The sequence below is a fragment of the Gracilinanus agilis genome, chromosome 3 (genome assembly GCF_016433145.1).
Source record: "Gracilinanus agilis isolate LMUSP501 chromosome 3, AgileGrace, whole genome shotgun sequence".
NCBI classification, from domain to species: Eukaryota; Metazoa; Chordata; class Mammalia; order Didelphimorphia; family Didelphidae; genus Gracilinanus; species Gracilinanus agilis.
This window is the reverse complement of record NC_058132.1, coordinates 74,026,797-74,170,975: the sequence shown is the minus strand read 5'-3', so window position 1 is coordinate 74,170,975 and position 144,179 is coordinate 74,026,797. Positions and strand designations below refer to the sequence as shown.

At 38.3% G+C, this 144,179-nt stretch overlaps 2 protein-coding genes and 2 pseudogenes across 2 annotated transcripts; 3 read left to right on the top strand and 1 right to left on the bottom strand.

Annotated features, from left to right (window-relative positions):
* The first annotated feature begins 33,149 nt into the window (after positions 1-33,149).
* On the top strand, positions 33,150-34,864 carry LOC123243223 (annotated as a pseudogene).
* A 38,017-nt stretch (positions 34,865-72,881) lies between these two features.
* LOC123238798 (jupiter microtubule associated homolog 2-like) lies at positions 72,882-73,458 on the bottom strand. Its single transcript, XM_044666010.1, has one exon. It carries the CDS (start codon positions 73,456-73,458, stop codon positions 72,883-72,885), a length of 576 nt encoding a protein of 191 aa, XP_044521945.1. The 3' UTR covers position 72,882.
* Positions 73,459-86,289: 12,831 nt separating this feature from the next.
* LOC123241058 (antizyme inhibitor 2-like) lies at positions 86,290-125,765 on the top strand. The gene is made up of 10 exons (XM_044668768.1): positions 86,290-86,303; positions 86,931-87,090; positions 89,235-89,408; positions 90,115-90,287; positions 96,005-96,139; positions 96,550-96,715; positions 105,911-106,061; positions 107,509-107,606; positions 108,771-108,988; positions 125,654-125,765. The coding sequence occupies exons 1-10, from the start codon at positions 86,290-86,292 to the stop codon at positions 125,763-125,765; spliced, it is 1,401 nt and encodes a 466-aa protein (XP_044524703.1).
* Positions 125,766-131,720: 5,955 nt separating this feature from the next.
* Positions 131,721-132,698, top strand: LOC123241057 (annotated as a pseudogene).
* The last annotated feature ends 11,481 nt before the right edge of the window (positions 132,699-144,179 follow it).

Sequence of the window (144,179 nt, the reverse complement as noted above, 5' to 3'; positions counted from 1 at the left end):
GAAATTTCCTTGGTATGGATGTGTCTTTGTCTCTCTTTTGTGGGGGAATGAATGCTGAGGAAAGAAAATGAAAGAACCATCTCAATTTGTGTGTGACAAGATTTGGCATCATTTCTGGGTAGCAAGTGGTCAATGTTCTAGGAAGGTTGTGATGACCAAACTTTTGAGAGGAAGCTTAAGATGAACTTCTTCATGACTCTGATTCTGAGAATCATCACTCTCCTTATGCTATCAGTGAATATGAGATGCAAGAGCTCCCAATGGGTGAGATTTGAATCAATGAAGAGAGGTTGGAAGCAATCACAGAAAATGGTAATCATATAAGAACAATGGGAGCCTGCATTATAGATACAGCTAAAACAACAAGATGGATCATATAGAATTAAATGTTGTGTTTTAGAAAAGATGGGAAATAAAGTTGAATGGGTGGTTAGGTGGGTGAGTATGTAAGAACAGATATTTAGGCCATAGGTCTGAGAGACCTTAGAGATGAATTAGCTGAGGCTTCTTACAAATGAGCAAACTGAGGCCCAGAAAAGTAGAATGATTTGGCCAAAATCAAAGAGCTACTAAGTGTCAGAAGTTGAATGACATGGACATGGAACTGATAGGAACAGAGATTGTGCATCAGGAAGGATGGGAAATAAGGCTCTGTGGATATGTAGGTAGGTAGTATTGACTAATTAGGTTAAGTAAGAATTTTAAATTACAGTGGACCTTAGAAATGATTGATTATAGAATAATAAATATGGAACTGGAAGAGGCCTTAGGTCATCTGGTCTAAACCCTTAATTTTATAAATGAGGTAACTGAGGCACAGAAAAGTCCCTGTGAATGGTAAAGTTCTCTAGATGCTTCTGTTCATGAATAACTTTGTTGCATCATTGCACCATTGCAATATGAGTGCATCAAACCTGAGACAAAGCAAAACCCCTGGATATGATCGATAATTACTCAAAGAAGTTTAGACTGTTCATTTATCCAAGAAAGACCTATTGAATGAAGAATGTCTATTGCCTAGATTTCAACATTAAGCTTGTCCAAAAGTATGTATATGTGTGACTGGTAATATAATTAGACAATTAATTGGGCCCAAAGTTGGACAGAGGGAGGATATCAGACTTTTTGGGGAAATGTAAAGCTTCTTACTGACTCCAAGCTTCACATGAGAGAAAAGGTCCATGTTTTTGATACTAATATTTTTCTGATGTTGCTAAAAGGAGTGAGATAAAGAAGTTTTGCCTCTGAAGAATTAAAAATTAGTATTACATAGAAGATTATGGACAGGTGCATGATGGGTGTGAACATGTTATAGCATATAATCAATGAGGAATGTTTGGGGGAAATATGGGCAAGAATCACACTGGATAGGAAAGCATAGATGCATTATCATCTTTATTATTGATGATGTGATAGGTGGAATCTGAAATAATCAAGGAAACAAAGATTTGAACTTCTAAACATGTTGATTTATAAGTGCTAACTGCACAAAAAATTGGGACCAGACCGTTTCAGCTTGGAACTAGACCCTGAATACAGGGGTAGACAGATTTTTATGCATCAAAAGGAATCAATTAACAGGAGATAAACCATAAAACAAAATTAGGTAATATGATTTCTAAATGGAGAAAAAATTAGAGGCTTTCTGAGTTAGGGAGGATAAAGTAAAGGGGTTTAGTTCTCTGAAATCAGAAAAAGAGATGTTTTTCTCCACCCCTAAGGGTCTGTAGTTAGTCAAAGGAATAAGAAAAAGATACCTGACAAGTATGGGATCAATTTTTAGCTAAAACACGAGTTGTGTGAGATGTACAATTGTGAGAAAACTCATTGCATTAATCTTTGGATCTGACTGTGTTATTATTAGGTTATTAGCATAACCTAAGTCCTTAATTAAGGATCTCTAAGCAACAGGTAGCGGTGGTCCAGCTTCCCAGTCACACAGAGGTAGGTTCAAACAATTCAGTAAAAGTTTTCTCACAATTCTTAGAATTGAATGAAGTTTTCTCTCAAGAGAAAAATTAGACTAGACCCATAATTGAATAGAAATAGACAAGGGGAGAGTTAGTCCTATCTTCACAACAGCTTACCACCATACTATATGTTTCTTCTAGCTACTATGTTAATAATAACTTTTAATAATTAAAGATACCATCTTTCCATATAGGAATACATGCCATTAGACCTTATTGAAGCCCTTAAATTTTTTATCTTTCTTATTTACCTTTTTATGCTTCTCTTGAATTCTATATTTGGGCATCAGATTTTTCTGTGTACGTCTGGTATTTTTTTCAGGAATGCTTGGATATCTTCTATTTTATTAAATGACTATACTTTTCTCTGAAAGAATATAGTCAGTTTTGCTGGGTAGTTGATTCTTGGTTGCAGACCCAGTTCCCTCACCTTCTGGAATATCATATTCCATGCCTTCCAGTCCTTCAGTGTGGATGCTGCTAGATCCTGTGTAATCCTGACTGGGGCTCCATGATATCTGAATTATTTCTTTCTAGCTGTTTGTAGTATTTTTTCCTTGACCTGGGAGTTCTTAAACTTAGCTATAACATTCCTGGGAGTTGTCATTTGGGGGTTTAATGCAGGAGGTGATCTGTGGATTCTTTCAATCTCTATTTTACCCTCTTGTTCAAGAATATCAAGGTATTTTTCTTAGATAATTTTCTGTAGTATGATGTCTAGGCTTTCTTTTGGGGGTCATGACTTTCAGGTAGTCTAATAATTCTTAAATTGTCTGTTCTGGATCTATTTTCCAGGTCAGTTGTTTTCTCAATGAGGTATCTCATATTTTTTTCTATTTTTTTCATTCTTTTGATTTTGTTTTATTATTTCTTGGGGTCTCGAGAAGCCATTAGCTTCTAATGGCCCAATTCTAATTTTTAAAGACTGAATTTCTTCCACGATGTTTTGATTCTCCTTTTCCTTTTGATTCATTTTTTTTTCAAATCATTCTTCTCTTCTGATTTTTTTACCTCATTTTCCAGCAGGTCGGTTCTGGCTTTCAATGCCTGTGCCTCTGTTTCTAGATGATCTATTTTGCCTTTTAGACTACTATTTTCCTTTTGCCATTTTTCTTCAACTTGTCTTATTTGGTTTTTAAATTCTATTTTGAGATCCTACTCCAGAGCCGGTGTCCAATTTCCTGGGGTTCTTGTCTTTTTTTGAAGCTTTGCTTGATGTTCTTTGGATCTCATCCTCCTCCAGTGGTTCTATTCTTTGGTCCTTATCCCCATAGAAGCTTTCAGTTGTTACTTTCTTTTTTCTCTTCTTTACTCATTTTATTTACTTTAAAAATTTTATTTATTTTTCCTGCCCTATGGACTATAAACTTGCCTCTCTGTTGATTTACTGAACCAGAGTGTTTGAACTGCTATGTCCTGAGGCCTAACCTTCACTCTTCTCAATGCCCTACTGGTGTACTGGATTTAATCGGTTGAGCTAACTCACTGAACTAGCCAGCCCAGGGGCAAATTCTTCACTGTAGCTATCAGGAAGAGAGTGTCCAGTCAGGTGTCCCTCCCCAAGTTCTTCCCTGCCAGCTGTTGCCAGACCCTGGGACCTTGTGTGTGGGGTCAGAGGCATTTCCTTGCAGCTGTAGCCTCTACCTGAGGCACACATAGCCAGCCTCATCTTATTGCAGGTCTCAGCAGGGTGGGGGAGGGAGTTCAAACAGCCTATCTCTCCCTTATCCCATAAAATAGACTCTCTGTGCCCACCTTTTAAGTTGTGTTCTGCAGGAGAGTTCTGTGACTGCTTCTTCATCTTGTTAGATTTGGATTTCTATTTTTTTTGAAGTTTTTCTTTGAAGATTTGGACTTCTGTTTTTTTTAGTGATTGGTATGGAAAGATTGTTGGAGAGAATTTGGGCTTTTGGTGCTCCCAAGCAACCATCTTGGTTCTTCCTGAAGATGTTTTAGAGAAAATGATATCTCTGTCTTTGGCATGGTAGTTTTGTGAAAAAGCAATTAGGACTTTTCAGGCTTGGTTCTGTAATAATTTAAAATTAAATTATAAGGCTGTTAGTAGCTTTATTACATCAAAATAGAGATAGTAATGAGAGGGAAATGTAGGAAAGAGGTAGAGAGTTGCCTAGCTTACTATACTATGTGCTGTTCTGATGAAATGAAGCTCACCACCGACAGGGGTCCAGTCTCCAGCCAGAAGATTCCAATTCCAATTCAAATGCCAGGGGGAGGAGGGGACAGTGCTTGTGGAATCGATTTCCTGTTTCATTGATTTCAACTTCCTTTCACTGTGGGTGTGTGTATTCCTGTACATCTCAATGGTAAAGGACCTCCAGGTCCCTGATTGATTAAATTAAAACAAAGGGAGGTGAATTCCCTTCTCACAGTTCCCAAAGGCAGAACTAGGAATAACAGATGGAAGCTCAAAGAGTCAGATTAAACTTAATATAATAAAAAAAACTTCCTAACAATTAGTGTTCTCCAAAAGAAAAATGAACTTTGAAAACTCATGGATTTTCCCTTCATGAGAGTGCTTCCAACAAAGGCTGGATGATTACTTGTTGGATATATTGCATGGGAGATCCTTTCTCAGGTATGAATTATATTTGAAAGATGGCCTCTGATGTTCTTTTCAGATCCAAAGATTCTGTTTTATTTCTATATGAGGTGGCCTAGAAAGGTTTCTGGGGAAGATATAGAGTATATATGAGTTTCTTTATGATCCCTTAACCTAGTATTACTATAATACACATTATTACTTGATAAATGGCTTAAACAGATACAAAAAAGGTGTTATATGAGCTCAAAGTATGAAAAATAATTATTTACTGGGAGTAATTAGGAATATAATTTGAGGAGGTGGCATTTGAATTGGACTTTAAAGATTGCCCGAGTGGAGAGAGGGCATTTCAGGCATAGTGGATGATTTTATCAAAAGAGTAGAGGTATGACCAATGTGCTATAAAACTGTCCCAGTTGACCCTTTGACCTAAGAACACCACCACTAGGTTTGTATGTGAAAGAAATCAAAGAGAAAGGAAAAGAACCTGTTGGTGCAAAAAAATCTATAGCAGCCTTTTTGTGGTAGCAAAGAATTAGAAATCAAGGGGATGCCCATCAACTGGAGAATGACTGAATGAACAAGTAGTAGTATATGATTGTGATGGATACTCTTGTGGTATAAGAAATGATGAGCAGGATGGTTTCAGAAAAACCTGGGAAGACTTACACGAATTGATGCCAAGTGAAGTGAGCAGAACCAGGAGAACATTGTACACAGTAACAATGTCATAAGGATGATTAACTGTGAAAGACTTAGCTACTCTGATCAAGATAATGATCCAAGACAATTTCAAAGGATTCATAATGAAAGATGCTATTCACCTCTAGAGAGAGAACTGATGAATTGTAAATGTAGATTGAAGCATGATTTTCAAACTTTCTTTATGTCATCATTTTTTTAATTTTCTTTTATTACAGGGCTAATAAGGAAATATGTTTTTCATGACTTTACATGTATAATTGAGGTAAAATGGTTAACCTTATCAAGGAGGAGTGGAAAAGAGAAAGAGAATTTGGAACCCAAAATTTAAAAAAATGTTCAAAATTTTTTACATGTAATTGGGAAATATTTAATGAAATAAATAAAAATAATTAAAAAAAACCAAAGGAGCAGAGATGAGAAAGCATGGAGTATGTGTAGGACTAGGTGTGTAGGTAGGGTGGAGCCATCTACTTTGCCTGAAGTGAAGAATATATGGAGGAGAGTCATATGAGAGGAATCTGGAAAGGCACAGAAATCTCAGATTGTAGAAAGCCTTGAATACCAGATAGAGTATTTAAAAAAAATACTTATCCACTAATGAATGGGTTGAGAGTCAGGTCTGGAGATAGGAGTTCTTAGCTTTAAATCTGGCCTCATATACTTCTAGTTGTGTGAACCTGGGCAAGTCTCTTAACCCTTACTGCCTAGCCTTTACTTCTCTTCTGCCATAAAACCAATACATAGTATTCATTCTGAGACAGAAGATAAGGATTTAAAAAAAAAGAAAAAGAACAGGTTCACTCCCATGAAACCAACTTTCAGGCATACACTTCCTTTTCTAACATTCCTTATATCTTTTTGTTGTTATCCAGGTAAATTTGGAATAGATTTCTCATTTCTAGTCCATTTCTCCTATCCAGAAAATTTAGAAGCTTCATTATATTACATTACCCAGTGTGTAATCACTCATCCCTCTTATAAGCACACAGCTCCCAAAAGCTGAAGGAAACCAAAGTTTATACAAAGCTCATGGATAATGTCAACACCCCTGATAAGCAGCTCTTTCTTTCCTCAAAGACCTGAATAGCTAGTCACTAATAATTATTCAGGATGAAGGGTTTCAAGTAAGTAATGCCTTTTGTAGGTCCTCAGTGTACAGAACCAACTGTAGTTTTCTGCCAAGAACATAAAATTGGCATGTCACTTCTCCTGTAATTCTCCATAATATCCTCTAGATGGTACACTTCTCCCCCACCAGTCCCCCCAACAAAGGTTTCATGCCTCTTATAGTTTTCTCCAGCTCCCAACAGGTAGTAGCTGTAATTTCTGCAGAGAATGGTTTGGTATTACTGCTATTATCTCCAAGTTCTTCAACATTGCTCCCAGCTCCCAGCAGATTGATATCACTAGAACCTTTCTCAGAAGAAAGGTGGTGGCCGCAGGTGGTGGGGAACAGAACGGTAAATTAGAAAAACCCCTGGATTTAAAGTCAGAGGAACTGGGGTCAAATCCCACCCAATGGTTGTTACCTGTGTGAGCTTGGCCTTTAGTTTCTTCATCAGTAAAATGAAGGGCATTAGACTATGGGGTCTCTGAAGTCCTTCAAAGCTCTAGATTTATGATTCTATGTAGGGAAAATCCTCCCTTCTACTGTAGGACCTTGTCAGGTAAGGTTGGGGTAAAAAATAAGGTCTACAGTTGCCTCAGACCCAAATTTAGTTGTGACCAGACCAATGTATCTCCACTCTGAAGGTTCTCCCTTGTAATAAGATTCCCATTCAAGCGAAATTTCACCAAACATTTAAAAACAAACATGCCAGGTTACTGAGGTAGTACAGTGGATAGAATACCAGATCTGGAGTTGGGAGGACCTAGGTTCAAGTCTGGCCTCAGATACTTCCAAGCTGTGTGACCCTGGGCAAGTCTCTTAACCCCCATTGCTTAGCTCTTATTGCTCTTCTGCCTTAGAATCAAAACTTAGCATTTTCTCAGATAGTAGGTAAGGGTTTAAAAAAGAAATAAACATGTTGATCTTATCTTTCACAATGAAATGAGATTTTTTCTTTTCCCTAGCTGTAGGATGAAGTATTTCCTTCATGCATCAACACTAGAAGCTTGATAAATCATATGAATTTCTGTTCAGTTGTTCCTTATACCTTCAAATATTCTTCTGGAAAACCTGACTTGTGTGATTCTCTGGCTCTAGAATTGCAGTATGAGCCACACATTAAGTACACTTCCCTCAAAGATTAAAATTTAGATTCCCTACTACATAGATATGCCTTATGTTGCTATTCTAGGACTGGACAGTTTTTTTAATATCCCTCTCTTTCATCTTAGAATCAATACTATATATTGGTTCCAGGCAGAAAAGTGGTAAGGGCTAGGCAATGGGGGTTAAGTGACTTGCCCAGGGTCACACTGCTGGGAAGTATCTGAAGTCAGATTTGAACCTAGGACCTCCTGATTTCCAGCCTGACTTTCTATCCATTGAAGTTGCCCCCTTCGAACTGGATACTTTTATCCTTCAGGGTTAGGCTGGGAGCAGAAATGATAGCAGGAATTAGCTCTTTCTGCTCCCCACCCTTCTCTTCTCTGACACTGTGGCCACCCTTATGTAAGTCATCATCACTTGACTCTAGGATGTTTGTAGTAGCCTTTTGGTTGGTTTCTCAGCCTCAAGTCTTTCTGCACTCCAGACTTTCCTCCACTCAGCTGGCAGATATAACACTATCATCTCTGATCCCCCACTCACAAAAATCTCCCATCTAGAATCAAATATAAACTTCTCTGACTTTCAAAGTCCTTTCCACCTTGGCCCCTCCTCCCTTCTAGTCTTCTTACACTTTACTTTTCCCTGCATGGTCCCAAAGTACTTATTTATGATCCAGCAACTCCAACCTCCTTCCTATTCCTTACACAAGACACTCCATCTGCTGACTCTGGGTATTGTCACTGGCTGTACCTCATGCTTGAAAATCTCTCCTTCCTCATCTCCATCTCCTTGGCTTTCTGCTAAAATCCTACCAGGAATTTTGTGGACAACCTTATTCACTTGATATAAAGAAACTTAATTTCAGTCTAAACTGGCTCTGGTCGACATTGTTGATGCTACCTTTTGAGTTGTAACTGCTATGGTTATGAATGTTATAAATGACAGTGAAATGACAATTTTTGCATTCTTAAGTGGAAAAAAATTAGCTAAGTGATGAACACAAATGATGGAGAAAAATTGTGCATATACCAATTTTTGTTACCTTTTCTTTTCAATTACACTGCAGTGAAATCTCATTTCATAAGGACAACATGAACATTTTTCAACCACAGTTATAATCCATGTAAATGCTCTCAGTTGTGTACTTTTCAAGTATTTTTCCCTCCCTGAGGTTTGAGAGTTGTGAACATTCTTAAAACCACTGACTTCTTGGGGGCATCTGGGTGGTTTAGTGGATTGAGAGTCAGGGAGTCCCAGGTTCAAATCTGGCCTCAGACACTTCCCAGCTGTGTGACACTTAGCCCCCATTGCCTGGCCCAGTGATTTCCAAAGTGGGCGCTACCGCCCCCTGGTGGGTGCTGCAGCGATCCAGGAGAGTGGTAATGGCCACGGGTGTGTTTATTTTTCCTATTAATTGCTATTAAAATTTTTAAAAAATTAATTTCCAGGGGGCTAAGTAATATTTTTTCTGGAAAGGGGGTGATAGGCCAAAAAAGTTTGGGAACCACTGGCCTAGCCCTTACCACTCTTCCACCTTAGGTTCTATTTAGAATCAATATAAAATATCATTGACTTCTATGTGCAAGCTAGCTGAAATGGTAGCCACCAAAGATTTGGACTGCTTGCTTACTGTGCTAGAAATATAGCATCTAAAGTGAAGATTTAAGACAAACTTAGTGACTCCTAGATTATCTGTAGAACTCTGCATTAACTCTGTACTATTCTTGCTGTTTAAAAAAATTGTCACAGAAAGTTAACAATTTAAAATTGTACGTGTATATAAATGTGATCACTGTAAACTTCTATATGATCTGTGATTGTTTTCATTTTGAAATGGGAGCTTTTTTTGTTTACAAATTCATTAAAAACTAAAACTTGTTTCTGCTTAAAAAAAAACACAAACTGATTATCTTTTTTTTTTTTTTAAATTTTAAACCCTTAACTTCTGTGTATTGACTTATAGGTGGAAGATTGGTAAGGGTAGGCAATGGAGGTCAAGTGACTTGCCCAGGGTCACACAGCTGGGAAGTGTCTGAGGCCGGATTTGAACCTAGGACCTCCTATCTCTAGGCCTGGCTCTCAATCCACTGAGCTACCCAGCTGCCCCAAACTGATTATCTTTAATGCTACTTCCTTCCCTCTATTGATGATCTCCAATTTAGCCTGTAAATAAATTGTCTGTACTTTATTGTGGACAGGTTGTTTCCATTATTAGGTTGTGAGCTCTTCATGGACAGTGCCTGTCCTTTGCTTTTCTTTATATTCCCAGAATTTAGAACTGGCTCAAAGTAGATGCTTAATAAATTCTTACTGAAGGAGTGGAAAGAGATGGCCTGAAGATGGGAGGTCCTGGCTTCAAATCTGGCCCTAGATACTTCCTTGCTGTGTGACCCTGGTAAAGTCACTTAACTCCAGTTGCCTAGCCCTTACTACTCTTTTGCCTTGGAACCAATACATAGTATTGATTCCAAGACGGAAGGTAAAGGTTAAAAATGCTTATTGACTAATTGAACCCTGCACCCTCTTAACTCCCCCAAACCAAATGCTGCTGGTGGTGACTAAATTTCCATGTTGTTTGTGACCTACTAGAGCCAGTATGTGCCAGGGGACCGCATATCTCTCTATCATTCATATTATAATTTGAAATTTCAGGGGAACTTTAGTGATTATCATATCCAATCTCCTAATTTCATTCATGAGTTAACAATGCCTCAGAGAAGGAAAAGAGCATGTCCTTGGCCATAGAGGAAATCTGGTCTTCCAAATTCATAGCTGGTGTTCTTTTAAGTAGAGTACATTGTGTTCTGGCCCTTGTCCTTTTCTCACCCATCCAGACCACCCAGAGTTAACATAGTTAATGAACAATGCCCACCTGTCCCCCCCCCCACCTTTCCGTATCTCTGATTCTTTTTTTTTTGAAGGCACTGGCTAGGCCAAACTGGGAGATGGGAACAATGTGTGTCCGGCAACATTCTAGCCCTAATTATCAGCATAAAGAATGCTTGCTACCTCCTTGGTCCCATGATAGTCACTGTAGCTTCCTTGGTTGACTGGATCTGGTACTTTTAGTGGTCAGAAAGACAAGAGATTCTGATAGCTCTGGAACCCTCAATTTTCCCAAATGCTGAAGCAGAGGTAATATTTTCTGCCCTCATCCTCTGAATTTCTAAGAATAGAATCACAATACCATGGATATTATGAAGCTATTGACTAGTTTTGGGAAAGAAAGGGAAATGTGTGGTGATAAAAATAACTCTAGAGATCTCAAGGATGCTAGTGCTGGTCCTTCTAGATGACCTTGGGCAAGTCCTTCATGCCCAGAGATTTAGTTTTCACATCTGTAACATAATCCTATCTTAGTGGGATTCAAATGAAAAAATGGAGGGAACCAAGATGGTGGCTTAGGAGCAATGAAAGTTAAAACCTATCTGAGAATCCTTCCAATCTTAAAAAGGTCCTTAATTGAGAACCAGGTATAGAGACAGGAGGTCCTAGGTTTAAATCTGGCCTTAGACACTTGCTAGCTGTGTGACCCTGGGCAAGTCACTTAACCCCTACTGGCTAGCCTTCACAACTCTTCTGCGTTGGAACCAATACACATTATTGATTCTAAGTTGGAAGGTAAGGGTTATTAAAAAAAAAAAAAGCTCTTCAAAACAATAGGAGTCAAAAACCAAATGAAAAAATAGATGGGAAAGTGCTCTCTAACTACAATAAAATTTTATATAAATGTAAGTTGCTGTTCCCCTTTCTTCCCTTCAATTTAACTTAATTCCTCCCCCCCACCCAAACCTTACCTTCTATCTTTGAATCCATACTAAGTATCAGTTTTAAGACAGAAGAGTGGTAAGATCTAGGTGACTGGGGTTGTGACTTGCCCAGGGTCATACAGCTAGGAAGTGTCTGAGGCCAGATTTTAACCCAGGACCTCTCATCTCCAGGCTTGGTACTCTATCCACTGAGCCACCTAGCTGCCCCTTCCTCAATTTAACATTTTCTTTTTCTTTTTCTTTTTAATTTTATTTAGTTGATTAAGAAAATTTTTCCATGGTTACATGTTTCATGTTCTTTCTTTCCCTTCCTCCCAACCCTCTCCCTTGGCCAACACACAATTCCGGTGGGTTTTACATGTGTCATTGATCAAGGCCTATTTCCGTATTATTGCTATTTGCACTGGGGTAATCGTTTAGAGTCTACATCCCCAATACTATCCCCATCGACCCATGTGATCAAGCAGTTGTTTTTCTTCTGTGTTTCTACTCCCACAGTTCTTTGGGTGTGGATAGCATTCTTTCTCCAATTTAACATTTTAAATGTACAGAGTTCATATAAAATATGCAACTATAACATGTGGTATTGGAAATTTGGGAATCCTTGAACTATTCTTGAGGTCCCTGATCTAAACTTCCTGGGAACATTTAGGGCTCTTTCAAACTACATTTCCCAAGAGCCAACTGGCTTCCTCTCTTGCATAATCATGTGGGCAGGAAGCATAATCACATAGATAGAAGGATAAATAGTGAGAAGACTGGATTAGTACTGCCTCTTTTGGTGATTTTGGAGCAGAGCCAGGATGGGGAAGAGAGGTATCAGGATGTGGGACTTTTAAAATGACTCTTAATATGGTAGGTGGCTTCATTTTTCTAATGACTACCAATAAATCTTTTAATACCCTAATGTTTTTAAATCTATTCTTTTATATCTACTTTATTTCTTACAACATTAAAGATTTTTATTAATGACTGATAAAAAAGACAGATAGATAGATGATAGATAGATCATTTATTAACTGCTTACACTATGCCAGACAACATGCTAAGAATTGAGGATACAATACAAGCAAACAAGAAAGTCCCTGACTTAAGGAGCTAACATCCTAATAGGGTAAGAGGGCATTTAAAAGGGGAGCTGACAGTCAGGGGTGGTACTGATTAGTGGGTGACATGATTGGAGATATCAAGGAAATGTGATGGTCAATAGGCCAAAGCTGGCCCATCAAAGCCCAGGGTGACTTTTGGGTAGCACCCAATTTGAGAAAAGGGAAGGAGTAAAAGTTATTTCTCTAGTGGAGATAGTGACTAAAGATGTTTGGAAAAGGTTAGGCTTGTCCAGTTTACAGAAGATACAAACTTGAAAGGGACAACTAAGAGGATGAATGATGGAGTTAGGATTTTAAACAATCATGATAGGCTGATGCAAAGGGACAAATCTAATAAGGGGAAATTTACTAATAGGAAGTCTTACACTTGGGTTCAAGAAATCAGCTATATAATTAACTGATGGAGAGCTATGGCTAGAAAACAGTTCATGTTTTTAAAATTCTGGAAGTATTAGTAGGAAATAGGCAGTTAGGTGGTGAATAGAGTACTGGCTTTGGAGTCAGGGAGTCTCATCTTCCTGAGTTTCAAATCTGGCCTCAGACACTAGCTGTGTAACCCCCCGGCAAGTCACGTCACCCTGCTTGCTTCAGTTGCCTCATCTGTAACAGGATAAGAAAATGGCAAACCACTCCAGTATTTCTGCAAAGAAAATTGGAAGTGGGGGTCATGAATTGTCAGACATGACTGAAAGACAATTGAACAACAACAACATTAATGGGAAATAGTATGATATAGCAGCCCAAAATCTAGCCTGACATTCTTCAGCATGAAGAGAAGCTTGGTGTCTGAAATGAGAAAGGTCATTTGGCTTGGTCAGAGCTCATCTGTGTTCTCTTCTGAAAAGTCCAATTTCAGGAGGATGACAACAAACTGAACAAGTCCAAAAGAGCATCAGGGGTGGAATGAAGGCCATTCAATAGGATGAGTGGTTAAAGGAACTAGGAACATTTTGGTCCTGAGAAAGGAAGACTTAGGAGGGATATGATGAATATCTTCAAGTATTTGAAGAGCCATATATGAAAGAGACATTGATTTTGTTCCTCTTGCCCCCAGAAGCTTGACCTAGAAGCAAATGGAGAAATTTGCAGAAGGGTTGATTTTAGTTTGCTATAAAGCAACTCCTTAATAATTCAAACTATCCAAAAGTAGAATGGACTACCTTAACAGGCAGTGAGCACTCCTATCATGGGACATTTAGGAAAAGGCTGATTGTCAGTGATGTCATGAAGAGGATTAAGGTATGGATTGGGCAAGATGTAGTCAAATGTTCTTTCTAGTTGAGAGTCAGTGATTTAAGATTACATTTTTACACCTTAGATGTCTAACCCATCCAAGCAGCCATACCCAGCATTGGATGACTTGTCCTGACCAGGTCCAGCATAATCCAGCCCAACCCAGTCTATTGCATCTTGCCCAAATTAGCCCAGGGCAGTATACTCCCTAAGATTTCCTTTTATAACTGCAGGTCCTGTAAAGTTAATTTAAAAATTTTCACATTTTCAACTTTGACCAATTTTGCATGCATTTCCTTTGTAATAATTTCTTGCTGAGAAACTAATTACCCATTGGGAAGAGTTAAGCAGGAGGAGGAATTTGATTAGTGATTTTAAATCTGCTGTAAGGTTTCCTTAAGACCAGCACAACTTCACTATGTTGAAAGTTTCTTTTTAAGGTCACACTGACCTTGGACCATTGGCTGCTGTACAGATTACTCAGTGTTCCCCAAAATACTTCTTTTATAAGTCTTAAAGTTTGCTGCTGTGAGTGGGAAGCCCCTATCCTTTTTAGGATTATAATAGTATTAGCCTTTGTGATTATTTTTTTTTAAACCCTTGTACTTTGGTGTATTGTCTCATAGGTGGAAGATTGGTAAGGGTGGGCAATGGGGGTCAAGTGACTTGCCCAGGGTCACACAGCTGGGAAGTGGCTGAGGCTGGGTTTGAACCTAGGACCTCCTGTCTCTAGGCCTGACTCTCACTCCACTGAGCTACCCAGCTGCCCCCGTGATTATTTTTTATAACACAGTCATTAGTTCTTTGAGTTAATAGTCAAATAATATAGTTTGCTTCATATGAATTATAAATATTATCTAAAAAAATATAGTTTAGGGTGGTGTCAAATCTTGTTTACATCTTGACCTTAAGCCTATAACCTAAGAGTTTCCACTTAGCCCACCACACCCTTCTTTTTTTGAATAACAAGATAGTCAGACAGGGGATCGAGGACTACTCTTTTTTGATGACTCCTAGTATTTCATAATAATTGTCCGCAGAAAAAAAACAAGTAGCCCCCAACCCCTTAATGCAGAGGGAAAGGTCAGCTATAATAATAGCCATGTTACCACCCATAGTGATTTTTTTTACACTTTCTAGTTTAATCTGAACTTGTGTCATTAATGTGCTGATTGTATTTTCTGTCACTGAGTCATCAGATGTTTTTTGGCATAAAAAAGGCTATCTCCTAAGGCTTGGGGTGTCTGGTTCTGATCTTGACCAGAGTCTGGCTTTATTGGGAGTTTGGCCTCCTCTCAATAAAGTTATTTAGCTTGGAGTTTTTGTACGTGTGTGATAAATTTTCACCACACTGCAAAAGAACTTAAAATTCCTGCAGTAACCAATGCCTGCTCAGTGGAACCTACAATTATCTTTCAAAATAAACATTGATATTTATTTTTGTAACATTGTATTCAGGTTATCTACAATTTTATGTACCTATTTCTATAAGGACAATGACACTGAAGTAAGAAGGGGAAAACAAGTGTAGAAAAGGGATTAAAATGAGTCCCTTACTACAGTGGGGAAAGAGGGTAGTCAGATGTTTTAACTGACTATAGGAACTGACAGTGTAACAGAATAACCACAAGTAAAACCACTTAGCTGGGGATAACATATAACAGAATAAAACCAATAATAACCAGGGAAAGTAACATAGTGGGTGCAATGTGTCAACCAAGTATCTGGGAAAGGAGAAAGACCAGTGAAGCTTTTCTAAAAAGGATTTAATAACTGAACAGGGACAGGGAGTGGAGGTGAGAAGGAATAACTGTCTCTAAAGACTATTGGCAATCAGGGACTGAAGGGATGAAGACGGCTACTCTATCACTAAACTACAGCAATGGCTTGGCTGGTCGGGGGTTAAGGGTATTTCACCAAGCTGTCCTTTGGCTGTTTTCCAGATGTATCAGCTTGTCCCAGGAACACAGGTAAAAACAGCAAGATAAATCCACTGGGGAAGTCAGGGAGATGGATGTATCTGTATGTCCACCATACAAGATAAAACTTCTATCTCAATCTGAAACTTCTTGGACTTGCTAGAAGATCTTGTGGATACTGCCCTAGTTCAGAGATACCACAACTCCACAGGCTCTCCAGACAGTTGCTAAAATCCAACTCCCAAAGCAAAACTGTCAACTCAGAGTCTCTGCGAAAAAGTTCTCTCTGCCAACATTCCAGGTTTGGAATCTCCAGCTCCTGCCAGCTTTGCCTGGCCAAGTCTGCTCTTTACTACCTAAATCCTAATCTGCATTTTCCCTACAACAGCACTTACATTAAAGAAAGAATATGTCCCATGAATAAGACAACTGCCCTAAGAAAGAAGTCAACCACTCCACTGTTACATCATTATGAAAGGAGTTTCAATTTGACTTTATAACAGAAAGATGATATTACTATGAGCAAACTCTTTCCTAGTAAAATAAGAAATCAAAATTTCTTAATTTCAAGTCATGCCAACCATAGATTAAATCATTTGTCTCTGAGTTACAAATAAGAATTGCCTGAGAACAAAGAAATGAATAAATGTGTATATTTTACATATAATTTAAGATAAGAATAAAAAATGAGCTGATTAATACTTAAGTATTTGTGTTTATTATCATTTGAGTGTTCTAGGTCTCAAATGATTCCAATTTTTCATTTGGCTTTCTGATTAACTCAGAAGTACTATCAACTTAACTATGAACTTATTCTAATTATGAAAAAAGGATATCTCACACCAATTAGTCTACCTATATTCTTACAGAATCAAATATAATTAGTGGGAACTTAACATAAATTTAATGTATCTGTTGCTGAATTATATCCCTTCATGATTATATTCTAAAAACTCTAATTTAATCAAGATCTTTTGATGTGGATAATTCTACATTGAAATCCGAAAAAGGAATGAATACCACTGAGAAGACCTGAAATTACACAAAGCTCAAGAGATTGCTGACAGGGAGAAGGGAGTCAGTTTAAGCAACATGATTGTTGAAAAAAGAAAAGTCAAGTCAAAATTGAAATGGTAGGAAAGAAAGAAAGGAGCAAGTCAAACGGAAGATTAGAGATATCATCCTGGTGACCCATAAATTCTCCAAGGAACTTCAAAGAGTTGAAACAAACAAATAAACAAAAAGCAGGAACAGAGTGGAGAAGAAAAAAAATACTATACTGTTTAAACAAGCAGCATCTTCTATGCCTTCCCAAAAACTTATAAGGCAAAGAAGAGATGAAACCTCAAAGAAAAAGAAAATCATTTACAATAGGAAAATGTTAATACTTTAGCTTATTTAGCATGTTAATTCATGTACCTTATATGAAAAATCAAGGATCGGAAAAAATGCAGTTTAAATTCTTTGTTACTTTGTAGTCAAACAGCTGCAACTTGTGAAAACAGCTGGGTTGGGCAAATGCATAAATTTGCACCCTTAAACCAAGTTTTCCAAGTTGTTTTCAGTGATATTAAACCAGGATTCTCTTTCTTTCTGGCCTAATTCTCATTGAAAAGGCAAAAGATTCTTATGAAAAAATGCAACTTATCTAGCTATGCGTATTTTTGGAAGAATATTTTTGGTATTATAAAGTTCTATATGACATTAGAAAGCTAGATGTGAGTGTTCCTAATGATGACTAAAGCACAGCCAGATTCTTAGCCATCACAATGTAGTTAACTTAGCAAAAGCAGTGAAAAGAAGACAGAAAAGTCGACTCATATTTTTGAAAGTTTTTTACCTAGAAGAATTAAGCCTAAAAAGGTGAGGCAGTAGTTCCACGGACTCATTCCTTAAGCATCCCAATTAATCGAGGTGATACTTTATTACTATTTATAGGTCAAAATATACTTGTATTTATGTGCTGCAGAAAAATAAAATGGTGAAATGAAATAATTTACATTATTAGGTTCTGATTTGTTGATATTTGTATATCAAATTTTCTCATTAAAGGTAAATTACACTTAAAAAAACTAATTGCCACTTCTAACCTCTTACCTGGATTCCTTTTTTCTTATAACCTTGTCAGAATGGTAGTCATGCCCGTTTTAGGGTTATGAGTGCTTGTCTCTTTTCTTCTTACTAGATTATGATCTCTCTTAGGACAGATTCATATTTATTTCTCCCCCAGCATCTGGTAGAAATCTCTCCACATATTAAATGCCAACAACATTTCTCTATGTTTTCCAGTTCAGGGCAGAGATTGTTGTCTACATTCCATATACAAAGAAACTGAGGCTTAATGGGATTCCGGTTACTTGTCTAGGCTCATCGAGAAAGTACAAGACTCAATATTCAGTGATCCTGTACCTTAGCACCTCTTGCATACAAAGTCCTGTTGTAATGCTAGAGATACAAAGACAATGCCCTTACTCTCATTGTAAGGAGTTTACAATCTTACTGAGGGGATATATAAGTAAGGAGACAAAATGTACAGAAACATAAAAGAATAAGTAAATAAGAAACCACAATAAGAAGGATACTGAGGTAAAGAGAATAAGAGAATCAGGAAAAGGTGGTGCTGGTGATGGGAAAGATCTAAGACAGTTTCAGGGAGAACGTGGTATCCTGAGTTTAGTTTTGAATCAATGGAGGAACCTTGGCATATTGGTAGAAGTTCAGGAGTTGACAGTGCACACAATCTAGAAACGAGGTCAGCGTGATGAAAACATTGAGAAGGAAGAACAGGGATATGGGATACAGTATGAGATGGAGAGTAGACAAGCTTTTTTTTTAAACCCTTACCATCCATCTTAATACTGTGTGTTGGTTCTAAGGCAGAAGAGTGGTAAGGGCCAGGCGATGGGGGTTAAGTGACTTGCCCAGGGTCACACAGCTAGGAAGTGTCTGAGGCCACATTTGAACCCAGGATCTCCCATCTCTAGACCTGGATCTCAATCCACTGAGGTACCTAGCTGCCCCTGAGAGTAGACAAGCTTTGTTAAAATAAAGAATATATGAAGGATAGCAGTGTGACATAATGATGGAGAGGTAGGTTGAAACCAGATTTTGGGAGGGGGGCATTGCTTGCCAGAATCAACAATCAATATTAAACTTAGAAGTCAAAGGGGAACCACTGACAGTTTCTGAGAAGGGAAATGGCATGATCAGATTGGTTCTTAGGAAGGTTATTTTTGGCAATATGCTTTGAGTAGATGGAAAAGGAAAGAAGCTAGAAGTGTGGAAACAAATTAGGAGGCTGTAACTATATCATAGCCAGAGGAGTTAAAAGATTAAAACAGATTCAGGGCAGAGGTTGTTGTCTGTGTTCCATACACAGAGAAACTGAAGCACAATGGGATTATAGTCACTTGTCTAGGTTCATAAAGGTGGCAGATGAAGAGAATATAATATCCTATTGTGCATATGTTGATTGGATATGAAAAATATTTAATTCAATAAAAAATTCTATTTTGCAAGCTCTTTTATAAAGGGTCTCCTATCGAGACTATCAAAATCACTTAAGATTGCTTGGAAGATGTAACCCCAGAAATAACCTTATTATGACTCTCTGATAACAAGCATCGAGGCATAAAACAGGGAAATGAGGGGATACAGTCCAAAGTCTAGTCAAAGAGGACTTCCTCATGGATGGTGAAGTCTTCCAGATGGGCCCATTTATGGGTGACATTGTGTTAGTTGCATCAAGACCCAAATCATTACATAGCTTCCTGGAGGAGATCTGTAATCCTTGAAAGGAGTTTGAATTGTCCATCCAGTTATCCACCTCCAGAGGAATAACTATAGGAGTAGGAATGCAGATGAAAGCATACAACTTTTCTCTTGTTTATTTGGGTATATGTTTTGGGGGTTTGGTTTTTATAAGTTTAGTCACCTACAAAAATGAACAATATGGAAATGTGGTTTGTATCCTAATAGATATTATAAATGTTATAGATGTATAAGCCAGATCCAATTGCTTGCCAGCTCTGGGAGTAGGGAGGGAAGGAAGGAGGGAGACAATGTGGATGTTAAAACTTCAGAAAACTTATGTGGAAATTTGTTATTACGTATTATTGGTAAAAATAAAATAAAAATGAATTATCCATCCACACAGGAAAGAAGCTCATGAAGACTGTCTGTTGTCTAAATTTCAACATGGATTTGGATGGATACTTTATAGGGTTTGTCCAGAAGTAGGTATCTATGTTAGATAGTCCATATGGTCAACTCGTTGAGTTCAGAATCGAACAGGAGGAGATCGGGCTGGATTGCTTTTAGGAATTTTCAACGTTCCTTCCTTATTTCAAGCTTCACATGAGAGCCAAAGTCCATCTTTTCAATACTGACATTTTATTGATGTTGATAAATAGAATGAGACATCAAAGTTCTTCCTCTGAAGAATTGAAAGTGAGCATCACTAGCCCTTCCCACTCTTCTGCCTTAGAACCAATACTCGGTATTGATTCTAAGATGGAAGGTAAGGCTTTATAAAAGAAAAAGAAGAAAATGAGCATCACAAATAGAGAGATGCATGGAGGGGAGGGGAGCAGGTTGTAACATATAGCTAATGAGGAATTCTGAAGAAGAGTAGGAGCAAAAAATATCATTGAGGAATTGTATGACATGGAGAGAAGAAGATGAGCATGTGGCAACAGCAAGAGATAAGAGGTGGGCAATCAGCGTGCTCCATTGGTACCCTTCCATTGAAGGGAGCAGGTGAGGAAGGCCGCTGGCACATTAGATGGACCCTCAAGAACTTTTAATTTTAATTTAAAAGTTTTTAGCAATTACATATAATAACAAATAAGAATATAGTTCCAAAATGGCCAGAGTTCACCAGACTGTGTATGGAATGGAGACCTAATCAATCTGAAGTTGCTGCTTTTCTTTTTTTGGAGGCAGAGATTGATTCTAGGCTTGGGGCCATTGGTTGGTTCATTCCATTCAGAGGACACCAATGAAGAGAGGTTAAGCATCTTTCTCCGGGTCACATAGAAAATCAGAAGAGTCAAGAAAAGAATTTAGGTGAATTAACTCACATATACCAGTATGATTGCTAAGAATAAATGGAGGTTTCTTTGGCTATGTTAGAAATGATCATTTACATTCCTATTGCAATTATAGGATTATATAGCATCTTTCTAGTTTTTTCTTTTTAAACTCTTACTTTCTGAGTAGTACCTATCAAGTATAGACTCTAAAGGCTAGGCAGCTGGGGTTAAGTGACTTGCCCAGAGTCACACAGCTAGGAGGTAGCTGAGACCACATTTGAACTAAAATCCTTCTTTCTCCAGGCATCGTGCTACCCAGCTGCCCCTACACCTTCCCAAATGAGATAGTGACTATGACCTCCATTTTTTCAGATGAAGAAATAGGTTAAGAGAGATCATGACTTGGCCAAAGTTCAAAGATGGGTCAGTAGCAGAGCTGGGATTGAGCCCAAGTCTCATTATTTCAAGGCCAGGGATCTTTGTCCTATCCTCTTTCTATTAGGATAAAGGGCCCCTGGCTCTTAATGTTAACGCACCCATGCCACCCCACCTTGGCCTTGAAGACCACACCCAGAGCAGGTTCAACAGAGCACACTAAACAGAGATGCACTGCCTACATGAAGCATTGGAAACTTCAGGATGGTATTTTCTCTCCCCTATCCAATATACAGAGGTGGAGGTAGAAAAGTCCACGTGGAGAAAATGAGATTCCTCCTCACATTCTCTAAAGAATACAGGCCGAGGGGCAGCTAGGGTGGTACTTTTCTTATGTTAACTCATTTGATTCTCACAACTACCCAATGAGATGGGTATTATTATTATCCCCCTTTTATAGTTTAGGAGATTGAGTTTTGTAGAGGATAAATGATTTGCCCAAGGTCACACAGTTAGTAGTATCTGAGGCTGGATTTGAACGTAAGTCTTTCTAATTCAAAGTCCCACACTATGCCATCTAACTGCTGAGAGGAAATGATAAAATTTGGGAGGGATCAGGGTTAGGAGACAAAGGTAAGAAGATTTAGATTTAGAGTTAGAGTTAGAAGGGACCTTAGAATACAGATAGTAGAACAGTAAGGAGGAATTTTTTTTTTCCGCATGTAGACAAAAGTTGAACGATGGGAGGGGGAGCAGTATTGTCCAAAGACAAGTGCAAATTGTATTGCCCTCAGTTCTCTCAGGCAGGAAGAATGGGTGTCAGGATTCACACCCCAGCCCCATTCCCCTAATGAGAGTTCTGACTGATAGAATATTTGAATTAGAAGGGACCTTAGATACCATAGGAAAATGGAAATACAAATTAGGAGCTGAAAGGGATCCTGGATACCATACAATCTCCTCAGAAAGCAGAGATTTAGAACATGAATCATGGGACCATGGAAAAATATTCTAAATTAATTAAATAAAAAATTTCAAATTAAAAAGAAAAAGAAAACAGAGAATTAGAAGGGAGAAATGCCCTTTCCAAGGTCACAGAGGTGGGGATAAGACCAGGATTTGTACCCAAGTCTTCTGACACCGAGTCTAGTTCTCTTTTCACCAATTTCCATTGCTTTTTAAAACTTCATTAAATGACAATGGGTGAGATGGCTCAGAAAGGTGAGATCCCACAGATAGAAAGGCCATTTGGGAAGCTAATGATAGTTTAGATATGATATGATCAAAAGCAGAACTAGAAAAGTAATTTGTTTTTGTTAAAGTAGAAGAGGAAAATTGAAATGTGTAGTTTTTTAACTTCAGAAAGTACAACTGCCATAAGAATTCCTACAAGAGACTTAATACAAAACCTATAACTAAAGTAAATCAAGGAAAAGGAATTATAAGAGGACATGAAGGATGTGACATTATGGATATTACTTTGTTAAAAAATACTTTCATGGATCTGATCTCAGTTCCACACAATGAACCAGCACTCTGACTATAGGGCTCTTCAGTGTTAATGATTTATGTCATAACATTGGGAAGAATGTCTCATAAACAAAAGTTATCTCTGGGAAATTTTTCAAGGCTTTTAATGATCCTCAGTTTCCTTATCTATAAAATTGAGGGGTCAGACTAGATGGCTTCCAAAGTCTCTTTCAATTCTAAGAGTTTAGGAACTCCAAATTTCTCTTCAAATCAAAACCAGGATCCTTATGTGTTATCATATGTCTGTGAATCATGAAACACCATAATCTCCAAAGAATTCAAGATGAGGATGATCCAAAGGGCGGGGGAGCTGCACCTTAGCTGTGACATGGTTTCAATGAAGAATTTCAAAGAAGTTTCTGCATGAAGGATGTCAACTGAGAGATGTATGACTGGAATAAAAGAAGGGTCAGCCACATGGTGAGAGAAACAGGTCAAACATGAACAGCCTTTATACTCCATTGTGCTCCTTGCAATGTCAAGGGATAAAGAGTAAAACCTCCAGCATATTGTGGGGAGCCTCTGTTAAGGATTATGAGAGGATATACACAGGAATCATATGAAGTAAGGAGGAATGGATGAGCCGCAACCTGCTTCAATGAAGGGAATGCCTCCCATTCATGATATCACAAATCATCAAATGGCTGAATATATACAACTAATAATATATGTGTGTATATATACCACACTCACAAACAAAATTCTACACAGAAGAAAATCACATAAAATGGTAACAGGTTTTTTATTTTGAAGTTTGTAATTAAAAATATTTATTTTAGCATTCTTTTTATAAACCCTTATCTTCCATCTTAGAATTAATACTAGATATTGATTCTAAGACAGAAGAGAAGTAAGGGCTAGGCAACCGGGGCTAAAGACTTGCCCAGTGTCACACAGCTAGGAAATGTCTGAGGCCAGCACTTCCTGTCTCTAGACCTGGCTTTCTATCCCCTGAGCCATCTATCTATCAATTTTCCATATGAAATCATATCAAATATGTTACAAAAAAACAAGAAAAAAGTAAAATATATACTTCAATTTGCACTCAAAGTTCATTAGCTTTTGATCACAGAGTTTTAGATAAAATAGTGCAAAGTACTTGTTCCATAGGAAAGTGTTGTTCAGAAATGATATTCATATTGCTACTTTAACCATTGATCTGTATTTTTTTTTGCTCTATTTATATGTCACCCAGGTCTCAGCATACTAAGCTCGTTTTACATGGACCAGGTTAAATATCAGAGCACCGCTCCAAGATTGACCTCTCTTTTGACCTCTCTTCCACCCAGAAATTCTTCTGGGAACTTAACATACATCTTGTGTCCAGGGTTCCATAATTTCTCCAAAGGAAGATGCAGTCACAAAGGCTTATCTCCCTGTAAACTCACCAAGTGGATGAGATCCCCCTGGTATATATTCCCTTCATATAGAAATATGGTGAGGCAAATGCAACAAGAACCAGATATCTAGAACACAGGGCAAACCTTCTCCTGGCCAGGATGTAGATTCATATTCAAAGGAGAGGAGAAAAGACATGAAGGAGACTAAGTCATCACTCCTGCGGCAGATCAGTAGGGTGAAATTTTAAAATTACTCCATGCCATGAGCTCCCCTTGACTGTGCCATGCAAGGGTTTGAAAGGAAAGATTCAGAAGTCACACCACAAGCCAAGGGAGAGAAGAAGATTGATTTCAAAGGGTAAAGGATGCTGTAGTCTTAGCCTACTTCCTAAAATTTCTGCGAGCTCCCTGAAGGTAGGGACTATTCGCTTCTGTATTTGTATCCCCAGCACCTAGCAATACTGCAAGTTTACAATTTCTTTTGCTGTGGTCAAGACTACAGGGTCCTTTAAGGCCTTTCTGACTAATAATCCAACATTAATTTTAGATTTTTGTGAAAAGGCAAAGTCTTTACTCAGCTGATCCTTTTCAGTTATGACATTTGAATCTGGGATGTGGCTTTCGAACTTCAAAGTGCAAAACCACTTGGGTTTTCCACCCAGCTTCTGAAGAAACTTTTAAACTGGTTTCAGTTCTGTTTAAAGATTGATCATTCTCTAGTCAGCAAAGTCACCTTTCTGTCCTTTACCAGAGCAATAAATCTTTCAGTCTTCAGGGAAAAGAGAGAATGACAGAGCAAATTTTACAAAGTTTCTACTTTTAACAGTCCCAGGGAACTATGCCACACCCTTTCCCAACCCATTTAGGACATTTTGGCACATATAAAAGCATTCAAATTGCATCCCCATTGTATTTAGAAATAGAATTAAATAAATTACACCAGTCACAAATTTAATCTCTAATTAGGTTGCAAAGCCATAAATTTCTACAATAAGGAAAGGATTTTTTCCCCTCTCTTACCTCTCTCTCTGTCTCCATTAGTAACTCAGACATGAGAGTATATCCTTTGAAAACTGGAAATTTCTGCAGAAAATTTCTCTGTCTTTTTACCCTTTTTTAAAAAAATTTTTAAACCCTTAACTTCTGTACATTGACTTATAGGTGGAAGAGTGGTAAGGGTAGGCAATGGGGGTCAAGTGACTTGCCCAGGGTCACACAGCTGGGATTTGAACCTAGGACCTCCCATCTCTAGGCCTGGCTCTCAATCCACTGAGCTACCCAGCTGCCCCCCCTTCTTTTTACCCTTTTGCCTTTGACTGATCAGAGCACAGGAAGAGGGCAGCTGGATTTACCAGGAGAAAGAATACAGACTATGTTGATGGTATGTATTCTATATGACCCAGAACAAACAATGCCCAGGCAGAAAAAACACATTCTTTTATTAGTAATATTATTGTCTTAAAGTCTGAGGACAAAACCTACTTAATGTTTTTACTGTCCTATATCTGAAGGCTACTTGGCGTAGTGCTCATTCATTTTTTCCCCTGTTTTTTAACCTATTTCTATTTGAGTCATTCTCTCGTTCCTGTGAAATCAGGTCTACTATTCCCTTCTAATTTTTAAAATAGAAAATTCTTAATGTCTTTGAGAGATGTATTTTTAAACTTATGTTCTATTGGCCTTGACTTTATAAAACTCTGAAGTCCTCTGGCCAGTGATCTAGTATCTTTATCTTGCTCATCCATATTTCTATCATGTAATTCTTACATTTTCTCAACTTCTCTGTTTCCATATGGAAAGACATTTTTTCCCTTTAGATTAAAATCTGTTCTTTCCCCTTAACTTCTTCAGTAATATTCCTTTATATCTTCTAAGGATGTATGCTACTACTATGGGGGCAGCTAGATAGCACCGTGGATAGAGAGCCAGGCCTGGAGTTCAGGGGACCTGGGTTCAAAAGTAGCCTCAAACACTTACTAGCTGTGTGACCCTAGGCAAGCTATTTAAACCCAAATGCCAACTCTTTACTACTCTTCTGCCTTTGAATCAATACATAATTAATACTGATTCTAAGACAGAAGGTAAGGTGTTATTTTTTTAAGTTACTACTATGGTGGCTCTGGCTTTGAAAAAGTCAGAAGTCCTCTGCCAATTGGCATTGTAGCCTTATCTTTGCCAGATAAAGTTTTTGGAGTATGTCCCAAAATCTGTACTAATCTACTGCTGCAGCTGGTTATAAGGTTCCATATTATTTCTATGGGAGGTGGGTCTCGGGTCACTTTTATTTAAAAAGTTTCTTTTAACAAAATTAATATAAATTTATCTTTATTACATGTGTGATATGTGTCTTCTGTTATGACATGAGTAATATGGAAATAGGCATTGCATGAAAGCACTGGTATAACCTATAACAGTGATGGTGAACCTTTTAGAGACTGCATACCATGCTCTACCCCACCACAGACTGAGTGCCACATACCCTTCTCCCCTCCCCTCCACCTCCTTACTCCAGACAGGGGAGAAAGAAAGGGAGGGGAGTGGGCCCAGATACTCCATTCAGAGGAAGGAGTAAGTGTTTCCATTGGGCTGCTGGGCAGAGACGTGGGGAGTTATGATGGAAAGGGGGAGGGGAGCAGCTCCACCCGAGTCCCTCTGCCTTTTTAGTAACTAACTCTGGTGGGCAACAGTGCATGTGCCCACAGAGGGGTTTCTGCATGACATCTTTGGCATGTGTGCCATAGGTTCACCATCACAGACCTATAGCAAATTAGTTACCACCTGGGCTGGGGTTGGGCAGGGAGAGAGGGAGAGAATCTGAATTTGAAATGTCAGAAAACAATTGTCAAAGATTGTTTCAACATGCAATTAAAAAAATTTTAAAGGAAATTCTAAAACGTAAACAATTAATATGAACTTAGTGTAAGGGTTCATTTCCCCTTTGGGTATTATTCTAACAGATTATCATCCAAGGATATGGCTTCATAAAGCCTTGTTCCTCTCTATTCCTTTCATATCCTATTCCAACAGCAATATATCCTCACTGACAATTTCTCAATCTGAATTGTAATGTGGGATACACATGCCAAAAGAATTCATCATTATTTATACTGTGTGATACAAACACAAATTAGACCTACACTTCTCAATGCTAGCAATCGAATTTTACTCCTCAAGGGCATGCAAACATTTATCTTCTATTAAGGTGTCAAATATGGGGGGGGCATAAGTGGTATGCTACAACAATCCCTAGCATGGCCCAAAGCAGATTAAGATATCAATGGGAAAATTTTGATAAGACAGGTAAAAATACAATAAAACATAGATAATGTGTTTTTCTAAATCAATATGCAGCCCTGCAGGGATTCTTACATAAGGTTTTGTGAACTTTATTCTATTTGAGTTTTATACCACTGATCTACTACACAGTAGCCCCACAAAGCACCAACCATCAACCTTATTTCTTAGAACTTCCCAACTCTTGTATCGGTATTCAGCGACAAGGTTTCCTTTCTACTCCACTACACAATCTGTATCTCTTGAGGTGGTTGCCTAGCAAGTGCAAATCTCCATCAATCAATCAACATTGCCTTTATGTGAACACAGAGGATATTTGGGTTCCAAGTGCAGAGCAGATACAGGAACCAGCCTCAGTCATAGGCCAAGATCAGCCTGGACCCTAGGGATGGGATCTCCAGTGGGTTTTTTATAGTTCTAACTATGGGTATTACCTAAATCATGACTGGTGATTGATTACATAAGCCCATGATGAAAGGAACCAAACAATCAGAGCTAGTGTCATTAGCCAATGTTTATCAATTGCTTATAGGGGATATATATCATTAGTAGTTGTTTACTAAATCTAGGGGACATGCACTGTCATTGCCAAATTAGGCAACTTAAGTCTTTATTACAGAAAAATGACATATAACAATTGTCCAATGATCCCAAAATTAAGGCTTAAAACAAAATTGGGCCAGTTATGACAAGGCAGCAAAATTATTCTTATTAAATTTTTACTTTACAAAGGATGAAACTGAAGAAAAGAAAGAGAGAGGGACATGGAGAAGGAAGAGAGAAACTGGTCCTTTTTGGGGGACCTGGAAGGTGATATATGGGAGAGAAGAAGGAGGAGCTGGGTTTTAGACAAATAGAAAACTCAGCCTGGTATGAGGAAAACAGATAACCGTGATTTCTGTGTATTTAGTAAAAATATTTCTGGAGATGGAGGACCTGGGTCTTTAATCTTTGCTTTGCTGGTTATTTCCTGTGACACTCCTTTGGCAAGTTGTCTCTGGGCCTCAATTTCCTCATCTATAAAATGAAGGAATTGGACTAGATTACAATTTCTTAAATGGGAGGTGAGGAGAGGTATCTAAAAACTTGTATGACCAAAAATATTTACATTTTATTTTCATTAACTTCTAACAGAATCTAGCATTTCTTTCCCTTTTGAATGTAGACAGTAAGCCACAGCAATACTAGGTTTTACCAGTCTGCTAAAGGATTCCATGATATTAAAAAAGTAAAGATTAAATCTACCCTTCCCTTGCTTAGATTTAATCTCATTATCGCACCCCTGGACTAGATGATCCCTAAAACTGCATTAATCTCTTAATCGCTAATCTATGATCCTAAATCATGACACCTTTATAGATTATTGGCAGTGAGTTCAGCTTCTATCTGTTAGCAAAAACTATTTCCAAATACATTGGTTCAGTTTCTGCTTTGCCACTGAATTGCTGTGTTCAGATAGAAGGTAAAGTGGATAGAGCAAAAGGCCTAGAATCAGGAAGACCTGAGTTCAAATGTTGTCTCAGTCTCAGACTCTCTGACCTTGGGTAAGTCATTTAACCCTGTTTGCTTCAGTTTCTTCAACTGCAAAATGAACTGGAGAAGGAAATGGCAAACCACTCCAGTATCTCTGTCAAGAAAACTCCAAATGGGGTCATGAAAAGTCAGACTGAATGACAATAATAACATGCCTAAGTACCTTCTCATCTCTGAGCTTCAGATCCCTCCCCTGAAAATTGAAAGGGTGGGCTTAGATAAGCTCTTGATCCACTATTACCTGTACCATTCTGTGACTTACCTGTGCTGATGGAAGTGTGTTTTGTTCTCATTCTGGGCTGTAGTAGAATAGACTTTTGAATAATGATTCTAAACTTCTCCTCTGGAGAATCTGTCTATGTCTGTGTGGGTGGAGAGAGGATGAGTGGTAGGAGATCAGTAGCAGAGAGGGAGACATATGGGGAATGGTAAGACTCAGGGTTGGGGAAGCTTTGGAGGTTAGGATTTCTTATATAGTCTTGTCTCACTACTTGTCATGATCTGGAGGCACCATTGTTGCCCAGCTTGAGTTGTATTATTTCCTTGCCAAAAGGTTTGTTCTCACCTGAATGCCCAGGTGAAACTTCCCCACTGCTTAGTCCAAAGGGATCAATGCTGCTGGAGGAAAGTTGGCCAAGAGGTGATGGCAATGTATTTGGAGTAGTAATGTTTGCCTGTGGGGAAAACTAAAGCAACTCCTGGGGCTTATGGAGGAAACCCAGGGCTCCTACATGGCAAAAAGCCCAGGATCTTGAGAGGTTAAAGGCAGGAACCCCTGCATTCTCAGAGATTGTTGGAACTTGTTTTTAGGTCTCCTCTGAAAGACCAGGATCTTGCACTACCACTGTCAGAAGTTTGGAGGCCTCTGGGACCCTAGAAGACCATGTAATCCTCCTAAGAGCTGAGATACCTGCTTGGCAGATCTTTCAGGCAAAGAGCCAAGAACTTTCAGATTCCATAAGAAAGAAGCTGCTGCACTGGTTCCTGGCACAATGAGAAGTTGGGAGAGAAGGGCTACAGACCTAGATCTGGACATTTCTGACATGTGACATCAGAGTCCAGAGCTGGAAGTCAAGTTATTTGGGATCTCATCTCTGCTCTTCCAATAGCTTCCTGGCTCTGTTTCAGTTTCTCCAAGTAAAAAATGAAAGGGCTGGTAAAACATTAAGAATCAGTCTCTTCCTGTTCTAAATTTGTATGTGTTAAGGCTTCTCCAGATAGAACAATCTTTATTCTAGGTTCTAAGTTCTTTTCAAGTCTTGACGTTCTGTATATTCTAGAGATTCTTGACCTGTTGCTTAAAAATTTTTTTTTATTCCTATGTTCTGTTTTTATATCAGCTACATTTCCTAATGTTCCCCTCACATGTCCACCATTCAGAGAGCCATCCCTTATAAAGTATATAAAAAGTATACATTTTATATCAAGGGAAATAATGAAAAAAAATGTGAAGGAAGGGGGCCTAGCAGTACCAGATATTAAACTATACTATAAAGTAGCAGTCATCAAAACAATATGGTACTGGCTAAGAGATAGAAGGGAGGATCAGTGGAATAGACTTGGGGTTAATGACATCAGCAAGACAGTGTATGATAAACCCAAAGAGCCCAACTTTTGGGACATGAATCCACTATTTGACAAAAACTGCTGGGAAATTTGGAAAACAATATGGGAGAGATTAGGTTTAGATCAACATCTCACACCTACACCAAGATAAATTCAGAATGGGTGAATGACTTGAATATAAAGAGGGAAACTATAAATAAGTTAAGTGAACACAAAATAGTATACCTGTCAGATCTCTGGGAAAGGAAAGATTTTAAAACCAAGCAAGAGTTAGAGAAAATTTATTTATTTATTATTATTCCTGTTGGCTCCCTAGGAGCATAGGGCCGCAACCATCTCACGCCAACGGACTCTGTTCTGGGCAACTTCCCCCAGCTGGGCCCATGTCATTCCGACTGTTTTTGTTTCATTTTCGGCAGATCTTCGCCAGGTCTGTTTTGGCCTTCCGACTTTCCTCCTCCCTGAAGGGTTCCAGCTCAATGCTTGTCTGGCTACGTTGTCTTCCGGTTTTTGTAGCGTAGGTCCTATCCATCTCCACTTACGGTTCTTTATGTCCTGACTAATGGGATACTGGATTGTTCTTTCCCAGAGACTAACATTGGAGATCTTTTCAGACCATCTGATGTTCAAGATGTGGCGTAGACATCTATTAACAAAGACTTGGAGTTTGTTGGTGTTGACTTTCGTCACTCTCCAGCTGATCCATAGAGGAAAAAGAAGCATTCAATCGCGAAATCAAGAACAGGTTCGCGGCCTTGACAGGACTCACGGGAGAGACAGTTGAAAACCACTGGACCAAACTCCAGCAGACCTGGAAGACCACCTGCGCAGAAGTCCTGAGAAAGAGAGAGAGAAAGCGCAAGGAATGGTTAACACAGGAGACATGGGCCAAGATACAACAGAGAAGAGATTTGAAACAGAAGATCAGCCAGTGCCAGGATCAACAGGAGAAAGAAGAATTTCGAACACAGTACTGGGAAATTAACCGTCAAGTCAAGAAGAGCGCAAGATATGACAAGAGGCGGTTCATTCACGATATGACTGAAGAAGCAGAAACAGCAGCTGGGCAGGGGAACATGAAGAGGCTATACAAAATAACAAGAATTCTAAAGAAAATTACAAAATGTAAATTAAATGGTTTTGATTATATTAAGCTAAAAAGCTTTTGTACAAACAAAAACAATGTAGTCAAAATCAGAAGGGAAACAACAAATTGGGAAAAAATCTTTATAACAAAAAACTCTGACAGGGGTCTAATTACTCAAATATACAAGGAGTTAAATCAATTGTATAAAAAATCAAGCCATTCTCCAATTGAAAAATGGGCAAGAGACATGAATAGGCAATTTTCAGGTAAAGAAATCAAAAGTATCAATAAGCACATGAGAAAGTATTCTAAATCTCTAATAATTAGAGAAATGCAAATCAAAACAACTCTGAGGTATCACCTCACACCTAGCAGATTGGCTAAAATGAAAGAAGGGGAGAGTGATGAATGTTGGAGGGGATGTGGCAAAATTGGGACATTAATGCATTGCTGGTGGAGCTGTGAACTGATCCAACCATTCTGGCTGGCAATTTGGAACTATGCTCAAAGGGCTATAAAAGAATGCCTGCGCTTTGATCCAGCCATACCATTGTTGGGTTTATACCCCAAAGAGATCATAGATAAACAGACTTGTACGAAAATATTTATAGCTGCGCTTTTTGTGGTGGCAAAGAACTGGGAAATGAGGGTATGTCCTTCAATTGGGGAATGGCTGAACAAACTGTGGTATATGCTGGTGATGGAATACTATTGTGCTAAAAGGAATAATAAAATGGAGGAGTTCCAGGTGAACTGGAAAGACCTCCAGGAACTGATACAGAGCGAAAGGAGCAGAGCCAGAAGAACACTGTACACAGAGACTGATATACTGTGGTAAAATTGAATGTAATGGACTTCTGTACCAGCAACAATGCAATGACACAAGACAGCTCTGAGGGATTTATGGTAAAGAACGCTACCCACATTCAGAGGAAGGACTGCAGGAGAGGAAACATAGAAGATAAACAATTGCTTGAACACATGGGTTGGGATGGACATGATTGGGGATGTAGACTCAAAACGACCACACCAATCCAACTATCAACAATTTGGAAATAGGTCTTGAAAAATAAAAAATAAAAAAACAAAACAAAACAAAAAGTATACATTTTAAAACATAAATTGTAAAATTACATACATTATAAAAAATATAAAAATATATAAAAAATTAAAAGGGAAAGGGGGAAATTATCTTCAAAACTAACCAACTCATGAATTAAACTTTACAGCACATACAAGGTTCAATGTCTTACTTCTTCAAAGAAAAGAAGCAGGTGCATTTGCATTCCTTTTCTTCAAGATCAAGCTTGGTCATTATTATGATATGCTATTTAGTTTTGGTTTTGATTATTTTGCTATTTTCCTTTACATTGTTGTAGTCCTTAAATAGGTGTGTGCTTCACTCCTCTGCCCCACTCTTGGTTCTGCTTACTTTACCATGCTCTTGTTAATATGATTACTCTTTCCCATGATGCAGATTATAATCTATCCATGTCAGGAGATGTGATTTATTATCGAGTATCATTTGGGGAAGTCTGCCCATTTCTTTCTAGAACTCTTGCTGAGGATGTCCTCATTATGTGCATAGATATGGAGCAGTTAAGTGACTCAGCAGCTAGAAAACCAGGCCTGGAGATGGGAGGTCCTGGGTTCAAATCTGACCTCAGACACTTACTGGCTGTGTGACCGTGGCCAAATCTCTTACTCCATTTACCCAGCCCTTACTATTCTTCTGCTTTGGAATTGATACTCAGTATTTATTCTTTGACAGAAGGTAAGAGTTTTAAAAGATGTGCATATTTAATTACAAAAATTTAATACAGAGAGACAGCAAAGTATTCCCCAGTTTTCAGCCCTCTTAAATTGACTTTATGTTTCCAATCCTACCACCTATCCCCTCTGTAACAATGATGGAACAAGCCATCTCCTTTACCAAGGACTTCTTGGCCAGCAACATTGCTGCTACGATTTCCAAGACTATGGTGGTCCCCATCGAGAGAGTCAAGCTATTATTGCAGGTGCAGCATGCAAGTAAACAAATTTCTACAGATAAGCAGCTATGAAAGGAAATTCTTGGTTCTCTTGGTCTATTCTGAATTTACACTTGTAAAAATGGAATTCTTTATTTGCTTTGCCTAGTTGGAGTTAACACTTTGGTTAACAATAACTTAAGTACCCCTATTTATTATCTCACTAGATTGTGAAGACAGGATTAATTTTCCTTTGTCTACCTTTTGATTGAATCAACAAAAGCTTGTTCTATCTATTTGTGAGCTCACAAACTACTCACCCTCAGAAACTCAATCAGCCAGGAATCTGTGAACCCTTTTGATGAGAATTTACCCCTACAGAAGGTGAGAAGTGGATCCCACAGACACGGAGCCCCTGGGCAGTGTCTAGGCAGTTTAGAAACTGTGATTGCCCACCCCCCCTCCATGAAGAGGGAAAGGGACAAGAAGTCACCATAAAAGGCCCTGGATTTCTGGGGCTGAGTAGTAAGCTTCAAGAAGGAAGTCAACTTTAAGAAGGAAGTGGGCTTCAAGAAGAAAGTTGGCCTCAGGAATCATCTTCAGCTCGAGTCATCATCTTGACCTACCTCTTGGAGGGAACCTGGGTGAGTGAATAGCTGGCTTTCCTTTCCTGTCTTCTGGAGAGAGTTTAATCCGGGCTGAAGGTCAACAAGTCCTGACTGAATTGAGCATTGGAACAATATTTACATAGATAAGCTAAATGTCTTCTCTGCCTTTCTGTATTTCTCTACTTTCACTCCTTCTACCTCTTTTGTAAACAAAAGCTATTAAAAATCATTTTGACTTTGAGCAATAATACTTTAAGTTTAAATTGATGACTACCATATTATTTATAATTTTCATATATTTAGTCAAACCATTAAAATTTAACTCCTACATCGCACAAAGTCATTATGGGCTGTATGGACTGTATGGTCCGAATTCCTAAGGAACAAGGGATGCTTTCCTTCTGGCGGGGTAACTTAGCAAATGTCATCAGATATTTCCCCACTCAGGTCCTTAACTTCACCTTTAAGAATATGTATAAGCAGGTGTTTTGGGGAGGAGTGGACAAGCAATACAATTTTGGAGGTATTTTGCTCGGGATCTTGTCTCTGGTGGTACAGCTGGAACCACTTCTCTCTGCTTTGTGTAACCTTTGGAGTTTTCGAGAACCCATTTGGCAGCTGATAATGGGAAATCTGACACTGAGAGAGAATTCAAAGGGTTGGGAGACTGCCTTGGGAAAATCTCCAACTGATGGAATTTGGGGCTTATATCAAGGTTTCAATGTCTCAGTGCTGGGTATTATTATCTATAGAGCAGCCTACTTTGGAGTCTATGATACAGCAAAAGGGATGCTTCCAGATCCTAAGAACACTCATATTGTGATAAGTTGGATGATTGCACAGTGACTGCTGTAGCAGATATGGTTTCCTATCCCTTTGATACAGTAAGGCAGTGAATGATGATGCAGTATGGGTGCAAAGGAGCTGATATCAGGTATACTGGGACAATTGACTGCTGGAAGAAGATTGCTAAAGATGATTCTTAGAGGCATGGGTAGAGCTTTTGTACTTATCCTGTAAAATGAATTGAAGAAAGTAATCTAAGTACATTCTACCTAAAAGTGGAAACAGTGAATATAGATCATGTTGAATACTTAATCATACTTAGCATTTTGGACCACTGACCTTGAAGAAATTCCTGTTGTCTTTTTATCCAGGCCAGATCATGTTTGTAGAGAAACCCAGAAAAGCTCTTTGAAAAAGGAACTCATTTATTGGGATCCATTATTCACACAATGGAACGATGATGATTCTATTGGTTTTGGGGAAAATAACAGTTATTGTGGGTCCAAGGAGGTAGATCAACTTAGACCATCTAGTTTAATGCTATTTTTTAGAACCATAAATTTGTGTTAAATATTTATTTAAAGGAAAAAGTCACATCTCTCATTTGTACTTAAGCGCTATATATCCTATTTTGCACAAGTGACTATTTGACATTTGTGATGATCTATGTTGGGCATTCTGCTGTAAAACAATAAATACACAGAACACTCTAAAAAAATTTCATACAGAGAAGAAGGATCCATATAGGTGTTACCTTTCATGCATAATACCATCCAATATTTTTTTCCTCATGCTTCTGTTATCTTCTCGACTTCTTCAGATACTTTGAGAATTTTTCTCAGTGCTTTCTCAATTGTTGCCTTTGTCATGGACCATCTTTGTGAGAAATTGGTGTTTCAGTTCTTTTTAAGATTTTTTAAAATTAATTTTTATTTTCAAATATTTTTCCATATTTCCACGATTCATTTTTTCCTCCCTCTATCCTTCCCACTCCCAGAGTTGACAAGCAATTCCACTGGGCTGTACAAATATTATCACCTGATACCTATTTCCATATTGTTCATTTTGCTATAGAGTGATGTTTAAAAGCCTAAACCCCAAATTGCATACCCATATATGCAGGTGATAAGTGATGTCATATGTTTTTCTTTTTCATTTTTACTCCCATAGTTCTTTTTCTCAATGTGGTTAGCATTGTTTCCCATAAGTCCTTCAGGAGTGTCCTGGCTTGTTGTATTGCTACTAGTAGCAAAGTCTATTACACTGGATTTTTCCACAATGTTTTACTTTCTGTGTACAAAGTTCTTCTGGTTCTGCTCATTTCACTCTGCATAAGTTCACTGAGGTTCTCTCAGTTCGTTTAGAAATCCTCCAGATCATGAAACCTTACAGCACAATAGTATTCCATCACCATCAGATACCACAATTTGTTCAGCCATTCCCTAGTCAAGGGACAACCCTTTGTTTTCCAATTTTTTGCCACCACAAAGAGTGTGGCTATGAACATTTTTGTACAAGTATTTTTCTTTATTATCTCTTTGGGGTACAAACCTAATAGTGGTATTACTTGATCAAAGGGATAATTCCATATTATCTTCCAGATTGGCTGGATTAATTCACAACTCTACCAGCAATGCATTAGTGTCCCAATTTTGCCACAACCTCTCCAAACATTTATCATTTTCCTTTACTGTCATATTGGCCAATCTGCTAGGTGTGAGGTGGTACCTTAGAGTTGTTTTGATTCACATTTCTCTAATTATGAGAGATTTTCTGTTTCAGTTCTTTCTCTCATCTTTGTTTTCTTCAGGGCTACTTCTACCTCTGCTACAAGCACATTTGGGGACCTCATGCTACAGTTCAGATTTTGTGGCTTAGTAGAGAACAATGTCCTTGTTCATGAAGAGAGTTTGTTCCCCTCCTTCCCCCATTTTTTGTCTATTTGTTTCTTCTCCAATTTCATACTTAAATGAATGGAAGGTGACTTTGCTTAGATACATTTCTCGACAAGGTTCCTTAAACTTCCCCTTTCCCACTTGTTTGATTTATGAGGTAATACTGATTATAATATCTCAATTAATTAATTAATTTCTTTTTGCCAATTACATGTAATAACAAATTTCCACATTTGTTCCACAAAGTTTTCCTAAGTTATATGATCAAACTTATCTCCCTCCCTTCTTCCTTCCCCTTCCCCCTCCTGGTGCTGGCAGGCAATTTGGTCTGGGTTATACTTGTATTATCATGTAGAACTTATTTCCATATTGTTCAATTATAATATTTTAATTAAAATTTATAATTGAACTTGTTGTCTCAACTCCATAAGATGTCTCAGCTAGTTTATATTCTAAGTTGAAGTTTCCTGATTTTTAACAGACTGAAGATTTATATGTCTATTTTTCTCAGTATATGATCTATTCTTCATCATTTTAGTCAAATTCCTTTTTATAGAGAAGTGACATTTCCTCTCTTAGTGGTAGACTTCCTCCTTGTAAGCAATACTATCCCTGTGCTTCATCTCACAGGCTTCTTCCAGACCATATAGCTATGGCATTTACCTAGAGGTACCATGCTAAGGGTTTCGTAGCTATGGCACTTCATTACAGGGTTCATTTGCCCCTTAGTGGCATCATATTCTCTGGGAGAAAAGACCATCCCCTGCTCCCAGTAAAACCACACCTATGATAAAGTGTCCTTGTTGCTATTCTTTATTCTCTCTATCTCCTAGTAAGGCAGATAATTTTTGTGGAACAAATTTCAGCTAAATCATGAGGGATACATACACAGATATATTTAACCATATATGTGTACATATGTGTGTACACAGACCCTCAATATTCACATGTATAGGTAAGTATACTAACTCTGCACTTACAAATACAAATTTCAGGTTGAAACATAAAAATCTTTATAACACTCATTGTTAACTCCTTTGTCTTTGATCCTTATCCTTTCCTCACCAGCCTCTTTAGAGAAGGAATTATTATATTTTTGCTTTTTTCTCATTCTCATAAATTTTAACTGTCTTTTAAAAGTATCCTACTTCCTTCTGCACCTTGAACTACTCTATCTCCCCCACAATCAAATTAAACTGTGTCAAGGGTTTATTGGGTCCTATGAAAGCAGTTGAACTAGGGGGCAGCTAGGTGGCTTGGTGGATTGAAAGCCAGGCCCAGAGACAGGAGGTTCTGGGTTCAAATTTGACTTGAGATACTTCCTAGCTGTGTGACCCTGGGCAAGTCACTCATCCCCAAATGCCTAGCCCTTGCAGCTCTTCTGCCTTGGAACCAAATCATAGTGTTGATTCTAATATGGAAAGTAAGAGTTTAAAAAAGAAGCAATTGTGTACCAACTTATACTCTATAAGACAAGAAGGTATATGAATCACTGAGACTTGATTTAGGAGGTAGGTGGTATAGTGGTGGTCATGACCTGGGAGTCAGAAGACTTGATTGAACCTGTTGAAGTCTCAGTTTTCTTTTTCTGCAAAGGGAGATAATAATAGACTCAACCCAACTACCTGTATGACCCTGGACAAGTGACAACCTAAAGCCTCAGCTTCCTCTTCTACATAATGAGGATAATAATAACTCTTACCTCACAAGATTGTGTTAATCAAATGAGGTAGCAATGCTATATATATATAGGTGTTAGTTATTATTACTCCATTACCTTTTCAATGCTCTTTTCCCATTCCTTTCCATTCCATCAAAGAGGACTTGGAATCAGGAAGACGAGTTCAAATCCTATCTCCAGACATTTACTAGGTATGTCATTCTGCGAAAGTAATTCAGCTTCTCAGCTTCAGTTTTCTTATCCACAAAATGGGGATAATAACAACAACTACCTCATTGTGGTAAAGATTAAATAACATATTTGCAAAGTGCTTAGCAAATAAAATACTTATTATTTTTTTATTGTTGTTGTTGTTATACCTATGAAAGCTCTAGTAGAGTATGACTTATTTAGAAGAAATGGGAGAGATTAAAGTGAAGTTGAAATAGACCAATATTGTATATTTTACAAATTACATAAATTTTCTCCCACCCTCACACCTCAGAAGCATTTACTAACACATGCCTGGGGACTAGGATAATTACACTCCTAGAATCTTTGAATATACCAACCATGAATAGTTCAAAGATAAGGATTAAAGATAAAGATAAGGGTGTCAACAGACTTGCATTCGTGGATTCAATAAGTTTTTCTACCTATTTCTGACTCCCTATCCCATATCCTTCCTCTAGGACAAAGAGTGCATGCGTGTGTGCCTGCATATATGTGTGTGTGCCTGCATATATGTGTGTGTGTGTGTGTGTGTGTGTGACATGGACCCTTTTGTCAATCTGGTGAAGCTTATGAACCACTTCACAGAATAATGTTTTTGAATAATCTAAGGAATGCTAAATTTCAGAGGCTAGTGGGAAAAAAATCTAAAATATAAAAATATCCATTTTTATTCCCATCCAAGATCTTGGAGCTCCTGAAATCTATCTTTAGGACTGGATCTATAGACCTCAGATTAAAGACTCTTGATTTCGAGAGAAGGATCCAGTTTAACCAACAGGCTTTAAACCTAATTTTCATTACCAGAGATATGATGGTCTTGCCCATAAAAGCCTAGAAACTTTTACCCAAAAGAAAGCTACTATGGGGTGGCTGAGTCACTATCCTCAAATACTTGAAAAGCCATGATATGGAAGAGGGATGAAACTTGTTCTCTTGGTCCCCAGAGGCCAGACATAGGAGCAACAGTTAGAGAAGCAGCTTTTGATTTGACTATGTAGGGAAAAACTTTCTAACAACTGGAACTGTCCAAAAGTGCAATTCCTGCTACAGGAGGTAGAGTAGCCCATCACTGGCAGTCTTCAAGTGAAGACTGAGTGACTATTTTATGTCAAGGATGTCATAGAGACAATTTCTGCTGAAATAAGTAACATGGTCTCTGCAGTTCCTTCCAACTTTGAGATTCTGGTCTGTAATTTTGACATTCTAGTTTGTAACTTTGAGATTCTAGACTTTAACTCAGTCTGGGATGGGAGCTCATCCTTAGCCTCTTCTCACTCTCCTGTCCCTTAGGCCTTTGGGGGGGCATTTCAAGGATTATTACTAATTACCTCTCAGGGACCACTGTGGGGTAATGCATGGGAACAATTTAGAGAGGAGGACTCAATGTGGAAAGTACCCAAAGGGGAGAGGGTCCTGGCTTCAGAGAGATGAGCACAGGTCATTTTTCTCTGATTTTCCCTCAGACTCCAGCTTCTTCCTCCTTTGTTCTCTTCCCTCAGACTTCTTTGTTTCCTGCTGCTTCTGTTGTCCTCTTGTACTCCCTCTCTTTCCCATAATGCTTTAGGTTGATAGATATAGATTCAGAGCTAAGAGGTCATCTAGTCAAACCCCTTCTTTTTGCACTACAGATTCCCAAGAAAAACTTGGTCTCCACACACCCTGTTCACTATCATCACCATTCAATTCAATTTAGCAAGGAATTATTAGATGTCTACTCTATGTAGAGCATTGTGCTTGGCATTGGGGTAATTCAATTTAAACAAGACGAAGACTTTGTACATACAATAATGGGAATAATTTCCCAAGTTAAGGAGATGAGTAATATATTATTACAGCCATCGTATAGATCAGAAACTAAAGCCCCGAGAAATTCAATGACTTACCCATGGTTATATAACTAGTAAGTGATGAAATCTAGATTTAAGTTCTCCCGATTCCAAGGCCAGGGATCTGTCAATCATACCATATTTGTCATTCTCCCTTCACTACCCTCTCCCCTGTCCTAAGGAGGAGCTTCAATCAGTTGAGTTAGTGGGGAAAGTGTGGGCAGAATGCCAGATGACACCACAAGACAAGCTGAGTTAGGAAAGCTACCCCCTGATTAACCCAGAGGTCACCTTCTTCTGTCTTCCCATCCACAGAATGAGAGAAATGTATTTAGAGTGGGAGATCTGAGGACCCTGGCTCAACAGCACCAGATTTTCTTGAGGTCACTGCTCCATGTGAAGCCCTTCTTTGCTATGAAGAGCTACAATAGCTTCAATGTGTTGCGGGTGCTGACCAGTCTGGGTACTTGCCTTTGACTATTCCAGTCTGGTGAGCTCCAGGGAGGGATCCAGGGAATGAGGCACTAGGATGTGGGAGGGACAGGACTTAATGGAGCCAGAGAGAAAGGCTATAAGATTTACTAGCTCTGGACTGAGCAAAGTAGCTAGGAGAAAAGGTGTTAGTGGTGTTAGTGGGAGATATAAAAGACCGGAAGCTGTGGGTAGCCTCATAAGGTTTAAAACAAATCAGACCATAGTTCTAATGTTCAAGAACGAAGGAGGATCACACCTTCTCTTTCCCATGCAATTTTATGGGATGAGGTGGGGAAGGGAGGTGCAGAACCATGGAACCATGAAGAAGAGGCTTCTAGAGTGAAGTCTTATATATAATGAATGATTTTGTTTTTTGGGGGTGAGTGAGGGTGAGGGTGGCGTGGCTCAAGCTGGGAGCCTTGGGGCCAAATTCCCTTCTGACTCAGCTCTTTGGGAACTCTTGGCCAGGCAGCATGAAATCTCTCCTGTGTGAAATCTGCCTGTCCTCATGAGCATGGATTTCTGGGTTTCCTCCTCTAAGGGATCCTTTTTTTCTGCCTGAGAGAGATGGAAGGTTTCTAAGCAGGATACAGGAGAAGGGTGGGAGAGATTACAAATATGCAGACGTTGGGGATATGGGAAAGGTGTGGTGCCTAAAGGGGTGACTTCTTCTTTGCTGACAACAGGGAGAGCTGATGCAGGTTCTGAGCCTAGGAGTGGCCCCACTTATTTAATCTATGCTAACCAATGCAAGTGTATCTCCCATACCTAGTATGCAGCCAGCCATGGAGTCCAGCTGATGACCTCTGACTGTGAGGAGCAGCTTACTTGGATCACCCTGTTCTACCTCACTTCCAGGAGGGGAACTGAAAGACACCATTAGAATCAAAGTTTGGTCAACAGGGGCAAGTGCCAGACAAGGAATGACCTGGATTAAGAGTCCAGACAGATATAAGGGAATGGGGTCCCAGTTTATGGTCAAAACAAAATGTCAAGGAATTCCATTGGTAACTGACAAGCAAGGGTCACAGAAAAATGAGGTTGTGAAGGAAGGCAAGGATTCTTAAGAGGCTAGGCCACTGGGCTAAATCAAATAACATGAAATTCAGGAGGAATACAGGTAAAGCCTTACATTTGGGTACAAAAAGTCAACATCACCAGTTCTAGGTGGGAGAAGTATTGCCCAAGTTTTTAAGATTTAATTTTAAATCTTATCTTCTGTCTTAATATCAATTTTAAAACAGAATAGCTGTAAGGACTAAGCAATTGGGACTAAGTGACTTGCCCAAGGTCACACAGGTAGGAAGTGTTACTGGCTCAGCTGGTAAACAAGACATGAGTGGATTCTTCTGACCTGTGAAGGGAAGCAGAGGACTGGAAAACGAGGGGCTAAGGTCAAAGATTAAAATGAAAGATGCATAGAGAAAAGACACATAGACTCAGCTGTGTGGAAAACAGCTTAGGCTAACTACTTCAGTTAGCATAGACCAATGAGAGCTCAGTGAATTCGCAAAACAAAGGAAAGAACAAATGTTTTCACATAGGAGTACAAGGTTTTTTACCAAAGGGTAACAAGTTTTGTGAGAGAGGAAGTTGATTCCTAAAAAGCTGTTGACAGAAAACTCAACTATCTATGTGAAATTTGCTTCCTGAATGAATTGACTTTGAACCTCTTCAGGTATCTTCCTGAGCCTTATCTAGCTCACAGGATTTCTCACATAAGGGTGTGAAATGCTTTTTGTTCTTTAGGAACTTTTGCAATCTGCCTGTCTCCTTCTTCACTGTGTGAAGCCCAATCTAGCTTGACATCCACCACAAGTCAAGAGAAGTTCAATTCTTTTGCCAGATAATTTCATCCCTACGCCAGTTTTCTGATAGAATTCAGTATAAATCAGTCCTGTGAATTATTAAATATATAGCCACAACAAGACAATTGCCTTTGCAACCACATCTTGCTTTCACTGACCCATGAGCCCTTGTTCATTGGAATCAGTTTTGACCACACATTCATAACTTTTCAGGATTTGTTATGTCTGATTCCTTCAAGAAGTATCTGTTGTCAGATTTGAACCCAGGTCCTCCTGACATTGCTTAAGTTTGGCTAAAATCATCTCATGGTTTTAATAAGCAGCAAATTCAATTTTATCCATCAGTGTGATGTAACAGTTAAAAAGAAAGAGGAATGCCATCTTGCGCTTTATTAAGAGAGACATAACTTCTAGGAATAGGGAGGTTATAAGGAGCGCTTCTAAACTCTGTCTTTTCTAGAATTCCTCCAGAAGATGAGGAGAATTGTGGTAATTTTGGGTGCCAAAGTTCAAAAAGGGCATAAATATGGGGCATCTAGGTGGCTCAAAGGATGAGAGTCAGGCCTGAAGACAGAAGATAGTGGGTTTAAATTTGGCCTCAGACACTTCTTAGCTGTTTGACCCTGGGCAAGTCACTTAATTCCAGTTGCCTAGCCCTTATTCTTCTTCTGTCTTAGAAGTGAGAATATTGATTCTAAGACAGAAATTAAGGTGTTTTTTTGTTTCTTTGTTTGTTTGTTTTTAAAGAACATGGATAAGCTGGGGGGTGTACAGAGAATGCCAATTAGAATGGTGAAAGGCTTTAAGCCCATGTTCCATGAGAATTGGTTGAAGGAACTTGAAATATTTAGCCTGGAGAAGAAAAGCCTCAGGGGGATCATGATAGCTGCCTTCAAGTATCTAAAGATCTATTACATGGAGGATGAATTAGACTTATTTTATTATTCTTGGATCTCTTGACTTCCTTCAAGTCTCAGCTAAAATCCCACTTCCCATTAGAAGCCCTTTCTAAAACCTCTTACTTGTAGTGCCTTCCCTTTTTTATCTCCAATTTATTCTATATAACTTGTTGGTACACCATTATTTCCATGTTGTCTCTTCCACTAGCTTGTGAACCCCTTGAAAACAGGGAATTGTCTTCTCCCTCTCTTTGAATACTCAATACTAAGCCCATACTGGCACACAGTAGACACTTAGTGTTTACCAACTGATTGATTTATTCTATTTGCTCCCAGAGGGCAGAACCCGCAATAATGGGTGAAATTGAAGAAGAGGTAAATTAAGGCTTGATGTCAGGAAAAAGCAATACACAGTATTGATTCCAAGATGGAAGGTAAGGATTTTTAATTAAAAACAAACAAACAAACAAAAAACTTCCTGACAAAGCCACCTAAAAGTGCAAAGAGTGGCCACACCTCAAGGGGTATTGGGCTTTCCCTCTTCCCAGGTTTAAATGACAACTTGTCAGATAAATGGAGATTTGGAGGGGGAGGGTGTTGTAGGCTGAATTGGATGTCACCCAGTTCCTTTTCTACTCTCAAACTTTGTAATTCTGGATGATAAGATAACAACCCAGACTGAGGTACAAGGTGGGAGCTTAGTACTAGGGGAAGAAATCAGATTATTTTTCCTAAAGGTTGAATATAAGGTCCGAATAAACCCAGCAGCAAGACTGGTGTCATTGCTAGCTGGGAAACAGAGCAAGGTTGTTGTCCTTGGGTTCTCTCTGTCAATGGCTGCCCATTCTAGAGTCATCATTAAGTCATGTTGACAAACATTTATTAAGTACTTACTCTGTTCTGGGTACTATGCTAAGTTCTAGGGCTACAAAGAAAGGCAGATACTTCCCTGATCCTCAAGGACTATAAATTTTAATGGAAATGTCAATATGTAAACAACTATTTAAATACAAGATATATATGTATATATGCATATATATACATATATATATACACACACACACACAAACACACACATATACATAGAGGGGGAGATAGAGTCAGAGACAGAAATAGAAAGACACAGAGAGAGTTACTAGATGGCTAATTATCTAAGAAAGGAAAGCATTATTAGCAAGGAAGGATCTAGATAGGCCTTCTGGAGTAGGTAGGATTTGAACCAGGTTTTGAAGAAGTCAGGGAGAGGCAATGAAAACGCCACTGGGACTTTAATATTATATGGGTTCCAGTTCTGTCTCTGATGTTTATTTGCCATTTGACCTTAGATACGTCATTTTGTCACTATGGGTTTTCAATTTTCCCATCTGTAAAGTGGGATTAGTAGTACTTATACTACCTACTTTAGTAAACCTTTTTTTAGGTATGGAAAGAAATGTTGCTTATTATTTCCTCTAAAGGTTGGTCCTCAAGCTCCAAACTCAAGATAGTGAGAGCCTATGTCCCTTGAGTGCTAGCTCTGGCCAAGGATATGGGGAGTGGCTGTAGTTAGAATCTGGTGAGCCTACCCTTAGTGACTCCTGCCTTTCCCTGGGTTCCCAAAAGAAAAGAGATCTGTCCTGGGAGCCAGGCGAGTTGGATTGAAGCCTTGGGTTGGCCCTAGACTTACTAGATGACCTGGAGCAAGTGACCTCCTCTGGACCTCAGGTTCCTACTTTGTCAAATGAAGATACCATCTCTGCCTTCCTACTGTCTTCCTAGAGCTAGTATGAGGATAGATGAATAGATAAGGTTTCAAATAAACTAGCAAGTGCCTTACAAACTGTAAAGTTCTTTGAAAGTCCCATGTGGTGGGTGATATTTGGAGTATATCCAGAATGTGAACTGAGGTCCTGAGGGGAAAGGGAGAAACAGAGAAGAGCCATCCCTTCCTAGTATGATTAGGCAAAATGAGACTCCCTTCAATTAGATAGTACAAGATGATTTGTAACTGTGTGTGTGTACAGATTAAGTGGTGAGGAAAGGAGGGCATTAGGATGAGGCAAGGTTTCAGTGATCACAGGAGTGAGATTGCTTGAGGTTGCTGGGTAGCCATAGAACAGATGTAGATCTGCACATGTCTGTGTCCCTACATTGGTAAACCTGTCTTCTTGACCCTACCCAGCTTCCATGTAGGTGCTGGCTGTCAGTCACCCCAGAGCTTTGTCCAGGCCATCACAAATGCCTGGCATATGTTTGACACGAGTCTCTGGGCTGGGTACCAGATGAGCCTTCTGGATATTGGAGGTGGCTTCCCAGGGGGAGGAGACTTCCTGCCCTTATTTGAGGAGGTGAGCAGGAAAGCTTCCTTATTGTTAGTGTGGCAGGGAGTGTGGGACTAGTTACCCTAAGGTGGGAGTAGGCTGAACCAGTCTCAGGTTGGGGAACAACCTCTGAGGTCCAGGAACCATCCTTAACCTTAATCACAGCACTAACAAAATGTCTTATTGAGGTCCATTAAAAAAAAGAACCTCTGCTCAAGGCTCTTCAGTGGCTTCAAGTGGGAAAGGTGTGGGGAAGGGGGCATATATTCTTCTAATTGTATGGTATAATATGGATATGAGAATATAATATACATATATAATTATAGACGCTAATTGGAAGATTAACTTTCAACCTCACCCCATTGCTCCTAGCTCTGCCTTCTGGACAAAGCAGAATTAGTGTAATACTTCTTTCCCATAATACCCTTTTATATACTTCCAATCAATCTAACAAACATTGGTTACTTTAAAAATTTGTATTTAAAGAGAGCTATCATATTCCCTCCATCTTCTCTTCTCCAATATCTCCTACCAATTGTCTTTTAGCTCAACTTCTAGTCTTTTTGTCATCTAAGACTTATTCATCAGGACATTCTCCAGTTTAAGTATTTTCTAAAATCTGTTAGAACTGGAGAGTGTCCAGAAGAATGAGTGCTCTAAATGTGTCTCACTAGGGCAGCATGCATGGAGAGGATCACTTCCCTTTTTCTGGAGGTGATGTAGTCAATCTGAGAATGGACCTCTTTGAGAATGGCCAATGAATGTATGAATTCATCCCCAAGGCCATCCTTTTGGGTCCAACCAGAACTTGGGTTCCCTGGCACAGCCTTCTAGAACCCAGAGTCACTCCCATATTATGCTGAGGTATTGGAGAAAACTTTGTGGAAGTCAATCCATAATAAGTGGGATGAATCCTTAACTTCCAGATGAATGAATGGCTTTGATAAGCATCACCTCCTCAAGGATTCCCTCAGGCTTAGCTGAAGCTGGAGTGTGTGTGTGTGTGTGTGTGTGTGTGTGTGTGTGTGTGTGTGTGAATAGACTGAAGAGGCAGAGACATTGTCACTGACCAGGACACTCAGAGATGGAGGGAGATATAGGAGGAGCAGATCCGATACCTCCACACTCTTCTGGGGAAACACAAAATAAATGAGTTTGGACCTTGCCTTCAGAAAAGGAATAGACCCACGCTCAGCCTCTGGAAAGGTCACATCTTACTGAGGAGACCAACCTCCCATCTACAGAAGAGTGAAGGACGAGGAAAGGATGAAAGTTTGGATAGTTTTTTTTCTGACTTCAGGGAGGTTTTCTGAAGGAGTTGGTACTTGAGCTGGGCTTTGGAGAATGTTGTCAGAAAGGACTGGGGAGGACCTTCCAGGTGTAGAGTGGGGGAAAAGGGGAAGAAATAGCAAAATCAGCGAAAAGCCTGGCATGTTTGTGAGGTACTGGATAGTAGACGGCCTACAGCCAATCCACATGGAGCAGTTCTCACATCCAGAAAGATAGCTGGCAAATCCTGTCAGATATGAGCCATCTGAATAGCACAAAGCAGAGTCCACATGATTAAAAAAAAAAGAGCACTAAAGAGTGAGACATAAGCAAGTATATGCTGTCCATAAATGTGTCTGACAAATACCTTTGTGGTGGCAGAAAATTGGAAAATGAGGGAATGGTCTTTGGGGAATGGCTCAACAAATTTTGGTATCTGTTGGTGATGGAATACAATTGTGCTAAAAGGAATAATGAACTGGAGGAATCCCATGTGAACTGGAATGACCTCCAGGAATTGATACAGAGTGAAAGGAGCAGAACCAGGAGAACATTGTACACAGAGACAGATACACTATGGCACAACTGAATGTAATGGAGTTCTCTACTAGCAGCAATGCTAGGATATTTCTGAAGGACTTATGAGAAAGAACACTATCCATAGCCAGAGGCAGAACTGTGGGAGTAGAAATGTAGAAGATATACATTTGCTTGATCACATGGTTTGATGGGGATATGATTAGGGATGTAGACTCTAAATGATCACTCCGTTGCAAATATTAATAATATGGAAATAGATTTTGATCAATGATACGTGTAAAACCCAGTGGAATTGTGCATTGGCTATGGGGGTGGGGGAGGGGAGGGAAAGAACATGAATCATGGAACCATGGAAAAATACTCTTAAATAAATGAATGAATGAATGAATGAAATTTTAAAAAATAAAAAATTTTAAACATTTTTTAAAAATCAGTGACTTTTGTAATAAGGAAGCAGACACACTAGAGAGGTAAGAAGAGTCTATGGACAGATTTAAAAATTTTTTTTTATAACCCTTACTTTCCATCTTGGAATCAATACTGTGTATTGGTTCCAACGCAGAAGAGTGGTAAGGGCTAGGCCATGGGGGTCAAGTCTTGCCCAGGGTCACACAGCTGGGAAGTGTCTGAGGCCAGATTTGAATCTACAACCTTCCATCTCTGAGCCTGGCTCTCAATCCACTGAATGACCCAGCTGCCCCCAAATGTTTTTTTTTTCATTCAGCAGATATCAAGGAGTTTGAAGATGGGAATACTATGGTTTGTCAGGTCAATATCTTGAACTGGAAAATTTACCAGCTACATAAATAGCCCAGACCTATGGTTTCTAATTAGTTTTTATTAGGATAGTGACTCCCCACATTGTTAATGGGGATTACACCAACAAGATGGTTCACCGAGCCATCAGTGTCTGATGTCAGACTTGAACTCAGATCTTCCTGCAATGAAGCTGGAGGTTACACACTGCACTCAGTGATATAAATTTTCCTCTTAGAACTGCTTTGGCTGCATCCCATAAGTTTGGGTAAGATGTCTCATCATTGTCATCATTGGCAAAAAAGTGGTAAGGGCTAGGCAATGGGGGTCAAGTGACTTGCCCAGGGTCACACAGCTGGGAAGTGTCTGAGGCCAGATCTGAACCTAGGACCTCTTGTCTCTAGGCCTGGCTCCCAATCCACTGAGCCATCCAGCTGCCCTGCTTTCTCTTTCATTTTGAATCCCTATTGGTTCCTATTTTGCTGTCTACAAAAATATCCAGCTTTCCCCATCCTTATAAAAACTCCAACTCGATTCTACCATCCCTTCTGACAGTTATACTTTCTCTTCTCCATTTCTCAACCAAACTCCAGAGGTGGGGTGGGGGGATAGAGGAAACAGGGAATGTCCACATTTGTTGCTCCCACTTCTCCTCTCACTCATTTTTCAATTTTTTGAAACTTGTCTTCTAAACTTACCACCTAACTAAACTTCTCTCTCCAAAGCTATTAATGACCTTCAGATTGCAACATTTGATGGTCTTTTCTCAGTTCTCATCACGCTTGCTTTCTCTGCAGTATTTGACAATCTAAAATCTTTTCTTCCTAAATACTTTTTGCTATTTCTACCTCCACAGTATCTCTTCCATTTGTTTGTCTTCTCACTATCTAATACAGCCACTGCCTTAGGTGAAGCCTTCCTGTGTGTAGATTATTGAAGTGGCCTCCTAATTGTTCTCCCTGCCTCTAGTCTCTAATCTACTCTAGTCCATACTCCATACAGCTGCCAAAATGGTTTTCTTTTGTGTAGATCTGACCATTTTACTTCACTACTCAGTAAACTCCAGTGACTCCCTCTTTCCTCTAGAATCAAGTTCAAACACTGTTTGCCTTTTAAAGACCTTCATTACCTGGCCCCAACTTACTTTTCCTTATGCATAACTTTCTGTCCAATACTCTAAGGTCTGGCCTAACTGGATTTCTTGCTGTTGCTCATGCACATGACTCTTCTATTTTCTGGGTATTTGTGCAGGCTACCCCATGCCTAGAAGGGAGGGTCCTCCTCATCTCTATCTTGTAAAATTCCTTACACTTCTTTTAAAACTTAAATCAAGTGCTACCTTCTTCACAAAACTATTTTTGCTCTCTCCTGCCTCCTTAAACTACATTGTATTTATTTTGTACATATTTATATTTTGCCTCCTCCTATAGAATGCAAACTCCTTAAGGGCAGAAATTTTCATTTTTGTTTTTGATTCCTTAGTACCCAGAACATGCCTGGTCCATAGTAACTATTTAACAAATATTGTTGACTGATGGATTTCATGTTTCCATCCCATATAGAGTGAAACCCCATCTGCTATACTACAAACTGGAGAAATAAATCCAAGAGGGATATAGACCATGCATGGTGGCACATACCAGTCATCCCTATTTTGGGGAAGGCTATAATTGGGATGGCTCAAACTCAAACTTCTTTGACAGGGCAAAAACTGATCAAATATCTCCTCTACATCATCCACTACACCATATATTAACAAATTAGGGAGGGCAGAGATTAATGAATTGGGCATGCAACTTAAAAAAACTAGAAAATGAACAAATTAAAAATCCTCAGATGAAAACTAAATTAGAAATACTAAAAATCAAAGGAGAAATTAATAAAATTGAAAGTAAAAGAACTATTGAATTAATAAATAAGACCAGAAGCTGGTATTTTGAAAAAAACAGATAAAAAGACAAAGTATTGGTTGATCTAATTAAAAAAAGGAAAGAAGAAAACCAAATTAATAGTATCAAAGATGAAAAAGGAGACCTCACCTCTAATGAAGAGGAAGTTAAGGCAATCATTAAAAACTATTTTGCCCAATTATATAGCAATAAATTTAACAATCTAGGTGATATGGATGAATATTTGCAAAAATATAAATTGCCTAGATTAACAGCAGAAGAAATGGAATACTTAAATAATCCAATATCAGAAAAAGAAATTGAACAGGCCATTAAAGAACTCCCTAAGAAAAAATCACCAGGGCCTGATGGATTCACAAGTGAATTCTATCAAACATTCAAAGAACAATTAATCCCAATACTATACAAATTATTTGATATAATAAGCAAAGAAGGAATCTTACCAAACTCCTTTTATGACACAAATATGGTACTGATTCCAAAGCCAGACAGATCAAAAACAGAGATAGAAAATTACAGACCAATCTCCTTAATGAACATAGATGCAAAAACCTTATATAGAATACTAGCAAAAAAGACTCCAGCAAGTGATTAAGAAGATCATCCACCATGATCAGGTGGGATTTATACCAGGAATGCAAGGATGGTTCAACATTAGAAAAAACCATCCACATAATTGACCATATCAACAAGCAAACCAACAAAAAGCACATGATAATCTCAATAGATGCAGAAAAAGCCTTTGACAAAATACAACACCCATTCCTACTGAAAACACTAGAAAGTATAGGAATAGAAGGTTCTTTCCTAAAAATAATAAACAGTATATATCTTAAATCATCAACAAGCATCATATGCAATGGGGATAAATTAGAAGCCTTTCCAATAAGATCAGGTGTGAAACAAGGATGCCCATTATCACCTCTTTTATTTAACATTGTACTAGAGACACTAGCAGTATCAATTAGAGAAGAAAAAGAAATTGAAGGTATTAAAATAGGCAAGGAGGAGACTAAGCTATCACTCTTTGCAGACGATATGATGGTCTACTTAAAAAATGCTAGAGAATCAACTAAAAAGTGTTATAATTATGGGAAGTCTCTTGATCTATTTGAGATGGTAAATTGATGTACAGAGAGAAATAAGATGACCCTTCTCCCTTATAACAGTTGCCCAGGCAGGATCCTTCGGGTCTAAGAGGTATATCCCTTCAGGACCCAGCTGGGGTTAATTGATATGTTGATTTGGGCTCTTTAGCTAGGATAACGACTTGTATTCTGACTGCGATTTCTCCCTTCCCAAAACAAGCTTGGAAACTGCTTTAGGAAGGTACTTTAAACTTTATATTAAACAAGAAGGATAAGGGTAAAGGACAGTGGTATAGGAGGCCCTATTCTAATGGTTACTAATGAAATCTCAACTGCTGGCAGATGAAGAATCAATGTAGCTTCCCTTCTGGTTTAGCCTGGCCAGGACTAAACCAGAGTAGTTAAACTGCTGGGATATCTTTGACTTCTTCAATAGATCTTCAGCCTTACAGTTGAGTTATTTCCACCCTTTCCACCCTCTTCTTCGTCTTCTGCCCACTTCCTGGATTCCTCCCAGGCCCTGGGAAACCTAGATATCTAGATGATGAAACTCCTAATATCTAGGGGCAGTAGACACCAAGGTGGTGGTCAGGTACAGGTTGAAATGGTATCTCAAGTACAGGAAGAGTTTGCAGAGAGATGTTTGCACCCTCTCACTCCAAGACCAGGATCCACTGGTCTCCAGCCTCAGCACAGGTCAAAGACCCAGAACTTCTGCTCAGGATTCTTAACTGCCCCTCCTCCTGCCTTTCACATGACTTCCCTGGGAACTTTCCATCCAACTGACTTATTTGTCAATCAAAGGTGATCTTCAAGCTCCCAGAGATTCAATATAACAAAAGCTAGTAGAAATAATCAACAACTTTAGCAAAGTTGCAGGATACAAAATAAATGCACACAAATCATCAGCATTTCTATATATTTCCAACACATTAGAGCAGCAAGAGGTAGAAAGAGAAACACCATTTAAAATCACCCTAGACAATATAAAATACTTAGGAATCTATCTACCAAAACAAATACAGGAATTATACGAACATAACTACAAAACACTTTCCAAAAAAATAAAACTAGATCTAAACAATTGGAAAAACATTGAGTGCTCATGGGTAGGACGAGCTAACATAATAAAAATGACCATTCTACCCAAATTAATTTATGTATTTAGTGCCACACCTATCAAACTACCAAAAACATTTTTTACTACATTAGAAAAAACTATAACAAAGTTTATTTGGAATAACAAAAGATCAAGAATATCAAGGGAAATAATGAAAAAAAACCGTGAAGGAAGGTGGCTTAGCAGTACCAGATATTAAGCTATACTATAAAGCAGCAGTCATCAAAACAATATGGTACTGGCTAAGAGATAGAAGGGAGGATCAGTGGAATAGACTTGGGGTAAGTGATGTCAGCAAGACAGTGTATGATAAACCCAAAGAGTCCGACTTTTGGGACAAAAATCCACTATTTGACAAAAACTGCTGGGAAAATTGGAAAACAATATGAGAGAGATTAGGTTTTTAGATCAACATCTCACACCCTACACCAAGATAAATTCAGAATGGGTGAATGACTTGAATGTAAAGAGGGAAACTATAAAGAAGTTAAGTGAACACAGAATAGTATACTTGTCAGATCTCTGGGAAAGGAAAGATTTTAAAACCAAGCAAGAGTTAGAGAAAATTACAAAATGTAAATTAAATGGTTTTGATTATATTAAACTAAAAAGCTTTTGTACAAACAAAAACAATGTAGTCAAAATCATAAGGGAAACAACAAACTGGGAAAAAATCTTTATAACAAAAAATTCTGACAGAGGTCTAATTACTCAAATATACAAGGAGCTAAATCAACTGTATAAAAAAATCAAGCCATTCCCCAATTAATAAATGGGCAAGGGACATGAATAGATAATTTTCAGATAAAGAAATCAAAAGTATCAATAAGCACATGAGAAAGTGTTCTAAATCTCTAATAATCAGAGAAATGCAAATCAAAACAACTCTGAGGTACCACCTCACACCTAGCAGATTGGCTAAAATGATAGCAGAGGAAAGTAATGAATGTTGGAGGGGATGTGGCAAAATTGGGACATTAATGCATTGCTGGTGGAGTTGTGAACTGATCCAACCATTCTGGAGGGCAATTTGGAACTATGCCCAAAGAGTGATAAAAGAATGTCTGCCCTTTGATCCAGCCATACCATTGCTGGGTTTGTACCCCAAAGAGATCATAGATAAACAGACTTGCACAAAAATATTTATAGCAGTGCTCTTTGTGGTGGCAAAAAACTGGAAAGCAAGGGTATGCCCTTCAATTGGGGAATGGCTGAACAAATTGTGGTATATGCTGGTGATGGAATACTATTGTGCTCAAAGGAATAATAAGTTGGAGGAATTCCATGTGAACTGGAAAGATCTCCAGGAACTGATGCAGAGTGAAAGGAGCAGAGCCAGAAGAACATTGTACACAGAGACTGATATATTATGGTAAAATCGAATGTAATGGACATCTGTACTAGCAGCAATGCAATGACCCAAGACAATTCGGAGGGATTTATGGAAAGGAACACTATCCACATTCAGAGGAAGAACTGCAGGAGTAGAAACACAGAAGAAAAACAACTGCGTGGACACTTGAGTTGATGAGAACATGATTGAGGATGTAGACCTGAAAAGACCACACCCATGTAACTATCAATAATGTGTAAATAAGTCTTGACTTACCACACCAGTGGAAATGCAAATTAGCTACAGCAGGGTGGGGAGGGGAAAGAGGGTTGTTGGGGGATGGGGGGGTGAAGGGGGTGAAGGGTAAAGTAAACATGACATGTAACCAGGGAAATTTTTTCTAAAAATAAAAAATTATTTAAAAAAAAATAAAGATGTCAGCATTTTAGGAATGTGAAGCACAAGAATGGAAAGTGATAAATTGCATAATTAAGAGGGCAAATAAAAAATAAATATGCATTCTAGTACTCTAGCAGAGTTTTCTTTATCTTTAATTTGAACACTGCCAAGAAGAAGCACTTAAGGTGTATTTTTTGGTGAAAAAAATGTTTTTGCTTAAGCAATTTTTAGGTTCTCCTTGTTTTATTTTCTCACAGGTTTATCAATCATTCACAAAAGAAGAATAATATTTGCTGTTATGAAAACCCAAATAATAAGCAGGTCATCGTGTAGGTTATGAAAAGGAATATTGCAACTACAAACTAGACAATATAGAATGCATTGAGGAAGTAATAATTTTGCTGGACAATTGCAGCTCTATCCCATTTTACTTGGCATTCATTCATTCAACAAACTTTAATCAAACATGTACTGTATATAGAATACTATGCATTGGATACTGGGAAGATTGAAAAATGTTTATAAGAAGGAGGCAAGTAGGTGGCTTATTGGATAGAGGGCCAGACCTGGATACAGGAGGTTCTGGGTTCAAATTTGATGTCAGACACTTCCCAGCTCTGTGACCTTGGGAAAGTCATTTAACCTCTATTGCCTAGCCCTTACTGCTCTTCTGCCTTGGGACCAATACACAGTACTGATTATAAGATGAAAGGTAAGGGTAAAAAAATGTATTTAAATCATAGACTCTATTATTATGAAGTTCACAATCTGGGAGAGGATAAGGGGGAAAATATAGAAATCCTAAAATGTGTAATGAGCAGTTTTAGGTGTCAAAATTGCTTTTATTGAGAAGAATGAGTTAGAATCAGAGAAGATATTCTGAAGGAGGTGACATTTGGCCTTTAAAGAATGGGCAGAAATTTAGTAGGGAAAGAGGTAGGAGGAAGACATCTTGAGAATCAGCAAGAGCTATGACACAAAAGCAGGAATGGGTAGAGGAATAGAGAAAAAAGAGGGAAAATCAATTTGGCTGAATATGGATTCTCCTCTCATTTCCAGTAGAAGTTCAATGCTAGCTACCCCTCTACCCCTGTATCCTAAGGAGTCCTACTTATGATGTCATTGATCTACCAGGCCCAAAAGAAGTCTTGTTGCCTGAGTTGCACATGGGTGATTGGTTGATCTTTGAGGACATGAGGGCCTACACCTGTGCTATGAACTCCAGCTTCAATGGCATCTCTCAGCTGGCCCTGTATTTCACCATCCCTGTGGAGCTTTAGTGAGTAGGGATGTGGATCTGGGCCAGGGAATCTAAGCTAGTGGTCCTCCAAAGAAACCCCATTTCCATCCCCACCTCCAGACCCTGAACTGCGATGATGAGGATCTACAGAAGGTCCTGGCTTCAAATGTGAACTCAGATACCTTCTAGCCAGGTGAACTTGGGGAAGTCACTTTACCCCCATTGCCTAGCCCCTAAATGCTTTTTTTGCCTTGAAACCAATACACAGTACTGATTCTAAGATGGAAGGTAAGTGTTTTTTAAAAAAAGAACTGATATAGTCATTAGCACAAACCAACACTTCAAGAGAAGGTAAGGAAGAAATGACAAAAGGAAGAGAAGGATCTGATCTGATCTACCAATCCATATTTCACTGAGTCAGGTAGAACAGTCCACATTAGGGAAGAAGACTAGTCAGCATTAAGAGGTTGTAAAAGCACTGGCATCATGCTGTTTGCCAGTAAGTGGAAGGACACTTGCATGCTTGCTAGAGTGAATGAGTTTTCCAGAGTCATTTAAAGAAATCAAATTATAACTCCATTACCAGGAAAGGGAGGAAAAAGAAAGGAAGATGGATTTTAGAAGAGGATATTCTGTTAGCACACTCACTATGGTCAGCACCATGATCAGTGATAGAGTTGTAGCTGGGGGTCATTGGATAGTTGGATATTTGAGCTCTGGACCTGCGGAAAGCAGTAGAGCCTTGTGGCCAGGAATTGATATCATTCCTGGGTAGCAAGGTGTTTGTGTTCTTGTAAGGGCTGTGATAAGAGCATCTTTCAGAGAAAACTAAGGCTAAATGTCTGACTTGGCTCTGATTCTGCCTCTTAATTTGGAAAAGTAAAATATTTAAATACTAAGGGAAATAATAAAAAATATTGCAAATTATTAACAACCATATAAAAGAATGCTCTAAATCTTTAATAATAAGAGAAATGCAAGTGAAAACAGCCTGGATGTTTCATCTCACATATTGAAAGTTGGAAAAGGTGACAAAAGATAGAAATGATGGAAGGATTGTGAAAAAATAAGCACACCAGTACATTATTGGTGGAGCTGTGAATCAGTGTAACTGTTTTGGAGAGTAATTTGAAGTTATGAAAACAAAGTGACTAAAATGCCCATACACTTTGACTCATAAATTCCTCTTGTAGACTTATACTTCAAGGAGACGATTGATGAGAACAAAGCCCCTATATACACCAAAATATTTTTAATAGCCCTGTTGGTGACAGCAAAAAATTGGAAACAAAGTAGTTACTCATGAACTATGGTATATCAATGCAATAGAATATTACTATTCCATTAAAAATGTCAAATTTGATGAATACTGAGAAACTTGGAAAGAACTTCATGAATTGATTGTAGCATGAAGTAAGCAAAGTCAAGAAAATATACACAATGACTACGAAAATATAAACAGAAAGAACAACCACCAAAAAATGATAATGTGAATGTTACAAAATTTGGGGGAAGGAAATAAGTATTTTAAGAGCACCTGTTATATGCCAGGCACTGTGCTAAGTGTTTTACAAATATCATATCATTTGATCCTCACAACAACCCTGGGAGGTTGATGCTATTATGATCCTCATTTTACAGATAAAGAAGCTGTTGCCTAGGATGACATATCTAGTAAGTGTCTGAGACAGATTGGAATTCAATTCTTTCTGACTCCAGGACCAATATCCTTTTCACTGGCCACCAGCTGCCTCTAAATTATAAAGAACAAGAATGACTACAAAAAAGAGGTATCAGAGGATACCCCATCCCCTTTGCAGAGCTGAGAGATCCGTGAAGTAGTAAATTATACATACTTACAGTTTTCTTTTTAGTGTATCAATCTGTTTTGCTGGTTATTTTCTTTTTTGTCTTTAAAAATATTGTTTATTATATGTATGGCTATCTGGAAGGGAAAGATGAAAGGATAATGGGGAAAATTTTTGTGATATAAAAAATATGATAAAAGTTGTTTTTAGAAAGTAAGAGCACTGACACTTTTGACGTGTCAGGTAGCTGGATTCAGTGTCCTGCATACCTTTAGAGTGAGGCCAGGTATGTCTAGTAAAAGAGCTTGGCATTTAGTGAAACAGCCTCCAGTGAACCATGAGGCTAAGCTTTCCCTTAGCTTCAAAAACATTTATAAAAATAAAATCTTATTTTTAAAAAATGAACAAACATTTATTTCTCTCTCCCTCTAGCCCTTCTCAATGACTTTGAACCTTTGACTGCCAAAGAATAAACACATCTTAATTCCCATTTGTTCTCTTATTTCTATTCTTACTCAACCTTACCTCTTCAATGACACATTCTAGATTTTCCTTTCTTTTTCATTGTGTCCTCTGAAATTTGTTTTAAAATGAACAAAATCTATGAAAGGAGAGGTGTCATTCTTCTTTGGGTTCTGCATGGGTCTTTTTTTCCTGTCTTTAACCCCCACTATTTCATTTTTTTACTCAATTCTATGATGAAAAGGTGGCCCTTTACTATACCAAGGCCAACCCTTTACCCATGGCCTCTTCTTTCTTCTCTAGCAAATTTCTTCCACTTTCATCCTCTAACTATCTCTACAGGTTGCTCTTATTCTACTTACACATATGCCCAAGTCTCCCTTTTACTTAAAAAAGCCCTCCAATAATCTGGCCTCAGATACTTCCCAGCTGTGTGACCTTGGGTAAGTCACTTAACTTCCATTGCCTATCCCTTACCATTCCAATAAAACTTAATTAGATATTTTCATTCTTGCTTAATCCTATATCTCTCATTCCTTTTCCCTCTAAATTTGAAAAAGACATGGTCTCTTATGGCTATATATTCTGTACTTCTCTGTATTCATCATATTCATCACAGTAATATTCCTTTTTATCCATGTTCCATAATTTGTTTAGCCATTCTCTAGTCAGCGGCATCTACTTTGCTTCCCATTCTTTGCTACCACCAAAAGTGTTCTGATATTTTCTTGTATATAGTGGCTCTCTTCTTATCAATGGTCTCTTTTGTGCAAGCCTTTTAGTGGAAACTCTAGGTTAAAGGGTATGAACTGTAACGATTAAAAATGATAAAGGCTGATATTATGAGGAAAACTAATATTTTATTTAGGCCAATGTTGGTAGAAAAAAATCAACCACATGCCTGTAAAAGTTTCAAATTCCCGCCTCAGCCATTACGTTCCCTACCTTCCCTCATCTTGTCTGCGTAGCAAAAGAGGAAGTCAAGCCCAACTTCCCAATACTTAAAGCCCGGCTTTACCCTGAAGACGTCATCCAAAACAGGAAACCCGTTCGACCATGGAAAATGTAGTTTCAAAGTGTCCACAGGAAGTTTGTCATTTAAAAGCTCAAATGAGCCCCAAATAGCTCTATATGCAACCCCAGAAATTTTAAATAACACATTAACCCCCAGAGATCCAGTGAAAAAGACTGGTCTTTTTCAGTGGATCTTAAACCATAGTCAACTTCTAAATTACAGAAAATTGGGGTTAAAAGAAAAGATGATAAAAACCAGCTGCATTGACCAAAAGCCAATTTGGGGCACTCCCCTATTGGCATAATAGTATACATTCAAAACAAATGCATTCAACTCATTCAACTCCCCATAGTTCAAATCAACTGCACCCCAAAGTTCAAATTTGGATCTTCATGATCCACTGAAGGCTCTTCAGGCATCTTTGTGGTGTCTTCACCAAAACAGGTTCATTGTCTGGATTCTGAGGAGATGGCAAAATTCTGATCCTGAAATCACTTTCAAAAGAATTTAAACTTTACACTATAGATTATAAAACATACATTCCCTTCTGAGAATTATACATTACCCCCCTGAAATTACTCCTAAAAGAGTTAAAAAATTTTTTTTACATTATAGATTTTAATATAGATATTATGCAATCCCAATGGGATTGATGAGAAAATCTGCACATGCCAGACGTAGGACCCTTCAAACTACACTGCCAGTCAGGTACCGTAGGTTGGCCATCATCCGGCTCCCCCATATATTCCTGAGAGTGAAGGGAATGACAGGCACTTACCTTGCCTATAAATCTGGTCCTTTTTTCTCTATTATAGAATGGCAACTTCCTGTAGTCTTGGCTGCAAGTGGGTAAGTGCGGTATTACTGCATTGTGTACTATAGACTAGTAGGATGGAAATTATATTAATTGGACCCTAATACAAGGGCCTGTTATGAATTTATTTTCATTCAGAAATTTTATATACATAGCTTTTGATATTTTGATTCTGATTTTAAGTGTTTTCTTTTCCCCAAAGTTTCATTTTTCTTCTATTTGATTTTCTTTTTATGTTTTTGTTTTTTCTTTTGAATTACTCATACAACTCCATAACTCAACCGTATATCTTGAGCTGATCTGGGTTTTTCTTTTTAAATACCCTCATCAGGGAGGATTGTATTTTTATAAAATCCAAGATTTAATTTTTTTATTTTGTTTGAGAAAATTCTCAGGGAAAGAAGCTTTCTGATTCCTTAATCCAGGGAATGAAAACTGTTTGCAGAGAGATGCCTGAAGAATCTACATTGAATCAAGAGATCCAGAATGAACTTTGGGGTACAATTGATCGAACGGATAGGCTGACTTCCCTTTGCCTACCTTGGCATTTCCAGAACCTCTACCTCAAGGAGGCTTCTTTGCCTCTCTAATTGCTAAGGCCTTGTGACTAGTAGCCTAGATATGAACAAGGTCTTATTTGATAACAACAGCCCCATAAAAATATATATGTACATAAAAATATATATGTACAGCTCCATAAAAATATACTGTCACAAGAAATATTGATTCATTTACATTCCTCAAAGTGTATATATTTATGCACATACATACACACACGTATGGTATTCCTCATAGAGCTTACTATATTTAGCTCTTACACAAAATAAAAGCTAAATCATAAACTATATCATAAAATATCATAAAATTATAGAGAATGGATGCTACAGAAAACATCATAGCAGTTAAAAATTTGTTGGTCCTGTTATAGACCCAATAAAAAGATATGAGAAGCTATCCCTTTTCCCTCTTTAAATAGATGTAGAACCAACTCTGTGTAACATTTTGCATACTGTCAGATTTAGTTGATGTGTTGGTTATTTTTGGTGACACTGATTTTTTTCTTCATTATCATATGAGATGGCTCTCTGAGGGCATGATGGTGGAGGGATATATTTGGAAATGAAGGTTATGGAAAAACCAAATACATCAATAATTACTTAAATTTTTTTTTAATTGTATTACACTTTAGAACCTAAGCCCCAATTAAGAAGTAACTCCGTAAGATAGGTCATTCCTCTTAGTTCCTCTGAGCAGTCCTCAAGACCTAGCTTAAAAAGATGAAAAGAATTTCCTTGCAAACACCTTTATCCTCAAGTTTTTAGCACAGACTGGCAAACATCAATAAGATATGATTAATCAACAGACTTCACTTCCTGAAAGAACCTTACATATATGAGAGGAACACATAGAATAATTGGAATAGTCATTAACAGTAACTAACTTTTCAAGAGAAGAGCTAGAAGGAAGATCCATCGGCAAAGAGCGATGGTCTCTGATTCATTGAGCCATGTAGTGCTGATCTTTAGTGTACAGAACAACCAATAATAGGAAGAAAACCAACCAACAAGTTTAATTGTTTAATTATTTCTGTCTGACTCTCAATGACCTCCTTTGTGGTTTCTTGGCAAAGATACTGAAGTGATTTTCCATTTCCTACTCTGGCCCATTTTATAGTTGAAGAACTGGGACAAACAAGAGTTAAATGACTTGCCCAGGATCACACAGCTAGTAAGTGTCTGAGGCCAGATTTGAACTCAGGAAGATATCTTCCTGACTTTAGGCCTAGCACTCTATCCACTATACCACCTAGCTGCCAACCAACAAAAGGAAGTTATAAAAACACTGGCATTCACACTGCTTGCTAGTAAATACCTTTGCTGGAGTTGGCTAGTTTTCCTTACATTTATATAAAGATGTTAAATTCCATTGCTCAAGGAGAAAGGTGAGGGAAGACAGTTTGTAGAAGAAGAAATTCTATTAGTCCTTTCATCAAAGAAGCAATTAACACCATGGCCAGGAATAGTAGAGGTAAAAGAATAATTTTCTGGTTCAGCATTAGGGCTATGGACAGCAGAATAGCTTTTGTGGTCAACAGGCTATGTAAACAGGTAGGGGGAAGAAGGACCAGTTTTGCCCGGGGAGGGGTTTTAAGTAGGTTGACTGGTTTTTATGCTTTTAACGAGTTTGAATTGTTCATAGAGAAAGAACACGTAACCTAGAAAAATTTCTGGCTTGTATGATGGTGTTCTTTCTACTTCCTGAATAAAAGTTCTCACCCCATGCAAATGTACCTTTATGTCTTCTCAGGTTTGTATTAACTGTTGTGGGTTGGATCTGAAATGCATGAGGAAACAAAGGTTCAAGCTTCTAAGCATATCTGCAGCAATGAAGGCCAATTGCTTAACAAGTCTGGTGTACCAGGGTTTTCTCAGTTTGGCACTGGCCCTCCAAATACATGGGAGACATAATTTCATGCCTTAAAAGCAAAAATTACAAGGATATAAACCAGGATACAAGATTAGGTAATCTGATTTCTAATTGGAGAAAAGATTAAGGACTTTCCAAATTATAAGGGGAAGGGGAAACTGGTGCAATTTCCTGAAATCAGAATAATAGGTGGCCCACTCTTCTCCCTAAGTGTCTGTGTTTAATCAAAGGAACAAGGGAATAGTAACTGGTCAGCATGGGGCTAGCTTGCAGATAAGACATATGAATTGTTCAAGATGTAAAATTGTGAGAAAACTCCTTGCATCAAACTTTGGATCTGAGTTTCTGATCAGCATAACCTAGGTCCTTAATTAAGGATCTCTAAGCGATAGGTAGAGGTGGTCCAGCTTCTTAGCTACACAGGGTTAGGTTCAAACAATGCAATAAAGTTTTCTCACAATTCCCATTATTAGACTATATCTGTAATTGAATAGAAAGGGAACTGAATAAAAAAGCCCCAGGCATGAATTTGGGAGGTCCTGGTTTCAAATCTGATCTCAGACACTTCCCAGCTATGTGACCCTGGGGAAGTCACAACCCCAGTTGCCTAATCCTTGCCATTCTTTTGTCTTAGAACTGATTCTAAGACAGAAGGTAAGGGTTTCAAAAAGAAAGGGAACTGAGCCAGATCCAGAATTGAGTCACAAGATGGAACCAATGTGGTTCATTCAATTTCTATGATTACCTCATAACCCATAGGGAAGCAGATGATAGAGCATGTGTCTTTCCTGCTAACATCTAGGGACTTACAGCAGGGTTCATGTCATTCTTGGGTGACAAAGGCCAGTGTTTTGGTAAAGGTTATGATGAGAAGGCCTTTTAGAAATAGATCAGCCTGCTTTTCTGATATGGCTTCACTTTAGCTTCTTCATCTCATTATGCGAAGGATATATTTGAGATCCCAGGTATAACAATGGGTAGGATTTGGACTAATGAAGAGAGGGGAAAAGATAAACAGGAAGATAGGTATAAACCTGGATGATCTATGATGATGAGGAGATAACTTCACATATATTATCTCATTCTGTCCTCTCAAAAGTCTTGAGAGGTAGGGATACAGGGAACTGCAAAGAGATTGATTTGATAAGAGCAAAGACTATACATTGAGGAAATGGGGAAATAAGACTTGGTAGGTACATAGGGAGGAGTTGAATGGATAGAGTCATATATTCAGACCATGAGATTTCTAGCTGTAAGGAACCATGGAGATAAATTTGTCCAAACTACTCATTATACAAATGAAAAAACTAACATTGAGTGGTCAACACAGGTTGAGGGACTCAGCATAGTCTTCTCCCCATTTCCTACCAGCTCCACTACTTTTACACTTATTTGGACTTCTTCATTATGCCTTTCTTCTCTAGGAAATTTATCATCCAGAAATCATATTATTTTGTAAGAATGAATCTATTTTATTACTCACATCTCATTAACAAACCCTACCTCTGACTGGGAGGCAGGGCCATGAGTCTTTATTTAAAGAAGGAGCTCCATATAATCTTCTCCCCATTCCCCACCAGCTGCACTACTTTTGGACTTCTTTGGACCTCTCCATTATGCCACTGCACTTGAGTACCTTCTTCCACCATAATCCAATTAAACTGTTGTTAGTTCTTTGAGGGCAGGGATTATTTTTGTTTTCTTGTCTTCTCTGATTATAAATTCATCACACTTCAGTAGTGGTAACCTGTCTGTTCCCTCTGTCTGATAATCAATCCCTCATCCTTTGCCCTAGGAGAGGGTGCTCTTGGCCCTTCTCATAAATACTACTTTTTCTCCTCTTCAATCATAATCTCTAGACTAGCCTATTCTTGGCAGCAGTCTCTGAATCCCAAATCTGTAATGGATGAGACTCTAAACTCAGAGAAATGGCTATCAGAACTACAGCTGTATGGCTGGTTGGTAAAACCTCCAACTCCAAATTCAATCATCATCATCAACATCTTCATCAACAACAACATCAATGTCATCAACAACAACATCATCAACAACATCATCATCTTCATCATCATCAACAAAATCATCATCTTCATCAGCAACATCATCATCAACATCTTCATCAGCAACATCATCAGCATCAGCAACAGCATCAAAAACATCAATGTCATCAACATCAACATCATCATCATCAACATCTTCAACAATATCATCATCATCATCAACATCATCAACATCATCATCAACAACATCATCATTGTCATCAACATCAACATCAACATCTAAGTATCCATCCTTTCCTGGCCTAGGAAAGATTTTTGCTGGGTGGCCTAACCTAATAGTGTTCTATGCAGAGAATGAATTGTGGGAAGCCAATAAGAGAATAGATAAAAATCTGAGACTCCTCTTTTGACCCCTTTTGTGATCCTTGTGATTTCTTGTTGAAAAGAATTGTGACCTTATTGAAAAGCTTTAACTTCCTAGCAAACCTGAATTTAAAGGGTTAATTGCCCAGGAATGCAGCTACAGCCAAGGCCAAAACTTTAGCAAGGGGCAATTCAACTCTGAGAAAAATACTCCCAACTTGGCTTCCTGATAAGAAGCCAGTCAAAATTCAGCCTTGGCCTTGGTCTATTCTGAAGCCAATATTTTGTGTTTTGATGTGACATAGTTTGTAACTTCTGCACATCTGCAAAGTTTCGGGGGGGGGGGTGGTTCTTTTGTGTGAAATGAATCTTGAAACATATATAATAAACTCCATGCTCCTGGAGCCAGAGCTGGAAGCATGAGGTAAAAGACAACTCCCTTGTCCAGTCCTTATTTCCTTATTAACTAAACTGTCCTTATTAGATTATCAGAGATGATAAAGAGATCTCGACAATGAATGAGAGCCAAAAGACCTAAACTCTAGGCTTGAGTGCCACTGTGTGTCCTTTGGGGATAAAAAAGAAAGTCTTCTTTTTCCTGGACTCATTTTCCTCATTTATGTATGAGTGAAGCTTAACTGGACTCTGCATTAAGTTAATCAATTAAATCAAAGAATAAACCAGGTGTAAACAAGAAAAAAAAGTGTTAAAAAGAAATTAGGCTGGTCATGTGATAAGTGTAAGGATAACAGGTGGACAACTCAACTTAAACTTGTATAATTACAGTGTTGGGGAAAGGTAAGAAGGTTCCCCAGTATTTGGGGGACCCCTGTAGAAAATCTGTGGAAAAGTGTTAGACTAGAGTATCATCAGATGGGTAGGCATGGATGAGTTGAGACTTGTCTCCTAAGAAGGAATAATCAAAATATATAGTAACAGAAATACTGTACCATGATCAGCTGTGAAGGACTAAACTATTATCAGTAAAACAAGGTCTTATAGAGATCCAGCTCTATATTTCTGGGGATCCTGAGTGGTGTTTAGTGGCATTGGATGGAATGAGAACAGTCAGACTAAATGTTTAGCTCATAACTGCTCCAACTCCATAGAGTCTAGAGTTATATTATTTTCACACAAAGAACACAAAGAAAAACTTACAGCTGATAGAGGCTACAAATCACACAAAAGAAAATCCTTGGGGGCTTCAAAGTAAAGATATAACAGGGTCCAAGGCCAATTTCCAAACATCAATTAGTAGGAGGTTAATTCTGGGAGCAGAAATATATTTCATAGATATCCTAAACAAATTGGGTCCTGTACTCTTGATTTACAGGATTGCACCTGGTCAGATAAAGTCTTGTCTAGCTTTGTCTGTTTCCAGCCTTGATTGTCTAAGTAATATATTTTTTAGAATTCAGGCTTCTTAATTATCAAGGAGAGAAATTGTTAACTCAATAGCTGCTGGTCTGCTAAAGACTCAAAGCTTTCCAATAAGAATATTAAGAAAAGGCGGGGATCTGAAAAAGAGTCAAAAGAGGAGTCTCAGATTTTTACCTTAGATAACCCATTCTGTCTGTGTTCTGACATGCAGTGCAGGAAAAATCAAACACACAGTTTTACTTGCTGATGATTTTGTAATGGGATCCAGATAAAATATCTATTACAGACTCTATTCCTCTAAATGACTTCCAATAGCCTCCTGGAGGGGTCAAGTTGTTTTTGGATTAACCAACCTGCTGGTACCAGAGCTTTTCAGGGCTCAGGTTACCAGGACCAAACACAAAGACTGCCTCAGCCTGGATTGGTCACGTAGGGAATCCAGATAACAGGCCCTAGCCTGACCCTATTTCTTTAATTGACCTTCCACAAGGTCTCAAAGTAACTTCAAGGGACTCATGACAAAAAAAAATTTTACTGTGCAAGACCAAAGAAGGAATTGTTGGAATCTGATTGCAGATCAAAGCATGGCACCTTTCACTTCATTTCCTTTATGAGTTTTTTATTGTATGTGTGATATGTGTCATCTGTCTTACAATAAAGAATATGGAAATACATATTGCATGAAGACACCAATATTAATGCACAAAAGAGCATTTACAAATAGATCTGGGGGAAGGGCTGGGGAAAGAAGGGAAGGAGAGAATCTGAATTGTAAAATGTCAGAAAACAATGGTAAAATAATAGTTCTATATGTAATTCAAAAACAGAAAAGAAAAATTAAAAAAAAAAGAATAGCCAAAAGAAAAGAAAACTGAAGAGGAGAGGAGGAGAGAGAAGAAGATACCCTATGTTGATGGAGAAGTCAACAAAGCCCAAAATGAGTTCTGCCAGAGAATTCAAATAAGTCAGCAATGCATGTAAGTCAAGTGGGAAATGAGATGTCTAAATAGCAACTGCTATTCAAAAGTGGGGCCCCTAGATGGTTCAGTGGATAGAATGACTGGTCTGGAGTCAGGTCAATTCATTTCTATTTTAAATCTGACCTCAGACACTTCCTACCTATGAGGCCTTGGGCAAGTCACTTAATCCTATTTGCCTCAGTTTTCTTATGTGTAAATGAGCTGGAGAATGACAAACCATTCCAGGATCTTTACCAAAAAAAAATAGGCCATGAAGAGTTGGACACAACTGAAACAACTGAACAATAAAAATGACTACAACTCAAAATAGAAGTGACTGCGTTGAAGAACTTGCAACTCCAGAAGCTGAATAGTCTTTTCTTGTGGTCACCTCTTGGTCCCTGTTAAAAACTCCCCTCCACCCGAGTAAAGAGACTTCCAAAAACCTGGGCATTTTAGGATGATGAAGACCAATAGGGAGAGATTGCTAGACAGTCTGTCTCATATTTTCTAGGACTGAAGCTTATTCTAGACCCTACTTGTAAGAGGAAGACTTGTAGGTGATTCAGTAAATGGAGACTTTCAGAAAAGCCAGGTGAGGAATGAGCTGTCTAAACTCTGAAAAGTTTAGTAAGTTTCTAGACTTCCTTCTCTTAGATTATGGGGAAGTGAGTGTCAGTAGTTTACTTCAGGCTGAGCCTGGAATCCTCTGGGTCTCCCCACCCACTATATTCACAAAAAATTGACTTAATGGGTTAAATCTTGGATTTTCTTTTTTAATTCTGCCATAATTGATTTATTTGTGCAAAAGCTTCTTCAGCTTTATGTAGTCAGAATTGTCTACTTTATCTCCTCTAATGCCTTCCATCTTTTCTTTAGGTCAGTTATTAAGTTGACAAATTGGGAACATGGGATTGACTCTCCTTGTAGTCTCCTCTTAGAAAGTACAATATTGTACACACCTTTACAAACATTTATGAGAGGCTGGGATGTGCTTAGGCATAGTACCAAGCACTGGAGAATGGCAATAATGCTTCCCACTGTCCAGGAATATTCATTCTAATGGGGGAGACAACATTTAATTATCTAGGTATATACAAGATATATTGTTTGTCCTTCATTTTGAAGAGGACCAGTGACATCATTGGATGATGTTTTGACTTGCCCATGAATTGGAGGTAGAGTTATACAAAGTCATCAGCCTCCCTCTGTCTTCCAGAGTCATCAAAGTCCAGTGGCAAGACAAAAGAGTGGATGACCTTGTCATCTTCCTTTTCTAACCAAACTTTAAGTGTTCCATAGCACCTGCTTCTGCCTCCTTCATGGCCATTGGAACAAACTATTCTCATCTGCCCATTCTGCCAAGGGAAGTCTTAATTTGCTTGGGGTAGACATTCCCTTAATTCATTGACAAGTCTGATATCTTTTGATAACCCTCAACCTGATTTTGTTTGATTGCTGAGATGGTTCTTGGAGTCCCAGGTGAGAGTTGGGTGAAAGGTGGACACCAAAGACAGATGGGCAGCCCTGAAAAGGACTATACGAGATATATACATAGTTGGAAGGAAATTGGAAAAAAGAAGGATATAGCAGCTGAAATAGGTGGGGGCCTCCCACAAAAGGTAGAATATGAGCTGTGGTCTTGAAAAAATCCAGGGAAACTAAGAGGTGAACATGAGGAGGCAGAGTATTTTGAGCATGGGGGACAGTCACTGCAAAGGCATTCCCAGTGTTCAGTACAGTGGTTGGCACATAGTAGGTGCTTAATAAATTTTGATAAATATTGATTGATTAGAGACAATGTCTTTTCAAGTACCTCTTTCCTAATGAGTATGCAGAGGAATAAGAAGAAAGACTGTAAAGGTAGGAAGAACTTAGATTTGTTTTGCTTGTTTGCTTTGGTTTCTGTAGTCTTATTTCAAACATTTCCTTACACATAACTGTAGTATGATAAAAATATTTTGTATTTGATATATAGTTATATAAAAATCCCATATAAATCTAGTCAAAATTATTCAATTTAAAAAAAAGAAGATTAGTTTTTTAAAGTAAGTCTACCTGCTTTCAACTTAAGAAAATGGAACTTTATGGTTATGAACTAAGTTAACACAATGCCACATTCTCTTCCAATCCAGTATTCTGGGGATTTAGTCTGATAGAAAGATCATAGAAATCACAAAGTAAAAAGAATAACCAATAGTTGATAATATTCATCTCTGCTCACTTGTGTGATGTTCTAGATCAATGTAAGTGGGTCATTGTGGAATATTTGATTGCTTACCATCCTGGGAACTCCTATCATAAAGAATTTTGTGATAGGATTGTCCTAGTGTCTTGTTGGTCTTTCACTTCCAGGATGTTCTATCTAAAGATAATCTATAAATTTAGGCATCATCTTCAGGAGTATTCTTGCATTCTCTGTCATCTATAACTTCACAGTCAGAACCAAACAGGTAACAAGCATACATTTTTTCTTTGCAACGTTCTGCTCTGCTCTAGTTAAGTAAACTTGAGTAAAGACAAAGGCAAAGAGCCAGCACACTGTGGTATTCCAGTTTGATACCACGTCTCTAAGAAATCTGACCTATTAAGGAAATCATTCTTGTAAGCTTGAGCAAGAATTTTCCAGCTATATCCTTGGAATTTTGCCTGCCGAATACTTTATGCTATTTAGATGACTTCCTATCATTATGATGACCTGGTTGTTTTATAGTATGCAATAATTCACAAAAACTATCTCATTTCTTGGACAAGCAGTGTTTATACTCTGTATGTAAGTTGTTAAATATTTCCTCATTGTCTTCTCAATGTTGTAACTTGGAGGAAGTTTGCTTACGATGTCACAAGCCACATCATTCAATATCGGGACTCGGGTTTTGAAATACTTTAAATTCCAAACAGAGAACTTTATATTTGATCATGGAGGTTGTGAAAGGTCTTATTCCTTAGAATTTTTAATGGCACAAACTCTTATATTAAGTTCTCAAATATGTTTGGAGATTATTGTGGCATTTGATACAGGATAATTCTTTCAATCTTAATTACTTACAAATTTTTTTCCAGCTCTTGTCAAGAAAGGATATATGCAGGGCCAGCTAAGTGGCTCAGTGTATTGACAGCCAGGTCTGGAAATGGGTTCAAATCTAACTTCAGACATTTCCTAACTGTGTGCCCCTGGACAAATCACTTAACCTCCATTGCCTAGCTCTTACCACTTTTTTTGCCTTGGAACCATTACACAGTATTGATTCTAAGAGAGAAGGTAAGTATTTTTGTTTTTTAAAGAAAGGATATGTTCTCTTCTCTGTCTACAAAATTTATATTTCATCATTTCCAATGTCTTCTGTTTCTTGATTATTTCCTCTATTTCTTTGATCTATTTCATAATTTTTTGAACCAGTGCCAAATAGTTTTTTTTTGGCTATATGATTGCCAGATTTAATGCAACTGTTATTCTCATTTCTGCCCTGCAAAAGTAAGAAAACGTCCCATCAAAATTACACTGTGAAATATAAGCGCAAAGTTTCTTGACATATTTCTAGAAAAAATTTTGGCACCAACTGCATTTAAAAAACAAGTTTTAAGGCATAATAAAAAAATACAAGGACAATTTCTTAATGCATTTTAGAAGCGACTGAGTAGGATGCTAAGAGTCTTTGGATCTTCCAAATATAAGCAGTCCCAACAAACATAATATAGTCAGCCAGACATGTATACCTCTACTTTACATACAAAATGCAGATGCAGGAACACTTTGTCCTGCTAGCCAATCTCATTCTTGTGAGCTACTTTTCATTCCCCTCCCTTCCAGAGCTCCTCTATACCAGGTTCCAGGGTTTATATCAAGATGATGCATCAGGAGCAAGGAAAAGTTAGGAGGGAATGGAAAATATTATTCTACTGCTGCTATTTAGAACAACACTTCTGACTACTACTAATTTTCTCCCAATGGAGACTCCATCCCTATCGTTTACCACTTCATTCTTCTGGAATTCTTGCTCTAGAAATCATCATTAGAGGCTTAGAATTTTGGAATTCAGGTGGGAAAGGACAATCACCATTGCTAGGGATGTGGCTGAGAAAGACTGTTTTTGCCACCCTAAACTAGCACCTAAAATTTGTTTTTCCATAGACACTTTCATAAAAGGTGACTAGGTTCCACAATGATCTCTATTCTGGATTAAGTAGATTTCTGTGATCTAGGCTAAGAATTTAATCACCATTTACAACATTATTTCTACTAAAAATGACTTCCTGGTTTTAAACATGACTTCCAATCTCTTAGTATACAGCCCATTTGATTAAATTGGATACTGTCTGTACTTTATAAGCTTATAGGAAACAATAAGATTATCTTAGCTATAAAGCAATCTCCAAAATCATCAGGGGATCTTAAAAGAGGTAAAATTCTTTGGCTAATTAATCCCATATGCTAGTTCCCTGCAATTTACCAGGTAAAAAATGTTTTACAGCAATTTCCTACAGGCACTTAAATATTCAGGACAATGGGTACATAATCATAAATGTCAGTTTGCTAAATATTCTAAGTAGAATAATATTTCCAGCATTTTATGCTCACCTTGCAGGTAATTCATATCCATCATGAAATACACCATCATAAAACCTCACCTGCTCTACTTGCATGGTAGTAACAAATGTTCCAAAATGTAAGAGGTAAAAGAATTGTAAAACATAGTGTTATTTAGTCTGACTGAGCATTTTCCTAAATGGATCAAAGGGATGTGATTCTATAATTAAATATAATTACAATAGTTCTAAGAAAATGGTAGCCCATTATTTTCACTTGAAAAATTCTTATTTTATACACTGATTTCAATGCTATCATTGTAGTTAATATCCAGATCTAATGTTTCCAGTTTCATTAGGCAGGAGACTAGAGATTTTTTCAAATGAGTAATCACTAAAATACAAGGGATTTTTAAGATTGCTTACTCTTTAGTATATCTATAGAATTTACTTTTTTATGTCATAAATGGTTCAAAGTCATTAGCAGTTTGTGAGGCTATTTGAACAGGATTAAAAATGGCTCTTTAAATATTTGTCCAAAATGTTTATTTTTGAAGAACTAAAGGTACTCAGTGATTTTCTCTCCTCTCCATCAACTGATTATAGTAAAAAAAAGTCTTAGAAAAATATGAATAACCAAAATATCAGAAAAAAATTAGATAGGTTAATAAGGCCTTTTAAAAAAGATTGGAAGCCCCCCCCCCACTTAGAAAAGAATTGTGGTTTGTGAAAGTAATAGTTCACATCATTGATGAACTGCAGAGGTAGTCAAAAGCTTTAAGGCTTATGAGAACAGCAGAGATAAATTATTCACTTTAAAAATCAGTAATAAGAGATCCAACTTATTCGCTTGCATAAGGCAGGTATTTTTATATAAGATCAGATCAAGGTCTTCTAGATTACAGAAGTTATAGTTGCTCCTGCAAGATCTGAGTGCAAAAATCTGCCATTAAGAAAAGGTCTACAAACAAGAGAAAAGGAAAATTGGCTTAACTGATAAGCACTTGCAAGGTCAAAGCAAGTCCTATATCCCTCCTTTCAAGGCGTGGCTTAGTGATTCTTCCCCTGGCTTTTGTGGGAAAGAGGTCAAAAAGCCTTATAGAATGTCTGTAGAACTATGCATCATGGAGGCAAACTTAAAAAGGACACAAATAGATTCAACACCCGTTTTCTCAGAAAGTAGTGCCCCCATAAAAGTTAAAGGTTCTGGATCATCATTCTCTAATTTAAGTACTCTGTGAGCTAAATCACACATTACCCTTTTGAAACACAAGTTGTATCCCTTTACCAGACAAGGGAGGGGGAGCATTCCTTGGGAAGTTGTCTAACACATCATTTACATGGGTTTCTCTAGTCTTTTAGTGAAACCATCAATGGCTATTGCTGCAGGACCATCCCTAGACGTAGAATTGCCCACCAAAACATTTATGTTCCTAGTATTTATGAAGATCCCAACTTCCTCATTTTTTTTTTCACTCTATCAAAGATTCTCTCATTTTTGAAATTAATTCTTAGATGTGAACCTGGGGAATTTCTTATTGCTGCCTTAACTTATTTTCTCAGTTCCCTGAAAAGTTCAATGTCCCTGGTCCTGTATAGCCCTAGCTGTTTCTAGAAGACGAGTGTGAGCAGTGAGCTACATGAAAATCTTCACATAAATGATCAGCCCCTCCCTTCCCCTCCCACCCCAACTTGTACTAAATAGAGACTATAAACCTTGACACCCTAACAGAAGAATTTCTAGTCTGAAGATACTGGGAGTAGTTTTCTTTAGTAGAAAGTGATGCTGGATTTTCCACCTGGGGGGTTGAGGACTTTGTTGTGTGATCGAGGCCTGGGGCCCAGCCTGGGCTCATGGCTGTCAATCTTGATTTTAGATTCAGTTTCCTTGGCTTGTTCCTCCTTTCCTTTGTCACATTTCTCATCACGTTCTTCTCTTGAAGATTGTGTATTTTCTGTAGCTCTGAGTTGCAATTTTGTGTCCTCACCTTCACGTAAGACAATATGATCCTTGGGCTTGTTTGGGTGTGCTAAGGGCGCAGTAATGGTGACTGGAGACCCAAAGATGTCACTGGTCTTCCCACCAGGGGGATTCAAACGATATGGAGCCTGCACAGGAGAAGGCTCTTCAAAGATACCACTTTCTTTGCCTCCTGGAGGATTTGACCTTTTAGGTGTATTCTGAGGTTCTTTGGATGCTCCAAAAATATTAGATGCCATTCTATTTGGCTTATTTGAAGGAGTAACTTCTTCTGGAGTTCCAAAGAGATTGCTTGAATCTCCTCCAGGTGGTTTCATTCCCCTGGAATTTGGCTTGCCGCCTTCGTTCTCCAGCCCCTGGAACATGTCGGGAGCGGCTGCGGCTGCGGCTGCGGCAGTGGTAACGGTGGTAGGAGCCGTAGCGGCAGCAGCAGCAGTCCTCCGGCACAGCAAGCAGAGCAGCTCTGTTCCCGCTCCCACCCACCCCCAACAGCTGCCAAATAGTTTTTGATGAATATTACCGTAAGATATAGTTTGGGGGCAGCTAGGTGGTACAATGGATAGAGTACTTGGCCTGGATTTGGGAGGAACTGACCTCAGACACTTCCTATCTGTGTAATATTGGATGAGTCACTTAACCCCGCTTGCCTATAAAATGAACCAGAGAAAGAAATGTCAAACCATTCCAGTATCTTTGCTAAGAAAGTCTCATATCAGTTCATGTAGAGTCAGACATGACTGAAATCCTGGAAAAATAATAGCCAAGTACAAGCAAAGTCAAAAGAATCTCAACAGACTTAAAAGATGAGGCAAATGGATGAGATGAAATTTAGCAAAAGTAAAAACCAAGTCTAAAGCCTTGGTTCAAGAAATAAGCTTCACAAGTACCAAATAAGGGAGGTAGTTCTGGTAAAGAAGATCTGAGGCGACTAGGAAAGAAGCCTTTACTAAGTACCTCCTGGATACAGGGCACAGTCCTAAGGGCTTTACAAATATTATCTCATTTGATCCTAGCAGATTATTTGATACGAGTAGGCAGCAAACAACATAAATTGACAGTGTGACAGGAACTAGATCTGTGATTCTGTCAACCTGAGGAGCTCCTGGTGAAGAATTCCCTTTACTAATGCAGGCGAGTACCTTCTCTGAAACTCAGAGATTCAGAGAGTGACTTGGAGTCCTGAGAAGTTGGGTGAATTGCTTAGAAACAAGTAGCCATCACACATCCGAGGCTGGACTGGAATCCAAGTCTTCCTGGTTCCCCATGTTGGTTCTCTGTTGATTATTTCTCTCTCAGTATCATACAGCAGGCACAAAATTAACAACATATTCATCTGTATATGAATAGAAATTTGTGTTCAGAATGAGAAAGGTGAGTCCCCTCGAAGTTGTTCTGATCTGCTCAAATCACATCTGGAGTTCTGTGACCAGGACTAGATACCACATTTTAGGAAGGATAGTGACAAACTAGAATAGGTTCAGAAGAAGATCCTAAGGATGCTGAGGGAAATAGAGACCACCCCATGAGACAAACACGTTAAACTGGGAATAATTAACCTAGAGAAGAGAAGCCTTACATAACAATCAATCAAGCAATCAATCAATCAATCAATCGACTAACAATCTGCACTGTCCAAAGACAAAAAGAAAAGCTTTAGGAGCCATGCGATCCCTTTCCTGGAGGTTTCAAAAGAAGAAATGAGTGATTAATTATCTGAGATATTGTACAGAAGGTTCCTTTTAGCAAAAGGGTTGGACTTAAAGTCATAAAATGCCCCCTCCTGATCTGAGTCAGTAATTTGAACTGTCAGCTTTCCACACCTAAGATTTTTAGTGTGTCCAAGCAGCCTCTCCCATCACCAGGTGATTTGACCTTACCAGGTCAAGATGAACCCAGCCTAGCCCAACCCATTTCAATCTAGAAGTTGAGTACAAATCAACCCAGTCCAGCCTGGCTGTGCACTCTCCAAGAATCTCTGTTAAGAACTCTGCTATTTGTAAATTCTAATTTTATGTTTTTAGTCTCAATTTCAAGTTCCTAGAACTAACTCCTATGTACTACTTTGTGACTAAGAAAGTAATTGTTCCCCATAATTTCTTACCTGAAGTCCTATTTCCCTGGAATTTGACAGTAGGAGTACATTGATATTTCTATTCTTTTAACCCATTGTGTTCTGTCTTGGAATCATTATTAAGTATCAGTTCCAAGGCAGAAGAGCAATAAGGGCTAGGCAATTAAGGCTAAGTGACTCACCCAAGGTCACACAGCTAGGAAATGTCTGAGACTAGATTTGAACCCATCTCCAGACCTGACTGTCAATCCATTGAGTCCTTTGATATTTTTGTTTGAGAATTATGTGTGTAATTCCCCTTCATCCTATTAGACTGTGAAAACCCCGAGGGACTGGAACTGGGTTTTATATATCTTTGTTTCTCCCTCAATCTAGCACCTAGACCCTACACACAATTGTTGCTGATGACTAACTTCCCATTTCTTTAAGCTTTCTACTTCATGGAAAATGGTAGGTGACAAAGAACTAGAAATGGATGTCCATCTTCTGTGAAATAACTGAATGAATTACAGTATATTAGTGTAATGGAATGCTATTACATTATAGGAAATGATAAAGAGATGGTTTCAGAGAAATCCAGGAAGAATTGTATGAATGGATACAGTGGAGCGCATAAATCAGGACAATAATTTATATAAAAATGACAACATTATAAAGATAAGCAACTTGGAAAGAACTCTGATCAATGCAGTACTCAACCACGATTCCAGAGGATAGTTGAAGAAGCACATTACCACTCCTGATTAAGGAGTAATGGAGTACTCAAGATGGAGAAGAAAGCATAGATTTTGTCTATGTCTATATATTTTAATGCAGGAATTAATTTTGCTTATATATGTTACAAGTGTTTGGTTCTTATTTTTTACACTGGGAAAGAAAAGGGGAGGTGAACAGAGGAAATAAACATTTTCTAATTAAAAAAAAGAGAAAATAAAAATTTCTTCAAAACAGAAAATGGTAATGAATGGAGTATTATTTCTATTCTACAAAGACAGAAATAGGATTGGTAGAATTAATGGCTTGCCTAAGGGCTCAGCAAGTACAAGGCTATAACATTGAATGATTCTCTAACATTATTAAATACCTATTAAGTGCAAAGGTCTCTGTTTGATTCTGGTGATAAAAAGTTGGACAAGACACAGCCCATATTTTCAAAGACTGTACAATCTAATTAGGAGTGAAGATGGAGGAGATGTGGCACAAACGACTATAGTGGAAAAGTGAATAAAGTAAGTGGAAGAGGAAAAGTGGGGTGGCATAGAGAAATCTCAGAAGGCTTCTGGGATGAAGTGGTATCCAAGCTGAGACTTGATAGGAAGGAGTGATTCAAGCAGATGGATTAAAAAGGCACATGCATTCTAGGGGTACTAGGAGTAAAGGTACAAAGGAGAGAGTGAGACAAGAAAGGAATGAATTGGAGGGTGCAAGGAAAAGGAATTTTGGGAGGGAATATAGAGTACATGAAAGAGACAAGTATAAGTTAAGGCTGAACAGATAGATTCTGGTCTTTGTAAATTCTAATTTTATGCTTTTATCACGTCAATTTTGAATTCCTAGAACGCTAGAACCAGGAATGTATTTTTTAATCAGTAGGTTATGGGGATCCACTAAAGGTTTTTGAGGGGGGGAATAATGTATTCAGAGCTCTGCCTTAAGATCTATCAGGCTATCAACAGATATTTATGAAACACTTTCTATGTGCTAGCCACTGTGGTGAGTATTTTGGAAGATTGTTTTGGCATCATGTATAGGATAGATCGTAGAAGACTAAAGGCAAAGAGGTCAATTAAGAGGCTATTACAATAGAAAAAGCTCAGAGTTGAGGGTTTCAGCTAAGGTCTTGGCAGTGGAGTGAAGAAGAGAGACCAGACAAGAGATCTGATGTAGGCATATGTAAATTGTGAAATAATAATGTTCAGTAATAAATGACAAATGAACTGAGAGAGGCATTGGAAGATTATGACAAATGAACTGAGAGAAGCATTGGAAGATTATGAATTGATACAGAAATAAGTAGTGCCAGAAAATACATGAAATGACAAAGATCTCAAAAGGAAGAGATTTTTTTTTAAAGATCCTTCAAAGATCTCTAGCATAAACAGATAAAACAAGAGGGAAGATACTAATAGAAGGAAATGTGGTCTCCAGATTAGCTAAACCATGATGAATAAATATTCTAAGATAAATAAATAATTGTAAGATATAAAGGGATAAGATTACTCTAGTTGTGATTGTAGCATGCATGGCAGCACTCGGCACTACAACAATACTCAGCCAGAGACCTGAAGAACAGAGGGAGTGAGTGGGGAGAAATTAAAGATAAATGAACAAATACATGATAAGGCAGAGAATCTTGTGAATTGTCCTTTAAAAATCTGGATGCTATACCATTTGGTGAATATAGATTAAGCACTGATATTACTTCATTGTCTATAGTACCTATTATCAACCAGTTTTTTCTCAGTCTTTTGTTCATTTTTCCAGCCTTTTTTTTTCATGACTTTCCCTCTATGTTGAAGTTCATCTCTGTTCCTGGGGTGGAGGGAGTATTATCCCTCTATACTGAGCCATGTGCTCACCCTAGACCTTTCCTCCTGCTAAGGGTTTCCTTGGGAGCTGAGTGAACTAGACTGCTCTCCCTTCTTACCTCTTTCTTACCCCAGTGAGATGTCTTTCCTGCTGTTTTTTTTTTTAATGCTGTTTGGAACTGGGAACACTGTTTCACACTGCCTTTTGTTGGTTCTTCCACTCCACAATTTGCTTTAAGGTGTGTTTAGGGTGTGGGTGTGGGTTGAGGTTGTTTGGAAGTGAGTTTGGGTGAACTCAGGGTATTCCTTAGTCTGCCATATTAGCTCATGGAAGTGAAAATCTTCCATAAATCATCTTAAAAATGATATTCTTTTTTTGTACCTCCCATTCCAACCCTCCCCCACAATGAGAATTAAAGAAAAATAGTACCTGCTACAAACATAGTTGACTATGAACAAATTTCTGAACTGTCTTCTAAAAAAATTATATGTCATTCTTCACTCTGAATCCTTTATCAGAAGATAGGTAGAATATTTTCTCAATACTCTTCTGGAATTTTGGTTAGTCATTATTCTGATCAGAATTCCTAATTCTTTATAAAAAATTAATAGTGGTATTGCTGGTTCTAAGAGTATACACAATTTTATAACTCTTTAGGCATAATTCCAAATTGCTCTCTAAAATGATTGGCTTGATTTTTTGTACTTATAAATTTTAGTAATTAGGCCTTTGTCAGAAGTTTTTGTAATAAAGATTTTTTCCCCCAATTTGTTGCTTCCCAAGAAGGTTTTTTTTGAAGGTACTAAAATGCCTCCTGATTCTCTACCATCTCAGCTGTACCTCTCTCAACAAATTCACAATCTCATTCTTATTGATTTGAATTAATTCCCAGGGGGCAGCTGGGTAGCTCAGTGGATTGAGAGTCAGGCCTAGAGATGGGAGGTCCTAGGTTCAAGTCCAGCCTCAGACACTTCCCAGCTGTATGACCCTGGGCAAGTCACTTGACCCCCATTGCCCACCCTTATCACTCTTCCACCTATAAGCCAATACACAGAAGTTAAGGGTTTTAAAAAAAAAACTGAATTAATTCCCAAACTTCCTTAAAAAATCATTAAGACCAGATGGATTCACAAGTGAATTCTACCAAATATTTAAAGAACAACTAATTTGATATTAAATAAATTAGCTGAAATAATAGGTAAAGAAATTATGAAACAAAAATGGTATAGATGCCTAAACCAGGGAGGGAAAAAACAGAGAAAGAAAATTATAGATCAACTTCATGAATGAATATGGATGCAAAAAATTCCAAGTAAAATACTAGCTAGCAGACCGCAACAATACATCACGAAGATTATGTATATTGTGACCAAACAGGATTTATGGTAAGAATGCAGGAATGGTTTAATATGAGGAAAACTATCAACATAATTGATTATATTAACAACAAAAGTAATAAGAAGCTCATGAATATAACAATAGATTCAGAAAAGGTCTTTGATAAAATACAATACTCATTCCTATTTTTAAAAACACTGGAAAACATAGGTATAAATGCAAACCAAAACAATTCTGAAGTATCGTTTCATACCCATCAAGTTAGCTCAAGTGACAAAAGGACAAAATGACAAATGTTGGAAGGAATGTGAAAAAATGGAGACACTGATACACTGTTGTTGGAACTGTGCATTGATCCAACCATTTTGAAGAGTAATTTGAAGTTATATTCAGAGAGCTGTAAAACTATATATGTCCTTAGAGCCAGAAATATAATCACTGTGTTTATTTCCAAAGGAAATCAGGGGAAAGGAAAAGAACCCATATGCTCCAAAATATTTATAGCAGCATTCTTTGTGGTGGAACTAGAAATCTAGGGTATGTCCAGTAATTGTGGAATGGCTAAACGAATTGTGGTATATGATTGTGATGGAATACTACTGTGCATAACTTTTAAAAAGTTGGAAAGAAATATATGAGATAATGAAGAGTGAAGTAGAACAAAGAGAACATAATATACAATTATAGATTCAATATTAAAGCATAACTTTTGAATGTTCACCTCTAGCAAAAGAACTGAGAAGTGGAGACATGAAAGACAAAATCTATATGTACATAACTATTTGCCTCATCTGGCTGGAAATAAATTATGTAAATTTAAAAAAAGTAAAAAAAATTGAATCAGTCCCTAAGCATCTAAAAAATGAGACTTTTTAGCTAGGCAGGGTAGCACATATCTAAAAAACCTGCTGCTAAGGAAGTTGTGATTGATTGATTATTTGGGTTTAGGAGTTCTGGGCTACAGTAGAGATAAAACTGATCAGGTATCAATACCAAGATCAGCACCAATATGGTAGCCCCTGAGAATGGAGGGCCATCAGGCTGCCCAAAAGTTCCAGGTAGGGAAAATGGAGCAAGTTAAAGCTTTTGTTCCAATCTGTATTATGATTGGGCCCATGAATGGCTTCTGAGCTTCTCAAAAGAAAGGGAGGAAGAAAGAAATTTGGAAGGAAAGGAAAGAAAAAAGGAAGAAAGGTGGTTGGAAGGAAGATCTTTTTCCCCAGAGAAATTAGCTATAAATATTTCCTCCAGTTAACTGCTTCTCTTCTCATTTTAAATGCATGGGTTTTGCTTATGAAAAACTTTTAAAATTTTATTTTGTTAAAATTGTACCTTTTACCTGCTGCATTCCCATTGGGTCATGAATTCTTCCTCATCCATAGATATGATAGGTAATCTCTTCTTGGATCGTATAATTTATTTGATGTCACCCTTTATGTCTGTGATTTGGACTTTATTTTTGCATATATTGAAAGACTTCAGCCTATAATTACTTTCTTTCTATACGGCTTTCCAGTTTTTCCAGGAATTTCTATCAGATAGTGTGTTTTTATGCCAATATATGAGATCTTTGGGCTTATCAGACACTAGATTATTGTTCATATTTGTCTCAATCAATCCTTTTTTAAGATAAGGTTCTAAGCCTTCAAGGATCTCTACTTTACATATGAACAAATATTTATTTATGTAGATGTTATCTCCTCTCCATGTGTAATCAAAAACCAATAATTAACATCTTACTCAATGCTTAGAGTATGTTCAAATTACAACAGAACGATAGAATGTAACTCTGCTATTGGTAGTAAGAATATAGTCCCACGCAAGAGTCTGTGTATGTAGCTAAATTAAGAATATAATTCCCGGCTAGTACCTGAGATATAATCTTAAGTGTGTGTGTTACCATATTAATCATAAGTGAGTGCATGTGAATCTATTTTATAATGTATTTTGAACCAAACTAAATCATGTAAGAAATAACAAAGGCCATCCAAAAAGTCATGGAAGGCAGAAAAGCCTAAAGTGGCTTTAGAGGGAAAAAAGGCCCTCCAAAAAAAGTAGCCTCGTTGAAGTAGGAGACTTTAGGGGTTTCTTGTAAAGAATAGAGTTGGGGAACAAACATGAAACTATAAAAGAATGTGTATTTTGCATATCTACAGACCTCTGGACCCTCTAATTTTTCTGCTCCCAATAAAGCCAGATCTTGGCTCAGGAGAGTTTCTCAGCCTCTTCTTCTATTTGCTCCCTTTTTGTTAGCACAGTGTGTCATAAAGGACAATAACTATTTTGGACTCAACCTAGATTTTTCTAAGGCCAAGGACCTGGGCTTTCTTCTTCTTAACAAATCTATTGACTCAGCAAGGATGAGAAAAATTAGAACCCTTCCTATTCCTGTGCAGTTACCGTTACCCCACTTTCCACCTTAATGGCAAGACCCAGAGATTCAAATGATATATTTAAGGGGAAAACTGACACCTGTGACTACATGATTCTCTACCCCAAATTTTTAATGGTCTATCCTTCTAATGTGCCAAGATTAATGTGCTGCAGGAATAAGGTACCTCAGCAGGTACTTATACTCCTCTTCTTTATAGACATAAGACATTGAGTGGTTGACACCATCAAGACCCTATCCATCTGTGGGGGTTAGTTACCCTGGATGAGTTTTTCAGCTGAGGTCCTAAGGCTTATAGTTCCCTCCATACAAGCTAGTATGGTGTCTGTAGAATTGCTACCACCTGTCTCTGTTTTTGACCACATTGAGACTATGGGCAAACATGCTATTTGGAATATAGGCTCATGCTGGCATAGGATGGTTAGGAGAGAACATGTTGCAGACCNGCTGTGTCTAACCCAATCCTCAATAATTTGAGAAAGGATCAAAGAGGGGAATTACAATCAGAAAATCAATAATCAAAATCTTAATCAGTGCCTTGAGTATGATCAGATGGTGATCTATGAAATGTAGGGTGTAACGATGTGATTGGTAATAAGAACATAATCCCAGGCACGAGTCTGTGTATGTAACCAGATGAAGAATGTAATCCCAGGCTAGTACCAGAGATATAATCTTAAGTGTATGTATTACTATATTAATTATAAGTGAGTTGCTATGTTAATCATAAGCATCTGAATCTATTTTATAATGTGCTAGAGAGACAACCCTCTGACATTCTTGTGAACCATGATCATTCCTTACACCTCCAGAATTATGGGACTGCCTTAAAGAATTGCACTTTCCTAAAAGCCAATGAATGTGAAGTACTGCTTGATCTGGGAATTCTCTTGGGGAGGTCATTCTCTATCACTGCCATCTCTTGGACCATATGACTCAAGCTGTGTGGAAATGAGAAGTTCCTTGTCCCAACGTGGCCATTAACTTGTCTTGGGTCAAGGCTCCCAATGAGAGGCAATGCAGCTACCTAGGCTTTCATCTATTCCCAAATCTGATCTTGGGCCTCTGTCTCATGGTCCATGCTCAGCTTTCTCTGGATCAATCTGCTGAGGTAACCCCAGTTGTTAGTTTGATGGGGGAACTTTGACCCCTCATTAGGTGGAATCAACCAATTCATTCCCAATCTAATCACTCATCCTCAGTGAAATAAGAGTGAGGTGACAAGTAGAGACCAAGTGAATGAGGAAATATCTCTTTGGGATGCCCATATCCCTCTTAGGAAGATACCTTGCAGATACTGCATTACAAATGAAGGTTTATGGCAATGCCAAGTCAAGCAAATCCATCAATACCATTTTGCCAACATCTTGTGCCCACATTTAACTCTTATTTTGGAAATTCTCACAATATTTCCAACTTTTTCATTATTCGATTTGTTGTGGTGATCTGTGATTGGTGATCTCTGATGTTACTGTTGTCATAGTTTTGGGGGCACATAGACCATGCCTAGATAAGATGGTGAACTTAATGGATAAAATGTTGTGCTTGTTCTAACTGCTCCACCAACCAACCCTTACCCATTTCTAACTCCTTCTCCTTGGGGGTCCCTATTCCCTGAGGCACAATAATATTAGAATTAGGCTAATGGCCTATAAGCCTTTAAGTGAAAGGAAGAGTCAGTCAATGAGACAAACTTCGTTCTTGTCTTATTGCCACTGCCACCCCAACCTTCAGCAACCACCACCCTGATCAAGAAGTAGCCATCAACAGCTAGGCAAAACCTTCCACCAGCAAAAAGAATACCACTCACTGAATGCTTAGATGGTGGTTAGAGTTTTTCTGCAATAAAGTATTTTTATAATTAAATTACATTATATTATTAATTATATATTAATTAATAATATAATTATATTAAATTATAATTAAAGCATGTGCATTTTTAAAAGATGTAATTCTATTTAGGGGTAGCTAGGCAGCTCAGTGGATTGACAGGCAGGTGTAGAGACTGGGAGGTATACCTGTCACTGAGCAAGTAGCTTATGTGTTCTTACTTAATCCCAGTGCATGAACAAATATCCCAAGGCAAACACAATTGGAGAAGGAAGTAGGGGAAAGCCATAGTAAGCGCTGTTCTTCCCTTGGCCAAGGTCCAGATATTTTTTTTAAAACCTTGTGTGGGTTTGTTATGGGGTACAGAGTCCCCTGGACCCCCCAAGCTTCTAGAGGAATCCAAAGTTAAAAGAGTACATGAGGAATTCCAACCCATTTGCAACCAAAGAGACAATTGCTTAAATAAAATATGTTGAGATAGATGCATTTCCTTCCGCTTTTAGATACATTTTCCTTAGTTTTAGCATGGAGGCATACCTTCCACTTGCATCTCAAACACCACTGCATTCTCTAAGATATTCAACTCACCCTCCTTTATGATCTGGGGCTGATATAAATAATGTAGACCTGTGCTTCTATCCCAGACACCAAGGCACCACACTCAAGAATCCTCCCTGTATTCCCCTCTCCCCACCTTCCTTTCCAGGTCACTGTTCATGTAGTCTTTGTTCTTTTAAGGTATAAAAATCCTTGACCCCTTCTCCTCAGGAAGGCAGATTTCACCAGCACCTGCCTCCCAGCCATTCACTCAATACATTCCTCTATTTTTAAAGATTCTTCAGAACCTGATAATTCTTTAAGAGGGCGCCCTTCCAAAGCAGACAATATCAAACTCTACTGCGACAGATTCAGAATATTAGAGGGACCAAACATCCAGGCTTTGGGCATTCCTAACGGATGAAATCTTAAATCTTATCAATTTTCTATCTTCCCTTAAGTATAGTATGCAAAGAATTTTACAATATACTTTTCAATAGGAATAGGAAAAAAAAGTAAATAAATTAGCGTGAAACAGTGAAGATTTACCTTCCAAACTCCTTGAAGACGGAAACAATCTGGTTTTCTATTTGAATCTATGACTCCCAAGACACTGTCTGGCACATAGTAAGTCTTTTAATGAAAGCTTGCTATATTTGCAAAGGTATTACCTAATAAAAGATGCAGAAAAATTCAGAACACACTACATATTTCTTTTGAAAAGGAATTTTTAAAAATTGATGTTAACCTCACACACTACAGTGGGATGGATCATTCTATTGGTAAGACTACTCATTTATCAACTTCTCATAGTTAAAGTTGGCCTGAGGTAAGGTCTTGGGTTGGGATTACGTATGAGTCGAATTTAAGATCTTCACAGTTGGTATAGCTTCAGTATCACCGATGGTCTATAGCTTTAACTGTTAAGTATGGGTTATACATTTCATTCATTATAGGAAGAATTCGTCAGGATGGTAGGGCAATCAGTACAATAGCTGATATAATAGTTCAAATTGTTTCTACTTCTTGGGCATCTATAGTACTTGTATGCATAAGTATGAGTAAAAATCCATTTCTGTCTCACTCCTGCCCTTTCACTGGGTTGGGAACAAGACCTAAGACTTATCTGTATAAGGCTCATCTGCTTCTTGACCCTCTTCATCCTGATGTCAGGAAGACTGGCCTCCAACCAGACTGAAGTCAATTCTGCTCAACCAAGGAGACCCCAAAAAACTGACACCACTGGGGATATAAGATATGGATCTGAGAAGTTCTCCTTCTCTTTATCTAAAAAGTGGTGTGGTATCTTGCTTCTGGCGGGACAGTGTGAGGTCCTTTTGCTTACTAACAATGTGGCAAGTGCAGTTTAGTTAGGCAACCAAGCATGGGATTATGGTCCTTTTCTCTATGTGCTTGCAGTATTTAAGAAATAATTATAAATTAATATACAGTCTCCAGAGAATTTTAATCTTAATACTGAGAAGGCTCCTTGGATCAGACGACTATTGAGATCATCATTTCACCCAATGGAAGGAGCATAGAGAAGGAAGCTGATGGGGACTTTATGGGAAGAGGAGATGGTTGAGTTTCTTACATTTGGAAAATTGGTCTGTCTCTGTCTAACTATCTGTCTCTACCTTTGTGTCTGTCTGTCTTCCTCTCTCTCTCTGTATATTTATACATGTTTATACATATAATTATATATTTTTTATATTAGACAATTATTTATTTTTAAAGACTACTAAATTTAGAAACAACCTGAATTTGAATTCTGGCTTTGCCACTTCTTATATGTGTGACCTTGGGCAAATTAATTGACTTTTCTAGTAACTCGGTTTCTCCAGCTACAAAACTGGGATATTATACTAGATGATCTTAAATATTTCAGTTTCTAAATCCAAAATTTCAGGCTGTCATGCTACATCTATTGAATGTTCAAAGTAGTTTTATCTCTGACCTGTTGGTTAAAAACACTTCCTATTTCATTAGTCAAGTTCCAACTCTGTCACCAATGTACTGTGTGTCTTTGAACAAGTTTCTTAATCTCCAAGAATCTTGTATTTTATGAAAATACTGGCTGAGATTAGCTCTGAGCTCCTTCCTTAAGTCTACTTTACCTTTGCCTGTCATTCTTTTCTGACTTATTTGTGTTCAGAAAAGTGAGAGAAGGTGTCATCACTCTGGCCTCACCCTGGACAGGAGCAAAGTAGATATTTATACGGTGACTCTCCTTTGGGGAATCTAGGAAGGTGTGATTGTTGTTGGGGGGAGAGGAAAGGTGTTGAGATATAAAGGGCACAGGTTACTGATAGACTAAAGATAGGTGGGGCAGGTTTAAAGTGTGATTCCTTATATAGTCCCTCACTACTCATCATTTCTTGGAAACACTAGTCTTGCTTTGCCTGGATTCTATTCTTTCCTTCCCAAAAGGTTTGCTTATACACGAAGCAGCAGTTTCACTTCTTCCTAGTCCAAAGGGATCAGTGCTGCCACATAGGAATGTTGGCCAAGAGGTGAGGGAAGCATTGGATAACAATGATTGCATGGTTATGGGGTGATCTCATGGCTTCCAGAAGTTGATGGGGGTAACCCTTGTACTCTTAGAAGATGAAGATATTAGGGTTCTGAAAGGCTGTGGTAGAGGATTCCAAGTCCTCAGGGGCTGGGGAGAGAACACTAAAACTCCTAGGGGCTAAGGGATAGTGATCCCTGACCTCTCTGAGACTGAAGGGGATCCCTAAGCTCATTAGGATTGAAGAGAGCCTTTTGACTTCCCACGGTCAAGGGGAGATATTAGGGAAATCAGAGGCTGGGGCTGGGGAACCTTTCTATTTTACTTTCATGTATATAAAAAGGCTTTTGAAAGTAAAAAAGGGCTGTCATTTTGTCAGGGCTAGCTCCATGGGACAAATCTAAGAAAGAGACCAAATCTTCAACTCTCTGCATCTTCATTCTTCATTGGCAAAATAAGAGATCAGATTAGATGATGTCTGAAGTTTTTTTTTAATATCTTCTAAATCCTGTGATACATTGGAGAGGATTGTTTCTAGGAAAGAAGGAAGATGAAAAAATTGAGTCTCCCTGATTAAGAGAGTAGAGATTGGGATAGGGATAGTTATTTCACAGCCATTTCTTCCCAGAACTTGTCTTCACATCCTCTCTGAGGGACCAGAATCCTGCATTCAAACTCCTAAGGAGGTTGGAAGTCATGGGGAACTACAAGAGCAGGTGATGCTCCTAGAGACAGGAACCTCTGCTTGGAAGATTCTCCAGGAAAAAATCCAGGAACTCTCAGACTCGGTAAGAGAAGCTGTTTCACAAATTCCAAGGCTGTTGGGAAATCAGGGAAAGAGGGACTCAGTTCTTGAAGGACTGAACCTATTTGCCGTCCGACAGCAGAAAATAGAGTTGGGAGTCAGAAAACCTGTGCTCAAATCCCAACACTCCCAATAACTCTATATGATTTTGAGCACAATTGCTTCCCTACTCTGAGACTTAGCTTCCAAATGGAGAGGTTAATTAAATTCTATGAATCAGTCCCTTCCTACTGACATTTTGTGTTCCCAAGATCCTTTTTAGCTCTAACATTTCAAGAGCCCTCTCATGTTGATATTCCATGTTGTAACATACCTTCCAACTTTGAGACTCTATGCTCTAAGGTCTTTTTTTTTCTTTTAAATTAAGACCCTCTATATTCTACTTCCTAGTGATCTTCCAAGCTCAGACATTCTAGATTTTATGTTCTAAAATGCCTTGGGATCTCATTTTCTCTCTTCTAAGGACCTTCTCAGATCTAATATTGTTTATCTTTCTCATCTTCAAAATTTTGTCTTGAGGTCCCTTTCAGCTAAGAAATTTAATTTTTTAAAAAATATTCTACTTTATTTTCAAATGGAAACCCACACTTTCTCCCTCCCATCTCCCTTGCCTTACCACTCTGAGAAAGCAAGGGGGGGGGGGGGAGGAATTACCATTATAAATATGCGTACACAAGGAAAATAAATTTCCATTTTTGGCCACGTCCCTAGTTCCCCATCAGATTCCTCACTACCTAGTCCAAAGCAATCAAGTGCTGCCACAGAAGAATTTTGGATAAAAGGTAATGGGAATATTGATTAACAATGCTTGTGTGGGTGTAGGGAGACCTCAAGCTCTCAGAAGTTCATGGGGTAATCCCAGTGCGCTGAAATGAAGACATAAAGTTATCAAGAGTTGATAATAGAGAATTCCAAGTTCTCAAAAACTGAAGAGAATGACTTAAAACTCTGAGAAGCTGAGGGATAAAGATCTCTAAACCCCTAGGGGCTAAAGGAGTCCCTAAGTTCTTCAAGACTGAAGGGAGCTTTTTGACTCTCCATGCTTAAGGAATGTATGTGAAGAGAATAAGGTAGATTTTCAGGGAATTCACCAATAGAATTAACATATTTTAAACATATAAACCTAAGTTAATAATAATAGTAAACAACATTTACAGAACAATTTAAAATTTCCAGAGAGCTTTACAAAAACCATCTCATCTGAACTTCACATCCTCTCTGGTAAGTGCTTTCAATGATCCTATTTTACAGATAAGGAAATTGAGACAGAAAGAAACTAAATCATTTGCCCAGGGTCACACAACTAGCAAGTATCTGAGGCTGGATTTGAACTTGGGTCATCTCGATCCAGGTCCAGAGCTCTATACATTGCCTTAACTCTGGAAGAAAAGGCAAGTAATAGCAGATGAATATAAAGAAAATAATATGTCAGGAATTCTTATAATAAAACTCAGAATGAGCTGAATCTGGTCAGGAAAGAATAGCAGAATCATTTGGGGATCCTTTCAAATTTATGCTGGAGGAAAACTAGAGATTGAAGGAGGCTTAGGACTACTGCCCCAGGTGGCTGGAATAATGATAATATATGAAAGAGAATTGAGAGCTAATACACTCATTTCATTTCCATGTTATCTGAGAAAGATAATGTTCTTGGCTCTGTCATACTAAGATAATTTCCTTTTTTGACAAATAGCAGATAGTAAGTTAGGGAAATCCTGAAGAATTAGCTTACCTAGATCTTATTGGAGTATTTGAAAAAAATAGTGTTATTTTTGTAGAAAAATTTGAGAGATACAGGAAAAATGATTGTACAATTGGATAGATTTAGAAATGGCTTCCCAGACTCAAAGAATAGTCACCAACTGGGTCTACTTGGTAGGAAAGCTTCAGCTCAGTGCTCTAGAGATATGTACTTCGTTTATGTACTTGTACTGTTTAACATTTTTGTCAATGATTAGATAAGGGCATGTTTGATTACAGTGCTTCCTTTACTGTGGCCCCAAGGGACAGCTTTAATTATCTAAGATTTGGAGTAAACAGAATGCAGAAAGTCACAGAACAACCAAGGTCAGGGAAATGCTTCCTTATTCCACCAGAAATGACCCCATCTAACCATTTTACCCACAGGATGAGAGAGACGCCTTCATGGTGGCTGACCTGGGGGCTCTGGTTGAGCAGCATCAGATATTCCAGCATGCCTTACCCAGAGTGACCCCCTTCTTTGCTGTGAAGTGCAACAATAGCCCCAGTGTCTTACAGGTACTGGCCAATCTGGGCACTGGCTTTGACTGTGCCAGTAAGGTGAGTTCCAAGGAGGTCCCATATCTACATAAACCTGGGAGTGGAGGTGGTGCATGATGGGAAGGCAAGAGATTCATGAGGGCGAGAAGGAAAAAGTTCTTGGGAAAACTGAGCATCTCTGGATTGAACAGAGTATCTGAGGGCAAAGGCAAACTATAAAAGAACTCAAGAGGCTGAAAGGAAATCAGAATGTGGGTGACATGCTTACACATGAAGGGGGGCCACATCTTTCCTTTCTTTTTCCCATTGGTAATGCCTCCAGTAGAGTCTAAGGGTATGGGCTAGGGAAGATTTGAAAACATGAACAAGAGGAATATTTGTGTATATGTGTTTTTGGACTAGGAGGAACTGAGAACATTTTGGCCATATCCTCTTTTCCTCTCCTCCCTGCCCTCCCAAAGTCCTTAGGAGTTCTCATCTAGGGAGCTTTAAATTCATCAATCCTCCTCCAGTAATACCTCAAAGTTTCTTCTAAGGGATTAGTGTTTTCTAAATGGAGTGGCAAGGAATGGGGTAGGAAATGGAGTATGACCCAAATTTCCAGAAGGTCAAGGCGATATCCAGTTCTTTTTCCCTGGGCTTTCCAAGACCCTTGGAGACTTGAACTAGGGATGGCATGCTCCATTGAGTTCTAAAGAGTCCCCCAGGTTAAGGATGTGAAAGGGAGTGGCCCCTGGAGGGATGAATTCTGCTGTGTTGCCATTAGGGGGAGCTGGAGCAGGTTCTGAGGATGGGAGTTGCCCCTACCCGCATCATCTATGCCAATACATGTAAGCAGATCTCTCACATTCAATATGCTGCCAGCCATGGGGTCCAGCTGATGACTTTTGACTGTGAGGATGAGATTGCCAAGATTGCCAAGTTTCACCCCAATGCCAGGTAAGGATGGCAGAAGAACCCTTACTGTTAGCATCAGGTGTTGGTCGATGGTTTCATGGGACAGACAGGGATGTTCTGAACCCAAAGTCTAGGTAGACCTGAAGAACAGGGGACAGATAACAGGGAGAAACTTTCCTTATCAGATTCAGCTTCCTCATTTTTAAAATGGAGATAATAATCTCATTTACCTCACAGGGTTATTGTAACAATTAAATGAGATAACACATGGAAAGTGTTTTTCAAACCTCAAAGCTTTATAGATAAATGCTAGTTATTTTGTTATTATCGTTAATAATAAATAAATGAGTGAAGATGACAGATAAAAAGTATAAGTGCATAAGCACTGAAGGTTAGGGAGATTTAGGGGGCAAGAGGTAGATGAATATTATAAGACATTCATAATGTACATCATTAGGGAGACCAAATCATAGGTAACAGGCAGAGATCTGCTATAGGTTCCATGGACCGACCATGGAATACAATTAATAACAGGTAAAATACCAGGAGGTCCCACGCCATGAATAGCAAAGTATATTGGAAAGCGACCAGCAAAGGTCTTAGAGAAAGGAGACAGAGGATAAAAGCAGGGGGTAGATAGGGGAAGATGAAACAATGACCTAGATCCTGAGGTATGAGGTGGGGGCTTGGTACTAGGGGAAGAAGTCAAAGAATAGTTCTTTTTTCCATGTTAAAGAAAGCTTACTTTAGTTATTTTTACCAAGTACATGTAATAACAAATTTCCACATAAGTTTCCAAAGTTATATGATCAAACTTATCTCCCTCCCCCCCTTCACTTCCCCCTCCCAGTGCTGGCAGGCAATTCAATCTGGGTAATACATATATTATCATGCAAAACATATTTCCATATTGTTCATTTTTATAAGTGAGTAATCTTATAAAATCCAAACCCCAAAACATAAACTCAAATAAACAAGTGAAAATTGCATGCTTTCATATGCCGTTCAACTCCAACAGTTTTTTCTCTGGAGATGGATAGCATTCTTTGTCCTAAGTCCCTCAGAACTGTTCTGGATCATTGTATTGCCGAGTAGCTAAGTCTATCACAGTTGATCTTCCCACAATATGGCTGTTACTATGTATAATGTTTTCCTGGTTCTGCTTATTTCTCTCTGCATCAGCCTCTCTTCAACTGATGGATATGCCTTTAATTTCCAATTCTTTGTCACCACAAAAAGAGCAGCCCTAAATATTTTTGTACAAGTAGGTCTTTCCCATTTTTAAAAATCTCTTTGGGATACAGACTTAGTAGTGGTATCAACTGGGTCAAAGGGTGTACATCATTTTATAGCCCTTTGGACATAATTTCAAATTGCCCTCCAGAATCATTGGATCAGTGCACAACTCCATCAGCAATGGAGTAGTGTCCCAATTTTGTTATATGCCCTCCAACATTTATCATTTTTCTTCACTATCATATTGGCCAATCTGATATGTGTGAGGTGGTTCCTCAGCATTGCTTTAATTTGCATTTCTCTAATCAAGAGTGATTTGGAACCTTTCTTTATGATTATTTATAGATTTGATTTCTTCATTTGAAAACTGCTTTTTCATATCCTTTGACCATTTGTCAATGTCTTGCATTTTTATAGTTTTGATTTAGCTCTTTAAGTATTTGAGAAATGAGACCTTTATCAGAGAAATTTGTTGTAAAAAGTTCTCCCCAGTTTGTTGTTTCCCTTCTAATCATGGTTACATTGGTTTTAGGTGCACACAAACTTTTTAATTTAATATAATCAAATTATTTATTTTATATTTTGTAATGATCATAAATTTTTCCCTCTTGCCCAGACCTGACAGGTAAACTATTCTATGTTCCTCTAATTTATTTACTTTTTCTAGCTTTTTTTAGTTGCATGCCCAATTCATTGATGTGTGTTTTCTCTATTTTATTGACATAAGCATTCAGAGATATAAATTTCCCCCTGAATACCGCTTGGGCTGTGTCCCATAAATTTTGATATGTTGTCTTCTCATTGTCAATCTCTTTAATGAAATTAGAGATTGTTTCTATGATTTGTTCTTTGATCTTTTTAAGAATTCGATTTAAAAAAAGAATTAGATTAGTTTGCAATTAATTTTAACTTGCCTTTCCATGAACTGTTATTGATTATAATTTTTATTATATTATGATCTGAAAAGGATGCATTCATATTTCTGCCTTTCTGCATTTGTTTAGGAAGTTTTTATGCCCTAGTACACGATTGATATATGTATACGTACCACATGCTGCTGAACAGAAGGTGTATTCCTTTTTATCCCCATTCAATTTTCTCCAGATACCTATTAAATCTAACTTTTCTAAAATTTAATTCACTTCCTTTCTTTCTTTCTTGTTTATTTCTTAGTTAGATTTCTCTAGTTCTGATAGGGGAATGTTGAGGTCCTTCACTAATACAGGTTTGCTATTTATTTCCTCCTTAAACTCCTTTAATTTCTCCTTAAAGTATTTGGAAGCTATATCATTTGGTGCATATCTATTAAGTACTGATATTACTTCATTGTCTATGCTACTTTTTATCACGGTGTAATTTCTTCTTTATCTCTTTTAATCAGATCTATTTTTGTTTTTGCTTTGTCTAGGGTTATGATTGCTACTGCTGCTATTTTTTAATCTCAGTTGAAGCTCAATAAATTCTGCTCCATTACCTTACTTTTGCTCTATGTGTGTCTACTTGTCTCAAATGTGTTTCTTGTAAACAACATATTGGATTCTGCTTTTTAATCCACTCTGCTGTCTGCTTCCATTTCTTGGTTAAGCTCATCCCATTTCCATTCAAAGTCATGATTACCATCTATGTATTATCCTCCATCTTGCTTTCTCCTTTTAATTATGTCCTTCCTCCTTTCACTCTGTTCCTCCATACAAGTGTTTTGCTTTTAATTACCTCCTCCATTCCCCTCCCTTATGTCATAAATAAAAATTAATCTTTGAGACTTTATAATAAATTTATAAGTATTTATTAGTAAAGAGAAAGAAAAAGAGAATTAAGATTTCTAGTCTTTCTATCTTAAAGTAAGATCTGGTCCTGGATTCAGCCCAGTGTGGTTCCCTCTATGTAGCTGTTTGCCAGAAAGATAAGAACTTCTAGGACAGCTCAAGAGAGAGACAGACCAGAGAGAGGAATGAGACCCAAGTGGCCCAGTAAGTTTCCTGAACTGGCTTTTCAAATATCCCTTTCAGCCCTTTCCCTAGATCCTTCCAGATCTTTTGATTGGCCTATGGCTTCTAAACATCCTATTTCCTGGCCTCCTGGCCTCCATGGCACCATGTAGACATGTGACTCTGTGACTCCTCTGTCCTTCCTATGGAGAGAATCTTCTGGGATAGGACTGGGTTAGAGCTTCCCCAGATTTTTAATTCACACACATATTTCTCCCTTCCCCACTGCCACCCTTCTTATTCCCCTCCTACTTCTCTATAGAATAAGACAGGACTCTATTCACCATTATTCCCTCTCTGTTATTCCCCATTTGGGCCAATTCCAATGAGAGTAAGGTTTAAGTATTGCCCATTATCACCTGCATCCTAGTTTCCCCCCCATGCCTCTTTATGTGATACAATTTATGCCATTTTTACCTCTTTCTTCCCTCTTCTTTCAGTGCAATTGTTTTCTTTACCCCTTGGTTGTTAGGCTTCCCCCCCCCCATATCATCCTAAACAGCTTACTACCACTACCTCTATGTATGTATTACTCTACCATGATAATGATAAAAATTTTAAGAGTTACAAATTATCATCTTTCCATATAAGAACATAAAAAATTTGACTTTATTGAGTTCCTTAAATTTTTTCTATTTCTTGTTTACCTTTTTATCCTTTATTTGAATTTTGAATTTGGACATCAAATTTTCTGTTTGGGACTGGTCTTTTTTTTCAGAAGGCTTAGAAGTCTTCTATTTTATTAAACGGCATTTTCCCCCTTAAAGAATATAATTGTTTTTGGTGGGTAGGTGATTCTTGGTTGTAAACCCAGTTTCCTTGCTTTCTGGAATATCATATTCCAAGCCTTCTGATTCTTTAATATAGAAGCTGCCAGATCCTATGTAATCCTGACTAGGGGTCTATGATATTTGAATTGTTTCTTTCTGGCCACTTGCAATATTTTATCCTTGGCCTAGGAGCTCTTGAACTTGGCTATAATATTCCTGGGAGTCATAATTTGAGGATTTATTACAGAAGGTGATCTATGGATTCTTTCAATTTCTATTTTACCATCCTGTTCAAGGATATCAGGGCAGTTTTCTTTGATAATTTCTTGTAATATGTCTAGATTTTTCTTTTATCATGACTTTCAGATAGTCCAATAATTCTTAAATTGTCTATTCTGGATTTATTTTCCAGGTCAGTTGTTTTTTCAATGAGGTATTTCATATTTTCTTCCATTTTTTCAGTCTTTTGATTTGATTTTTATCATTTCTTGCTGTCTCATGAAGTCATTAACTTTTATTTGGTAAATTCATATTTTTAAAGAATTATTTTATTCCATGACTTTTGATCCTCCTTTTCCATTTGATCAATTCTACTTTTCATGGAACTTTTCTTCAATGGATTTTGTGCTTGTTTTCCCACTTAACCAGTTTTGCTTTTTAAGTTGCTATTTTCTTTTGGCATTATTTTCATTTCTTTTTCCCATTTTTCTTCCACCTCTCTTATTTGATGTTTTAAATCCCTTTTTGAGTTCATCTAGTACATGAGACCAATTCTCATTTTTATTTGAAACTTTGCCTGTGACTGCTTTGATCTGACTTCCTCCTACTGAATCAATGCCTTGCTCTTTTTCTCCATGGAAATTGTCTATGGTTAGGTGTTTCTTTTGCTGTTTGATCATTTCCCCAGCCATTTTTTTTGCCTGTGGACTAGGAAAATTGATGATTCAGTCTCTTCTGCTGATGATTTGTAGTACTCAAAAGTGCTGCAAGGCTAGCAGCTTCACTGTAGGCTTGAAAGGGCCAATCACTATAGACTTCAGGGCCTTCCTAAGGACTTGTGCCAGGGCTTCAGGATTCAAGGGGTGGGTGTGGGGTATGGTGTGTTCTGCTGTTGGTTTAAGCAGGGTCCTGGGGTCTTGAAGTTGGCTTGTGTTGAGGTTCAGAACCTGGGTGGCCTGCACTTCTCTGTGAATAGTTTTCCTTCCAGTTTCACCTTATCCCATGAAAATAGACTCTTTGCATATCTTTCAAATAGCTTTCTCACTTCATCCTCTTGTTGGTTCTGTGATTGCAGTTATTTTGAGGTGCTATTTTAAGGTTGATAGAAGATTCTCAGAGCAATTCCAGCTTTCACTGCTGCTAAGCTGCCACCTTGGTTCTGGCTTCCTACCCCCACCCCCAAGAAAAAGTTAAACAATGGTTCTTAGAAGTTGAGCATAAGATCTGGGAAGGATCACTAGCAAGGCTGACTCATAGGAGTCTATGAAATGAGGAAAAGTAAAGATGGAGTGGAAGTGGAACAAGGAATAGAGATGTCTAGGAGAGAATCTAGGAGCCACAGCATTATAATTCTGGAGAAGTAGTGAAAGTCATTAGAAAGAGCACCAACCTTAGATTAAGACTTAAATTCAAATTCTCTAACACTAGTTATATGACTTTGGCTAAGTTGCTTCACTCCTATATAAAATGGGGATAATATTTGTACTACCTATCTTAGTAAACCTAATAAGGCATGAGAGAAATGTGGGCCGTTATTTCTTGGCAGATTGGTCCTCAGACTCTGGACCCAGGACAGTGAGAGCCTGTTTCCCTTGAGTGCCAAGTTTGGGGCTCCCTTGGACCAATGTGGCCATCTGTTGACCCTTGCCAAGGACTTGGGAGTGACTGTAGTTGGAGCCTGGTGAGTCTGCCTTTAGAGACTCTTACTTCTCCCTGGGTGCTGGAAGAGGAAGAACCAGAAGGCCTGGGTACAAACCTGGGCTCTTCTATGACTTATTGGGTCAATGACCTTGGCCTTTGACCCTGGGCAAATCCCTTTCCTTCTCTGGGTTTCAGTTTCTACCCTGTAAGCTAAAGGCAATGATCTCTGTCTTGTTTTCCTTCCAGAGATTTTGTGAGAGTTTGTAAATCATAAAGGTTTTGTAGACAGAAAAGCATTTCTAAGCTGTTTATGCTTCTGTGTGTCTCCATATGTATATATTTGTTTCTATGTGGGAACGTTTCTATCCTTATGTGTGTACAAGCACATATGTCTTCACACTTGCATCTGTACACTTCCTCAACACTAATGGTGTGCTTGGTTTCACTCAGTTTCCACGTGGGTTCTGGCTGTCAGACACCACAGAGCTTCAACAAGGCCATCGCAGATGCCCGGCATGTGTTTGACCTGGGTCTCCAGATTGGGCACCCAATGAGCCTCCTGGATATTGGAGGGGGTTTCCCAGGCACAAAGAACTTCGCACCTACATTTGAAGAGGTGAGGAGCCAAGATCCAAAGCTGCAGGGGGAAGGCAAGAAAAGGCTGCTTAGGACGGGGAGTGGGCGCTACCAATGGAAGTGAAAGAAATATATTCCTTGTTCTGATCTTAGCACTTCATTAAAATTTTTTTACAGATGATCCCTTAAAAATATGCATCCTTTAAAAAACCTAGAGGTCTTGCTTAGAAATTCGGTTCAGTTAGAGACAATGGTCATCTTTAACAACATATATTTCATTCTTCACCTATAGACTGGCATTTTCTTCCAAAAGGAAGGAAGATTATTTGTGAGTCCTCTGAAATCACTGGTGATCATTGTATCTATAAAAATTTCCAGATTGTTCAGTGATTTTCTCCTTTACCTTCTTTTTTATAAATTACTTTATAAATATTTAATATTTGTTTAATACAAATATATTTATATTATATATGTATTCAAAATTATTCTTCCTTTTATAAATTATTCTCCTGTTTTGGCATGCTTCTCTTGGCATTAGTTCATATAAGTCTTCCTATATATATTCCTTCATATGTATATTCCTATATAAGTTTCTCTAAACTCTTCATATTTATGGGTTATAATGCAATGACATCCATTACTTTTGTGCACCACAATTTGCTTAGTTATTCCTCAATCAATGGGCACCAACTTTCCTTCCACTTCTTCTCCCTTCATTTTCCTATGATTTCCTGAAGGAAATGAGACCATAAGTTAGAAATGATGATTAGAAAAGAGAAGAAATTCCTTAGAAACAATCTGGACTTTTGGTTCAGTCCTGCAGCCTAAAAAATGAGAAAAGCAAAAGCAGAGATTTCTTTTAGAAAGCATCCCCAGAGAAAATGTAACATAACAGAAAATAGAATCAATTCTATTCAATCTATTTATGCCCTTCTCAAAATCCCTAAATGACCACTATCATTTGTATTTTTTATTTTCTCCTTTTAATAATAATAGTAACATTTAAAATTCTATTTTCTCCAATTACATGTAAAAACAATTTTAACATTTAAATTTTTTTTGAGTTTCAAATTCTCTTTCTCTCTCCCTCCCTTCATCTCTACTTAAGAGAATAAGTAATTTGGTATAGGTTATACACATGTAATCATTGAAAACATATTTCCCTATTAGTCATATTGGGAAAGAAAACCTGCTGAAAAAAAAAGGAAAAAAGTGTTACAATGTATGCTTTGATCTGTTTTTGGCTCCATCAGTTCTTTTTCTTGGAGGTAGACAGCATTTTTCATCATAAATCTTTCAGAATTGTCTTGGATCATTGTATTGCTAATTAGCCAAGTCATTTAGAATTGATCATTGCACAATGTTGCTACTACTGTACACAATGTTTTTTCCTCTTTCTGCTTATTTCACCTTGCACCAGTTCATATCAGTCTTTCCAAGTTTTTCTGATTACATCTTGCACATAAATCTTATAGCACAAAAGCATCCCATCATAATCTAATCTCATACCATAATTTATTCAGCTATTACCCGATTAATGAACATCACCTCGATTTCCAATTCTTTGTCACCACAAAAAGAACTGCTAAAAATATTTTTGTACCTATAGGTCCTTCTCTCTTTCTTTTTTTTTTGTCTCTTTGGGGTACAGACCTAGTAGTGGTATTGCTGGGTCAAAGAGTATGCAGGATTTTATAGCCTTTTGAGCATAATTTTAAATTGTTTGCTCTCTAGAATGTTTGAATTGGTTCACAATTCCCTCAACAATGCCTTAGTGCTGTATTGGCAAAGGTGTGGCACACATGCCCCAGTGTGCTGGAGGGGGCTGCTCCATTTCCCCTCTCCACCTTGCCTAAGGACATTTTTTTGCATGACCTGCTCCTCTGTCCAGCCGCCCAGTGAGAACACTTCCTCCTTCCACTCTCTGAGGTAATGTGAAGGACTCACAAGCAGCTAGAAGGTACAGTTTGGGCACATGATCTCTAAAATGTTTGCCAATGCTGCCTTAGTGTCTCATTTTGTCCTGCATCCCCTCTAACATTTAATTCCTCTTTTCTGTTACATTAATCTATCTTACAGATATGAGGTTGTACCTCAGAGTTGTTTTAATTTGAATTTTTCTAATCAATAGTGATTGAAAATATTTTTCCTATGACTATAAATAGCATTGATTTCTTCACCTGAAAACTGCCTGTATATATCCCTTGACTGACCATTTATTATTTGAGAAATGACTTCTATTCTTATACATTTGAATGAGTTCTGTAATGCAGGATTTATGCAAGATTTCTTGCATTTGCAATATTATCCTAGGCAATCCTGTCAGCTAGCAGAATGGAAGTTCTCTATATATTTGAAAATGAGAGGGGCAGCTGGGTAGCTCAGTGGAGTGAGAGTCAGGCCTAGAGACAGGAGGTCCTGGGTTCAAACCTGGCCTCAGCCACTTCCCAGCTGTGTGACCCTGGGCAAGTCACTTGACCCCCATTGCCCACCCTTACCAATCTTCCACCTATGAGACAATACACCGAAGTACAAGGGTAAAAAAAAAAAAAAGAAAAAAAGAAAAGAAAAAAAAAAAGAAAATGAGGCCTTTATCAGAAAGAAAAAAAAAACTTGATCTAAAGTTTTCAAAGTTATGATTACTATCTGTATATTTCTCTTTATTCTATTTCCTCCCTGTTTGTCCTGGTGTTTCCTTTCATCTTATCCATCTTCAGAAGTATTTTGCTTTTCCCTTTTCATATATCTTTCTCCTTCTACTTTCTTATAGAGTAAGATAGATTTCTATATCCAACTGACTGTGTATATTATTCCCTGTTCAAGCCAATTCTGAAGAGAGTAAGGTTCAAGTGCTTCTCCCCACCCCAGGTTTGTTATCTTCCCCTCCATTGTAAAAACTCTTTTATACCTCTTTTAGGTGAAATAGTTTATGGAATATTACCTCTCCCTTTCCTCTTCTTACAGTACATCCCTCTTTCTCACTCCTTAATTTTATTTTATTAGATACCATCCCATAATGGTCAGTTCACACCCATGCTCTATATCTATGTATATCCCTTCCAATTGTCCTAATAATGATAAAGTTCTTAGAAGTTATAAGTATCACCTTCCCATATAGGAATGTAAATAGTTTAATCTTATTGAATTCCTTAAAAGATTTTTCTTTCCTGTTTACCTTCTTGTGTTTCTCATCAGTCTTAGATTTGAAAGTCAAATTTTCTATTTAGCTCTGGTCTTTCCAAGGAATGTTTGGAAGTCCTCTATTTTGCCGAAAGCCTGCTTTTTCCCCCTTTGAAAGATCACACTCAGGTTTCCTGGGTAGGTGATTCTTAGTTGTAATCCTGGTTCCTTTGACCTCTGGAGTATCATATTTTAAGTTCTTTGATCTTTCAATATAGAAGCCATTAAATTTTGTGTTATCCTGATGGTGGCTCCTCAAGATTTGAATTTTTTCTTTTTGGCTGCTTGCCATATTTTCTCCGTGACCTGGAGTTCTTTAATTTGGCTATAATATTCCTAAGAGTTTTTATTTTGTAATCTCTTTCAATTGGTGAGTGGTGGAGTCTTTCAATGTCTATTTTACCCACTAGTTCTAGTGTATCAGAGGAGTTTTTGTTGAGAATTTCTTGAAAGATGATGTCTGAGCTCTTTTTTTTATTATGACTTTTAGGTAGTCTAATAATTCTTAAATTATCTCTACTATATCTGTTTTCTAGGTCACTTTTTTCAATGAGATATTTCACATTTTCTTCTATTTTCTCATTCTTTTGATTTTGTTCCATTGTTTCTTGATGTCTCATGGAGCTTGCATTTACCCAATTCTAATTTTTGAGGCATGATTTTCATGAGTGAGCTTTTGTACCTCCTTTTACATTTGGGCAATTCTACTTTTTAAGAACTTCTTTTCTTCAGTGAATTTTTGTACATTTTCCCCCCATGTGGCCAATTCTGATTTTTTACAAGAAGTTCTTTTCAATTGATTTTTGTGTCTCTTTTACCATTTGACCTATTCTGTTTTTAAAGTTCTCTTCATTGAATATTTGTACATCTTTTTTTCCACTTGGCCAATTCTGCTCTTTAAAGAGTTCTTTTCTTTAGTGGCTTTTGGTCCCCTTTTTAAAAAACCATTTTGAGTATTCTGTTTTTAATTTTTATTAATTTATTTTTTTAAAAAACCCTTACCTTTCATCTTGGAATCAACACTGTGTATCGGTTCCAAGGCAAGGTAGAAGAATGGTAAGGCCTAGGCAATAGGATTTAAGTGACTTGACCAGGGTTACACAGCTGGGAAGTATCTGAGGCCAGATTTGAACCTAGGACCTCCTATCTCTAAATCCACTGAGCTACCCAGCTGCCCCTATTCTGTTTTTTTTAAGTACTATCTTCTTCAGTATTTTTGTTCCTCCTTTACCAAACTGTCAACTGTTTTTTTCATGATTTTCTTATATCATTCTCATTTCTTTTCCCAATGTTTCTTTACTTATATTTGATTTTAAAATTCTTTCTGAGTGTTTCCCAGGAATTCTTCTTGAGACTGAAAACAATTTACGTTTCTCCTTTATAGAGATCCTGCTCTATAACCAGAGACTAATCTGAGTGGCCTGGGTGGTCGTCAGATGTAAAGAATGAAACAGTTTGGAAGCACAGCTTGTTAGCTCATAATGCTCTGAGATATACTGGAGTCACCACTTTATTATAAAGGAAATTAAAGATCCCTTCCCCCCAAAAGCCCAAGAAAGTTTCCCACAGTTACAGAGAGCAGTATTTTTACTATAATCAAAACAAAAGCCTTAGAAGTCTCCAAGTGTAGATAAAAAACTATGCTAAACTATCAACTATATGTGTTATCTTTAAGTGGAGCCAGGGACATCTCGTTAGGCCAGAAAGCCCCTGAACTTCTCAGCCTTGATGGTATTAAAACAATTTTTTGAGCCTCATTATTTTACTTTAATTCTGGGCAAAATGCCCTGCCAAGGGTTCGACCTTGGCCGTACCAGCCATCTGTACTCTCGGTCAAAGGAGAACAGTGTTATCCCCCCTCCTACTGGATTGCTGAGAGCCCACATCTTTTTCAATAAGACTATAATGCATTTTGAAGGAAGGTGAGAATTATGAAAGGAATCAAAAGAGGAATCTCATATTTTTATCTTAGATATCCCACTCCGTCTCGACCCTGATAGAGAGAAACGATCAATACATGGCTCTGCCGGTCTGTATTAATCTTTTGAGGGGGTCCAGATAAAAATATCTACTTGAGATTCTAATTTCTCTTAATAGCTCCCAACACTCCTTGAGGTTTTGGAAGTTTTATCTTCTTTAGAGTTTGTATTTTGATCTTTCCTATCACCATAACTTTGTATGTCCAGGTTCTTCTTTTGTTTTTTGCTCATTTTCCCAGCCTCTTTCTTGGAAAAAAAAAGTTAAAGTTGGACTTTGATCAGTACTGTCTCAAGTTTCAGATTTTCTGTACAACTGTGTTGCAAGACTGTATCCTGGGTTAGCCTAGGAACAGCATAACAGAGTCCTGCACCTAGTACCAGCAAAGGGAACCCTGTAATTTCCTTCTGACCAGTTATACAACCCTTTACCATCTGTGACTTGAGAGTTCTGGAAGCCACTGATACTAATTCAGTTAGTCCCAAGGCCTGCCAGTGTCTTGCCACCTGCCCCAACCCAATCCCTGCTTGATTGTGCTTCACTCTCACCCCAGTGTGACAGACCTTCCCTACAAATCTTTTAAGTTGTATTGGATTAGAAAATTGTTTCACCCAGTCTTTTGTTGTTTCTGCTGCTTCAGAATTCATTTTGAGGCATTATTTTAAAGTTGTTTGGAGGGAAATTTGGGAAAGTTCAGGCAAACCTCTGCCTTTTCTTCACCATTAGGGCTCTGCCTTAAAGTTCTCCCATTCATATTTTTTAAAATCCTAGTTCTACTTCTTAAAAGTTATGCAGCCTTGGACAAATCACTTTTTCTCTCTAGGCCCCAATTTCTTGATCTATAAAATGTGGCAGATGGACTAAATTATCTCTGAAGGCTTGGCCAAGTCTAAAGCTATGATTCTAAACCAATCTTGACCCAGTTTCCTTGTCTATGAAGTGAAAGGATTAAATTACAGTATCTTTAGGGTCCCTTCCAATTCTAAATTTTATGATGCTTACTCCATCCTGTCACTTTATAGCTGGGGAACTTGAAGCCCAATGTAACATAGAAATTAATGTTTATGCTGAAATTATCACTTAGGTTTCATAACTCTGGTGGTAGAACTCTTTCCCTGGACCATGAGTATGATTTCTATTTTATATATGAGATCAGTGTGAGGATGGGGGGCATTGTTCTCTAAAGACCAAAATGGACCAAATAAGAAATAGATAACATTTTGAGGTGTAACATAGATCATTTTTATTATGTTAAATTCAAAACTATTTGTATAAACCAAACCAAATGCAACCAAGGTTAAAAGGGGAAACAAGTTATTATTTGCTTTAAAATAATATATCCAATTAAATATTTAAACAAATAAATAAATAATTTAATTAAATAAATACTTGTTAAAGTTTAAAAAAATAAAGACCAAGATGTCATTAGACACAATAAATTAAAAGTAGTGGACTTTCACCATCTCTGGGAGAGAGAAGGCACATACAGAAACCTAGCAAAGATGGCATTTAAGTGAGGAAAACCATGTCTCCCAAGCAACACATAGCTCTACATTGCAGGACTTACTGTCCTTGGTCTTTCCAGGTATAATGTGGCCTGGCTCTTACATGGGGTCTCTGGGAGTTTACTCAGTGGTGCTGATTCCCTAAAAAAGTCTCTTGTCCTAAAGAAGCCCAAAGTTGCACCAGGGTTCAGCTAGGATAGCACAAGTGCTGGAGTGGAGATAACTAAGGGTTCCAGTCAGTCGTATATTGCTCCCCTCAGTGAAGCTCTGATAAGGCAGCATATATTAGGGGGCTGGTGGTTCTCTCTGCCCTGGCTGTAACTCCCCGGTAGCCGGGGTTATCAGTAGTTGTGGGGTAGAAGATGGTCTCTGAATGGAAGAAGCAAAATAACGAGACTAAAATTTGAGGGCCTCCTTCCAAGAGGAAAGGGTGGTTTGGGCTGCCTCTAGAAGAACATCTTGTCCTGAATTGGCTGTAAATCCAACATATTGGAAGCTGTATTCTATTTTTTTATTATTTATAAAGTTAATGGGCTGTCTCTAGAAGAACATATTGTCCTGAATTGGCTGTAAATCCAACATATTGGAAACTGTATTCTATCTTTTTATTATTTATAAAGTTAATGTTGTTTATTTAATTAGACCATAGACCCCAATTACTTGATTGACCACTTCGTCAGTCTTAAACTCTTTAAACACTAGAAGCAGTTACATGGAAATGAGCCAAGGGAACATAATCCCTGTGTAGCCTCAGTTATTTCTCTGTCCTCAAACATGTTCTCTCTGTTTTCTATTTGCCCTCAACTGTTTATCTTTCTTCCCATTTTATCTGAAAAATCTGCTTCTGTAGATTTTTCACATGTGCATTTTTATCATTTTTTTATGTATGAAAATTATTTTTCTGTTCCTTTTTACAACCAATCTGCTCACTTACCAAAGAGTCATGGCCTTACATCCTTCACAAGTTGATTTAACTCTTTTCTTTATGCAAAAAGTTTTTCTGTCTCCAAATCCATTTTCTGCCCCTTTTAATAACTAAAATTTGTTAATACAAAAGTCCTGATGATGGACCTCTCTGAGCATAGCCAGGCTGGTCCTTGAGCAAATAGAGTTCACTCTTGGTTCCATACTTGAAAACCTCCCAGTGAGCCAGGACCTACTGTCATGACCTTTCAAAACTCAGGATCATCTTCACAATGTATGACATTGAAGAAGGCTATACAGAATCACTCTATAATGAATGGAATATATCATTATCTTCCAAATGGAATAGCTCTGAGGAGCTAGTCACAAAAATGTCAACTCACTGAACACTCGAAAGCCAGGCCTAGAAACAGGAGACTTGGGTTCAAATCTGGCCTCAGACACAGCCCAGCTGTGTGACTCTTGGGGAAGTCACTTAACCCTAATTGTCTAACAGTGATGAGCAAACTATGGCGGGTGGGCTAGATGCTGTGCGACATTATTCCTAATCTGACAAATACAGTGAGTAAGACACAATACAATGAAACTTCGAAAGAGTTGCCTTAGAAGCAGACTGACAGACGAGCATTTCCTTTCCTTTGGCCCCCTCTTTAAAAAGTTTGCCCATCACTGGTCTAGTCCATACCACTCTTCTGCCTGGTGTAATAGGAAATAGGCTAAATTTCTAAATCTGCTTTTAAAGTCTATTTCCTAATAACATTAGGAACTAATACTTAGTATTAATTCCAAGATGGCAGATATGGGTTAAAAAAAAGTCACTGAACATTCTCTCTACTACCTGCACAATGTCCCCAGGTCCTATGTGTCCAGCCCTGAGCTTAACTAGTGCTTGGTGTGGGAGTGAGCTAAAAGAACACGTCTCCATAACCTCAGGAAGTTCAGAGTCTGGAGAAGGAAAAGGAAGAACAAGTCCATACCTTGACCTAAGGGGGCTATCAGAGAAGAAAATCCTATTTCTGCTCTTTGGAAACTTACATTGGGCTGGAAAGACAGAGAGAGAAAAATAGACCCAGTTTCAGATCTCAGAGAAGTAGCAGACCCAGGCTCAGTCCTCGAGAAGTTCATACGCTTAGTAGGGTAACCAGCCTACCAGGCACAGAGGAGATTCGAAGGTTGTACTGTGTTGCTCTGACTTTAGGAAGATTGCATGGAAGAGATGACCTATAAGCTGGGCCTTGGAGTCAAGGAGGGTGAGGGAAAAACCTTCCACATGTTTAGGGTGGAAGGACAGGAGAAGAATATAGTGTAAATAAAGTCTCGAAGGCAAGTAAAAGCTTGGTGTATACTTGTGCGTTGGTGGGGTACCTGGTGGTATACTGAAGGTCCTAGGGATGATCTGTTCTAATATCTAAGGAGAAAGATGACAAGTTCTAATAGATGTGAGATATCTGAGTGGCATGGCACAGTGTAGAACCCCTAGGAACATCCCCCATGGGAAAATTGAGCACCGGGTAGGAGACATAAACAGGCATATGCTAAGAGTCACTGTACAAGTGGGTCCAGGACGGTTGACTTGACTGGAAGGAAGTATAGGTTTGGGGACCAGGTAGGGAGGTCTATCCTAATGGAAACCATCATCTTTCCTACAGATGGCAGCTGTGATCAATAGGACCTTGGACCAGTATTTTCCAGAGGGCAGTAGAGTAAAGATCATCTCTGAGCCTGGCCGCTTCTATGTCACTAAGGTGTGCACTGCTGCCCTCAACATCATTGGCAAGAAGGATGTGGTGGTGGAACAAGGTGAGCTGGCTAATGCGCAGGTTATGTTGGACTGGGATAACTCTCCCCAATCAGGTCATGGGCTTTGGACATGGTTCACAGTGTGGCCAAGAGCCAAACTTACCTCAAGATCATGGCATCATATAATTAAAGCATATCAGAGGAATCTAGTCCAACTCCTATTTGACTATAACATTTATTTCACTCTGCATCAATTCATGTAGATCTTTCCAGCTTTTTCTGAAATCATCCTGCTCATCATTTCTTATAGCACAATAATAGTATTCCATCACCAACATATACCAGTCAGCCAGTCTCCAATTGATGGACATTCCCTCCATTCCAATTCTTTGCTACCACAGAAAGAGCTGCTATAAATATTTTTGTGCAAATCCTTCCTTTTCCCTTTTTTGATCTCTTTGGTATACAAACCCAGCAGTGGTATTATAGAATCAAAGGATTTGCACAATTTAATGAGCCTAGTTCCTCTGACTCCAGAGCCAATGTTCCTCCCACTCTACCACACTGTTTCCCCCTCAAGTCTATGCTTTTTAGGCTACTAGATCTTACCTTACCACTGTTGGACTTAAGAAGGCTCTTTGCTTCCAAGTAAAGATTACATTCCTCTGCTTGGCATTCAAGGCCCTCCCAGGCTGGTGCCATCTTATCTGTCCAGCTTTATCTCCTATTACTCATTTCCAAATAATCTATTCTCTGGTCCAGACAAATATGATACAAAGACAAAAACAAAATAGTCCCTGTCCTCAAGGAGGTGATATTCAACTTGGGCTGTAGGCAGGGTAAGAAAGGGACTGGGTGTAGGTGGGCTATAACATGTATGCAGTTAAGTAAATACACAGTATATTAGAAGCTATATAGAGGAATTGCAAGAAGGAGAGAATACTCATGTATCATGGAAGAACTCATGTAGGAGGTGGTGGCTGAGCTGTGCTTTAAAGGAAACTAGGGATTCTAAAAGGTGGTAGAATTGATGAGAAAATAGTGATTGCCTTAGAGACTACTCATCCAGAGGCATGGAGGAAAGTTATGAAGTATCATGTATGAGATGACCATGTCATTCCTCTGCTCAAGAATCTTTAGTGACTCCCCATTGCCTTTAGGAAAAAATACAAACTCTTCTGTGCATTGTTTAAAAATCTGTGATTCTGATCCTGTCATCTTTCTTGACTGATTATACGTATCATAGAAGGAATTGTCTTGTGCAATTTTTATATGTTTCCAGTGCCTAGCACAAAGCTTTGTGCAAAGAAAGTTCTCAGTATTTGTTTTTATAAACAATTCTCCAGCTTCTACTTGTAGACTTTCAGTGTTGAAGAACTTCCAGCCTACCTGAAAAATGGAGACACCTAGGAGAGAAGAGAATCTTGGCGCAAACATAAAACAGAGAGTCACCAGCCCCACTAGCCCCAACTATGCCTCTGACTGAGCTGTTTCCTTTTCCTTGAAGGTGGCCGAAAACTGATGTACTATCTCAACGATGGCTTTTACACCTCTTTTGCAATTATTCGGAGAGAGAAAGAATCAAGGACACCTCGTGTGGTGAAGGCAAGAGGGACAAGGGGGAAGAACTGGTTTTGATAGCTCTGGAGGAAGAGGCAAGGGAAAGTTGGGTGGTACTTAGAACAGATCAGCTGGACAGGGCGATGTTTCTTACGAAATTGTCAGTATAGAGCAAGTTGTCCAAGGTTTCCAGGTCAGTGTGGGCCCTCAGATGCAATCTTGATCACCTTCCCCCAACCTCTCCTCACAATTCACCCCTGAATTCCTCTATTCAGGACGTGGGGATGGGGAAGAAAATAACGGCTGTGGAATGGCTTCCAACGTGACTGGTACTTCTCCATCCTTGCTGTTAACCTTGTTCAGACACAGCATATTAGGGTTGCTTAGAAAAGGCCACAGAAATGTTTGAAAAATGGAATTGGTAAAATTCACCTGCTTATAGTTTTCCTACCTTTAGCAGGAATTGCTCTCTAAAGGAGTGATTGTCTGGTAAGTTACCTGAGGCACCAGAGGAAAAAAGTCTATACACTGAACTTACATTTAAGTAGTGAACCTTGTAGAAGGCAATGCTTTACAACTGGAAGAGATCTCAATAGGATACAAGATATAATTGCTCTATTTTCCCATCTGAGGCTGCAGATAATATACATTATGAAAAGGAAAACAGCAAATAGAAACCGTATATTATGGAATACGTTGTGGCATTCACAATGTACCTGACTCTAGTACATCCAGCTATGGTCCCATTGAACTGGCATCTAGACACATTTGATTTATTCATTCATTTAACAAACAGTACTTAAATATGCCCTCTTCAGGGTCCTGCACTCAGTATATTGAGGAAGATGCGAAGTTTCAATAAGACAAAGATCCTGTGCTCAATGTTTGGTAGAGAGATGAGTATTAGAAAATAATCATATTATATACTATGACTTGTTGATAAGTTCATGAAGGGGTGAGGGGTGGGATGGGGTAGAAAGGAAAGAAAACCTGGTAGTGGTAGACTCTGAATTGATTTTTACAATAAGAATTCAACCGGGGAAAGTGAATAAGAATTCAGCAGGGAAAGGAGAGGGAGGACATTTTAGAAACAGAGATCAGCATGATTGGAGACCCAAAGAATGGGAAGGAATAAGGCATGGGAATAGTTTGGGCAAAGAGTCATTTTATTTAGCAAAACCCTCATCCTCTACTTCCCATCTGATACAGAAATTCAATTGCAAGCCACTTCTTTATCCTTCCACACTGTGGGGTCCCACGTGTGATGCTTTTGACCGTCTGGGTCCCACAGATGTCTTGCTGCCGGAGCTTCATGTGGGTGACTGGCTGATCTTTGAAGACATGGGGGCCTACACCTACACCATAGGCTCCAATTTCAATGGTTTTTCACAGCCTCAGCTGAGTTTTACCATCCCTTCTGATCTAAGGTGAGTAGGAGTGAAGTCCTGGGCACTGAATTGTGAACAGATGGTCCTCCAGCTATCCCTCCCTGGGTCCTGAATCCTTTTTTGAGGGCAAGTTTGGCTTAGGTCCAGGAGTATGGTCAGAGAGCATTCAGGGCCAAATTCTGCCATGCCACTGAGTTGTGGCAAGGATGGGATCAGGATTTCTTGAACCTCTGGGCAGACAATAGCCCTTGCCCCCTGGGTCACTGGGCAGTCTTGAACTAGTAATCTGCCTTCTCCTACACATATCCGCACTGTTATGGAGTGGTATCAGAAGGAGTTTTTGTAGAGGTAGAGAGAGAAACTACTCTGGGTTAACCCCCAGGGCTTCAAGATCCCTTTATCTCCCTTCCCCCCCAATTAAACCCCATTGGGTAAAATGAGGTGTTCAAGAAGGGCTGCTCAGTCACCGTTAATGTCCAACTATCACCAATTTCTCCCACTGGACATGAAGGACACAGAAGTAGGTGCTGTGGAGCACTCAGAACTTTGTCAGACATCAAAGATGCCAAGGTCATCCCTAGACCATCATCAGCCATCCTGACTTGTTTTTCCAAGGGGCTTTGATGACTGGAAGAAAGAGGTCAATGATCTTGTGCACCTCTGCCTCACTTGAGCCTGGTTCAGGGGCAAGTCAAGACATCACCTCTTAATGCCACAGATCCTCTTCATGAAAGAAAGACAAATAACAGTCCCCATGCTCTCCCAGGCAGTCTCCCCTTGCCCCATTTTCCTGCCTTTTTCAGACCCTACATTTTACTGGGTAACTTCAAATTAATAATCCAAATCTCGGGTCCATGTCTTGAGGGTGGCTGGGTGAATATATTTCTACTCCTGTTAGTAATGCAGATTTATTTTTACAGAGGCCTTCTGGACCCAATATTGTAAACTTCAGGAAGATATGTTCGCAATGGAGCTTTCAGGAAGCCTGCAAGCTAGTGAAGAAACTATTTAGAGAGGGAATGTGGTGAATTGGAAACGCTGAAAAGTTTTACTGCTTCCTAAGCTTATCTGACCATGTATCGTGGCATAAAAAGTAATTTCTGATAGTTGAAAAAAACAAGTCTTGACTGAAATTGGGGTTGAAGATGGAACAGAAAAGGAGGAGGCTAGAGTAAGTGCATTCCATTCGTAATCTCTGCACAGAAATAGCCGAGTGTAGTGAGATGAACCCTGAATTGGTAATTAGCAAACTGTTCATTTCTGGAGTTATCACTTGTTAGTTATATGACTTTGGACAAGTCATTTACCCTCTCTGGGCTTCAGATTCCTCAGTTGTAAAATCAGGGGCTGAATGAGATAATCTCAAAGATGCTTTTCAGTTCTCATCTTCTAAGATACGTTCAGGCCGCTAAGAAAAATAAACATTACATATATTCATCTCCTCAAATTTCTGCCCTCCAAATAAAGATGCCCTAAGCCCCAAGATTTCTTTTCTCCCATGATGTCAGTGCCTCACATAGTACCTTGTTGGAACATAATAAATATGTATTAAATTGTAATACTTTTGTATGTTGGCTCAGTTCATGCTATCCTCTTTATACCTATATCATGATCACATAAGTTAAAATCTAGTGAAAGGATTCGGAAGAACTCAAAGTAGGGGCAGCTAGGTGACACAGTGGATTGAGTGCTGGACCTGGAGTCAGGACAAACTGAATTCAAACCCAGCCTTAGATGCTTGTTAGCTGTGGGGCCCTGGGCAAGTCACTTAATTCTGTTTGCCTCAGTTTCCCCATTTGTAAAATGAGCTAGAGAAAGAAATGGCAAACTGCTCCAGTGTCTCTGCCAAGAAAACCCCCAAATGGGGTCACAAGGAATTGGACAATGCCTGAAAGGATTGGATAATAGCAGAGTGCAGTACCTGCAGATATGCTGAAGCTATTCCCTCCCTGTAAGGAATGGGCAGCACTCTTAACCTTCCAGCAGTCTGCAATCTCCACCCTCTCCCCCCACCCCGAACACTAGATGTCATTCAAAACCCCAAGTATTTGCCACCACCCTGCCACCTACACCTATGCCCCAGCCTTTGTTCCCCACCACCTATGGCAGCTTAACCACGTGGAGACTTGTACTTTTCTACAGGAAAGTAGATTTGACTTGGTGATATGTCGAATGCAGCTGCTGATTATGGACTGGTCTTGATCATTTCCCAGAGCCATGAATTGCACCTTTCAGTCTCCCGAGCCTCCTCTATGGGCATTCCTTTTTCTCAATGCTGTGACTCCCACGAGAGTCTCTAAACCTCTTTCACTTTGCCCATCTCTGCCTCTCTTGGGCACTCCTGACATATCCCTGGTGCTGTGCCATCTCATCAGTTCCATTAAAGACCCTTAATTATTATTATTATTATTTTTAAAACCCTTAACTTCTGTGTATTGTCTCCTTGGTGGAAGAGTGGTAAGGGTGGGCAATGGGGGTCAAGTGACTTGCCCAGGGTCACACAGCTGGGAAGTATCTGAGGCCAGATTTGAACCTAGGACCTCCTGTCTCTAGGCCCAACTCTCAATCCACTGAGCTACCCAGCTGCCCCCAAAGACCCTTTACTATTGCTGCTTTGATAGTGCCTGCCTGGCCAGCCACTCTTTTGTACCTCATATGCCCAGTTCCTAGGAAAGATCCCTTGTGTTTACAAGTATGTTTCTAAAATGATGTCAATTCTAATGAGTCTCTGTGGGACAATGTCTCTACTGGCTTTGTGTTATTAGAATTGCCTTGATTTCTAGCTCATGAAGAGGAACCTCAGGACTCACCTGATAAAACAATGACACGTGCCCAGAAAGTAACCGTGAAAATGTTCTTACACAAATATGGTTCAGACCAATTCTGAGTGGTCCCTAAGTCCTCGTAAAGCATCCCAAAGCTGTCTTCTATCATGAACAAAATTGGATCTTGGTCTACATTCCAAGCTGCAGATGAACATTTCCTGTTGCTAGACAGAAGTTTCTCCTTGTTGCCCAATCCCAGAGCCACCCTCTCCCCTCTTCTCTTTCTTAGGATAGTATAAAACCTGCAATCAACTCCTCTTTCCCAGGTTTGGTTCTATTCTAATCCCTGCACGTGTGTTTTATTTTCTCTCCTAAAGGAAATAAAGAGATTTGCTGGACACACGGTGGTTCTCTAGTTTTCGGGGCTAACAGGTATAATTCTCTGGCTCTCTGGTTTTCAGGGGAACCGTTATTCTGTTCCTTTCTGGTTTTTAAGAGTTGACATATTCTGGTCTAGATTTAACTTGTGGCTTGACCTGGGGAAGTGAATTCTCAAATCTCCTGAATTCACATCTTTTTTTGGGCTGAGTTTCTGGTTCTTTGAATGAAGGTTTAGTCAAAGATTCATGGAATTCTTTTTGGGTGCTTTCCAGCCTCTTAAAAGTGGGATGACTGCCAGGATCATATGTGACCACACCAATAAGTCTCCCATTTAAGGGATGGCTGCTTGGGGTTTTTTTGTGGTTTTGTGGAGTGCTATTTGTGTTAGCGTGTCGTATATGTTTGTGTGTGTGTGTATGTATGTATGTTCATGAGTAAAAAGCAAGTCTTTTTTTTCTCCCCCTAGCCCTCCAGGCAGTGGGGAAGGGAGGGTATGGTAACAGCCATACTTGTCTTTGGTTCTAACTATAGCAGAAACTAAAAGGTTCAAGCACACTTTACCTTTCAAGATTTTTTTTACAGATAATGGCATCCAAAAGTAGCAGGGAGAAAGAAATAATCTGAGTTTCTCCAGATGTTCCCTTTCCCCCTCTCACTAATTAATTCGAATAAGCCCCTTTCTTTTTCTTTTTTTTTTAAATCCTCACCTTCTGTCTTAGAATCAATACTGTGTATTGGCTCCAAGGCAGAAGATTGGTAAGGGCTAGTTTTAAAAGGAGAGGGAACTTAGGGGGTTTAACTTAAATTACTTAATTAAACTAACTGGATTCTGTGGAAGGGTGTGTAAGAGGCAGGAAGGACTAATATATACTGAGATTAGCTTAACAAACTGGGAAAAACAGAATGTGTTTGGCAGTTGGAGGCTCCAACTAGCCAGGGATTAACACAGAGTCTAACATATACACACCCTATGAGAACTTTAAGGTATGAAGAAAACAAACAGGGAAACATTTAATTGTTTTTTGAAAAGATAGGAGAGTGGGAGAGGTTAAAACTATGTCTAACTGACCGGGACTGGAGTCAAAAGTGGAAGTTCCTTAGCTAACCTGGCTTCTGCCAGGTTGACAGCTTGGCTAAGGAGGACTTGAGGGAGAGGGTTTTGAGACTGGAGTTCTCACAACTGATCCAGAGATATCTTCAGGATACCAGAAACCAACTCCTCCACAGCCAATGATCCAAAAGTAACCAGGCAGGGAAAGATGTCTGCAAACTGTCCACCAGAACACAGGCCTCTCCACTACTCAGGGTTGACTTGTAGGATGATATCTTCAGGCTTTACAGTCTTCACCAATCTCCAAGATCCCAGGTCAAATAAGGACTGCTGATTGCACTTCTGCTCCAAAACCCCCCTCTAGCCAGCAATGAAACTGTTGCGCCCCCTCTCATCTCTACCCCTGCCTTCCATTCAGAATGTCCACGACTTCCAGCAAAGGTTTTTCTCTACAATGCTTGCAAAACCCTAAATAACTAATCTCAACCAACCTTATTAATTTATCTTATAACTCTAGGCAATGGGGGTTAAGTGACTTATCCAGGGACACACAGCTGGGAAGTGTCTGAGGCCAGATTTGAACCCAGGACTTCCCATTTTTAGGTCTGGCTCTCAATCCACTGAGCTACCCAACTGCCCCCAGCCCCCTTTCTTTTGATAATGTTGCTCAGTGAACTGGGCAAATGTATCTCCTAGAATTGTCAGAAAGGCAATTTACACAGAGAGGCAATTAGAGGTTGACTACAGCTTGATTTTTTTAAACCTCCTTTTTAGTCATCGACTAAAACATTAATTGTGAATTGATCTTGAACATTAGAGATTATGTTCCATCTAAGTCTGGAAAACTGGGCCAACCAAAAGGTAAATAGGATTTGATTAGAAAGTCTAATGGAATAATGGGGAATTTTACAAATTAAAAAGTAGACATAAATTTAGAAATAACTTTTGAATTGTTGGGTCTTGAAATTAGACATTTGGCTGTAAATTATGAGACTTCTACCCAATTTCATAACAGATTATGTATTCAAATGAGAAGCTTATTTAAAGAAAGTGCAACTTGAAATGTATATAGTTTTAAAATAAATTCGAAACTTACTTTCTGTTTTAGAATCTATATTGTATATTGGCTCCAAGACAGAAGAATGGTAAGGGCTAGGCAATGGGGGTTATGTGACTTGCCCAGGGTCACATAGCCAACACAAACAAATAAATAAATATATATATTTATGAATATATAAAATTTTTGTGTTACTTCTATGAATGTTATGCCAGAACTTAATTGCTATTTGAATGGATTAAAATTAAATGAATGGTTTAAGATTTTATAATTGCTCAAAGCATCTTAGAGGACAGAAAAGTTTGAAAAAAAATTTGGCTTCAAGTGGGAAGGATGTGTGGAAACTATGTAAACTGTAGTAATAAAAATTGCAGCTTGATTGGAAAGTAAATAAAGTTCTGCATAATATAAAATGTTATAACTTGAGATCTTGGGTGATAATGGTTTGTAAGAAGCTTTTTAATATCAAGCCTTGTCCACATTTATATATCATCTACCCCGTAAATGTTGGCTAGTGTGATTTTCAGTGCTCTCTTCATTATATTAACTCTCTGGGAAAACTATCAAACACTTGAGATGTGGCATACCCTGCCAATGTCAGACTATACTCCATTTTTGTCTCTGCCAAAAATCAGCCCTCCACACAGAATAATTCTAACAATAATACTTAGCCCAACATACCTTGAGGTAACCTAATAATTTGAAATTAAATTGGTAATGCTTTATATGTATTTTTCTAGTACTGCTACTGGCTAATGGCAGCCAAATATTTAAAGAAAACTCATCTTTTGAAAGAAGTAAGTTCCACCTAAATTTGCTCTGTTAGATTTAAAGCCATATGTGATTTTCTGTCTAAGGTAATTTGGAAATGCATTCAACTGAATTGAAGTCATCTGGCTGGTAATGGATTTTATTTCAAGCTTTTTAAAAAATTTTTAGACTCTTACCTTCTGTCTTCATATCAGTTCTAAGAAGAAGGGCAAAGGCCAGGCAATCAGGGTTAAGCGACTTGCCCAAGGTCACACAGGAAGGATCTGAGGCCACATTTGAACCCAGGGCCTCCCAACTGCAGTCCTGTCACTTTATCTATTGTGCTACCTAGCTGTCCCTTGTTTTGAGTTTTTAAAAAATTCTATCTGAAAGTATTTGGGTATCACTTATAAAAACTCTGCAGCTCTGTGAAAGAATCTGTGCTTTGTTCCACTTAGAAAACTGAATCTTTTCTATCATCAAAAAGATTTCTTGATGAGAGGTGGAGAGTAAGAAGAGATTTGTTTATAGAATAGGATTGCTAATTGTGAATTATGAAGTCACATCTTTATTTATTTGTTAAATTATATTTTAAATTATTTTAATTTTTTAATTAAAAAGTCTTTAATTAAAAATTTTTTAAATTTATTTAGAATATTTCCATGGTTACAAGATTCATATTCTTTCCCTCCCCTCTTCCCTCCCCCTTCCCAGAGCTGATAAGAAATTCTACTGGATTATATATATGTTCAAAACCTATTTCCATATTATTCATGTTTGCAATATGTTCTCCTAAAGCCCAAACCCAAGTCATATGTCCATCGAACCATGTAATCAATCATATATTTTTCTTCTATATTTCTCTGGATGTGGATAGCGTTCTTTCTCATAAATTCCTCGGGATTATCCTGAGTCTTTGCATTGATACTAATAAAGAAGTCCATTATATTTTATTGCATCACAATGTTTCCATTTCTGTATACTGTAGGAATAAGATAGGCATAGTCTGGTTTTCTAGGGTTAGTAGAAAGAAGGGAATTTTGAGATAAGCTCTGGGAAAGGATTCTGGGTAAGAAAAGAATTGTGGGTCTACAACTGAAAACAACTGAACTTCATTTCCTTCTTGGATTTTGACTAAGCTAGAGGGAGATTTTGTCTCTCTGCCTGCATTTGCAAACTGAAGGAGAGGTTTTCTCTGAGAGATTCTCCCTGGAAGGCCAGGATTTCATGGAGAAGTCCTTAGTATCCAGGTAGAGGATTTACTTGGAGGAAACCAATTTCACTGAGTCCAGTTTTCATCTGCCAGTGGTCCAGCTGCCAGAATTCCTATTGGTTAAGGTAATCCAAAGCTTTCCATCTATAACTGGTTACTTAGTACAGCAGCCGAACCCAGGATGTTTTCCTCTTTTTTTCCTATTAATTATTGGTAGTAAGTTTAGATTAAGTTAGCTTGGGAAAGAGTTTAGATAGCATAGGGAGGATTAAGTAGGGCCCAGAAAAGAAACAGAAGGCTTCCCTAAGCAGGGAACATAGAAGTTGGGTAGAGGTATGTAATGGGGAATAACCAGGGAAGTAGACTTAAATATTAAAATGTGAGTCCAGAAGGGTGTGAGGGTGACAGGAGTGACAGAAGGAGGGACCAGACAAATTGGGAGACTAGGTTTTAACAGCTAAGGAGGTGTCTCTTACTGAAGTGGCAATTAGGCCCAACTGCCACACTGCAATATCTAAACTAGGCCTATGGAAACCAGCAAAGTAAAGGCAAGAATTTTGTAACACTTTTAATCAGGGACAACTAAGATAAAGGATGGGAATAGGGGTAACTACACTCTTCAGACTAAGGGCAAACCCAGGGTCAGGGAAGGGACTTATCTACACTAAACTGAGACCTAAGCAAGACAGGGCCCAGAGACTAGCAAAGACTGAAGTGGATATCCTCACAGTAGTGTCCAGCCTCACTCCAGTGGTGTTTCTACTCCTCCAGGACCACCTGCTGTACTCTTCCAGGTGGGTAGATTCTGGGAGCTGACCTAGCCCAAGCTGACCTACAACTCAGGTTGGGATTAGTAGTCTCTACCAAAATCTGCCACAAGTAGGTAACAGTCTTTCCACAGGATCACTGGTAAACTGGTGTCTCCTAGGGTCAGTTGCAACTTGCCTCAACCACCATGGAGTCTCTCCCAGTGAGCAAGCACATACTTCCTTCTTCATTCCATCTTGGAATTCTCCAGCCCTTCCTGCTAGGTCCACATAAACTATATATAAACTAAGTAATCCTCACAACAAGTAGTGTGAATAAAGTTAGGGTCATACCTATCCAGTTACCTTTATCCTTTTTTTCTTAAATAAACTCTGTTCCCAAAATAAAGGGTTTGGTGCTTAATTGGCCCTGAGGAGTTCCTAGGTAGATTATAACATCTAATATCCATCTAGGATACTTCCATATTACAGTATAATGTTCTCCTGGTTCTGCTCCTTTCACTCTGCATCAATTCCTGGAGTCTTTCCAGTTCACATAGAAATCCTCCTGTTCATTATTCCTTTCAGCACAATAGTATTCCATCACCAAGAGATACCACAATTTGTTCAGCCATTCCCCAATCAAGGGACACCCCCTCATTTTCCATTTTTTTTGCCACTATAAAAAGCATGGCAATAAATACTTTTGTACAAGTATTTTTCCTTATTATCTCTTTGGAGTACAAATCCAGCAGTGTATGGCTGGATCAAAGGGCAGACAGTCTTTTAAGGCCCTTTGGGCATAATTTCAAATTGCTAAAGTCACATCTTTAGACAATGTAGTCTTAATAGACTAGTCTTAAATATATATATATATATATGTACATATATATATATACTTTAGAGGGTTAATAACTTTATTGAATTCTAATAACTGCCTTTCTAAATTAGTTGGAATTTTAATTTGTATTTGAGAATGGAGAATATTAGAAGAAAAGAATGTTATGCAAAACCTTTTGTATGATTTTTTGGAGAACCAACTTTATTTGCTAGCTGATTTATTGTAACAACTTAGGAGTGTTAATACTTCAGTAGCAGCTTGGTAGAATAGAGGATGGCGCACCAGGCCTGCAGAGATTTCATATATGGCCTCAGATCATTCCTAGCTGTATGTCCCTAGGCAAGTCATTTAATTTCAATTGCCTAACCCCTACATCTCTTAGAATCAATACTTTTTAAAGTGTTGATAATTCATATAATTGTGTTGTAATACCTTATCAGTCCTTTCCCTTTAACCATGGGATTTGTCTGGGATCCATCCTTTCCTTCTGTTATCAGATACTCCCCTTTACCTTCTAGGCTGATTTTCTTGAGATATACAGGATCACAGATTAATTAGTGGCCAGGAGCTACCACCATGCTTTCAAGTAGTTGTTGTGGCCTCTAACCTAGACTCCCCCTTCAACATTTCAAGACTAGAAGTCTTCCAGAAATTGAAGCAGAGTGAAAGGAGCAGAACCCAGAGAACCATATAGACAGAGACAGATACACTGTGGCACAATAGAATGTAATGGACTTCTCTACTAGCAGCAATGCAATGATCCAGGACAATTCTGAGGGACCTATGATAAAGAACACTATCCACATTCAGAGGAGGAACTGCGAGAGTAGAAACAGAGAAGAAAAACAACTGCTTGATTGTATGGGTCAATGGGGACATGATTAGGAATGTAGACTCTAAGCAATCACCCTAAAGCAAATATTAATGATATGGAAATAGGTTTTGATCAATGACATATGTAAAACCCAATGGAATTACTCATTAACTGGGGGAGTGGAGGGGAGGGAAAGAACATGAATCATGTAACAATGGAAAAATATTCTAAATCAAATAATTAAATAAAAATTTTCAATTAAAAAAAAGACTAGAGGTCTCCTTTCTATCTGAATCAAATCTCACCATCTTCCAGTAAAAAATTCTTAAGCTAGCCACCTTCCTCCTTGACATAGAGGATGGGACTCCAACTATACTGAGGATCATGACTTTATTAAAATCTTGGTACACTGACAATTCCAGGAACCTGATGGCTCTGTTGCTGGCAACAAGAGAGCTAGGCTATCTCAGTTCTTGTGCCTCTTTGTAATGGAGGTGTCAGAGGAAATCAAGAATCCTAGATATTTCTACATATCAAAGTCTTATGCTACCCTAAGAGATATGTACATACATACATATATATATGCATATATATACACTTGTATAAATTCACTTGTATATATCCATGTATACATTTATATTCACTTCTTTTCCTTTTCCTTTTACTATTTCATATACTTGGGTCAGTGCTTCAAATTCAGCTTGTTGGGCTGAAGAAGCCAAAGGGAAGGGTCCTGCCTTAAACAAGACTTTGTTAGTGCTAGTGCCAGCATACCCAATCAATGTATTGTTGGAATCATCAGTGTACCAGGAACAATCTGGGTTTTCTAACTCAGTATCCTGGAAGTACTCTTGTGGGGTTAAAATAAAGTCAATAATTTTAATACAGTCATAGTCCTTAGTGTAGATAGAGTCCCATCTTACAACTTTTCTGGCATATGTCTGTAAAATAGGGGAATATAATTAGATTATACTTATGGGCTTCTTTAGCTCTAAATTCTGTGAAAATAATCAAACTCCTGTAATAACTGACCTTTACCAAAATAGTCAGAACCCTGAGTCAAACTAACTGTGGAAGAGAAGTAGATTCTTATAATGCTACCATATTAAGAACCTGGAAATACTGGAGACCTTATTTACAAAGATAAAGGACATCCTAAGAAGACAAAATACTTAATCTAAGCTTGTGTCACAGAGTGAGTGACAAGCAGCAAGAAGGAATAGTGTAACATTTAACCTTCATCTCTTAGGAGAAATCAGAAAGTATAATGGGAGTAAAGGGAATAACTGAAATAACCATTAGTACTAGTTAGTACTAAAAAAACCTAAAAACTAAAAAAAAACACAACTAAAAAAACCAGTTGGTTTTTCATGAGAAGGGAAAGAAAAGCCATGGGAAGTAAGTGATGGTTCAATAAGCCATGTCATTTGGGTCCATAGTTATGTGGAATAGCCAACAGTTAAAGAGAAGGCTGACCATGAATCAGAATTATAAAAACACTGATAACCACATTTGAATAATTGTTTATTAATAGGATATTCATATACTTGCTGGAGTTCCCTGGTTCATGTGAAGACAAGAAGTATGACATTAATTTCATAGTGGAATGTTATGCCATAACATGGCACAAAAAATGTAAAATTTAAATTTGATTTTAATTCTATTTTTTAGGCTTAGTCAAACTAGATTTAATATTTTCTTTCATGGTTTCTTTCCTTTGTAAACTCCAACCACCACCTACATAGCAGAAAAACTTGCCTAAAGGTCAAGTTTTTGCCTTGTAATTCCCCCACATTTGTATCCCCACCCATTGTCCCTTTTCCAGAGAAATTTGTTAATCTAAAGGTCAAATCTCACTAGAAGTTTATTCCCACTACCTGAGAACCTTTATCTCAGTGACTCTAATCACATATCTTGGCTGTGGTTAAAGAGATTTCTGAAGGGAGGTTCAAATGATTTAATCCCAATTCTGATTACACCAATAGCCAATCAGAAGAAGACACCATTAGGGGCAGCTGGGTAGCTCAGTGGATTGAGAGTCAGGCCTAGAGACAGAAGGTCCTAGGATCAAATCCGGCCTCAGACACTTCCCAGTTGTGTGGCCCTGGGCAAGTCACTTGACCCCCATTGCCCACCCTTACCTAGGAGCCAATACACAGAAGTTAAGGGTTTAAAAAAAAAAAAGAAGACACCTTTGTTGACTGGAATTTTTCTCTGTAATTTTGCTATATGTTATAAAAGGTCCTGTTAGCTTTTGCTCAATGTCTCCACTTATGTGAAGTAGCCATTGGCCCTTTTTCTTAATAAATTTGCATTTTATTAATAAACTGATAATGCTTAGAACTTTATGCCTCAGTTTACCTTAATTTCAACAGTGACAAAAAGCAATGGCACAGCTGGCGGTTCAATGGATAGAGTACTAGTTCTGGATTCTTGAAAACCTGAGTTTAAATCTTACCTTGGACATTTATTAACTCTGCCACCCTGGGCAAAATGGTTAACCAATCATTGCCTCAGTTTCCTTAACTGTAAAATGGGTATCATAATATCCCTTATGTCTCAGGATTGTGTTGAGGATCCAGTGAGATAACATCTGTAAAAAACTCTTAGCACAGTGCCTGGCACACTGTAGAAGCTATATAAGTGCTTATTACCCACATTGGCAGGAAAGTTAGCCTCAAACTCAAGTTTACTTGGATTCTAATTCCACCTCTCATACACTTCCCTTTTGTACCTTATGTGCACCATATAAAAAGGCTGAATCACAATCTTCTTTTTAAGGAGAGAAAAAAGTCAGGACTGGGAAGAGTGGAGGGAGTTAGAAGAGATAGGGAAATGGAGGTAGAGATACAAAGAGACAGATTCAGATAAATACCCAGGAGGCATAGGGCATTAGAAACAGCAAGACAGAGGGAGAGAGAAACAGAGACAAAGAAAGAATGAAAGAAACAAAATGAGGAAAAGGAAGGGAGAATCAGAGAGAGGCAAAGAAAGAAATGCAGAGAGAATTACAGAAAGAGGAAAAGAAAACTACAGGAAGAGAGAAAGAGAGGGAGAGAGCAGGAGAGAGAAAAAGATATAAGAGAGAAGACAGTAGGGAGAGGGAAGAAAGAGAGAAGGAAGGAGGGATGAGGAGATAGATAAAGAGAGAGAAAGAGAGAAAGAGAGAGACAGAGACAAAGAGACAGAGACAGAGAGACAGAGAGACAGAGTTATTGTTATAGGAGTTATTAGCACCATGGTTAGCGCCACTATAGTACCTCCTGATAGAAGCCTGATTCAGCACTGAGGATATGAATAGCAGCTGAGCCTTGCAGTTGACCTAAGCGGCTAGGTAAAAGTGACTCAGCTTTGCCCTCAGGGCATATAAAGAGAAGGCTGGGCTGTCACTTCAGTAAATAAAGTTAATTAGGTTGACTGGCATTTGTACACTTAAGCGGTTTGGATTGTTCATAGAACAACAATAAAAAATATTCAGAAGTGTGTCTGGAAGATGAGAAGGGTGCTGCAGCATTCTCTGGATTTCCTAAATAGAAATCCCTCTAATGAATCAATGAATCAATCAACAAACATGTAATAAGAGTGCCAGGTGTCTTCTCTACAGTACTAACCCATAAGGAAGCATATGGAAAAGCTTATGTGTGCTCATGTGTCTGACGTTCTGCTAGCATCTGGGATGTAGAAGGATTCGATTCTATTCTTGGGTGTCAAGGTACCATTGTACAGATAAAGACTGTGATGGGAAGGTCTATCAGTGACTGCTTCAGTTTCTCTTCTGTTGTGGCTAATTCTGAGATTCTACCTCAGAATGCTATAGGTGAATGTGAAAACTTTAATGCAATATTGAGTAGGATTTGGCAGCATGCCGAATGGTAGGCTATCTCTGTTTCTCTACATAATTTTCCAAATATAATAGATGAGAGCTCAGTCATCACATCCACTAGTTTACTAAATAATAATAGAGGTGGAAGGGGGCACAACAAATAGAGCACTGGGATGGGAGTCAGGAAGACATGAGTTCAAATTCACCAGCATTCACTTTTTTTTCTTTCTTTTTTTTTTTTAAACCCTTAACTTCTGTGTATTGACTTATAGGTGGAAGAGTGGTAAGGGTAGGCAATGGGGGTCAAGTGACTTGCCCAGGGTCACACAGCTGGGAAGTGTCTGAGGCCGGATTTGAACCTAGGACCTCCGGTCTCTAGGCCTGGCTCTCAATCCACTGAGCTACCCAGCTGCCCCACTCATTCACTTTTTGTGTGACACTGAGCAAGTCACTTAACCTCTGTCTGCCTCATTTTCCTCAATGGTAAGATAGGAATCATAATATCACCTACCTCCCAGGGTTGTTGGGTAAATAGAGTGAAATGACAGTACCCACCATAATTCCTAGGCATATAATAGGGGCTTAATAGATGCTTGCTGCCTTCCTCCTGATAATAAAAGAATTTATAGAGCACTTCAAAGTTTGCAAAGCACTTTACAAATATTTCATTTGATTCTCACAACAATCCTGGAAAATTGATGCTATTATAATCCTCATTTTGTAACAAAGGAAATGAAGACAGATGGGGGAAGTGACTTGCTCAAGGTCACATTCCCATTAAGTACCCAAGATTTGAATCCAGTTCTTTCTGAATCCAGAGCCAGTGTCCTATTTACTCGGTCACCTAGCTAATCACTTGAACTAATCAGAAGCGGTCAAGGGCTCTCCTTTCTTTACCAATTTCATCACTTTACCATTTTAAAGATCATACTCCTTGAAAGGTAAAAAAAGAAAAATGCAAAATAAAAACTTGAGAGGTTCTGTCTTCTCTCATTTGACCATTGCTACTATCCCATCCACCTTTATCAGGGGTCCTATCCTTTCCTTGAACTTCCTCTTCTCAAATAAAGATTTTTAAACTCCACCTTTTGTTGTCATTAGCTTTCCTAAGAACCTCAATTCATTTAAAATGTTACCTTTACAGGACTGTCTCATGCTTCTGTCTTCTTCTATCACTTGACCTTGCTTCCATGTCCTTTCTAAATCGAAACTGGTTAATGACTTGCCTGTACATATATATACATATATCAGCCTCTTTAATCAGCATTCCATTGTTTTCATCAGAATTCTATCTCTTTATGTCTTGAGAATTTCATTAGAAGAGCTTTCTATCCCTGCTGGGAAAAGTTGCTCTATTAAAACTTGGACCTTAAGATCATATCAATCCCTTCTAAGAGTCATTTGAAACCTACATTCTAAAATCCAGGTTACATGTCAGATCATGCCCAGCTTTCCTATCCCTCTATCATGATTTTTTTTTAATTCATTGGTCACTTTCCACCAAGGTTGTCTTCATTTTGACTTAAATAGCCAATTTTCCCCCAATTGTCAGAATCAAGCCAGGATAACAGTCTACCTTGCTGCTTCCTCTTTTTGAAGAATAAAATTACAGTGAAGGCAAGCCAAGAATATATTCATTGGGACCAGTTAGGTAGCACAGTGGATAAGGCATCAGACATGGAGTCTAGAGGATCTGAGTTCTAATCTGGCTTCAGAAGTGTCCTAACTGTGTGACCCTGGACAAGTCACTTAACCCCAATTGCCTAGCCTTTATCATTCTTCTGCTTTAGAATCCATTCTTAGTATCAATCCCAAGACAGAAGGTAAAGGTTTTTAAGGGGAAAAAATGAATCTATTAGCTGTTCTGCTTTTGGCAAAGGAGAGCTCTGAATTTAATTTTGATAAAGTTCATTAAATGTTAGTTCTATCACAATCATCTTAATACATACCACATCAGCTACCCTGTAACCTATTGAATTCCTTTGGAATTAGATATGTTTTCTTAAAAAATATTTTTCCTTGGTTACATGATTCATTTTCTCTTCCTCCCCTTTTTTCTCTCTCCCTCCCAGAGCTGACAAACAATTCCACTGGGTTATGCATGTTAGAATTAGATATGTGTTTCCTTTGTTATATTCCAGGCATAAATCCCATCTCCCAAAATCTCAGTGATGCTGACAAGGTCAAATTTCCTCCTTCACTTGAAGGCCTTAGTTCATCTTACTTGCCACCCACATTTTATTCATTAGTTTATAGACAGTTGGTGGCATTGATTTTTATCATTAGCTTCTTTCTTTGATTTTGTCTCATGAATTATTGAGCATTTTAACTATTCTTTTTCCTACATTGCAGCTCTTTTAAGTGGAATTTGGTTTTGTGTAAATGTGTAGGTGTACATATATAGTCACCTAATCCTTTAAGAAGAAACCATATGTGTGTATAAATACCCATGTAGATAGATAGTCTATAAAATCCATTTGATTAAATTATCAAATTTCAGGAAACATACATATACATACATAGTGTATATATATATATGTGTGTGTGTGTGTGTGTGTGTGTGTGCATACACAAATGTGACTCTATTACCATCTGTGCTCTCCATCCCTGATCAAGAAGTCAGCATTCTTATTTTTAAGGGGAATTTTCAAGATTTAATGATAATGTACTTCAAGACATGGAGGAACTAATAAGGGGAAATTCCATTCTGGAGCTGATTCTTACTAAAAGGTAGGAACAGGTTGCTGGTGCAGAGATAATGACATTATGTTTGAGAAAAGCAGGAATCGTGAGAAAGCAAATTTCAAAAGGTTGTCAACCTGAAATAAAGAGGACCACCAAAGTAGCCACAATAAGGAATTTTAATAAAGGCAAAGGAATTGCAATTCAGAGTGCAGGAATGCAGAAAAGGGGCTAAGGGGCAGAAGGGGCAGTGGGAATATGGAGAAAGTGCTTGGGTAGGACAGCAACATGGATGAGTGATTGACATCTAATCAGATCAAAGGGCTCCAGGTGCAGTAAGTTTTCAGAGATATCACAAAATCTGTTCTAACTATGAGGTCAAATGAGGTCAAGGTAGCCCCTTCTGATAATTGCATTTAACATTCTTCCCTTTTGGTCAATATAAATTCCGTTATCGCTGACCAAAGGAGGATTCAAAAAGCTCGATGTGCTATTGAGCCTGGTCCTAACAATGACTCAATCCGTATCTGTTGTCTTAGGGAAGTAGTCTACTATTATAGCTTCTTTTTCTGTGTCTAAAGAAACTTGAAACCACCAGTAGCAGACTGTGTTCTCTACCAGCGTTGGGGTCTTCTGGATGACACAGATGTATCCAACTGTCAACTCCCTTCAGCTTTTTGGTGGAAGAATTGAACTGGAGAACTTAATAGGGCCTTTCCCATTTGGGCTGCAGGGTATCCTTGTGCAGGTATTTTTTCCAGTAGACCAGCGATGGTGACCCTATGGCACAGGTGCCAAAGATGGCATGCAGAGTGATCTCTGTGGGCATTTGGCTGCCCTCCTGCTTCCCCCACCACCCCAAGAGTTCATTACTAGAAAGGCAGAGGGACTTGGGCATCACTACTCCCCTTACCCTCTCCATCGTTCCTGATGAAATTTTTTCACATCATCCACCCCTCTGCCCAGCATCCCAATGAGAGCGCACAGTAGGTAAGATGTGTGTCTCATAGGTGGCAGAGCTGGAGGGGAGCAGAGGGCTCAGGCCACTCCCTTCCCACTCTCTACACTCACTGAGGACATTCCTCACTTCACCCACCCCTCCACCCAGCAGCCCAATAGGAACACTTTCTCTCTCCCCTGTGTGGGGTAAGGGTAGGGGCAGGGTATACCCCATACTCATTGGGGGGGAGGGGCACAGCATGCTGTCTCTGGTGGGGTCAGGTACCACACTTGCTTGGGGAGTGGAATAGGGGTGGGGCCTGGCACTATCTCTAAAAGTTTTACCATCACTGCAATAGACCCAGCTTCTAGGTTCCAACTGCAAGGTAGACTGGACTAGGGTTGGGTCCCTCAGAAATGACTGAGAAACATGATATCTAAAGTCCAGAAGAGTTTGAGTGAGTTCTTTACAGTAGGGCAGAAGAAAAACTAGGGGTGAAGGAGTTGCCATGGGGCAAAAGGAGAGGCATGAGGTGACCATCAACAATTTCAAAAGGTTAAAGGGAAAAGTAAGGGAAGAGCTCTGACTCTAACTCTGAAAATGTCCAGGTAATAGGTAGGATAACTGTCTTTTAGGAAATTAAAGATTTTACTGTACCTGGTCACAATGCCTTGGAAAGAAGAATGAGCACACTCTTTTTGTCTCTGGCACTCTACATTTCCAAGAAAATATGTGATCAACAGGAAATGATTTGGCATCATTGTTATTGTTATGTAACCATTTGTCCTTTCGCTCTTTGATTTAATAAAAATGATAACATCTGACTTCAAGCTTTATGAATCACATTTAAAAAAAAACACCAACCCTTACCTTAGCAATGTGGTGAACCAGGACAATACCAAGGAACTTATGAGAAAGAACACTATTCACATCCAGAGAAAGAACTGTGGGAGTAGAAATACAGAAGAAAAACATGATTGATCATGTGGCTCAATGGGAATATGATTTGGGTTTTGGCATGAAAAGATAACTCTATTGCAAATATGAATAAAATGTAAATAGGATACATGCATAAGCCAGTGGAACTGCTTACCAGCTCTGTGAGTGGGGAGGGAAGAGGGGAGGGAAGAATCATGAATCATGTAACCATGGAATAATATTCTAAATAAATACATTTTAAAATAATAATAAAATTAAATTTTAAAAAATGACAACAAAACCTTACCTTCTACCTTTGAATCAATACTGTGTTTTGGTTCCAAGGTAGAAGAGTGTAAGAGCTAGGCAATGGGGGCGAAGTGACTTGTCCAGGGTCACACAGCTGGGAAGTGTCTGAGGTCATATTCGAACCCAGGACCTCCTGTCTCTGGGCCTGGCTCTCAATCCACTGAGCCACCCAACTGCCCCCCACACCTCTATTATTATTATTTTTTTTGGAAAAAATTTCCATGGTTACATTATTCATGTTCTTATTTTACCCTTCACCTCTCCAACTCCCTCCCTCCATAACCGACACACATTTCCACTGGTTTTAACATGTGTCATCTATCAAGACCTATTTCCACATTATTGATAGTTGCATTGGTGTGGTCGTTTTGAGTCTACATCCCCCATCATGTCCGCATCAACCCATGTGTTCAGGCAGTTGTTTTTCTTCTGTGTTTCCTCTCCTGCAGTTCTTCCTCTGATTGTGGGTAGCGTTCTTTTCCATAAGTCCCTCAGAATTGTCCTGGGTCATTGTATTGCTGCTAGTACAGATGTCCATTACATTCAATTTTACCACAGTTTATCAGTCTCTGTGTACAATGTTCTTCTGGTTTTGCTCCTTTCACTGCATCAATTCCTGGAGGTCTTTCCAGTTCATATGAAATTCCTCCAGTTTATTATTCCTTTGAGCACAATAGTATTCCATCACCAGCATATACCACATTTTGTTCAGCCATTCCCCAATTGAAGGGCACACCCTCATTTTCCAGTTTTTTGCCACCACAAAAGTGCGGCTATAAATATTTTTGTCCAAGTCTGTTTATCTATGATCTCTTTGGGGTACAGACCCAGCAATGGTATGACTGGATCAAAGGGCAGGCATTCTTTTATCGCTCTTTGGGCATAATTCCAAATTGCCATCCAGAATGGTTGGATCAGTTCACAACTCCACCAGCAATGCATTAATGTCCCAATTTTTCCACATCCCCTTCAACATTCATTACTCTCCCCTTCTTTCATTTTAGCCACTCTGCTAGGTGTGAGGTGATACCTCAGAGTTGTTTTGATTTTCATTTCTCTAACTATTAGAGATTTAGAGAATTTTCTCATGTGTTTATTAATAGTTTTGATTTCTTTATCTGAAAATTGCCTATTCATATCCCTTGCCCATTTATCCATTATGGAATGGCTTGATTTTTTCTACAATTGATTTAGTTCCTTGTATATTTGAGTAATTAGACCTCTGTCAGAATTTTTTGTTATAAAGATTTTTTCCCAGTTTGTTGTTTCCCTTCTGATTTTGGTTGCATTGTTTTTGTTTATACAAAAATGTTTTAATTTAACATAATCAAAATTATTTATTTTACATTTTGTAGTTTTTTCTAACACTGGCTTGGTTTTAAATCTTTCCTTTCCCAGAGATCTGACAAGTAAACAATTCTGTGTTCACTTAATTTACTTACAGTTTCCTTCTTTATATTTAAGTCATTCTTCTATTCTATACACCTCTATAAATGAGAAGTTTACTAACTAAAGCCAGCAACAGGACATTTTTAAAAGTTCCCAGAATGGTTACACTCCAAACCTCCAGAAGGGCATTGGATTCCTTGGGAATTCTTACAGTATGTGGAGTTAATTCAATGATTTCCAATTTACATGATGTAAGTAAGCTTTCAAAACAGACTAGAGTGCTAAAATTTCAATAGCCAAGATTTATATAGTGCTTTAAGTAAGAAATAGGCAAGGTTGGTGCTAAGATGGGTGAATGCAACCACCAGATGGCCATCTAACTTCATTTGTAACAGGTTAAACTGTTAAAGATTAGGAATATGAATTAAATCTCTGTTATTTATAACTTGCAGTTCTCAATTGTCACAATAAATCTGCAATGATGAAAAACTGAGGCACAAAAGTTCTGAGCTTAATCTATTTATTGGCAAGGTTAGCAGTTACCAATAATAGAGGTCAATTGGTCTATCAGTAACTAGACCCCTAACATAGTCAGAGCAACTTTTTTATATAGTTTAGTGGTTACATAAGGTGCAAAAGGACCCCCTAAACCAGTGATGGGCAACATTTTGAGCTTAGTGTGTCAAAATTCACCAAGCATAACTCAGGTTGTGTGTCACTTTGAGAAAAAAAACCATAATTTCATGATACTTACAGATTAAATAACAAAAATGCATAATTGTAATATGTAACTGTATTTAATAAATCAAAATAGGTAAATTAATATAGGTAGAATTGTCATCTATAGTGCAAAAAGTGTCTACCCTACACTACAGCAAATTTTTCATCCTTGGCATATGGCTCCGTGTCATTGAAAATAGCTATGTGTGTCAGTGCTGACATGTGTGTCATAGGTTTGCCATCACTGCCCTAAACTAAGATTGTGGTTGGTTCTTAATTATACTATCTGACCATCTTAACAAGAGCTTTCACCCATCATGGCAACCAGAAATCCCAAATTTGGCCAACATTCTCTTGGAAGGCCACATAACATTTAATCCCACAGTGCCCTCCAGATCTTGGACTTTCTAGAGTCCATGGTGTTATGAAGGGAGCACAGAGTTAGTCATCTCTGGAACATTCTCCAGAATGTCCCATCTACCACTCCATGTCCCAATGGAGTTCAGTACCAGGAAAACATCTTGTGATCAAGTCTAATCATCCTTCATTCATCTTTCTTATCTCCTTCAACTGGCATGCTTGTTTTGCTTGCTTATTGAGAATTAATCATTAGGTCTGAACAATAATACTCTAAGTCTTTTAAGCTTGGCTATAATGGTTACTGTTATGATTAACAAAATTCTATAAATCAATAATAAACAATCAATAATCAATTTCACACAACTAAAATTAAATCACTATATTTCAACTATCACAAGGGCTGGCAAAATCCTAGGACTCTGAAGAGATTCCTACTATAGTATATCAAAATTGTAGCAAAAACATTATTAATTACATTTCCAAGTGAAAAGTTTCAAACAATTTACAAAATTCTTTTAACCTGTAATCCAAAAGAATCTATATTTAAAATAAATATGCCATTTCAACAATAGGTCAAAGTGATTTAACAAATTTAGACATTTTTATCTCAGAGTTGTTTTGATTTGCATTTATCTAATCAATAATCATTTAGAGCATTTTTATATAGTTATATATAACTTTGATTCCTTCATCCAAAAACTATCTTTTCATATCTTTTGACTATGTATCAGTTGAGGAATGGCTCATATTCTTATTTGACTAAGTTCTCTATATTTTAGATATGAGACTTCTATCTGAGGAACGGTCTATAAATTTCCACCAAACTTATTGCTCTCTTTCTAATCTTAGTTACATTAGTTTTATTTGCATAAAAAGTTTCAATTTAATGTACTCAAAATTATCTGTTTTATATTTTACAATGCTTTCTATCTCTTGTTTATTAATAAGTTCTTCTACCCACACATATGATAGGGAATCTATTCCCTGTTCTATTTTGCTTATAATATCTCTCTTTATCCTAGGTCATTTGTCCATTTTGATTTTATCTTAGTAAATAGTGTAAGTTGTTGGCCTATATCTAGTCTATATCTTTGTACATCTATCACATTGGCTAAAATGATAAAAGGGCAAAATGACAAATATTGGAGGGAATATAGGAAAATGGGGAAACATATACATTGTTGGTGGAACTGTAAATTTATCCAGTCATTTTGGAGTACAGTTTGGAATTATACTCAAAGAGTTATAAAACTGTTTGTACTTTTTGATCCAGCAATAACACTATTAGGTTTATTTCCTAAGGTGATCAAGGGAATAGGAAACTGAAGAGATGTCCATCGATTTGAGAATGACTGAACAAATTATGGTATATGATTATAATGGAATTATATTGTACTGTAAGAAATAACAAATAAGATGATCACAAAAAACCTGGAAAGAAGTGACTCAAAGTAAAGTGAGCAGAACTAGGACAATATTGTACATAGTAACAACGATAATATATGATGATCAACTGTGAATGACAACTATTATCAACAACGCAAGAACTCTCTCTCTCTCTCTCTCTCTCTCTCTCTCTCTCTCACACACACACACACACACACACACACACACACACACACACACACAAACAAACATATACAATGTATTTAAAACAGTTTTCCTTATGGATGGACAAAGTACAAAACATAGCTGGCAGCCATCCCTTAAGGGGGATGGTCAGAGTGGGCACATAAAATCCATTTTCAATTGTTGAACTCATTACATTTAAAATTCAATTCAATTCAAATTCATTTCAGTTGTTGAAGTAAAAAAAAATTCAATTGTGTATTCTCTTAAAGGGAGAAGAGTTTAAATTCACATTTCTGCTTAGTTATTTCAAGGATCCATTGAAAAAATAAAGACATCCCACTCAGGGTCTTCAGTCTTGAGGTCAGCAGAATTGAGAGTCAATTGTGGTCTCCTAAGCTTGCTGCCAGGATCCTCTACTGCAGTCGCATCCCTGAGACAAGATGGTGAAGTCAACAGGCCGTATTGGACGCCTGGTGACCAGGACAACATTCATCTCCAGTGGAGCAGATGACCTCAACTACATGGTTTACATGTTTCAATATGATTCTGCCCACAGCAAGTTCAAGGACACTGTAAAGGCAGAGAATCGAAAGCTATTGATCAATGGAAAAGCCATTACCATCTTCCAGGAGTGGCATCCTGGCTTCATTAAATGGGGAGATGCTGGAGCAGAGTAGGCTGTGGAGTCTATTGGCATCTTTACCCCCATGGAAAAAGCCAGAGCTCACTTGAAGGGTTGAGCCAAGTAGGTCATTATCTCTACCCCTTTTGCTGATGTCCCAATGTTCATGATGGGAGTGAACCATGAGAAATATGATAATTCCCTCCAGATTGTCAGTAATGCCTCCTGCACTTCCTACTGCTTGGGCCCCTTGGCCAAGGTCATTCATGACAACTTTGGCATTGTGGAAGGACTTGTGACCACAGTCCATGCCATTACTGCTACCCAGAAGACAGTAGATGGCCTCTTTGGCAAGTTGTGGTGTGATGGGCATGGTGCTACCCAGAATATCATCCCTGCTTCCACTGGTGCTGCCAAGGTTATGGGCAAGATCATACCTGAGCTGAATGGGAAGTTCACAAGCATGGCCTTCCGTGTTCTTATTCCTAATGTGTCCATGGTGGTTTTGACTTCCTGCCTGGAGAAAGCTGCCAAATACAATGATATTAAGAAGGTGGTGAAGCAAGCTGCAGAGGGATCCTTGAAGGGCATCTTTGGCTACACAGAGGACCAGGTTGTATCCTGTGACTTTAACAGTGACACCCACTCTTGTAACTTTGATGCTGGCACTGGCATTGCCCTCAACAACCGTTTTGTCAAGCTCATTTCTTGTTATAACAATGTGTACAGTTACTGCTACTGTGTAGTAGACCTCATGATACACCTGGCCTCTGAGGAGTATAGTGGAAAGCCATAGATCTTCATCTTCAGCCAAAAAAGAGGAGTTCCACCACTGGGGAGTCCACATCCATAACCTATGTCCCTATGCTGGGGATCCCATGCCCCGTTCACATCCCTGCCCAGAAGCACCCCTGTGGTGGTGAGGAGGAGCACATTCAGAGCAGAGAGAGAGAAAGAGAGAGAGAGAGAGAGAGAGAGAGAGAGAGAGAGAGAGAGAAAAGAGAGTTAATTGCAAAATAATTTTGTTGTGGTGAAAGGAGCCCACTGCTGCTAGCAATGTTGGGAGTCAGATTTGATTAAATTCTGCTAATTATCCAAATACTTGCAAGTATACAATTTATAATGTGAAAACACATACCTGGCAACTATCCCTTGGCAGAGGGGACATTTTGGAGTGGACCTAAAATTGTGCCTGGGCCATTAAAAAAGATTATTACTATTTTGCATTTTCTCCAGATGACATGTAGATTCAATTTTAATAATCATTTCCTACATTTTGTTATCTGTGTTCCCTCTTCCTCCTACCCCTCTCCCCTCCTTGAGAGGACAGGTAATATGATATAGGTTGTACATGTTGTATTATGGAATACATATTTCCATGTTCATTATGTTGTAAAAGAGGGCTTATTTCACTTATACTAAAGAAAAATTTGTGAAGGAAATAAAATGAAGATTGGCATGCTTCAATCTGCATTCAGACTCCATAAGTTGATGGACTGTATGATGGCAGATAGCCTTTTTCATCATCATGAGTCCCTTGGAGTAGTTCTGGATCCTTGCATTATTCATCAGAGTTAAGTCATTCACAGTAGATCATTGTGCATTATTTCTGTTTCTGTGTACAACATTTTCCTGGTTCTGCTCCCTTCACTTTTCATCACTTCATATAATTCTTTCCAGGTTTTATTGAGATCATGTCATTCATCATTTCTTATGGTGCAATGATATTCCATTACAATCATTTTCCACAACTTGTTCAGCCATTTCCCAGCTTACAGATATCTTTTTAGTTCTTTGCCACTACAGAAAGAGCTATTATAAATATTTTTGTACAGGTAGCTCCTTTCCCCCTATCTTTGATCTCTCTAGTAGTGGTATTGCTGAATATGCACAGTTTTATGGCCCTTTCTGTTCTGGAGAGCTTGATATTATCTGGTTCAAGAGGGTACACTCTTACAGAATTACCAGGCTTCGATGAATCTTTAAAAATAGTCTAGGAATTTATTGAGTGAATGGCTGGGAGGCAGGTGCAGGTGAAGTCTGCCTTCCTGAAGAGAAGGGGTCCAGGACTTTTATACCTTAAAGGAACAGAGACTGCGTGACCAGGAACAGAAGGTAGGGAGGGGGACAAACAAGGGGGATTAGGTGACATTCCTGTGGAAGTGCCTTGGTGTCTGGGATAGAAGCACAGGTATACATTGTCTATGACATGTTAAGCCTTGATCATAAAAGAGGGTGAGTTGCATATCTCAGAGAATCTAGTGATGTTTGAGATGCAAACAGAAGGTGCGCTAAAAACTCTTATGAGAACACTAGGAGAAATGTACCTCTCAGAAAATCCTTTGTACCTTAGTTGCATCAGGGCCAGCTTTCTGTAGTCAGTACTTCAGGGGGTTCAGGATTGGGAAATTCCTCAAGTATGCTTTTGATCTGTGATTCCTCTAGAGACTTGGGGTGTCCAGGGGACCCCATACCCCCATACCATCTGGGCATTGTTCCAAATTGCTTTCTAGAATGGCTGTATGAATTCATAGCTCCACCAATTTCCCCTACATCCTGTCCAACATTCATCACTTTCCATTTTTTGTCATTTTAGCCAGTCTGATAGGGGTGAGGTGGTAGCTCGGAAATATTTTAATTAGCATTCCTCTACTCAAGAGTGATTTGGAGCCCACAGACCTTTTAACAAGTCCTCCATCAAAAAGCAAGGGACTCAACCAAAAGGAGACAGGAGTTCAGAGAATTTGCAAGTTCCTTTACCCAAACTGAGCTGCTGAATTGAATACAGACAGACACACAAGGGGTCTCTGCTGCCTTTTGGGAAGTCAAAAGCAATGGCCATCCTGGGCAGTCAGGCAGGAACTTTGAATCTCACTGGGGCTGCCAGTTAGGTCACTCTGAAATAAAGAGGACTACCAGAATAGCGACAGAAAAGGGTCTTTAATTTGCACTTCAGAGTAATCACACTGCATCACACAGAGTGGAGGAATTCCAGAAGAGGTGCAGAAGGAGCAGGATTGAAATATCCTTCAACAAGGAGAAGTGCTTAGGAGGGGCAGCAACAAGGAGAAGTCATTGACATCTGATCAGATCAAAGGGCTTCAGGGGCAGTAAGTTTTCAAAGATCTCACAAGTCCTGCTCCAAACATGATGTCAGTGAACCCTTCTGACAACTGCATTTATTGGGGTTCCTATAGACAGAAACACATGGCCTAAAATTCTATTAGAAAACACAGGCCAGGAAGAATGGAAAGTTTTCAGGGATGAAATGATGAAGACATAAACAGAAAGGAAAAAAAGGATTTGCAAAAAGGGTGATATGGATATGCAGGCAATTCACCAACCAACTTAGATTTCATTAAAGCCATATTCAGAGGTCAGAAGCAAGGAGAGGAAATTCCTAGGGAGAAAAGGCAAAGCTATACTAAAGTATGACATGATCCTGTAAAAACTATTTGCGTATTCTATTCTAAGTCCATTTTATATCCATTCTCAGTCCAAAGACAGTTGAATCTGGCAATGAAATTCAAAGCACAAAACACTATTTCTAACCCCTGTTGGGGAAAGAGATAAAAGGAACAAAACAAAAGGAGAGAATAAAATCATTGACTTGGGTGGAAAGGACAACAAGAAGTGACAACAGAAATTGGAATTGCTTCATTCTTACCTTATGAAGAGACCAGTTTATTTAGCAACATTATGAATTTAAGAACTCTGATCAGATGCAGTGGTGTTGTTGTTGAGTCATTTCAGACCAATCTGACTCTTTGTGATCCCATTTGGAGTTTTAATGGCAAAGATACTGGAATGGTGTGACACTTTCTTCTCCAGCTCATTTTAGAAATAAGGAAAGTGAAGCAAACAGGGTTAAATAACTTGCCCAGAGTCACATAGCTGGTATCTGAGGCCAGATTTGAAACCAGAAAGAGGAGTCTTCCTGACTCCAGACTGAGAGTTCTATCCATTATGCTACTTAGCTGCCCCTTAACATTGCTACACTCATATTTCTTGTTACCTTATGAAAATGAGAATCCATGCTGAAAATCTTAACATAATGCATTATATTTTTAGGAAAATCCACTACATTCCTCAAGTTTTCTATGTTCTATTCTAAGCTATTTATTCTCCTTCCATCTTTTGACTCAAGAAGTTTGGAATTGTGTTTCTGAATAAAATTCCTAATTCTTTAGAAGTTTTTAAATTTTTTATTGTTGTTATTGTATATGTTGTTCTCCTGATTCTCTTTATCAGTTCAAGTCTTCCAAGGTTTCTCTGAAACCTTCATCATTTCTTATAGCATAATAATATTCTGTTACATCTATATATCTTAACTTGTTCAGCTATTCTCCAACTTACGAAAACCCAGTAAGATTTCAATTTCTTTGTCACCTCAAAGAGAGCTATAAATGTTTTTGTATATCCTTAGAATTTATTTTGCTTAGGACTACTTTCTTCCTTTAATTTATCCTTCCTCTAATTCCTCCTCACTTCTCTTTCCTTCTCTTTTTCTCTTGAATAAAGTGCATTTCTTTCCTGTGTGTGTATATGTGTATGTGTGTGTTCTTTCTTCCTTTGATCAGTTCAAAAGAGAGTGAGATTTGTCAGTTTCTCTATTCCCCAACACCTTATATGGATGTCTACTTACACACTGATTATGTGAGGTAATCTTGCTTTCTCTTCCTTCTTCAATACATGTCTTTTCTCCTCACTTTCCATTGTTCTTTTAAGACTATCAGAATGTAAGAGAAGCACTCTCAGGCCTTATTTAATTAGATTCCTGCTGGGGCTCCTAATGATGAAAGAGTTCAGAAGGAGTATGTATATTATTTCCATGTATTTGAATAGAAGCAATTTCTCCCTGTTTAGTTCCTTCTGCTTATTCATGTTTTTATTTTTATTTATTTATTTATTTATTTATTTGTTTGTTTGTTTATTTTGTTTTTAAGACCCTTACCTTCCATCTTGGAGTCAATACTGTGTATTGGCTCCAAGGCAGAAGAGAGGTAAGGGTAGGCAATGGAAGTCAAGTGACTTGCCCAGGGTCACACAGCTGGGAAGTGTCTGAGGCCAGATTTGAACCTAGGACCTCTCATCTCTAGGCCTGGTTCTCAATCCACTGAGCTACCCAGCTTCCCCCTGCTTATTCATGTTTATGTGATTGTTTTTTGTATGTTTACAATGAATGATTGTTTATTGTGTGTTTACTATTTATTATATTTTATATATTGTATGTTTATAGTGTATAGTTATTTATTATAGATTTCTTTTAACTTCTATGTTTGAATTTCAAAGTTTCTACCCAACTCTAATATTTTCATCAGCAGTACTTTGAAAATCCTCTATTTTATTAAAAATCTATTTGTCTGCTGTAGAATTATACTCAATTTCTAGAGTGTTTCTTAGTTACAAGTTTATGTGCTTTGCCCTCTGGAATAGCATATACCAAATTCTTTGCTCCTTTATAATGATGTCTGCTCAATCATGAGTTATCCTGATTCAATTATGGATCTGGATTTTGGTTATCATACTCCTGGGAGTTTTCATTTGGGAGTTTCTCTAAGGAAGTTACCAAGTAGATTCTTTCTATGTTACTTTGTCATCTAGTTCTAAGACATCTGGGAAGCTTTCTTTTAAGATTTCTCAAAATAGCATGTCTAGGGTCTTTTTTTTTTTTATCATTTCAGATAGTTTGATTCTTAATGATTCTTAAATTTTTTTCTCCTCAGTCTGTTTTCTAAGTTGATTACTTTTGCTATAAGATACTTTAAGTTTTCTTCTTTTTTTCTAGTCTTTTGGCTTTGCTCTAGTATTTCTTAGTGTCTCATGAAATGACTGGCTTATATTGGGTCCATTTTAACCTTTAGAGATTTTTTTGCTTGGGTAAAGTTTTGTACTTCTTGGGCCAGCATGCTAATTCCTTTCCTTTATAGTGCTCATTTCTTTCCCTTTTTTGCCCTTTAGACTGATATCAATTTTATTTTATTTTAAAAACATTTTTATTTTGAATATTTTCCCCTAGTTACATATTTCATGTTCTTTCCCTCTCCCCCAATCCCCCCTAATCCCCCTTAGCCAACACACAATTCCACTGGATTTTACATGTATCAAGACCTAATTCCATATTATTGATAGTTGGACTAGACACAGTGATTCCCAAAGTTGGCACCACCGCCCCCTGGTGGGTGCTGCAGTGGTCCAGGGAGGCGGTGATGGCCACAGGTGCATTTATCTTTCCTATTAATTGCTATTAAAATTTTTAAAAATTAATATCCAGGGGGCTAAGTAATATTTTTTCTGGAAAGGGGGCAGTTGTCCAAAAAAGTTTGGGAACCAATGGACTAAAGTTATTGCTTAGAGTCTACATCCCCAATAACATTCCCATCAGCCCATGTGTTCAAGCAGTTGTTTTTCTTCTGTGTTTCTCCTCCCACAGTTCTTCCTCTGAATGTGGCTAATATTCTTTCTCATAAGTCCCTCAGCCTTACTCTGGATCCTTGCATTGTTGCTAGTAGAGAAGTCCGTTATGTTTGATTGTACCACAGTGTATCAGTCTCTGTGTACAATGTTCTCCTGGATCTGCTCCTTTCACTCTGCATCTGATTTCAATTTTAAAACATTTCATTTCACTCCTTAACTCTTGCTTCATCTGTTCCAGAAATTCTAGTTGAATTTGTGCCTCGACTGTTTCTTTAAAGTTTTCTTTGTAGATGTTTTAGAGTCCTTCTCTTTTATGGGTTTGTGGCTTGTGTCCTTGTTACCATAATAGCTTTATATGGTGGGATTCTTTCATCATTTGTTCATTCTTGTGACCATTTTCTAACTTCAGACTTGATGTTAGAAGGCTGGGCTTTGTCCATTTTTAGTGGGAAAATCTGAGCTTTTTCCCAGATAAACTTGATGTGAATATTTTCCCCACTTAACTGTTTCTCTTTTAATTTCAATTGTATTGGTTTTATATATGTCAAACCTTTTAACTTTTATTTATGATGAAAACTATACATTTTATCTTCTCTGATTCTCTGTGTACCTTGTTTGGTCATGAATTCTCTCATACATAGATCCAAAAAAGTAATTTCTTCCTTATTGTCTAATTTATGTCATTCTCTAATTTATGTACCTACTTGAATTCTATCTTTGTTTATAGTGAAAGATAAATATCAATGACCAGTCTCTTTCCAGTCTATTTTCTTCTTTCCCAAGCAATTTCCGTCAGATAGTGAGTTCTTATGCCAATATCTGGGACCTTTAGTTTGATCAGACACTAGGTTACTATTCCCATTGGCTGCTTTCATCCCTTTTGTAAGACAAAGCCCTAAGCTTTCAGCAACCTCCCTTTACATATATATTTATGCAGATATTGTCTAACCTCCAAAGAATGAAACTTTCTCCAGGGCAAAAACACTTTTACTTTGGCTTTTATAGCACCATCACCTATCTTGCACAATGCCTAATATAGCTTGTTTGATGATTTTTAGATGCATTTTAAATAGCAGTGAATAAGATGGATGAGAGAGTTGATATTCTACAGGTGACATGGTCAGTTAGGAAGCTAGTGCTAAAAAATCTGAATCAGAAAAGTCTTTTTTTTTAATTATTAAGGAAGAGAAGAAAAGGCAAACTGAAATGTGTAGCCTGAGAGAACAGATTTACTATTATTATTATTCCTGGAAGAAAGTTAATGTAAAATATGTTACTAAAACAATACTAGGAAAGTCATGTGATTGATGTAACATCGAGGATGTTACTTTGTATGGACACTTTAGACCTTTAGCTGAAGCTTAATATGGTTCAGTGTCCCAGGAACACTATAGAACAATTTTTTGTTAATGAGTTATGTGAAAACATTAGTAGTAGTTATTTATCTTTGGGAAATTTTTCATGGCTTTTGATGATCTTGAGTTTTATTTTTTAAAATGAGAGGATTGATTTAAATACTTTCAAAGATGTCTTTTCACTCTTCAGTCTAGGAGCTTATGAACCTCAAGCTATTCCTTGAAACAAAGATTAAGATTGATATTTTTTTTCATATTTGGCTGTGTGATTCTGGAGATCTCTTTATCATCTCTGATAATCTGATAAGGAGAGTTTAGTTGATAAGGAAATAAAGAGAGGACAGGGGAGTTGTCTTTTACCTCATGCTTCTAGCTCTGGTTCCAGGAGCATGGAGTTTATTATATATATATTTCAAGACTCATTTCACACAAAAGAACCCCCTGAAACTTCGCGTTTGTGCAGAAACACAAATTATGTCACATCAAAGCACAATAAAGTTATAGTTTTACAAAGAATTTTCTTACGAAGATAATGCCAGAGAAACAGTCTCAGGGTTAAAAATGAGCCTCACTTTATCTAAAAGTTATTTTGCCTGAGCTTGCCACTCTGTGACCTTGGGATGCCTGGAGCAGTTAGAGAGATATACCCATAGCTGTAGCTTTACTCTGCTGAGTAAAAAAAGGCTGTTAACTCATTAAGTGCTGGTTTACTAAAAACTTAAAGTTGTCCTAGAAGGCTATAATATTTTTCAATAAGGAAAGGTGTGGATCATAAAAGGGGTCAAAAGAGGAGTCTCAGATTTTTATCTGTTCTCTTATTGGCTTCCCACATGTGATTCTTAGGCTGTAATAGCTTCTGAAGAATTCACGTTGAAAGTCATCCAGAGGATGATGAGTTAGAAGTAGAATAGGAATGATGTACAAATAGATTGAGACGTAGTATCAATGAAAAATTTCATGAAAGTCTGTATAAAGGATGGCAAAATGGGAAATAAGACCAGAAAAACTGACCCATGAGCTTTATTTGGCATCCATACAATGTCAAGAGAAGTAGAGAAGGTCCCCAGCACACGGGGCTGAAAGAAAACCTAGGATTTATTGGAGAGCTTGGACAAATGAGAGGAATGACCACCTACTCAAAAATAATCTTGAACTGGACATCAGTGCATCAAAGGTTCTTTTATTTCATCCTGGAGTGAATGGCTATTGAAGAACTTGTGTTACAGCTAGCAAGCAGGTACAAAGCATGGAGGCTCACAGGCTCCTTTTATCCTGTTCCCTGCTGCAAAGATAGTCCTTTCCCTCCTTCACCATTGGCTGGTTACTTGAGAGTTACAATCCTATCTCAAAAGCTAGCTAATCAGAAAGTGCAGTATACAAACTGAATTATCCTAATTATTCAAGCAGGATTTAATTTACCAAAACAAGCACTGGGATTTAAACAAACAAAACAAAGACTGTTTGAATCCTATTCATCTACATATCCCACAGCCTTTGATGGGGATAGCTTATCAGTTCCAGTCTCATAGCCTTAGCTGATGTGGTTTTGAGGAAATGGGGCTTAGGGTAGACACTTAGGAGACATGACCGGACATTCCTACTTCAATTCCATTTTGTATCTTTGTGAGAGGAGTCCACCAGCTTAGGTTCTTGCTCCTCACACAAATGTCCCAGAAATTGAGAAGATATAGATAGTTTGCAATGTGTATTATTGGAAAGAGTGTCCTCTTGGATGAAATCACAAATCCATTAAAATATTGAATTATCGACATGTGATAAAAGCTCAAATCTATACAGGACAGATCTAATTAATCTAGATTAATTTGAGTAGTTTAAAGATTTAAATGATAACAGGAATTGTGGACTCCAGACTTTTGGTCCCTATAAGTTTTATATTTAAAAATGATAATGATATTTCTTCATCTGCAATATTTTTCTCTATCCACAAGTTATCCAGTGCCAAGGAACCTAAACTTTGGGTTTACATAGGTCCAACATTAGAAGCCTATACTAAGATTGGGATAAGTAGGTGGCACAGTGAATACAGCACTGAGTCTGAAGTCAAGAGGACCTCAGCCTCAGACACTCACTGGCTGTATAACCTTTAGAAAATCACTTAACCTCTGTCCAAAAAATGAGGGTAATAATATCATCCACTTCCCAGGGTTGTTGTAAGGATCAAGTGAGATAATATTTATTAAATGCTTAACATAGTATCTGACAAATAATAGGTACTATATGAATGTTAGCTATTATTATTATTATTATCTTTATGACTCACTTTGTCCAAACCAAGAGTTTCCTCTAGGAACCTCAGAATATACCTTGAATGTAGGTTTCCAAATATGTGAATAAAAGAGTTCCCTACTTCCTATGAAAGCATTCAGGCTAATGCATATGAGGTAGAAGGAAGTTTTCATGTCTCCCTACAGAAAATGAGAAAAATATAAAAGGTTCACAGTAATTAATAAAGAGTCAATGTAATTATCTTCCCTTTTCTGATGATTCTCATCTTCATCTTAAGATCTCATACAATATCACTGTCTTAAGGGTTTGGATTTCCTCTGGAAGGAAACAATCTTAGAATTTCTAGAGAGGCAACCACTTGACATTCTAGTGAGCCATGTCTTTTTCCTAGACCTCCAGCTTTCTGGTACTGCCATAAGGAATTATACTCTCCTGAAAAGAAATTAATGTGGGGTTACTGGATATAGCAACCACTTCCAGACCTATATGATGCAAATAACTGACATTAGTAGCTGATCAGGAAGTCCAGGATTTTGCTAATAAGTATCATAATTCCTTCACTTGTAGCTTCCTTAATTCTAGGATTGGGAATGAGTCCTAGACTCATCCATAAGACTATCATTCAGAAACTTCCAACATTCCTTAAGAAATCTGAAATTCAAATATTTTTACCACTTGATCATGAGTTTAACCTCTTCAAGCTATTGTCTCTTGGGTCGAGAGGTTATATTGCTGCTGCTTGATGTAAGAATTCTCCTGAGGAGGACAATGCCTGTCACTTCCATCTCTTGGACCATATGTGCAACTGAGAAATATCTTTGTGCCATGAGGGCCATTAACTTTACTTGGAACAAGGCTTCTAGTGAGTAACTTTGCAGCTACCTAGGCTTTCTTCCATCCTTAGATCTGATCTTAGGACTCTGTCTTATGGTCCATGCTCAACTCTCTCAGAATCAGTAAGCCAAGGCAATCACAATTCTGTTAGCTTCATGGTGGGTGGCACTGACCCCCAACACCTGGAATCAACCACTTCACTCTCAATTGAATCACATCCTCAGGGAAATAAGAATGCAATGACAAGTACACAGGACAAGCAAATGAGAAGATGTCCAACTGGCATATCTACATCTTTCTTAGGAAGATACAATCAGCATCCCAAACAAAAGTTCCTAGTACTGGCATATCTCATAGAAATTAAAGGTTTGTTGCAACACCAAGTCAAGCAAGTCTGTCAGTGCCATTTTCCCAATAGCATGTGACCACATTGTGTCTCTGTGTCACAATTCTCACAATATTTCAAATTTTTTTCATTGTGGTGATGTTATTGGTGATCTGGGAGCAATGATCTTTGGATGTTATTATTGTAATTGTTTTGGGACATCTGAACCATTCCCATATAAGATACCAAACTTAAGAGATAAATGTTGTGTATGTTCTGACTGCTCTACCAACCATCCATTCCCCATCTCTCTTCCTCTCCTTGGGGATCACTATTCCCTGAGGCACAGCAATACTGAAATTAGGTCAATGGCCTCTAAGTGTTCAAGTGGAAGGAAAAGTCAATTGATGTGGCAAACATCATTATTGTCCTATTTTAAGAAACTGCCACACAAAATTGGGACACTAATGCATTGCTGATGGAGTTGTGAATTGATCCAAACATTCTGGAAAGCAATTTGGAACTTTGCCCAAAGGGCTTTAAAAGACTGCCTACCCTTTGATCCATTCATACCACTGCTGAGTTTATACCCCAAGAGATCACAAGGAAAAAGACTTGTACAAAAATATTCATAGCCTTGCTCTTTGAGGTGGCAAAAAATTGGAAAATGAGGGGATACCCTTTGATTGGGGAATGGCTAAACAAATTGTGGCATCTGTTGATGATGGAATACTATTGTTCTGAAAGGAGTAATGAACTGGAGGAATTCCACGTGAACTGGAACAACCTCCAGGGATGCAGAGTGAAAGGAGCAGAACATGGAGAACATTGTACACAGAGACTGATACACTGTGGCACAATTGAACATAATGGACTTCTCTACTAGCAGCAATGCAAGGATCATGGACAATTCTGAGGGACTTTTGAGAAAGAATGCTATTCACATGCAGAGAAAGAATTATGGGAGCAGAAATGCAGAAGAAAAACAACTACTTGATCACATGGTTCGATGGGGATATGACTGGGGATGTAGATTCTAAACGATCACTCTAGTGCAAATATTAATAATATGGAAATAGGTCTTGATCAATGACACATG

What these genes read in the sequence shown, in the direction of transcription:
- LOC123238798 (XM_044666010.1), bottom strand. Translation starts at nt 73,458, where the DNA reads ATGTTCCAGGGGCTGGAGAACGAAGGCGGCAAGCCAAATTCCAGGGGA.
- LOC123241058 (XM_044668768.1), top strand. An exon ending in GCTTTGACTGTGCCAGTAAG is followed by an intron (nt 89,409 to 90,114) that starts GTGAGTTCCAAG and finishes TGTTGCCATTAG; the next exon opens with GGGGAGCTGGAGCAGGTTCT. An exon ending in TCGCACCTACATTTGAAGAG is followed by an intron (nt 96,716 to 105,910) that starts GTGAGGAGCCAA and finishes TCTTTCCTACAG; the next exon opens with ATGGCAGCTGTGATCAATAG.